We start from the raw sequence: 102,320 nt of genomic DNA, 5'->3' as shown, positions 1-102,320 counted from the left end.
ATTAAAAAAATAAAGCTATCCTGTGCATAAAAGTCTAACAGGTTTTCCCTGTGCCTGTTCCCCATCATTAACCCATTATCTTCATTGACTCATGAGCCTCACGACAGATCACAAGGGAATAATGCTATCAACCCATTTCCCGGAAGAAACTGAGGCAGAGCAGCTAAGTAATTTGCCTGAGGTCACACGAGTCGGACTTGCTGGGGTTTAAACAGTGGTCTTTAGAAGAGTAAATCTCATTGTGAAACTTCCCTGCATTAAAGCCAGTCAGTCTTCCATTGCGTCAGGATAAGGTCCGACTCTAACTGCAAGGTGTGTGGCACCCCCTCCTGCCTGTGGCTTTGTCTTCATCTGCTCAGCAGCCCTCCTCTACTGCTCCCAGGGACAGCATTCTCTCCTCTTTGGGGAACTGTCCCCATACCTCATGGTTCTTGGAGCTCCCGTCTCAGGAAGCCCCCACCCCCTTCTAAGGAGAAACAGGGACGCTTGTGTGACCCAAGTTCCCAAATCCAGACTCCTGAGCTGGCCATGCCTGGCTGGAGGGCAGTTGGGTAGGGATGTCCCCACGGTGCATCCATCCTCTGCGGTGTGAGCTCCTGTGTCCTTCCAGCAGGTCATTTCCCTGCTCTGGTCGAGATGGGCTCCTTTGGCACATGGCACCCTTACCCTCATGAGGCTCCAGGGCTCCCAGGTGGCCCTGGCCACTGGGTGGTCTCATCATCAGCACACTTCCCGCCAGCCACCCTCAGCTCTTCACTCGTCTCCACAGCAGGCAGACCAGTCCCTGCAGGCTGCTGTCCTCTCGTCCTCTGCAGAATCGTCCGCCCAGCCCACCACGCCTGCTGCCCAGCCAACTCTGTCATTGCTCCCATCACAGCTTAAGGTCCCCCGCCCCCGGCACATTTCTCACAGGTTCTGGAATTTCCTTCATCCTAACACTTCCTGTGCTTCTAAGGACTATGTGCCCCACACAGGCAGGGCCCTCATCGTCTTGGCCACCTCGGAACCCAAGCACCTGGCATACAGGAGGTGCTCAACAAAGACAAGTGAGTAAAACTATAGCCCAGAAGAATCAAACCCCTGGCTTCTAAGGATCTTAACAGCTGTATAATCCAGCCCCTCACCTGGGGGTAAAACCTTTCACCTCAGGGCATTACCCCCCACCTCAGCAGTACCCCCCAGTCCTTCCCGGAAGTATGGAAGAAGCCACCAGACCTGAGAACTATGGGTATCTTCCCCTTCTGACAGCAAGGGGACTCCCTCTGCCCCGACCCAGTGATGCGGTCAGACTCAAGACGGTTAACTCCTGCCATTTATTCTCAAAGACAGAAGGTGTCGTAGTGTGCAGACACAACCAGGTACAGTTTGCTCTGATTCAAATGGCTTAAGGGCGGATTCTCCTGAGCACCAGTCTGGTCCAGGGGACGAACCCCGGGGCAAAGACAAGGAACCAGCTAACGATCATTTCCACTGACGTGGACATTTCTGCACAGTTAAAAAACTAAAGTCGCTGGACCAGTGAAGAGGTAATAAGGTACCTTATTATTTATTAAAAACTCTTTTTCACCCAGAGGCAGTTAAAATTTATAATTTAAAACTCAGCCCACTACAAAAAGGGGGGGATAATAAAAAGTGTGCAACATTGACAAAAGGAAGGAGACAGACAAGGCCTGGGGAGGGGCAGCCCCATGGCCCGGGTCCCTCCTCTCCCAAGGCCAGGAGCAGCAGTGGGGTGGAAGCTGGGGTGCCCCCAGCCCCTAGCCTAGCCCAGGGCATGGGCCCTTCCAGGTGGGCCGGTGCCGAGGAAGAGCCCTCAGTAGTGTATTCATCGTGCAGCCTGGACGTGTGGCCCGCTCACTCTGCTGCGGAATGAGGTAGAGTGACAGCAACTCAGGTGCATCCTGGGCAGGATGGTGACCTGTCACCTACCCTGAGCCCAGACGCGGAGTTTTACAGGATAACCTGGGCATATGCCAGGGCTGGGAAGGAGGGGACTTAGGGAGGGGTAAAGGGTCCCCCCAACTATTCCTCCCCAGGAGCGTGTCCTCCCAGCTGCCCCCACTCAGCCCGTAGCAGTGCCCAGAGCCCCTACCTCCCCCATTGCTGAGGCTGTACCTCATGACCACTTGCTGAGATCGCCAATTGCCATAGCTCCTGCGTGGGCAAAGACAGGGCAGTCACCTTCTGTGGGGACTCGAGCGGCCAGACAAGGACCTTCATTCTCAGAGCTCTCCTGGCAATGCGGGTCCCACCCCTGCAAGCCTGGGCAGTAACTCACCCTCGGTCTCCCTCCAGCGTGCTCTGGATTTCCTTCAGGACCCCTGGGGAACAGAGGCCTGGTGAGGCCAGCAGGGGCTGGGCCAGACACAAGCCTTTCTCCCCCTTTACTGATAAGGTGCTGGGTGACTCTGCCCCCATCAGGGAAATGGCCCTCTGCTCCCCCCTGGCCTTCCAAACCTCCTCTGCCCCAACATCCCTCCTGCCAAGCCCCCAACTCCTGCCTGACTCACTCTCGTCATTGAGCAGAGCGTGCTCCATCACGGGGCCAGGCCTCCTGTCTGGAAGACAGATGCCAGGTCAGATGAGCCCTGGGCCCTCCACCCCAGCTCCTCCTTAGTGGGGTGGGGTGCTGGAGCCCAGAGCCCAGGACTGGAAGGAATGCTGTTTCTACTCCCAGCTAACCTGCTCACCTGGGGCCCCCTTCCCTCCTTCCATCCCCAAGTCTGGGCCCGGTTGGCCCAGGTGTGCTCACAACACCTCTGCCCCCATACTCCCCTGGCCTCACAGAGGCCTGTCTTACCCTCTCCATCACTCTGGCTCCCTGAGTTCCTGTGGGAGGAGAGATAGTAAGGATCGGGGGCCACTAGGCTCCCTATTCTTGCTTGGAAAGCCTTGGTCCCATGAAGAACAAAGTCAGCTGACCTGGCCTGCCCTGAGCAGGAGGCTCCTGAGAGGTAAGCCAAACTTGTCTTGGATGGCATCTCATATAGGAAGGAGGGGCATACAAAGGGGGGCAAAGAGCCAGAGCCTAGAGTGTAGGCTGAGCTCACATGGGAGGGGGGCTCTGGCCAGCTCCCAGTGGGTGACTTAGGGTGGGGTGGGGGGAGGGGCTGGGGCAAAGGCTACCTGCCCTTTTACCTACCTGGCTCGGCCCAAGGCCTTCTCAGGGCCTGATCCATTGCGGGGGCGGCTGTGGTTCTTGGTTTCTGTTGAATCCACCAGACACCGGGGCTCCACCAGCCATTTGGTGGAGAGAGAGAAACGTTCAAACTCCGAGGGTGAGATCAGGTAGAACCCTGGGGGGTGCAGGAGAGGCCTAATAGGTGAGGCCAGCCCAGTCCCCTAGGCCCTGTGCTGCTGACAATGGGGCTTCCACCCAGGGGAACCGGGGCCAGAATCTCCCTCGAAGCTCTCCGCCCAAAGAGCCCGGCCTTGGCCGCAGCGCCCCTGGCTGCCCTTCCCAGCAGCCCAGCAGCGCAGCGGGAGCCCCACACCCAGCCCTGTTTAAGGAGGGCTTGGACGTGCCACCACCTGCACACCTTGGCCGTATTTGGTGAAGACGCAGGAGGCGATGCCGCTGACGTCCTCACGGCGGATACAGCTGTAACGCACCTGGGGCTTGAGTAGGGGCAGCGAGACAACCTGGATGTCGCCCAGGTTGGTGAGGACGGCCAGGTGGTGCTCCCCGTACTCCTCAGCTCGACAGCTGCCGAAGTGGGCCACGCTGACCCGCCGGACCCGTGAGCCCTCCAGGGCGGTCAACTTCAGCTTCAGCTTGGCACTCACCTTGGGCAGCGTGAACACCTGGGGGCACAGGGCTGCGGTCACACCCATGGCCAGACCCGTTTGCAGTGCAGCCACACAGGACTTCTCATTTCCCTGTGTCCACTGGACGCCGCCCAGCTTCCCAGCGAAGCCTGCTCAGTCTCAGCGCTCCCTCAGTGCTTGGACGTATAGTTTCCCCACTTGGACCACAAGGACGCTGGGGCCACTTATTTCCATGTCTGCATTTTCTGTCCCACACACAGGTCCTGCTTCAGTGTTCCCACCGCTGAGCCTGGGGCCCAGGGACTCCACACTAAGGCCCCGCTCCTTTTCTGGGCCTCTGCAGCCTCTCACATGCCTCAACAAATACAGCTTTAAGGAAGTCCCAGCCATTCTCATTTGCGCCTGGGGTCTGAGCCCCCCTTCCCCGCCGCAGGGATCCTTGGGGAACCCCACCTCCACCCGTATGGCACCTTGAACTGCTCCTCTGACACAACGAGCAGCTGGTGGCTGCCCTGCATGTCTGGGCTCTTTGACAGGTCATGTGCGACTTCCAGCGGCTCGGGAAGGGGCACGCTGTGTCCATCCAGCACCAGGATGCCCACCACGGGCGCTCGGTGCATCAGCTGGATCTCCTTGGCTACAGGGAGGAGGCAGGAGGCGGCTGGTGGGTGGGTGAGGGCGAGGCTGGAGGAACCAGCCGCCCCCAGCAAGGCAGACAAGCACCCTCTGTTCTTCCCCTGCCCAGCACTCACTCTGCTCTGCCCGCACCGGTTCATCCATTCTCCGTTCGGCAGGGGGCACACGCAGGGCAAAGGCATAGACGGTACCTCCATTGGTGCCAGCCCACAGCGAGGGGCAGTGGCGGGAGCCTGCCAGGAGGCAAAGGTTTATAGCTAACTCTGGCTCTGGAGGTCAAGTAGAGCCAGGCGACCTGGGCTTCCAGGATGGTCTTGCCACTCACTACCTGTGTAACTGCAAGGTCCTGTCAGCAAACCTTGGAAGCCTCAGCTCACTCCTGTGCAAAACGGAGCTGCTGTGGGTCCTGCCTGCTTCTGGGGTGCAGATGGGGAGGCTGGGAAGGCTCTCTGACCACCAATGGCCCTGAACACAGTTCGTCCTGAACACAGGACAGCTAGGCCCTCATGATACAGCAGACAGGCCCCTCATCCCACCCTCGCCCTGGCAGGAGGGCAGTAGGGGACAGCCAGGGGAGCTTCTATAGGGCACATGGCATGTCCCAACCCTCACAGTCATTCTAGGAGGAAGATATCCCTCCATTCTACACGGGGAGAAGCTGAGACCCAAAAAGGTGAAGTGACATGTCCAAGGTCACTCTTCTAGAGATTGGTGGAGCCTGGATAAGACGCCAGGACAAAATGACTTGGCGGCCCAGGCAGGGGAGGGAAAGACACAGATGGAGGCTCTGATCTCCCCCCGGCTCACAAGGGGAAACCCCTTTGAGGGTCCCAAGAGCCCGGCAGGCAGCAGCCTCCAACATACTCTCATGTCAGGGGGTGCTCGCCTGGGCCCCTCCCACCTCAGGCTGGCCACTCACTGTCCCTCAGGTAGGTGTCAGCGAAGTAGAGAGTCCGGACGAAGCCCGTGAAGGAGTCCTCCGCTGAGCGGGCCTCGATCTTCCGCTGCACGGGCGCCAGCTCCATGTTCTGCAGGCCTGTCCGCTCTGCCCGGGCGCGCCCCTCCTGCATCTGCGGTGAGTAGGGCCGGCCTGAGGGTGGGCTCTGGTCTCCCCGCCCTATGGCATCTATTGCTCCACACAGATCCTTCTAGGGGGAGACTGGCCACCGCCCATGCCGCCCCGTCTGGTAACATTTACTAAGGACTTGACCCCAAGGTGTTATAATGATTGCCTTTTACAGTTGGGGAAGCTGAGGCACAGAGAAGCAGTGTGACCTATCCAAGGCCACAGAGTTGGTGGGCAGTGGGGCAGGAGGTGAACCTATGTGGTTGCAGCCAAAGCAAGCAGTGCGGGAGGAGTACTTTGGCCCACTGTGGCTGCTCCCAGCCCGGCCTGGGCTCATGGCTGGCCTCGGCCTCACCTCTGCCGGGTGGCCAGCTGGCCGCTGCTTCCGGCTAGACACCCGGCTACGACGCATCCGGCGGAAGGACTGGCGCAGGGACTTCTTTAGAGACTTCACTCGGGACAGTGGGCCCTCCAAGGCTAGCTGGTCGCTGGGGTGCAGCGTGCACCTGGGGGGAACATCACGCTGTCAGCACTGCCAGGGCCCAAAGGTCCTCGCCAGGCCCAGTCCCAGACCCAGGCCCAGCCACCTCGGGCGGGCTGCTTACTTGACAAAGACCTGCCGTCGCTGCTGGTGGTCAAAGAGGCCAAAGCCGTGGCTGGTGCCGAAGGCGACGAGCCGCCACTCAGAGTGCAGAGCCAAGGACGTGACCACAGCCGGGGGCTGGCACTGCACCAACACAAAGGGCTGGAAGCCGGGCTCGAAGCACACAGGTCCGGGGCGGGCGCACAGGCGCTCGTGCCCTTTCCAGCGGTAGCCCTCCTGGTCCTGCAGCAGGTCGGCCTCCACCTGCTCCACGCCATGCTCCGCCTCCTCGTCATTCAGCTCCAGCACCAGCACCTGCGTGGGGTGGCAGATGGGCTGAGCCAACCCCAGCACCAAGGGACAGCAGGACCTCAGGAACCCTGATGGAGTGGACAGCAAAGGACCCGGGACCTATGCCAGGGCCAAGGGACCAAGCAGGGCTAGAAGGCCTCTGCCCAACCTCTGGCCCTCAATTCTGCTTTCCGGAGGAGAAACAACCAACCCAAAGGCCTTGCTCTAATGGAATCGGGCAGCCTCCATCCACTGGGAAAAGTCAGAGCCACAAGGGCAGCTGATGCTCTTGATAACACCATCAGTGGGCGCTAAGGGGGTTGGCTCCTGTATCTGCTGCTGCCCAATCCTGAGAAGGAAGTTCACGGGCCTGCACACTACTCAGTCACCTGATCACGCCTGCCCCTGCTCCCCACCCCCAGCCCAGCCTGCTACCTGCCCTGCCGTGCCTGCCACAGCCAGGTAGCCACTGTATTTGCAGAGGAAAATCTTCTGGATGCCCAGCCGAGGGTCGTCACTGTAAGGGTCGAAGGAGCCCACCTGACAAGGGAGAGGAGGCACATGAGTAGCCGTAAGCACTAGACCCAACCTGTCCCTGCCCTCCCAGGTTCCCAGGCTCCTGGCCTCACCTTGCGGAGTGGTGGCCACTCGTCCTCACCCTGGGCATTGAGATTCTCGCTGGGGTCTGTGTCGGTGATGAACACCTGGACCGTGCTGAGTTTGTAGAGCAGCCGCAAGCAGACGCCTGAGGCGTCCCAGAACCGCACGGTGCCGTCCTCATGCCTGTGGGCAAAGCCCGCCTGTGGCCGTGAGAAGGATGCCAGGCCAGCAGTGCCCGGGACTGGCGCACACCCCTCCGGGCTCTGCTCCCACCCCACACAGCCTACTATGCAAGAAGAGTATGCAACACCTACCCCGTGAGCAGCAGGTCCCTCTGGGGTGGGGCGGGGGCCAGGCTGGTGCCACCATTAATGGGCCACTCCTAGAAAATGAGACCAACAAGTCTATGGGAGACCTTGGCCCCAAGGTGGGAATGGGCTTAGTCCTGGACCTACCATGGTGGAGGAGTGCGTGTTCTGCCGGCTGCCAGCAGCAATGATCCTCTCCCACAGCTTCAGAGGGATGTTGGAGACGTGGTGGGAGCAGGTGATGGCGGAGCAGTGCAGGGACGCCAGGTAGGGAGGCTGCACTGGCGGCCAACCTGCTGTTTGTAGGTCAATCACCACCAGCTCCTCTTCAGCCAGCACCACCAGGGCATAGGGGTCATCAAAGGCTGGGGAGACAGGCCAAAGGTCAGGGGCTGCAGGAACCAGGAAGAAGCAGTTTGCCCCAGCCTGGCCCTGTGGAATCTGCCGCTCTAGGGTTGGATCCAGGGAATTTGCATTTTATAAACAAGCTCCAAATCCCACAATGTATAAAAAAGAATTATATGCCATGACCAAGTGGGATTTATCTCAGGTATGCAAGGCTGCCTCAACATTTGAGAACCAACTAATGTAATCCATTACATCAACAGGCTAAAAAAGAAAATGCGCATGACCATATCGATGCGGAAAAAGTATTTGACAAAACCCAACACCCTCTTATAATAAATACTCTCAGTAAACTAGGCATAGCAGGGAATGTCCCTAACTTGATAAAGAATATCTACGAAAAGCTACACTTTACATCATACTTAATGGTGAGAAACTCGAAGCTTTCCCACTAAGATCAGAAACAAGGCAAGGATACCCTTTTCCACCACTCCTTCTCTAGTACTAGCTAATGCAATAAGACAAGAAAATACAAGGTATGCACATCAGGATGGAAGAAATAAAACTGTCTTTGTTCACAGATGACATGCTCATCTATGTAGAAAATCCAAAAGAATTGATTAAAGAAAAACTGGACCCTGCTCCTAGCATCCTGTGTTACGTGTGAGAGGGAAAGTGGGGTCGGCCCGGTGGCTCAGGTGGTTGGAGCGCCATGCTCCCAACGTTGAGGTTGCTGGTTTGATTCCCACATGGGCCAGTGAGCTGCACCCTCTACAGCTAAAATTGTGAACAATGGCTCTCCCTGGAGCTGGGCTGCCATGAGCAGCCGAGGGCTGCCGCGCAGACTGCTGTGCTGCCAGGAGCGGCCGGTGGCCAGCGTGAGTGGCTGGCAGCTGGTGAGAGCTGCCGTGAGCTGCTATGAGCAGCTGACCAATGACTGGCAACTGACTGCCTCAGCCGGGGGGAGTGCAAGGCTCATAATACCAGTATGGGCCAGGGGGCTGTGTCCTACACAACTAGACTGAGAAACAACGGCTTGAACCGGAGTGTGGGGGGGGAGGTAAAAGAAAGGGGGTAGGAAAAAGGGAAAGTGGCTGATAAATAAGCAAAAGCAGGTTTGGAGTCTCCTTCTAAATGGCCTCATGGTGGTGAGGGCGGGAGAATACAGCCCAGGATATCCTGGGCAGGCCCGTTCCCCTCACCTGGAGGCTTTGGGCCTTGTCAGATCAGAGTCGTGTGGAGAGGAGGCCCGCCCTCCTGGAGTTCTCCTGCCAGGCCTCCTTTCCAGGTTTCGACACCATCCCTTTCTGGTCTTGCCTGTTACCCAATTTATGAGGCTGATTCAGGGCTTTGCTCTTCTGGCCAAGGTCCAGGAGGCTGGCTCAGAGCCGGCCTCACACTACATTCCCTGCCCCACCCCACGAGGACTTCACCATGTCTAAGCCAGGACCCTCTTTCCTCAGCTGGGTGGGTGTTAAACCCAACAGTACATATCTGCATCCCCCACCCCCTGGGCCAAGTCCCAACTGAGCCAGGGAAGGGCAAAGAGCGCGTGCGGTGGACCGGAAGTGTGATCAGCAAAGATGGAGCCACAGGTGGGCAAGGAGGGGGAGAATGGGGCTGATGCAGCTGCTGGTCTCAGTGGCACTGAGAAGGGGTGCAGTGGGGACTCAGGGAGTGGCAGGTTGGGGCATGGCTGTGGAGGCTCCTCCTCTGTATTTACGACGGGCCAGCATCCGTATACGTCCCTGTGGCGAGCCCTCCACACCACTGCCGAAGCGCGCCTACCTGCTGCAGGGTCCACCTCGGTGAGGACAGTAAAGTCGATGACGCGGGAAGTGAAGTCAAAGGCTGTCTGCTGGCCATTGTGAACTACCGAGATGCAATGGCGGTCCCCATAGCTGGCCCGAGGCATGCCGCCCTGGAAGATGGTGAAGGGCAACCTGGCAGGCACAGAAGAGCGGGGTGGGGGTGGGCTGGGGCTCCTCACACCACCCCAGACAGCCACAGGCTGGGCTGGCAGCTTGGACTTCCCTGTGACTGGCCTCTGGGTTGGGTCTGGGAGGGAGTCTCAGGATGAGTGCCCACTCAAGGTCCCCAGGAATGCGTGGGGCAGACCCCCATCTACTCCTGACTGCAACAGCCCAGGAGAACTTGGGGGTGAAATGGGGGCATGCAGGCTGTGGGTTCTGAGTCTCTGCAGCCATTCCTTCTTCAACCAGAGTGGCCCCCCTTCTGCTTATACAGCAGGTCTCCCTGTAGGATTGTTTGAAGGAACGGGTCTGCCGCTAAAAACAGTCTGAAAGTTGATAATCTGAATCAACTCTCTGCGAGGGTGAACGGGAAAGAGCAGGAATGTTTTCTTCAGGAATTAGCCATGAGAAGTACCAATGGACCTCTCTCCCCTTCCTGGAGTCCGAGACCCCGCCGTGGGACCCCAAAGTGCTCACTAGGACCTTCCCAGCCCTCCCCTGCAGAGGCCTGAGAAGCCTTTCCAGTTCTCCAGGAAGGCTGTGGAAAGAGCAAAGGACAGACCACCAGTACCTACCCCTGCTTGGTGGTCAGCCAGAAGATTTTGGTAATAGCTTTGCAAGGAAAGGGACCTATAAAAAAAGAGATTAGCTGGAATGGGTCCTCCTAGCCTCAGAGGCACGTGGGTCTGCACGGGCCAGGTGCCCCACCCCATATCCACTCAGTAGACCTATGCTTGGGAGTCTTTCTCTGAGCAGTTCCCTGAGAAAGTCACAATGGGCCTCAGAAAACCCGCTCTGTGGCTTTGGACAAAGCTTTCACCTCTCTGGGCCCCAGGTTTTGCTTCCGAGTTGGGAACCTACTCCCAAATGCAGGAAAGGCTGACTGGGAACAGAGAGGATTGCTTTGTGCCCTGAAAGGCAGTCCCAGGTGAGAGGGCAGGGCCAGGAGCAGCACTGACCGTAAGGCTCGCAGCTGCGCAAGGGCTCCTGTCGCTGGGTGTCAGTGGATACAGGCCACTGGCAATAGCTGCCGTCCGAATGGCAGCTGACAATCAGACGGCCATCCCGCTGCCAGCAGACGTTCTCCAATTGCTTCAGGAGCGGAGAGGGAGAGAGCACAGGCTGGGATCAGGGTGCTGGTCCCGTGGCCCACACCCCAACAGCCCCACACCTTGGCCCGGGCACTGTATGTGACACGTGGGGTCTGGGAGTGCCCCATGGTGCCCTCTGCCGTCTCAGGCATCACTGACCTGGCTGCTGAGGAAATAGCAGAGCACGCGGCTGCCCCGCAGGTCCCAGACGACGATGAGGCCCCGGCTGTAGCCAATGAGGACCTGGCTGGGGTCCCGAGGATGTTCCTGCAGAGCCTCCACCATCTCAAACACGCGCCGCTGGCGGGCCTCCTCTGGCAACCTGAGTGAGGGGGCCACTGTGAGCCCACACCCATGTCCATCCCCGGGCCTTGGCCAACAGCATGGCACAGCTATCCACTGCATTCCGCGTGGCAGTGGGCTCTGAATGTGCCAGCGTGGCAAGACTGTTAGGACACAGCACCCAGGGCAGGAGGAGCAGCGCATAGAGCAGGACAGTGACACTTATAAACCCCACAGGGACGCACATGCAGCCGGGACAACTTAGGAAAGGCAAAGAGGCGATGGCCAGAAAAGTCGGTCTGGTGGTTACCTGGTGGGCAGGGAGGGAGTGGTGACGAGGAAGGCTCCTGGGGGCTGGCAAGCTCTACTTCTTTGCCGGGGGTGGGGTTGCTACAGGGATGCTCACTTTACAAGACTCCATTAAACTACACATTCACATTTAGTGCGTTTTTGTAAGCAGGTGGGATTTCATAAAAACAAGCTTTTGAGACCCACAAAACAAAGCTGTCTATCAGTTGCCCTGGTTTTGAGCCTGGACCCTCTCCTCCTACTCTGGGCCTGGAATTCTGATGGGAAGTCTGGAGGTGCGGCAGCCACCAGAAGGCCACGAGGTGGCAGGCATGGGACCAACAGCCAACACTGAGGACGCTGAGGATGAAGTGGAAACAGCCTGGACCCCGAGGGCATTTCTAGGCCCCAGACCTAACGGAACCCCTCTACACTTATGTCCATCCCCAAACCAATACCGCACACCATACGCGGCTAGCACCCGCCTCTCTGGAGTCAGAATTAGAAGTGGGAGAGGGAGGTCAAAGGATCCTCTAATCTTATCTGTAAAGTTTCAGTATTTGAATGATTCTATAACGATCTATCACTAATATTAAAAATAAGTTTCTCCTAAATTACAAGTAAACTGCGAGAATTACACCATTTCAGAAAATACAGAGAAGCATCAGGAAAAACATCAAAAGGAAACTATGTGGCAGGACTGATGGTGCTCACCCCAGGACCGTCCCCTGGGGTGACAGACTGTTCCTTCACAAGCGCCCCCTCACCCTAGCCTTCTCCCTGCCCCTCGGAACTGTAGAACATTCTACCGCTACCAACCCCTTTATCTCCTCCCTTTTGACCCAGACTCGATCTGACCGATCTGACTCCCTCTCTATGGTAGACACCACTGCCAAGGAGCAAAGCTTCCAAAATGATCTGCAGAAACCTACAACGTTGTGGCTATAAGGGCTGTCGGCCACGGAGCCTGCGTGCCTAGGGAAACCGAGCACAGACTGCAAAGCACAAACATCAGCAGAAGTTCAGCTGAAGCAAGGCGGTTCGGGTCCCCTCTGCCACACTGTAGAGCCCCTGGGGTTTTGAAATACATGGTATCAGTGCAAAGAATGCTGGACTAAGAGTTAGCGATGCTACAGAATCATTTTGAGCCTCATCTTCCTTAGCTTTAAATGACGTGACAAGTTACCCGCAAGACCCCTTTTAGCACTATGATGGTAATACTCTATGGGGTGAGATTCTTAATTTGGGGGACAGGTGGGGAGCTGCGTCTCTCCTCCCATCCCCATAGACTTCCCAGAAGAGAAATGATTAGCTCCTGAGACATTACTGGGACCAAAGGGAGAAGGCCATGCCCCACACAAGGGGACAGGCTCCTAACACCAAGAGGGTCTGCTGAGGGCTCACCGTTGCAATACGGCGTCCGAGCTGATGGTCTTGTCCTCCAGAGTGCGGAAGGCTGGCACTTGTACCACAAACACGGTGCCACTCTCGGTGCCCAGGTAAAGCAGCTCACGGGAGGAATGTGGTAGGACCACGGTGATCTGTGTAGCACTGGGGGCAGCCCTGCGGATGGGAATAGCCGCCCATGAGCTGGCTGCGGCCCACACAGGGGGGTCCCCCTGAGTAGGCTCCCCAACTCCAGGCTGCCCTCGCCGGCCCTAGGGAAGGCCATGCCTCAGGAAAGCAGGCCTTTGAGATCCTTTAATAGGGTCCATGGAGTCTCAGGCCAGGACAAACATGTTGGTTATGTTCTGCCAAGCCAGGAAGCAGATGGCAGTGAGCTTGGGCTAAGAGGCAGAAGAAACCCCTCGGAGCCTCCTGCACAGACACTGAGGGGTGGAGGGAGGCAGGCCGAAGTCCCACCCATTCCACCCAGAGCACCTGCAGGTGGAGACGTGTTGGCTCAAACACCTGCCTGACTGCCAAGGGCTCTACAGGACCTTTAAAAGGTGATCGCACCCTGGGGTTGGGTATACGGGTCAGGCTGGCTGGGAGAGTGAGGGGACTGCACCCTTACCCTGGGGGACCACGCAGCGTGAAACTCTCTTCTTCCTGCAGCTCTGACACCCCGCCTTTGATCTTTAGGCTCCATAGGTGCAGGCTGTTGTCATCCAGCAGGGTGATCAGCTGGCACTAGGGAGGAAACGGGGGCAGGAATGTACTGTCTCATTGACCAGGGAGGGCCAGCATTCACCAGGGTGCTCTCAGAGAGCCCCAGAACCAAAGGCCCCCAGCTGCTCTTAGGGTAGCCCAGGAACCACAGCTGGGAAAGGGAGGCGGTCCCAGGTCCTCCCATCAGCACCAAACCCAGGGTCACCAAAGCCTGCCTCTCCACACACCGCTTCTGGAAGACATAGGAAAGGCATGGAGGGACTCCTCACCTGGCCAGGCAGGAAGTAGATCTGTACTACGGCGTTGTTCTCCCGGTGCAGCCCCATGAACTCCACCCCTGGGGCACCATAGCTAGGAGTAACAGGCTCAGGAAAAGCTCCGAAAAGCAGGATGCCACCCCGCCTGCCCAAGTTCCAGTGGCCCCGTGGTCAGGAGTGTAAACACCCAGTGGCAGAGGGCTCGCCCTCTCTCCAGACAGAGGGACTGGGGCTTGGGGTGCGGTGAAGACAAAAATGGCCCTGGCTCGAGGGCCTCAGCCAGTGACCTGAGCCCTAAGGGTAGAAACAGCTAACCAGATAGAGCTTTCGTAGCCAGGCCGGTGGGGACACCTTGGCAACTGTTAGGCTGCTCACTGCCACCCTCAGCCCCACCCCCAAAAATGAGTTACAAGAGACTGATCAGCTACCCCTTGGTGGCACCTGTGAGAGAACACAGGGCACACCCCTGTGGGCCCCGTCCTAGCAGCCCTGGCCATGAATCTTGGTAACCAGGATATGGCCCTGGCCTGGCAATGATTAACCAGCCAGGGGAGGGCTGAGCCAGCCATGAGACCCGGCCCCTGCCCTTCGTGTTCACCCTCCAGCCCAACTCGGCCTCCCTCCCCACCTATGCAGCAGAGGGAGTTACAGCTTTACTGGAGGGGTCAGCTGGGCTCCAAATTCCCCTGGGTCCCACGCTGGCTCACCCTTAGGGCTCAGGTCAGATGGGGTAGGAGTACCCCAAGACTTGGAGCATAGCCCAGGCCAGCCTGGCCAAGCAACGATCCTCCATCTTGGAACCTGTGGGCTTGCCTGTGAAAAGGCCTGGAGCCCGTCAGCCCAGAACCAATGCTCTGGAAAAAAGGTGACCCAACTGGACAATGTCCAGCCTCAGCCGGGGAGGACTGTCCCCACCAAGCAGGAGTCCATTCTACCCTCTGGTGTCTGCACGCACACGTGTGTGTACAGGGTATATGCACGGTAGGGGCTGAATCTGGAAGAGCAGCTCCCTTGCACAGTGCCTAACCCAAGGCCACCCTGTCTTGGTTTGGACAGAGCCTGGGGACAGTCTACTGACTCTTACTGGGAAAAAGGTTATAAAAAAAAAAGCTTCTTGACCCACCACCTGCCTCCACTTACTGCCTTCAGGGCTGACTCCTGAGAGGACATTTAGGACATCCTGGGAACCAGAAGGGTCACTATTATTATTTATTGTTTTGGAGGGTGGGGGTCCTTCCGGAATCGCACCAATACCAAGGTCCCCACCCCTCCCAGGGCCTCCCTGGGCGGAAGCTGGGAGGATGGAAAGGATACAGCTTGACAGCTCCGGAGCGGGTGCCGATGGCCAGGATGCGCAGAGAGGGGCTGTAGCCGAGGGCGCTGGGCTGGTGCGGGAAGCCATGCTCCACTGTCTGCAACGAGAAGCACGCTGGCCTGTGGACATGTCCCTTCGCGCTCGGCTGGGGGAGGCCAGTGCCAGACGGCGAATCCACAGCACACAGCCTCCCCCAGAAGGAGGGAGGAGTTTAGTCCCCTGCAGGCTCCTACCCAGATACCTGAGTGTGCAGCCAATCCTGGACCCACCTGGGCCCCACCCTCAGTCCACTGCTGACCCGGTCCTTGGCCACCTGGCCATCCACCCCCGGGAGCTCATTCTCCCCGACCCCACGCTGGCCACTCACTCGCCAGGAACTGACTGGGTTCCTCCGTCATGCAGACTGTGAGTAACCGACCCAGACCTCCTGCAGGGGTACAGGCAGCTTTGGGGGGCTGGCACAGGAGGCCTGGTTGCATCACAGCCCTGGACTGGCCCCTGGGTCCTGTGGAACCCACAGTGGCCCTTCCCGGCTCTCCAGCCCTGACCATCTGCTCTCTTCACGGCCTTCCTGTCACTGTGAGTTCTCCTCCATCTTCCCAGAGAGGAAGTTTCTGGAGTGTTGTTGCAGACACATGCTTTTGCTCATTTCTCACAGAAGTGATACACATCACGGAACAGTTGGAACACATAAAGGAGTTTGAAAAAGAAATCACCCATATTCCCACAACCAGGAGTAACCCTTGCTAACATCTCGGAGTGTGTCTCTTTGCTGTGCTTGTGAGTGTGTGCATGTGTGTGCCTATACTTAAAAGAGACCTAACTGGGATCATGTCACATGGCACATGTATACATGGGCAGCTCTGTGGCTTCTTCTCCCACTTACAGCCAGCCCAGGTTGCTAAAAGCACTGACACGACTCTTCAACGGCTGAAGAACATTCCATGTGGAGGTGTCCTAACTCATCAGGCCCCTGTTGTTGAACATTTTGTTTGTTTCAGGAGCTTTTGCAATTGCTGCTTGCTTTGCAGAACGCTCTCGGCCTCCCACCTTTCCTGCTACTTTGAGTACTTCCTCAGGCAGATGTCCCAGGGATGGTATTATAGGTTTAAAAGATGCGGATATAAACAATACAGATTTACATCTACAAACCATCTTCAGGAAGGTTTTTGGTAGTTTCTGAATCAGCTAACTCTATCCTCACCTCCCACCCCAGGGGATACTGACCCTGTAGAACTAGATTAGAGCAGGCCAAAGGAGGCTAGGCAGCTGCGTTAAAGACTTTTCAAAAACATTTAATTCTCCTTTTTTAAACTGGAGGCTATCCTGGTAGAAAAAGGAGAGGTAGCTCTCCTTAGGCCCAGGGCTCTCCTCTGAATGTCCTGTCAGGCCTCAAGGGAGCAGAAAGAGCTAAGTCCTGGTAACGGCTGGGACGATAACTTAGCAAACTCACCTCCTGCCTGCCTGCTTGTCCAGTCCAGTCCAGTGGTATCTGGATGGAAGCCCATGTCGGGGTCAGGCCGGGGAGGAGAGCTCCCAAAGTGCCTATTCTGGGGATGCCTAGGTGAGGGGGCCCCCTCAGGCCTGACTCTTTGCTAGGTACACAGTCAGCCTTGCAAATGGCTGTACCTGGAAGGGACAGCTGGGAGGGCAGAAGTGACCCAACAGGAGCCCCCCTGCCAGCCCAGGTCCCCATTCAGCTATGTGAAAAATGCAGAGCCTGGAAAAGCCTTGAGGAGATAGCAGAGTGTCTGGAATGTAAACATTTCCCAGGAAAAGGAGGGCAGGGCACGTGATGAGGTGTGTGGGACAAGCTTCCCCAGGGGCCACCACGAGACTTCAAGCCAACCCCAAGTTGCTGGGGCCTTAGGAAGTCGGCAGCCAGAGCTTGGGAGAAATTCCTGGGACAGTAGCATTTTCCTAGAACCACCACCAGCAGCAGCTAAGGCCCAAAGCCTCTGGAATTTGGAGGACTGGGTAGGAGGCCCTATTACTGGTACAATAGCCACCAGCCGCGCGTAGATACAGAGTACTTGAAATGTGGCACATGCCACCAAGGGACTAAATTGTTCATTCTATTCCATTCCATATGCTCACTTCAGTTATTGGAAAACTTTTTAGGTATGTTCTTGGGTTCCAAAGAATCAGGGGCTGGAGTCATGCAAACCAAGCTTCGAACCTTTTTCCAATAGAAAAATCTTTTGAACTCTAAATACAGATCACGTATTTCCAAAGAAAATTTAACGTCTGAACTGAGATATGCTGTACGGGTAATATACACCTGGTATTTCAAAGACTATATAAAATATAAAAAGATATAAAAAACTAAAAAAGCCTCATTACTTTACATTACCTACACATTGAAACAGTATTTTGGATATATTGGGTTAAACAAAATTTATGATCAAAATTCATTTTACTTGTTTAAAAAAGGTTGTAACGCGACTTCTAGAACATTTTAAATTACATATGTGGCTCTTATTATACTCCTGTTGGGCCAAGGCATCACCTGAAACAATTCTGCCTCAGGAAAGCAGAGCCAAAGAGAAAACAGTCTGCAGCTTTTGGTGAGGCTCTTAGGCCACACATGATTCTACCAAGTCCCCAGGGGGAAATTCTCCTAACATCCCACCTGAGTCACTCCTGCTGCAGGTTGACCGATTTTCCCTAACCCAGAGGGACACCAAGGTCAGGCCCATCATTCAATCCCTCCTACTCGTGGCTCATTTCCTTCAGGATCCTGGGGACGCTGTGCCGCCCCTCCCGATCTTCTTTTCCATAAACTGGCTTAGAAAGAGCAGGGGCTGCGTCAGGCCCACTACGCTTAGAACCCTCCTCTACCACTTAGAAGGCATCTGCTGGGCGAGCTACTTGGCCTCTGGGAGCTTCGTTTCACATCTGATGAATGAATGGGAGGATACCACTAGCTGGATTAAGCAAGGCTGTCCTTGGCTCCAACATGATGAACCTGAAGAAGACCACCTGATAGTGGCTGGAAGGCTCAGCTCACCCCACAGAGTACACAGGCCTTGCCCCCTAAGGCCCGGCTTCCTTCTAAGGTTCTCCATTATTCCCCACCGGGACGTCGTCTCCCAAATTGACAACTCTGGAGGGACCAAAGCTCCCTCAAGAACAAAATAAGGAAGGGTTTCACAATGACTCTACCTGGCCAGGGGCCAAGAGAGTGGGTTCAAATGTATATAGTGTGGTGATGGGCTTTCCCCAGGTCCGGGGAGGAAAGCGGGGTGACTCCCGATTCAACATGCAAATAAGGCCCATGAATCCCCAAACGAGGCAATGAGAATAGAAACCAGTCCTGAAAGCAGAGACCTGGAGACCTGTGGGTCCCAGGCCAGTTATGAGAGGCCCAGGGGGTCTTGTTGGGATGGGGAAGGAAGGGACTTGGCTCTGGGAAGGGGACCAAGGTCAGTTAACTCAGGGGACAAGGAAGGTGAGGGACCCGTGGTGGGAACAGCCTGGGGAAGCAGGAAGGTTTCTCAGGGCACCTCTGGCCTGAGCCCCAGCTGTCCCCTCAACTTGAGGTGCCCTTCCCACTCTTTGGCTGTCCCTCCCCCCAATACCTAAGAGCCTTTTAAGACTCAGCTAGTTCCCCCACTAGAGCACAAGGCCCACGTGGAGAGCGACCTCCCCTCCAGGCTTCTATTGGTCCCTAGAGCAGGGTGGGGATATGGCCTCCCTTAAAGAAGGCACGGCGAGGGCACAGGAGGGCGGACTCAGCCTCAGGGGTGCCCTGCTCTTCAACTGCCAAGACCCATAGCAACCCAGGACAGGGTGGGGCAGGGCTCAGCCTGGGCCAGCAGGCACGGATCCCAAGGATTGCCCTCTCAGCTTGAGACCCCAGCCTCACCAGCTCAAGTTCAAGTTGGCAAGTTGACCTGACAGCCATCCTCCCTTACCTCCTGAGCTCAGCATCCAGCCTACCTGGCCCTGCCCCCACCTTGCTACTGGCTCAGGTGACCTCTGCCAAGGGAGGAGAAAACAATGAATCCTTTTGACAGGGAGTTGGGAAAGGAGAGATTTGCAGGAGCCGCCAAAGTGCAACATTAGCGTGGGGTGGGAGAGAAAGCCCTGTCTGTCTCGCTGGCTCCGGAACCCCATTTCAGTTCCCAGAAGGGAGAGAGTAAAGCTTGTTTGTCAGACAGCGTGGAGGCCCTTGGTCCTGCCCTTAGCAAGGGGGGGGACCTGGCCAAGACTGAGGATTGAGGAGTCCCCAGCACTTGTCGGGGGTCGGGAAAGAGGGCGGCCCAGGGCTATAGGGGGCAAGCCCGGCTGGCTGGGTGGCACTGCTCCATACTGGGTGTGGTCAGCTTAGATTCCTGGCGGTGGCAGAAACCTGGCCCTCCCTGTGTGGCTGTCACCTGATACCAGGGGCCCAGGCACAAAAAAGCCAAGACAAAACAACCCGGCCCTGGACGGGGGCAGCCGGTCAGGAACACTCTGTTTGTTCAGGGCCTGGGGGTAGAGGAGGGTGGGCCTGGGTAGGAAGGGCCCAGGCACCCTTATCAACTGGCTGGTCGGTTTCACCAGGGGAGGGAGAGGCCTCAAGGGATTTTCAAGGAAGGGGTTTACTCTAACATGAGCTAAAGTCTGCTCGGAGCCACTTCCTCTCTATTGAGGTGTCCAGTGGGTCCCACAGTCCCCTTATTTGGTCCTTAGTGGCCCTGTTGGCACTGCCAGCTAACTCGTCTGTCTTCCCAACATCCTGAGGACCCACAACACCACAGACGAATGCTTCACAGGCAAAGAAACTGAGGCTCAGGAGGTGACGTCACCGCCCTCAGACCACACAGCTGGTTGGCAGACGGCACCAGGGGTCCTCATTCCTAGCCAGTGCCCCCCCCAACATGCTCAGGATGTACGAGCCCTGGAGGCCTCAGTCTCCTCACCTGCAGAATGGGAATACCACCCATCTGTGAGCTGTCATGAGGATGAGGCAAAGCGTGGTACGGCACCAACCGTGCGCCAGGCACCATTCTAGCCGTCTTACTCACTTAGCACACCAACCTGGATGTAGACTATTGTGGTGCCCACTTTACAGATGAGGAAGTGAAGGAGTAGAGAGGTTAAGTAACATGTCTATAGTCACTCAGTGAGGAAGTGGCACCGTTGGCAGCTACACCCAGGGCATCTGGCTCCACAGTCCCTGCCCCTAACCACCGCACTGCCTGGCCCCTCTGCTGCTTAGCAAAGAGCCCCTGGTGAACTGGATTGCCCATTTGGCAGCCAGTCTCTGGCAGAGGGTTCAGAGGATCTGTCCACAGACACACAGCTCCTTCCCAGGTAGCGAAGCCAAAGACAGGACAGGCTACTCTCCAGCCCCCTGGGCCGATGGGTATCCCTGCTCTCTCTGAGGCCCCTTGCTTGGCATGGATGTTTGGGATTGAAGCCAATGTCTGGAAGCTGCTTGGGACAGGCATATGATGGCGCCACTGTCCCAACCACCTGCCCCCGCAGTGCCCTGCAGACTGGCACTTCCAAGATGGAGCCCTTGGAAGAGGTGACCAGTCGCCGGTCTGGTCTGCACACTGCTCGCTCCACCAGATGTGGGAACTCTCCAAATGGCTCACCCTCTCCTTGTGTGCGAGTAACTGCAGGCCCCCTGAAGGTTAGAGCTGCAGCTCTGTATTTCCCACTGACCGCTAGGACCCCCTCACCTGAGGGTCCCAAGGATCCCCAAACTCAACCTCAAGCAGATAATGTCTACAAAGCCGAGCTGGCTGACACTGTAGCCACTGGCCATGCATGGATGGCCTTTCAACTTGTACACGAACTCGTTTAATCCTCGCACCAACCCTATGGGGTAGCTTCTAACATCTCCAGTTTAGAGATATGTGACTTACTCAAGGTCACCCAGCTGCTGAACTCAGGCAGACAGGTTCTGGGGTTGGCACCACTAACCCTGGGGGAAACTGCCTCTTGGTAAATGGAGATCACTGTTGCTATTCTGCCCAAATCAGATGGATCACTTTCCCTGAAACCTGCTCCTTGCCCCTCCTGGGCTCCCTATGCCAGTGCTTGGCACCATTGCCTACCAGGGTGGAGACATCCCAGTCGTCTGGACACCCACCTCCCTGCCCTGTCCCCTTCACTCTTACACTCCCACTGTCACCTGTCCCTCAGTCTCAGGCCCTAAACCGTTCTCTAATCCAGTGGTCTTCAACCAGGAACCAATTTACCTGCCAGAGGGCACTGGGCAATGTCTGGAGATAGTTTTGGTTGTGCCCCTTGGGGAGGGGAGGCCAGGGATGCTGCTCAGCGTCCTCCCCACACAGCCAGCCCCAAATGCCAACCGAGCTGAGGCTGAGACACCCTGCTTTATTCATGTCCCATGTCCCGTGCCCCACCCCCAGTGCCTGGCCTCCATCCAGTCAATGCAATGGGTCTCCTTTCAGGAAACAAGGGCCCCAGAGTTCTTTTCTAAATTGCAAATCAGATCATTCACTCCCCTGCTCAAAACCCACCGTGGCTCTGGTGTGTCAGGCCCAGACTCTGAAGTTCTAGCCTCCAGGCCTCCGGGAAGCCTGGGGAGGGAGGGGCTAATGTGGGTGGGACTGCCCAGGTTCCCAAAGCTTCTAGGATCTGGCTTCACTCTCCAATCCCAACCCTTCAGGCTTCACCATTCACCCAGAGCCTAGATGAGACTGATGGACTCAAAAGACTCTCTACTCCCAAGAAGTGGAATTTCAGACCCTCAGCTCCCTCCCTCCTACCAGACTATAAAAGTCACAGGAGGGCAGAAGTCTTATCATCTGCGATTCCCACACCCCAGCCCTGGGCAGTACACACAGTAGATGATCAATGCAAGTTCCTTGCAAGTGAATGGAAAGAGGAAGGAATTCCAGGAGCCTCTCCACCCCCTCCCCTACAGGTCTGGGGGTGGGGTGGCCAAATGTGGGGACCACCAGTTGTGAGGCATGGTGGGAAATATTCCTCCACCCAAGTCGCACCCCAGCCTCACCCCACTGAACACTGGAACTTGGGACGGGGGTTCATCCCTTCTTGCTAAGCCTGTTTATCCGGTTTCCACTGAAATTGGCCACCTTTTCAGGGTGTGAGATCTGACATCACCAGGGGCAATGGAGGCACATGGGGATCACCCAGGACCCCCAGTAGGTGCTGAGGTTCTGAGACCGGCACCCATGGGCTGCTCCCTTGGGAGCCCCAGGGGCCCTAAGGTTTTCCCATTCCCAACACCTGCACCCCATTTCCCGAGGCCCAAAAGCCCTTCCCACAGCTTCTTTCTGCCAGTGGGAGGAAGCACTCATTTAGGGAAGCCTGATCTCAGAGGCCAGCGGCCTCATAGCAGAGCTCCATGGGCAGCAACACGTCCCACAGGTCAAGAAAGTCAGAGAAAGATGGCAGGGCATGTTGGGACCCCAGGGCATGTTGGGACCCCACCCACCTCGAACAAGCCCCTGGGAGCTCTCTTGCCCTGGAGGATGCCTCTGGAACAGCAGCTAACGTTCCTGGATCACTGTGCCTTGCACTTAGATGATCGAACGCCATGTAATTCTTGTAATAAGCCTACGCTGTGGGGGACGAGCACAGGCTTTCCCAGCTTTAAGTGGTGAAGCTGGATTTGGACTCACATCCTGGAGGGGACCCCGGGTGCTCCCCTTCCTGCAGTCCACATTCTGGGGCAGAGGGAAGCTTGGGTACGGAGGCCAAGGGCCTAGATCAAAGCTGAAGTGAGAGAAGCTAATTACCCCGAAACGGCTGCAGATTGCTAGGTGGCCGCAATCCACGCCGTTCTCCTACCGTTTACAGGCCAGCTCTGCCCTTCTCAGGCGCCAGCCCCATTGGGAGTTTCTGGGACCCTCCCTGTGATCTCAGGTGACAGGTCACTGGCTTTGGGAGCCTTAGGAGCAGGTGTGGGGCTGGGGCAGTCAAATACCAACCCTGGCCCGTTCTCCCAGGTGCCTCTCCACGCTCACTCAGGCCTGGAGCCTGCCAGAAGGAATCATGTGTTCTGCCTACAGTGAAAGCTGTGTTTTCCTTTGGGGGCAATTTGAGGAGGCAGGGAAGAGCCATGTGGCCACTACCCCAAGGGACCTGGCATCTCAGGAACATTGTTACATCTTACAGGATTCAATGTCCTTTCACCGTTCCTCTCCCTCTTCAACAAATCTGTGAGATAGGCAGGATTATTTTATCCCCATTTCATAGGTGGGGAAACTGAGACTGGAAGAGGCGGAGTGACTTGCAGTGATCATACAGCCAGTGAGACTTGGGACAAGGAGTCCTAGCTCCTGAGCCTCCCACTGGCCTTTCCCAGGAAAGCCCCCACCAGACCCCATTTCCAGTCAGATTCCCATAAGGCATTGCAGGCAGTGCCAAGTAAGTATCTTAATTCAGGTAAAGGCAACCTGAGAGCCCCGAGTCCCAGTCTGTGGGGAGGTTGATAACATCGTACTCACCATAAGTACGATGTGTCCCAAGTCCCCCTTACCTTGTTAAACTGGAAGAGGTCTCGCTTAAGTCTCTCCCGCGCAGGGTCGTGTCCGGGCCTCAGAAACCGCCTCATCTTGCTTTATGTCCAGCCCTCTGGAGAAAGACGGGGAGCTGTTGAGAACCAGGGTGAGGCAAACTTGCAGCCCCAGAGCCCTGCCTGGCACCCAGTCACAGCTTGGCTGAGCCCAGGCCACTATGGGCCTCTCCCCCAAACCCAGCAGGTGGCTGCCCCTGGGCCAAGCCAGCTCTGCCATCTTCGGCTTCCCCAAGCTCCCTCTGCTCCATCCATGGAGTCTGGTTCCTGGAGGGATCTCGTACCTGGGGGCCCAAGGCTGGTGAGTGCTGTAAAGCTTGCTCCTGGCCACCTGTGGCCTTATAAAGCAGGCGGGACAAGCTGGGGAGGGAGCCATTTAGCTTTAGAGGAGCAGGAGGCCCAGAAGCCCTGAGGTTAATTAGCTTAATTGTTAACCTGTTTTCTGAAAAACCATCAAACTCCAACTAAACAGAAAGGGAAACTTCACAAGCCTCTCCCCAGAGCTGGCTGGGAGGTGGGAATGCAAAGGCTGTCCAGCTGGGCTCCAAGACCAGAACCCAAATGGGGGCAGGGGAGAAGCCGGCAATCCCAGGCCAGGGCACAGCAGCAAGCTCTCAGGGAGCCGGCATCCCCAGGCCGACTCTGCCTTCTAACTTCAGGGAAGGCTGTCAGCAACTCTCGGCTTAGGCTGTTCCCACCAGCCACAGCTGCCAGGAACCTGAGTGGGGGAGCATGAAGAGCACACAGTCAGGGGGTGCTAGCCCATCCCACCCCACACTTGGGACCCATGGTAGACCTGGGTCCACCCCATGAGGCTGCTGGGGTCTCTGTAGCCACAGCCCTGGCCCCAGGCTTCCCGACCTGATGGGCTATGCTCAGAAAGGCTCCCTTTCCCAGGGGCCCAATCAGGAGAAGAAATCTACTCCCAATACAGAAACCAGCTCAAGGCCCCCAAATTGTCCGCCCACTGCAGAATGCTTTCCCAATCCGAGGAAACTATTTCTGGATCATCCTCAGGGGAAGGGGTAGGATCATCTGTACTCCAGCTTCCGGCTTCCAGTAGCTCGGCCTCCCACTGACCAAAGGACACCAAGGCCTGACCTTGGAAACAGGAACTCAGGCCCACCCAGGAAACACTATAAAGGGAAGAAAGCAGAGCCAGTCCCCACCCTGGAGGAGCTCAGTCTGGGGTGGGGGCAGGTAAAGACAGGACCAGGCAGGGTGCTGAGTGCTCTGGGTGGGGGTGTCCTATAGAGAAGAAACTGTGAAGCTGAGACCAAGGATGCTCTGAAGTTTCTGGCTTCTTGGGAGGTGACAAAAATTAACCATCAGGCCAGGATTTTGCATATGAAAGGACCCTGTGTGATCAAAGGCTGGGAGCTCCCTTTGAGGCGTGTGCATGGCAGAACTGGGGGATTCTTTTGGCAGAGCAACTGAGGCTGGCCATGCTGGGATGGGTCACCCCACTTGGCACAGATACACATCCCATGGTATTCCAAATGCCACCCCAACTAGAAACAGGCAGACACCAAACCTCAGAGCACCATTACCATCTGGGGACAACAAAAAGGCCACCACTTGCAGAGGGGGCGGGGGTGGATGAGAGGTTTCTGCTTTCACATTTTGGGGGAGCCAGGGCAGAACAGGGAGCCCCACTTCCCCTCAGAACAGCAGGTAGTTGGAAAACTCCCAGGTGTCCACCTGAGCCGAGGCCCTGAAGGGGATCCAGGGAACAGACATGGGACAGACCTAGAGGCTCCCAGGACTGAGAGTGAAAACAGACTCCAGACCGGTGGCAACACGGGCCTCCTGGACAAACAGCTGAGCTGTAGCCGAGCATTCCAGCCGTGGGGGAGGGCGCTCCGGGTCCTGGGGGTGCTTACCCTCCCTTCTCAGGCCTAGGTCAGAGGGTCAGAAGTCAGAGGAAGCTGGGAGCGGCGCCGTAGGGGGGGGGGGTTCTGCAGACTCCAGGAAGAGGCTGATCTGGGCTCTGCCCTGCAGGACCCATGCAGGCCAGGGGGTGGAGAGAAGAGGGCACAGGGCCATCTGTGCCAAGGCCCCACACAGGCAGTCCCAGGGGAGGAGGTGCAGCTAGGAGGGAGGGAGACAGGATGTGGCGATGGGTGGGAGACACCCCCACTCAAGAGGGCAGGGGGGGCATGCCATCCACCCAAACGCCCCTTGGAACACCTGCTGCCTACTGGGCACTGGACCAGACCCTTGCGTGTTATTTTTATTACTTTTTAAACATTTTGCTCAAGTAATCCATGCTCACTGTTGAAAAAGCAAACAATCTTGAGGAGAAAATCCTCCCTAAACCGCACCACCCGGGGTAGAGCAGTGGCGTGTCAGTACATGTCCTGATCTCTCCTTTCCTTGGTCCCCTGTGAGCTGTGAACGAGGCATACCTAAACCCTACCAGTATTCCTCCACCTGCCGCCGGCCTCCCCGGGAGGGGAGCGGAATATCCCCACTTGGCAGACAAGGAAAAGGACCACAGAGGCCGGGCCACATGTCCAAGGTCACTGGAAGAACCAGCAGAACTCAGATTTGGCCCCAGGTCTGGCGAACTCCCAAATCTAAGGACTCTGGGAGGCAGCAAAGGATGGCTATGACAGGACAGGATGCCTAATTACACCCCTGCAGTTAAAAGGCACGGACACGTGCGTGCACTCACGCCCACATGCCTGCAGCTCAGAGCCAACCAAGCATTTGGGGGGCTGGGCCAGGCCGCTGCTTGTGGAGTGCTGGCGAGGTCTGGATGGGGGAAACTGGGGGCCTTGCATGGGCCTGCAGCCTGTTGCACAGGGGGCTGGAACCCCTCTGAGGTGGAGTGATGGAACCGGGACCAAAGTGGGGCAGCCACAGCATCTGCTCCTCACTCCAGTCAAGCCCTCAGTATAGCTCCTAATCCAGAACTGCTCAGGGCAAGGCATAAAAAGTGCCACCCCTTCTTGAAGGGTGATAGGCCTGGGACGGGCTGGACTCACCTCCAGGCAGACCCCCAGCTCCACTCACCCCCGACAAGCAGGTTCTCTGCAGACAAGCTTCAGGAACCCAGGCCTGGAGCTTCCTAGTGTGGAATGGATCCTACCGACTCAGTCCACTCCTGGGGAAGTGGGATGGGGAAGGGACATAAGGGAAAGGGCCCAGGGATCGGTACCAACAGACAGGGCTCAACCACCACAGCTCAGCTTCTCCGCGTTGGGTGGCCTCCCAAGGCAGCTCCTTGGGGCCCAGCGAGCTTGTCTGTAAGACGGGACACACTTCCTCCTGCACAGGTCTGCTGGGAGGGGTGGTAACAAAGCCAAATGCCAAGTGCCCAGCGCAGCTCTTGGCATGGAGCTGGCAATGTCCTAGGACTGGGGATACAAGAGTGACAGACAAGCTCCCTATGTCACCAAGCTCACATCCTTGCAGGGGAGAGTGTGATGACTCACAAGTACACAAATTAGTCGGCGGGATGGTTTCAGATAGAGATCAGGGCCAGCAAGAGAACACAGATGCTAAGATAGAGTGAACAGGGTTTGGTGGTTGGAAGGACTCGGTGACCATTCCCGGTTCTGGGCGCGTGCATTCCCTGTGCCTTCTGCCCGGGATGCTTTTCCTACAGATACTCACATGCCTCCCTCCCTGGTCTCTACTCAAATGTCCCTCCCCTGACACTCTCTCTCCTACTTCCCAGCTTTGTTTTTTCTCCTTAACACAGGTTGCAGTGGCCTAGTTCACTGACAGATCCTGTTTATGACCCGTGCAACCCTCCCCAAGGACATGCTTTCCAAGTCTTACTCAGGGACTCCGACCTTTTTCAGTGCAGCACCGTGAATGAATGGACGGAGGTGGTATAATATCTCCACCCAGACCTGAATGATAGGAAGTGGTGGCCGTGGTGAGACTCGGGCAGGGTGTGTCAGGCAGCTGGGACAAGCTGCGCTGGCGTGTTACAGGAGGAGGAAGACAGCAGAGGGGCTGGGGACAGGCGACAGGAGAGATGAGGGGGGTTGGGAAGGGGGGGCCCCGGTGGCTCACAGCAAAGAGCTTCCGTTTGACTCCACTGGGAACCCACTGACAGTCCAGGGCAGGGGCCTGATGTGGTCAGCCCTCCCCTCCCCCACAACACGTCCCTTTTGCTAGGCCCTGCCTCGGCCGGTCCATCTGCTCAGCCGCCACCCCAGGCCCCATTCACCGCGGTCCCCATGCTTCTGTCTGAAATACCTTCTTGCCCTTCAAGCAGAACATCCAAAATCACCTTCCAAAACGCCCTCGCCGTCTGAACCCATCCTGACCACCCTAACCTCAGCACCTGACCTCACCTTATACTAAAACGGTCCCTAATACCACCGTGGACACAGGCCCCCATCCATCTCTGAGAATGTTCTCCCCCGTCTTGGGCTGGTCATTAAACTATTGGGAAAAATCAGAAGGAAGCTAAGTGACCAACAACAGGGGGGCAGGGCAAGTATGCTCAGTGCCATGGGGGAGCTTCCAGTCACGACCAGGGCAGAAGACTAGCGACCTGGGGGCGTGGATGCTATGTACCCGGCAGTCAGGTCGAATCTGTTAAAAATATTCACATGTGTAGACAACACCCTGGGAGCCTTAAGGAATTAGTGCTGATTTATTTTCTTCTTTTGTTACCTGCCTCCCAGGAGGGTAGATAAGAGGATCAAATTGGAGACGGGGTGAGGCCCAGGCGGTGGTCAGGTGTGAGGGCGGCTCTCAGCCCGCAGCGGGCACTCAGTCCCGTGGGGGCATCGTTCCCGCTCTCATGGCAGCTGGGCTCCTCTCCAGCCAGTTAACCTGGATAGGGGAGAGGACACCCCTCTGGACACCAAAGGGGCGCAGAGGGAGGGAGTAGACTGGCAGGTGGAGCCAGCTGTGTGACCCGGGGCTCCAGGGTCCTGGGGTAAAAGGACCTGACTGACTACTTTGTAGGCACTGACGGGGGCGCTGGCATGAGCTTCAACAGGAGGGCCTGTGAGGGGCTGGCAAACTCTCGGGTGCTATATGCACCTTAGTGCCGCTTCTACGACGGGCTGTGGGAGAAGAGAGAGCTCAGGAGTCCCCCAAGTCTGATGCCAAAAGGGTCTGAGGCAAAGTTATGGGGCTATAAGGAGCTCTGAGGGGCCTGGCTTCCTGCACTGGGTAAAACGCGATCCCAGAGGGGGACTTCCCAGGAAGAAATGCCTTCTCCACCCTCCAAACTCAAGACTGTCCAACCTTGGTCTCCGTTCCTGCCCATCGTGCCCTCTGCCCCTGACCAGACCCTGAGCCGCCCTCCCTGCTGGGCCTTGCCATTTCCTTTGGGTGTGGGCACTCCAGGCCACATGCAGCTTGCTGAACTATGGCTGATTCTTACTCATTTTCCACCCAGGTCTGTGCCTTGCGCGTGGCACTAGGCTGAGAGTTCTCTGTGGGCAGCTGATCTCGAGATTTCCTTCCCTTCTCACTGCTCCCCGTCATCCACCATTGCTGCCAGCCAGTGAGAATTAGTCTCCCTACACCCTGATACCCAGCGTGGAAACACATAGGAGAGCTGTCAACTTGGCAACAGGTGAGCAAATTCACACCCTTCCCCTGTCATCCCCTGTCCAGACCCTGGAGCCAGGAGACACATGGACCCTGCCTCACCCGTGGGTCTCAGGAGGTAAGTGAAGAGACAGTAGAGTGAGGGAAGGAATAACTACATGGGGGTAGGCCTGTGTTGGGCCCCCTACTATATAAGTAGCAAACCTCACTGTGCCCCAGGAAGAAGGGGATTCCCAGGCCAGACTGCTCGTCCCACACTGGCACTGTTTGGGATGCCTGGGCTACATGGTCCCCATGAGACCAAGGCCTGGCCAAGCCGAGCCAGCCTATCTGTCCTGGAGGTATATGATGGGCCAGCGGCCCAGAAGGCCCCTTAGTAACCTGGGCAGTTCCGCTGCTCTGCTGGGAGAGGTGACACGCCATAGCAGGACTTTGGACATCTCAGGCCCAAGGGAGAGAAGGCCCCTGGAGCCACACTGGGTCCTCCAGAGGCACACACAGCGTGAGGCTGAGTCCCAAGCTCTGCGCTCCCCTCTGCTCGTGCTCCCCACTGCCTGCTGCCGCCAGGCAGCTGCCCTTCCTTCCCCGACATCCTGTGTGAGGCCTGTGTGTGGCTTTGGCCTCCAGTCTGCGTCTACTGGGTGTGAGTACACCCCTGCACTGCCTACCGAGGAAGAGATGGGTGGGGTACAGCTCTATGTGACTGGGGCCGCTACTGACCCCTCTGGCCTCTGTCCATGCCAACTCAGATGCCCACAGCTGCTTTGCAAGCACCCACGTTGCCCCGGGAAACCCAATCTCCCAGAGGCACTAGGCAGGCCCCTGGCCAGCAGCTTAGCAACCAAACCTTGGCTGCAAGGGTTCCTCGTGGAGATGGGAGCTCCCAGACAGAGAGGGGGTGGGAAGACAGGATTGTCGTCACTGCTGTTGTTAGGTAATATAAGCACATTATACACCTCATCTCGTGTAGTTCTTACAGTTATTTATGAAATAGCCAATCCCAAGAGCTAGCAAGCCCAAGCAGTTAGTAAGAGTCCAAGTCCCTGAACTTCAACCTGACTGCAGAACCCTCGGCTCCATTCACGCCTCTCTCCCAGGACAACGACACTAGCCAGGGGTGGGAGCCCCTGGGTGGGATCACTGGGGTCAGCAGCCAGAGCATGGCCTCGCCCTCCCTGGCTGGATCCAGGTGAGCTGCCACCCCCCTCCCCACCACCCATTCTAAGGAGCTGTAGGCCACGGGAGGGCGTTGCCAGGAGGGCCCTCCCACCGCACCTCAGGCTCCTCCTACAGGGTTTCCCTGCTCAGCCTGGCTGTGAGGATGGGTGCGAAGTCAGAACACATGCACCACCACCCCCGTCACCTTTCTACGGGCCTCAGTCCCCTTCTTAACCCAACATCACACTCTCTCCAAGGAAGGGAGGGCTTGAATGTGGCCAAGCACAAGGAAAAGCAAAGCCATTCTGGGGACAAAGTGGACACCGTCCCTGGGCTGGGGCTGGGGGCGCTGCCTGCTCATCCTACCAGGCCCATGCCACAGCCTCCTACTTGCTTCAAAACTTGCACTGTTGTCCTAAGAGTTTCTAGAAGATGTCAGTTCCAGGAGAAAGGGGCTGAGCCGGTCCTGCCCATGGTTGTATCCCCAGTGCTTAGTGCCCTGACACCTGGGAGACACTCAAAATTTTATTTAGAGAACTTCCTCACCTCTGCGAGTCTGGGCTCAGCTGTGACCTTGTCAAGCCCACCCTGACCCCCTTTTAAAGCTGCAAGCTGCCTCCACCACAGGGGTCCTACGCCCTGCTTTAGTTGGTACTCTATAGCTCATATCGCCTTTTAAGATGTTATTACTTACACGTATCTTCTGTACTCACGCTCCCCACCCTTTAGCATGAGAATCCTGTGATGACAGAGATCTTTGCTTTGTGTGAGGATTATGCCTGGTGTCTAAGCCACGCCACACACACAGAGGCACCAGTAAATACTTGTTGAGTGAATGAATGAACAAGTAGGGTTAAATGGGGATCAACTAGACTAAGGTCTTCTCCAGTTGAGAGCCACCAATCCCAGAGAACACTGGGTTGGGTCACCAGAGGGTCCCTCAGGGAACTTCTCCATCCTGCTCTTAAGTCTCTGGCCAAGGCCATGGCCATGAGGACATCATGCCTGGCTTCCTGCTGGGGATACCTTTGTGGGCCCTGCCTCCGTCCAAGGCTCCAGGACACCCAGGTCCTCGGCAAAAAGAACCCAACAACATCATTAGCTACAAGAGTCAAATAGTTCTATGCCCAGAGGTCCCTTTCATCAAACCCTGGGAACACTGAGTCAGGTATTTCGAGAGAAGGCTCCGGTCACTGCTGAATTCCTGAAGGGTAGAGTCAGGTCCCTAGCAGCTTCCCTGTCCCCACGCCCAGAGGAGCCTCTCCTAGCTCAAGAATTCACTGTGGTTCCTGGGAAGAGGAAGGAGCGGGGTGACTCTTCAAAGGACCAGCTTCCTCTGGGAGGCAGGGTGGGGAGGGAAGGTCACCTCAAAGGAAGCTGGGCAAAGCCTCTTGGTGACAGGGCACAGGACGGAGGGTCTCCTGGGGAACCCTGGGGAGGCGGGGCTGGAGAAGGGCTAGCAGAACCAGAGGCCCCAGTGGGGAATGCCCATCTCCTGTCCCTTACCCCGCTTGTCCCTGCAAACTGCTCCTGGGCAAGGGAAGACAAATCTGCCACCCAGACCTGGCATGCCTTGACCCAGGAGGAACCCTGAGAGTGGTGTTGCCTGAGTGAGATAAGAAGGCCTCTCCAAGCTGATTACTCTGGATGAGGGAGTCCCAGAGGCCAGTGCTGCTCAAAGCAGCCAGCCCAGGAGCAGGACCACCAGCCTCTCCACCCCCACTCAGGTGTCTCAGGAGCTACCTCTGACACATCTGGAAGGACCAATAAGGCTGAGTAAGCCTTCAGGAAACCCCACATTACTCCTGGAGACTCCTGCCCAGGATGTTCAATGTCTCCAGTGGGGTAGACAGGGGGTCACAGACTGACTGTAAAGGCTCCGATCTTTCCAGCTCCATGCATCATTTTCTCCTAGGGAGAGGGTCCTGGGGCCGAAAAGTCCTTCCCTAAATAAGGTTGAAAGCACTATGGAATTCTCAGAAAATCTCCTTAATGACAAGGAGCAGCGCAGGAATGTGCTCCCCTCCCCCCACCCCCCAAAAGGGTGCAGAATGTGTACAGCCAAGCCCACCCCTGAGCAGAAAGCAGAACGGATTACATCCCCCCTCCCACCCCCCAAAGATCTTCAGCGGGGGTCTGGCCATCAGGCTTCACTCGTGGCTCTCCCAAGGAGCAGGAGAATGACCAAGGGCCACTGGAACACAAGATGAGGTTAAGAGAAGCCACAGCGCTTTACCTCTGTCCCTCTATTCCCATCCTCATTTTAAAAGTTCTGACCTCCACAGGCTCTCAGAAATCATGACCCTCTCGGTTGGTTTCTGGACAGAGAAGCCAGATTCCCTCACAATCCATCAGGCATGTTCAAAAGGCCCAGACGTCTGCCCAAAGGCCCATAAGTGACCACGCTTGCTTTTTATGCTTTGCAGGGATGCTGAGAAGCTCACCCTCACCTGGTTCCAGCATGTACCAAGCCACATGTGTTTGTAACATTTTTCATCTTCTTGTCTACATTAGTAAAACATAAAGCTGGCTGAAGCTTGGTATGGTTAAGTGAGCGAGCCAAGGTCATGCAAGAAGAAAAATTGATCAGACACAATTCAAAAGTATACCTGAGAATGGAAGGACACAAACATTTAATGAACACTATGTCTGAGGAAAGACTGTCAGGCAAGAGGGAGAAGTTTTTCCCTCTTATTTTATACTTTCTAAAAGGTCTCATCTCCCCAAACACTGTCCAGTGGTCCCCACTGAGACTGGCCCAGTCTAACTCCGGAAAAGAGGAGCCAGTCCTGGTCACAGCCCCCAGAGCCAGATTTGAGTCCTGACTGCCATAGTGGACACTGTGCGCAGATCAATTAAGGAAACCAAATCTGGATTCTCTGTCCGTAAAATAAGAAAGTTGGACCATCTCGGAGGACCCTTTCTGGACTTCAGTTCACACAGATCCAGCCTGTCTTCCTTAAAAGCATCTTCTAACCTTGCTTCCCCTGTGCTGAGCCACAGCTCTTCTGTACTGCACCTCTGTTCTTCCCACCTGGGGGTTTCCTGTCTCCCACATACACTCATTCCCTCCCAGCTCTCTTCCTTGTTCAGAATCCCCTCTGCACCCTTGAGTTGTAAACTCTGCAGAGGATCCCTAGAGCCCAAGTTAAGACGCACTGCGTCTGGCTCATGGATCCCCATGGAAGGGGCCTGCGTCTAAGCCCCACCCACCTCACCTGTCTCAGGTGAAAGCTTCAGGGGGCCACACAGGGCTCTCCTGGTTAGTCAGTTCTCCCCCAAGCCAAAGCTCAATGTGTCTACGAACAATCCAGCCGGAGCAAACCTTGAGCAAACTTTGCACACTTCCTTTGGCAAGGCAGAATTTTCCACTCCTAGCCAAGTCCCAACGTTCCACAGTGCAACCCCACCTCTGTCGTTGTGGAAAACAGACTAGGTCTCCGTACTGTCCCCTAGAGGTGCCCAAAGCCGCCCGAGGCAGAGAAAGGCCCTAAGTCCCTCCCGCGGGCTTCCTGCGTCCGGGGATTACGAGACACAAAGGGCCGGTAGGAAGAGGGCCCAGATGGCAGGGACGCAGGCGAAGCCGTCGACGTAACACTCTCCGGCCGCCGCTCCCGGAGAGAGGACCATAGGAGACGCGCGTCGCCGGCCTCCCCCGCCAGGCACCTTGCACGTGGTGGGTCCCGGGGCCCGGGGCCCGGGGACTCCGTCTCCGCTCGCGGTGACCCTCGCACCCAGCCGGGCGGGGCACCTGTTTCCCCACTCCCCAAAGCCAACACTACTGTGCAAACCCGAAACCTAAATTCTGTAATCGCGGGCGGATGAGGCAGAGAAAAGTTCCCAGTGGCACTTCCTACAGGTGTCTTTCTCCTAAACCGGCGGAGCGACTGGATCCAGGATAAGGCGGGCGGACCTGGGCGCAGCCCTCCGCGCCCCGCCCGGGGTCCCGGCCCTCCCCTGCCTCCCCACCCCAAGTGGCTGGTGCCCCGAGGGGGCGGGCCCGGATAGGTGGGCCCCGGCCCGCGCCTCACCTGGAACCTCAGGCCGGCCCCCGCCGAGGCCTCCGAGTCCCTCGGCGCTTGCCGCTGCCTCCGCTCACTCCGCCGCCGGCCCACGGGTTGCTGGGCGGCAGTCTCCTTCCTGCTCACCTCCAGCGCGGCGAGCAGGGGGCGGAGCCGCTACTATTTACATAAAGGGCGAGCCGGCAAGGCCCGCACAACCCCGAGCGCGGGGCCCCAGCGGCCCGGCCCCGCCTCAGTTCCGCCCCCCGCAGCGCTGCGCCGACGGGGCGTGAGCGCCTCGCGGGGCGGGGACCGCCGTTCGGACCAATCCACGGCCCCAGGCGGCTTGGGGCGGGGCCTAGGCCTGCGAGAATATGCACGAGGCGCTGCCGCCCCGCCCCCGGCCTCACCTGCGCGTACCTGGTCGGAGAACGGCTCGCCGCGCCCAGTGTCCCGCCGCCTCCCGGAGGAAGAAATAGTTCCCGGAACGCGCGACGGCCCCGGGCCACCTCCCAGGTCCGACTGCCCAGAGAAGCGGTCCCTCCACAACCCGGCCCGGAGCTGTTGAGGGCGGGGCATACCCCGGCCGGCTCTTCCTGAGAGCGCCCAATCCAATCAGAGGGTGACCAGCGGACACAGGACCAGGTTTCAAGACCCAAGAGCGAGGTGGCGTGGGGACGGGGGCGTCGCCGCGAGGCGCCTCCCCTCGAGGCGGGCCCCAATCCTGGAAACCCCTTCTCCTAGTCCCTGCTGAGGTAGGCAGACGCCCGAGGCCCCGAGGGACACCAACAGCAACCAGAGTTTTTAGCACGAGGGAGGGGCTTCGAGCGACCAGAGGCGGGAGCGGAAGGGGCGCGGAGTCCAGGCCAGGGGCGAGAATGGCGCGCTCCCCCGCACAGCTTGCAGCGACTATGGTGCCTCTCAGCTGCCATACCCAGATCCGCTGCCTTCAGGGAAGGGCTGCTGGGGACCGCTGGCCTCCCTCCGAGGACCCCTTTCAGAAAGCCAAGCTGACCAGAGGTCTGTGACTTCCCTTCACATCCGACGCAGGCCCCAGAAAGGTGCGGGGTCGTGTCCTGCCCTACTGCGGGCTTCTTTTAGCTTCTGCACGGGAGAAAGCAGTGTTCTCTGAGGGTGGGCAAAGCAGGGGTGAGGTCCTGGGGGCCAGTTCCACCGACAACGGGTTGCGGGGGGGGGGGGGGGGTCTGCGCACCCATACTGGGGCTCGGGGGACTTCTCCAGTATATCCAGCCACAGCACAAAAGGGATCTATTTTTTAATGGCTTTGGCTTTATCGCATGAAGCAGGCACCCTCTCCTTTAAAGGCACAGAGTCCTCTCTTCTGGCCCACCGCGCTGGGTCTCTAAAATCTAGTGCTGAATTCCAAGGGGATCACTGCAAGGCAAGTCTTAGGCCGGGGGCTCTGAAGCGCTGCAACAGCCAAGTGGGTGGGTGGGTGGGTGCTCAACTTGGCTCTTCTGCAAGCATCAGACACCCAGGACCAAGGCCCAGACTAGCCCCTGAAGCTACAGGGTGTAGGAGGCAGCTGAGATGGTCCCTGAAAGTAGACAGTTCGGGTCCCCATCCTCCCACCCCTTCCAACAGGCCCCAGGTCCTGCCAGAGCTGCACAGTCAGTGTTCCAAATCCCTGGGCAGTGTGAAGTCCCTGAAGCTGTAGAAGGAAATGTCTCCGTGATCCACCAGGGCAAAGATCAGAGGAACATCCCCACTCTGGTAGGACAACTGCTTGAGAGTGTGGAGGTCTGGGACTGGCTCATCAAATCTGCAGGGATAAAGGTTAGACTGAGACCTGGACATAGCCTACCCCCAGGCTTTGAGACCCCAGCCCTCTGTGGCTCCCAGGGAAGGGAGACTAAGACAGGAGTTGGGAGTATAAGAAGTCTGGCCCCTGGACTCTCCTGTCTGCAAACTGCATGGCTCTGATAAGTTCAAGAGAGACCCAGAGCCCTGGCTGAGTAAGTGGGCTAGGAAGAGTCAGGTTCTCAAATGAGCCCAGAACAGGAGAGAGGCTACCTGCCAATGCCAGGAATCAGAGCTGAGGACTGGGAAGCTGGGGTTCCATAGCACTAACTGGCTGTGTGGCCTCTTGTGGGTCACATAATCTCTCTGGACCTCTGGATCCTCTCAGGGATCGACATCTGTCAGGGGTGTGGTGAGGCAGTCCACTTGGTTTACGTAACTGGCAGCAGCCTGGGGCAGTGCTCGCTGGTCTCGTACCCACTGATGCACATCCGGGCATAGGGCTTGCCAGGGTTCTTCTTTTGGAACGTGGCCACAGCGTCGGCCTGGTAAACATCAAAGCTGATTTCCAAGCCCCCCGAGTTCTCCAGCAGCCTGAGGACAGAGTGAGAAACCTTAGGGAACTCTCCTGCTCCACCTTTTCTTTCCACGCCACCCTTTCCCTCTCCCCATTCCAGGAAGCAGCCTGTTCAGGGAAACTGAGGTGCTGCTGTGAGGTGCCACTTGATGCGCAGGGGAGGCTCAGCTGCCCATCTCAGAACCCTGGGGTAAATCCACTCCCTCCTCCCTCTCCCCTAGACACATGAGTATTAGCCACGGTAGGGGTCCCTGGAACAATCAGCTTATACCCAACTTCAAATCCCAGCTGCCAACTCCTACAGGCAGCCAAAATACTGTGGCGATGGGCACTACCTAGAAACTCACCGGGCACCTCCATCAGCAAGGTGTGTTGTCTGCAGCACAGAGATATGCTGAAGGACTGTGGCTACAAGGACAGTGAAAATAAAGCGTTGGGGAGGGGAGTCAGTCATCTGTAGACTCCCTTGACATTCTCAGTCTGCCATCTACGTTAGGGGTCCCAGATTTAACAGATTTTTGTCAGTATAGAGATTTACCATGTTGTTTATCCGTAACATGACTGATCTGGCAGCCCTCATCCAGTTACTTACAATCTCCCATTTTCCCATAAGGGCTGTAAGTACTTCTGAATCTGTTAGTGTCATTCTTGCTCTATTAGTCCCCTGTCCTTAACATGCAGGGCATACAGCAAGCTTTCCTTTTATTTGGTCTACGGATCACCTCCTTGTTCCCCTAACAGACTGGGGAGAACAGGGAGCACAGCAAGTTGGTGGCAGAGCTGTCCCCACCCATCTGGTGTATGACATTAAGTAAGGACTTGTTCGGAGTTTTCATTGCTTTCCTGTCCTTTCCTTGGGTACTGACTCGCCATCTGTAAACCTTCCCACATGGGTCCTTTTGTCGCTTCCCAGGAAAACAGATTGCCCTTGTGGGTTACACTCCGTGGGACAGCTCTCTCCTCCCCCATCTTTCTTAAGCTTTAATCGGTCTTGGGCAATCCGTGCCCCTTTCAAAGTCTTGTGATTCCTTAGCTGTCAGTGGCCTGTGGGGCTATGGCAGAGTGAGAGGGTACCTGGGGAGTCTGCCTGGCTGGGACTCAATAAGGGGGTGACAGTCTGGTCCCACAGGTGTGGGGGGCGGCTCTGGGTCTTCTGCAGGTGCCGCTTCTGCAGCAGCTGCTTGTACTCCCACCAGCTGGAGCAGCGCTGCACCTGGGCATCTGCATTTATGTCCTCCCGGAAGTGCTGGGCCTCTGCCTGTTGCTCCCGTTCCCGTCTGGAGAGCTTCTCCTTCCGCTGGTTCAGCTTCTGGCACCAGGCCTCAGCATCTGTCTCCCGCCCTGCCACATTGGCCGGGAGAAGCTCTGGGGCTGGGGCAAGCAGGAGGGTGTGGCGGCCATCTGAAGCCAGGTTGGGGAAGGAGATCTGCTCAAAGTCCCAGCGTGGCTTACAAACCCCCTTGACCCCATTCTCTACTTTGCCGCTCTCCTGGCTGCACCCCACCCCCTCCCTGGCCATGCTGGGCTCTAGGGACCCCAGAAGCTGAAAGGAGCCCGTTGGACCCTTTATGGGGCTTGACTCCTGGGGTTTCTCCTCAGGGCATCGGATGTTCTGGTTGCTGGAAGGTGGGATGGAGGTTGCCAGGCTCTCAGGTGTCCCATCCACCCCCTGCAGGGGGTTCTCCAGGGCCTTGGGCTTCTTATTAATGGACCTGAGGGACATGGGGAGGAAATGCGGCACATCTGCTCCTGACTAGTGAGGTGCATTATGTCCTGTGGGTGCACTTCTGCCTCCTTGAGCCCTCAAGGGAGCTCCCCAAACCCAGCTCTTAAGCCTATGCTTTCTCCAAGGTCCCAAACACCAGCTCTGCCCCCCCCCCCAACTCCCTGGGGCGTGGCCAAGTGGGGAGCATTACCGAGAGCTGGAGCTCCTCCTCTTCCTCTTGCCATTCCGATCCTCCAAGCACTGGGCCCTGCTGTCCAAGTTCAGCTGCCTCTCATAAGGGGACAGGACGGAGCTGTGGGGTGAGAATGGGGCAAACAACAGATCCAGCTGCTCAGCCTGGTGCTCCTGGTGGGGTTTGTGAGGGGCTGGCCCAGTGGGCAAGTCAGTGGGCCAGGGTCAGCCACACCCAAGGGCTAAGGCACCAGGCAGACCTGCCCGCTGGGTACATAGGGACGGCCACAGGGGCCTGCCCATGCATCTCTGCCCAGGCCTCCGTGTGGCACCTGTGAACTGAGGCTCCCTGGAAGCAGGGCTCCTGCAGAGCCAGAAGCAAATGATTAGTCACTGGTGAGAAATATCAAGGGCCAGAAAACTTAGAAAACAAAAATGAAAATAAAAACCCATGGATACCACTGTAACATTTTTGTTTCTTATAAACACCACACTGACTGTTTCTCTCCATATTTGGTTTTTCTAACAAAAATGACACTGCTTTGTAGTCTTTTTGTTTTAGTTAATAATATATTATGGACATGGCCCCTTATCACTATAGCAGTCCTCCCCTCCCATGACTTTTTTTATGGCCCTAAGGCTGCACTGTCTGATACAGTAGCCATTAGACATAAGGAATTACTGAAGTTAAAGCTATTAAAATGAAAATGAAAAACTCAGTTGCACAAGCCACATACGAGTATACTGGACAGCTTAGACGTAGGATATTGTCATCACCACAGAAAGTTCTATTGGACAGTGCTGCTCGAAGGGATAAGCTAATTTGTGGGACTATGCCCTCCCAGTTGGACTCATAGGATGTTTCCAAGTTCACTGTTTTGTGTAAGCTCCCCACTAAACGCAAGTTACGTGGGCCAGTGATTTTGTTCTCTGCTGTTCCTCAGCAACAAGCATAGGGCCTGGCACCCAATAAGTAATCAACAAATACTGTTGAGTGAATGAACATTGTCACAAGTAAACTTATGCACACATCTGTGACTATTCCCTTAGGATATATTCCACTTTCAGAAATTAAAGCTCTGTCCTAGACCTTTGGTGACATCCTGGAAACTGCAAAGGCTGTACCTGTTTCCACTCCAAGTTGGAAGGTCTCTGTGGCTCCTGGCAATGTTGGATTACTAAGGTGATGACCTTCAGAGGCCCCAGAAGGAAAGAACATCTAGCCAAAGGGATGTGAAACCCTACCAACTGTTAATTCCTTCACTCCTGCCTGCATTCGACAAATCTGCTGGCACACTTACTAAGTGCCTGGCCCAGTTCCGGTGCATTTCCATGCTCACAGTTGGCTGTGGGTGCTCAGTCGTTATCTATGGAGTGAACAGACTGAAGATGGGGCTCACTCTGATACCCCAGGAGAAGTTGAAATGACCAGATTGTCCCAACATGCCCCTCAATAGATCATTTCCAGCAAAGGCCCACGGCCCATGTCCTGAAAGCTGCAGCTCCAGCCAAGGACTCCAGGTTAGCAGAGGCCGCTTTCTACTTTGGGGCTAGTCATCCAGATGCCAGGATGAGAACAAATGGGAGAGAAATGGGATAGGGATTTACCTTGGCTGGAATCGTCGCACCACATAGCCCAGTCTTTTCAGGTGGCTGAAGACCTCCAAAGAAAAAAAAGTAAAGGTCATACGTCCACTTGTGAAAACACCAAATAGTTTCTCGGGAAGAGAAGCCATGCCCCACACTCTCATTAATAAATACCTTCCCCAGATTAAGTTCTCAGTACGAATTCCTGTTTCTTGCTTACCTTATTTTGGGCAGAAATGACATATAACAGTTTCTTTATTTAAATGCAAATCCCAAAAAGCTGATAGGTGACGGGCCAGGAAAAGAACTATGTCCTAAAATATTTGGATACCAAAGCTGATGAGAGTGAAGCTCCTGATTACAATGTGGACAAGACAATGGCAGAAGGTGGTGGGCATCCCCCGCCCCTCCATTGACAGGGGTGGGGTGGGAGTGGTCTTTGGTAAAGAGCCATGTGTTCGTCCTCCTGTCTCCATATCAGTATCAGAGATGTATGCCAGAATGTCCCCTATCTTGCTTGATCTCTCAGCAGCCTTCAACATAGCTGACCACTTGTTCCTTGAAAAAAATCTCTTGGCTTCTGTGATGTCACCTCTCCAGGTTTTTCTCTTGCATTGCTGGACACTCCTCCATCTGTTTCTGGTCTCATCTTCCCCCAGACCTCCACATGTTGGAGTCCACAAGGTCTCAGATGCAGCCCTCCACTCTGGCCACACACCTATACAGCCCCCCTAGTTTTAAATACTATTCACGTAGTCACGATGACACTTAATGTCTCTAGCCTTGTGCTCCTCCTCCACTGTCTTCTTCCTAACACTCAGCTCTGTGAAGTCAATTGTTCTTTCTCTTGCTGATTAATCATCCATTGCCACCTCTAGGGTGTAAGCACCACGACAGCAGAATCCTTGCCTGTCTTGTAGCCCCAGCATATGGTTCTGTGCCCTTGCACATCTTAGGTACATGTAAATACCCATTGACTCAGTGGATGGGAGGCTCTTTTCCTGGGAGAGGGTGGCAGATACCTGGTACTGCTGGAAAGTCACAGTGTCCTCAGTCAGCAGCAGCTGGTAGGCTTCCTGGATAGACAGCGGCAAGTCTTGGTGGAAGAGCTGGATGGAGCCCTAGAAGTGGGGCCAACAGCTCAACGTGTAAGCCCTCCCTGCAGTGGCAGAATCAATGGGGTAACTTCTTGGCTCTAACATCTGCGGGAACCCAACACACACACACCCCACGCCCAAGCATCACAGCAAGAATACGATCAGCCAGGAATGGGGGAGCATTCTCTCATGTCCTAGAAGTCAGATTACAAACTTCCTGAATACTCAGTTGCGTATACTTCCCCCCCCAAAAAAGCACCCCCACATGTTCTTTGATCCCAACCCCTTCCCCCCACCCTCCTGGGGCCCCACTCACACACTCCAGCAGATACAAGGCCTCCTCAGGGTGAAGCCGCTGCCTGCCCTGCTCCGAGAAGCCCATGGTTTGCCAGAATTTACCCTGTGTGGGACCCAGAGCAAATGTCACAAAGGAGCCAGAAAGGGCAGAGAAAGATGGTCCCCTGTCCCTAAGCGCCGCCGCTCACCGCAGGAGACTTCAATTCCACGAACCCCTCTTCTGATCTCCATTCCGCGGCCACCAAACTGCCCCTGGGTTGGAGTAGGGAGGAACCCGTCTCAGTCTAACCGAGTCTTCTCGGTCGGTCTGCCCCGCCAGTCCTAGTCCCGGCCCCGCCCCCGTCCCGTCCCGTCCCTCTCACAGACGCTCCACGCGCTCCTCTGCCAACAGCTGCCAGAGCTCCTCCCGGCACAGGCGCAGTCGCTCGGCCTGGGCAGCCGAGCCGTCGGGAAGGAAGTCCTTGGGACCATGCGAGCGCTGGGGTAGCTTCTGGGGCCGCGAGCGAGCGGCGAGGAGCTCCCGGGCACTGGAGGAGACGCGGGGTCAGAGTCAGGCAATCGGAGCCGCCCGAACCCCCGTACTCTTCCCCGCGACCACCCCATGGTCCCCGTGACTCTCCCGGGCAGAGCCGCACCGCACCTGAGCACGCGCCCAGCAGGAACCTCCACGGTTGCTAGTTCTGGTTCGAGATCCATGAGTCCGCCGTCTACGCCTGCGCGTGCGCTGCCCATGCCCCGCCCACCGCCGGAACTTCTCGCGGCCCTAGAGCCCGCGGATCTGACCTCGGCTCCTTTGGTCTCCGGATCAACCCACCTGCTCTCTGCCTTCCTGGCTGTCCTGGGTCCTAGCGCCTGACAACAAATTTGTGCCTCGATTCCGGGGGCAGAGAGCTTGCAGATTTCTGGATTTGTAGGAGCTTCCCCCTCTAGTGTCCCTAGCCCTCGTCTGAGCTCCTCTCTAGTAAAACTTGAGGAACCCGGCATCTGAAAGTGTAGTATGAATAATAAAATGCGTGACGCTCCCCTCCACAGTCCTGGGCTGCTTTAGTCCCCACCATCAGTCCCTACTAGAGGAGGGAAGAGGGAGTTTAGAAAAGGAGACCATTGGGTTCCCGAATTCCAGCTTCGCAAACTGAAAGCCACTGGAGGCTGTGAGGTGGGGTCTGGGGAAGCTCATAGTTCCTTCAGTGTCTTCCGTTGGGTCCCTTCGGAAGGGCTCGTAAGCTGGATTTGGAGGGCGGGGGCGGGGGGGGGGGCGGGAGGCGCTGTCCGGGCCACGATGGTGCTGAAGCGCCACCCCCTCCCGTCATTAGCACCTCCTCGAGGCTGGGGTCCCCGCCGCCGCCACCATGGGCTGCTCCGATACCGTCCGCTAGGTGGCACCATTGCTCCGACCAGCCGCTAGGTCGGCGACTCCGGACGCTGGCGGAGGTCGCTCGCTGCAGGAGTCCCGGGAGGGGCGACGGGCAAAGTGGAAGGGGGACTTCCCAAGTGGGGTCCACGGGTGTCGGTTCCCAGACCCCTTCAAATCACGTGTTCTCTCTCACCCAGTCAGAAACCCTTCGGTCTAAACTCTGGAGCCCCAGGTCGCCCCGGCTCCACAACAGGAACCTAAGGGTACGCGTTCTCGCCTACACAACCTCCGCTTCACCTGGGCGCATGCGCTGCTCGGCCAACTTCTTGGGTCTGCAGGGGAGCGATGGGGGTGGGGCCTGGCACGGATGGGGGCGGGGCCGCGGGCGCTGACAGACAGCTTGACTGCGCGGCCGGGACGGTCCCTCCGCTCCCGATCCGGCGGGAGGGAGGGGGGAGGGGCGGGATTTCCTGCGGGAGGCGCCGAGCCGGCCTTGGAAAAGGAGGAGGAGGAGAAAGGGGGTAAGGGGGGCAGTAGGAGCCACGGTCCGGAGTGCGAGGGACCACGTAGGGCCAGCTGGACCCCCGGCGGGGCGGCTGGCAGAGGTGAGACTGCGGGGCCTAAGCTGTGGGTCAGCACCCTTGAGGGCGGGCACAAGACTAACTTTTTCTGCGGGATCGGCGGGCGCCTCAGTCTCTTTGCTCCTTCCGTCCTCTTTCGCGCCCCCTTATTCCGTTCTCCCGCATCATTCCCTCCCGGCGCTTGGCCCTCCCAGTCCTTCCCGCCGCTTTGTTCCCCAGGTCGGCCTGGGTTGGCCTGGGTTGGGGGGTTGCGCGGCGCTGGGCGGGCATTCCGGGGGGCGGGGGAGCCAGCTCGACCCCAGGCACTGCCAGGGGCGCCCTCCCCCACTGTCGGCCGCGGGCCCTGAGAGGGAGTGCCATCTGGGTTGGGCTTGGGACGTTTTGGGAGTGAGGGGTCCCCAGCCAGAGCCCCAGGCCTGCGCGGGTCTCATGCCACAGGACTCAGGCAACAAATTCGTGGTCACTGAGGGTTCTGGGCCTCAGGTTCAGGCTTGGGGGGCCAGGCAGCCCCATTTCCCAGCAGTGCCCCAGCACTTGTCCCCGTTCTCTGCCCAGCTGCTTCCCCATCACGCACAAGGGGTGAAGATGGGTCAGCAACAGGTGCTGTAAAGTCTCCCTGTCCAGCAGGCAGACCCTCACCACAAATGGGGGGCCATAAGCTCCCAACACCACTCTGGATTCCTAAAGAGCCCTGGCGCTAGGCCATCCAGCTATTATAGTAAAGCTTAGGTAGAGAGGAGTCTGGGGGACAGGCACCTTCTACAGGGAGTGACCCCTGCCTGTCTGCCTGTGCCTGACCCTCCCAGGCCCCACCTCCTGGCCCTACAGTTGTCCGTGGGTGTCAGCGCCTTGAGCTGTAGAGAATGGGCCGCTGGCCCGGCCTGCCCCAGGTTGAGGTGCTGCCAGGTGCCCTGGGGCCCTAGTGACTCAGCCACCCCTCCCAGAATGCCACCTCCCCCCCTCCAAATATTCCTCTTGCATGGCAGCTCCCTCTCCGCTTTGAATGTCTCAGCTCCTCCCTTGACTCAGAAGGGCAGCCAGGGAGCTTTGGGGGGCTCTCTGGAGGCCCTGTATGGCTCTTTTTCTGAGCCCTGCTTCTGGGACCCTTGCAGGCTCTGGCCCAGCCCTCAGCAAAGAGGCACTGCACCTTTTCCAGACCCCTGAGACCTGTCCACTGCTGCTGCTCGAGGCCTGAGGGAATGCTGGCTGCTCTCTGGGTGGGCATTGGTGCTCCTGAGCCACGCTGGGGATATTGGCGTGCCCAGTCCCAGCTCATCCTGGGGCTGTCGGAAGCTGCAAGCTGATATCTGTCCAGATTTCTGAGCAGCCTCCACTCCCTCAGAGATCGGCTTTCCTGCTTGTGGTGGCAGCTCGTGAAGCACCTTGAGGGAGGATCTGTCAGCCCCTGACAAGAAGCTCACTGCCTGGGACACCAACACGCTCCCCCAGGACGCCTAGCCCTCCAAAGGACCAAGGCATGGCACCCTGACGTCTTGGCTTAGGCCAGTTTTCCTGCCTCTACCCTGGACTTCTGAGCCCAGAGCCCAGCCCAGGAACCAGGATGGGTCGTGAACAGGACCTGATCCTCGCCGTCAAGAACGGAGATGTGACTGGTGTGCAGAAACTGGTGGCTAAAGTCAAGGCTGCAAAGACAAGTGAGTACTTGGTGGGGGTGACTGTCTAGCTGAGACCCTCCCCTGAGTGCTCAAGTCACAGAGAGAGGCCTGGGGGATCCCTGTGATCTAGGGGTTTGGGGTGGGAGAACTGTCTTGTGTACAGGGAGTGTGTCTGTGTGGGAGAGCCAGAGAGGAAATTTGGTCCTGCTTGCTGTGTGTCTTAGGCAAAATCACTTAAACTCTCAGCCTATTTCCTCACCTGTAAAATAAAAGGGTTGAAGTGTAGTCACTCAAAATTTTTTGAGTGCCTATTGTGTGCCAGGCTGTGTTCTAAGCAGTGGGCCATGGCAGTGAATGAAACAAACTGAAATTCCTGCCCTCACGGGGTTGTCTTCTAGCAGGTGGTTTTCCGATGTATTCTCTGGAGCCATGGGGTTTCTGGCAATGGGTTGGGAAAGACTGAACAGATAGAGCTCCACCCCACACCCACACCACTTCAACTACATCATCTCTACGTTTGTGTTTTAGCTTAATGGGGGTGTCTGTAAGATGCCTTTAAAAAGACAGTCCTACTGCTTGAAACAAAGTTCAGCGCTATCTAATCAATTGCTAAAGCCCCTTTCCCCCCTGACTTATCTCCGTGTGTTTCCTAGTGGGATGTGGCCAAAGCTAATTTTCTGGAGGTTTTCCCACAGTCTGGGGTCTCTAGTCTTGACAGGGTTGTGGGGGCTCCACGTATGGGTGGCCACACCTGAGCCCCATCTCTTGGGAACATCTGCAGTGAGACCCCAAGAAAAGTAGACCTCTGGGCTTCAGGGCAAGCTCTCTGGGCCATCCATGGAGGACACTGGACTTACCCCTTGAGTTCCTATACCAACAGGGGCAGGAGGTAGCTGCCACCACACTGGGGCTGGGGGAGGGAGGATTCCCCCAGAACTCCAGGGCTCTAGCCCCAAGATACACCTTAGCCCTGTGCACAGGAAGGAGTCCCCCAGGCTACTTGACAACACCCAATTATCCCCACCCACACCTGCGAGTGTGGGTGCCAGAAGGAAGGATTTTAAGGGCCCAGAAGCCAGCGACTCCCACTTACATACCAGGGCAGAAGACCCAGCGTATAGGGAGATGGAGCTGTGTGTGGGGGGTGTCTCTGTGCCCTTGGGAAGTGGATACAGGGTGAGTATGATGGGGTGAAGGTGCTAAGGAGGTCCCTAGCCCTGGAGGCGCAAGAGTGGGAGCCACTCCCCCACCTCCCTTCACCTCTATATTGTTTTTGGCGACATGCCCAGTGGGGCCTTGGTTGAGCTGCTGCTGGCCTCACATGCTGGGGCCTCAAAATGAGGTCCTCAGGAGGGCAAGCGGGTGCGGTCTGGAGGCTGGTGGTGGGAGCCTTGCAGCTGGGCTCCTAGGCTCCAGGAAGCTTCCCTGTGCTCAGGGGGAAATGTCTATGGGGAAGCAGTCACTTCCCACAGCCCCCAAGGGGACTTTACAGAGAGAGTACAGGCATAGACAGAGCCACAGGGTCTTGGGACTTTTGATGCCCCGGCACTGAGCTTCCCCTCCCAGGCCTCTGAGAAGCTGGAAAAGCTGGTGACAAAAAGGAAATCACAAGGTGATATTTGCCGACCCTATAGTTCATGAAATGTTATGATCCTCTCAATTCTCTAATTTTCTATAGCCGCTTTACAGATGAGAAAACTGACATTCAGAGAGGATTAGTGATTTGCCCAAGGTCACACAGCCATTGTGTGACAGATCAGAGACAAGCCCGTGCCCTCTCGCCTGTGCTCCCACACTTGGCTCCTCATCAGAATTACCTAGGATTGTTCTGCAAATGCAGACCTCCTGGTACCCCCCAGAATTAGAATCATCACAGAGAGCCTGCGACTCTGCAAATTAGACAGTTCTCTAGGTGATTCGAAAGCAGATCTCAAAAGGGAGGCTGGGAACTCCTGCTCCACACCACAGAGGCAAAGGCAACTGCCGGAAGGGAGGTATCAGGGCTCCCATTCTCCATCTGGGGGGTGGCTAGAGCTTTCTAGCTGGCCAGAGAGGTGCTCCCTCGGCTCCTCCAATCGATGTCAAGTAGCTGGGAGGACAGAGGGTGTAGTTGCCCTGGCCTTGTCCCCGGCCCTCCTCCCTCTTTCCTCCACTCTTTTCTGAGCTGTCTCCTTCTCTGGCCAGAGGAAACGGAGTGGGCTGGGGGTGGCCTGCTGAGCTCACATCCTCTGCCCAAGCCTAAATCAGGAGCGACCCTTCCACCCCCAGAGCCAGGCCGGGAAAGAAGGTGGTGCTGCAGGGGAAGTGCCTGGAGCCACTGCCAGAACCAGGACCCTCCGCCCTCCCACCACGGCCCCCAGCCCAGTCACTGTGAGCCTCTCCCCCACCACCTTTCCGCCCATTGTTCTGGAAAGAACAGAGCCACCCAGCCTTGCCCTGCCCCTGTTCCTGTCCCTCCTGTCACGTTGTCCTGACACTTCCTAGAAAGGCTGCACCTCACCACCAAGCTGCCCCATCCCAGACTGTCCAGGCTGGCAGCAGGTAGAGGGACTTTCTGTGTCTCTTCCCTGCTGACCTCGTCCTCTTCACTGAGGCTCAGAGAGGTACCGTGGCTCATCAGTGACACACAGCCAAAAAGAATTTGAACCAGGCACTTCCTGCTTCCAGAGCCTCTGTTCTTCCCATGGCCTTGAATGGTTCTGTGTGACAAGAACTTCCCAAGGGGGCTAGAGGAAGACTGGGAGTCCTGTGTTTCTTCCCGGTGGCCCCCACCTCCTCACCCCTAGTCACTCCTTGGCTGTGTATTTACCTTTTCAGCAGGAGAGTAATTTGACGCAGTCCTAAACGTAGCTATCCCCTTCCCTCCCCACCCTGCACTCGTCACTTCAGGGTTCGTCCCTCCCTTTTGGAATGAGGCCCTGCCTTGCTGGGTTATTCAGGGGCCCACTAGGGTCTGGGGGCAGGCCTGGACCAGCATGCTTGGCACCCTGCCTGCCTGGGTTGAACCAGGCCTCCTCCTTCCTGGCAGGGGTAGGTTCTAGCAGGAGGCAGGGGCCGCCTGTGACAGGCATTCCCCTTCTCCTCCCCACCATTTATCAGGGACACCCCCTCCTATACCCTGGCTCGCCAATGGGACACACCTACGTGAATCCTGTTCCTGTCCCTGAAGGGGATAAACCACCATCCTGCCCATGTCCCTAGCTCCTCTTGCCACCACGCAGCAGAGAGCCCCCTGCCTGGGGCATTATCTCTGCTAGGAGCCTGTGGGTACAGAGACGGGCCAATGGGGCACTGTACCAGCTTTTGCTGGAGGGCAGCATCTTGATGATAGTGGCTAATGTGTAAGGAGTGCGAAGTGGTGAGGGTTTCCATCTCCTGCATGCTGACTCGGGTACTCAACCCTTGTGAGCAGGTTCTCTGATCAACCCATTTTATAGATGAGGACACTGAAGCTGAGAGATTGAGTGACTTGTCCGAGATCACACAGTTAGTACATGGTAGGGCCCGGGCATGGTGTAAGTCTGTCTGACGCCACCTTCTCTACCAGGCTTCACTCAGGGAGGTCATAGGGCTGGGTATGGTGGCCCTAGAGTCCAGCACTGGCATCTGCCCTTCCACTCTTGAGCATCTAGTGCCCCTCTCCTTTCTCTCCCAGCGCCCTTGGCCCAGTGTGACAATGAGACTCGTTCCTTAGCCAGTTCAGACAGGAATGCTAACCATGCACTCGTGGGCCCGTCCGTTGAGGGCACAGCATGCCAGCCTCTCTTCCCGCCCCCTTGGATGTATAAATGAGCTGGGCTGGGGGCCCCGGAAAGCCAGGCCACTGCTGCAGCAGCTCTCTGCACTCAGTGCCCTCGAGCTTATGGGCCAGTGGGCCAGGGTGAGGGGCCGCAGGGACAGGACGCGAAAGGGCCATGGGGCAGGTGCTTTCCTGCGCACCAAGAGGTCAGCTGGATTTGGGAGGTGGGCTGGAAGGGAGCACTGGGCTAGGGTGCGGGTAAGAGCAGGTCATTTGAGGGTACCCTGATGCCTTCTGCTCTGACCCCAGAGCTCCTCGGCTCCACGAAGAGACTGAATGTCAACTACCAAGATGCTGATGGGTGAGTGTGAGCCCCTCCCCTCTCAAGAACTGTAGGGCGGAGGAGGGGCGAGGGGGAAAGACCTGGGTCTTAGAGCCCCTTCCCCTCTCAAACTTGGCCCTTGAAGTGTGTTTGCTGAGAGCTCGGGGCCCTGACCGTGTCGGATGGGAGGGAGGGGGTCCTGCCCACGCTCCTGCCTGTGGAGCTGTCCCTGAGTGAGAGGAGGGGCCCTGGTGCCTCTCTGAGGGGCCTCCTTGGGTCAGATTCCTGCTGGGCCCCCTTTTCTCCCTAGAGGGTAGGAGCCCTCGGGCTCTTGCTCCCACGGCCCCCTCCCCTGGGCCGGCTGAGGGGAGGCCAGACAAACAGGCCTCTCAGCCCAGACACTGAGCCCTTTCATGCTGCAGCCTGGCTGCTTTGCGCTCCCACGGCAGGGCTGGCGGGGGTGGGGCACAGTGGGCAAGTAACCCGGCCTTGTCAGTCCCCAGGATGGGTTTGGTGTGGAAGACCAGGATTTGGGGGGTGGAGGGCTGCTCACTGACACCCTACCATGTATCTTGCCACGCCAGATTCTCCGCTCTCCACCATGCTGCCTTGGGGGGCAGCCTGGAGCTCATAGCCTTGCTGCTGGAGGCTCAGGCCACTGTGGACATCAAGGACAGCAATGGTGAGACCCCAGTGTGCCCCCAACCCAGACCCTATGGTCAGAGCTGGCCTCTGCTACGTCATAGCAATGCTAATAGATGTTGACATGGCTTTTCTGGGCTTGCAAATGCTTTACCTCTTCCATCTTCATAGCCTTATGGTGTAGTGGGTGGTACTGGCGTTCCAGTATCCAGGTGAGGAAGTTGAGATGATGTTGTCATGAGGTCACCAGCTCATTTATGGTGGGCGAGGTGGGATTCTGGCTTCAGCCCCATACAGCCGGAACTCCCCCTAAGCAAACCCCGGGTGAAGGCACCATTGCTTCCACTGGGTCTGTCTCCCTTCCAGCTGAGGTGGCTCCAGACCCTGCTCACTGCCCTCCCCTGACCCCACGTCATTCCAGGACCTCCCTCAGAAGCCCCTTTGCTCCGGCAGGTATGCGCCCGCTGCACTACGCAGCCTGGCAGGGCCGGCTGGAGCCTGTGCGACTGCTGCTGCGGGCCTCTGCGGCCGTCAACGCCGCCTCGCTGGACGGGCAGATCCCGCTGCACCTGGCTGCCCAGTACGGACACTATGACGTGGTATGTGAGTCCGCCGCCCACAGGGGCGCTGGGCAGGGCTAGGGCTGGCGCAGGGGCTGGTCGGGCCACACCCCTCACTTGGCTCCCCCAACCCCACCCAGTCAGAAATGCTCCTCCAGCATCAGTCCAACCCATGCCTGGTCAACAAGGCCAAGAAGACGCCCTTGGACCTGGCCTGCGAATTTGGGCGGCTCAAGGTGAGGCCTGCAGCTCCTGGGGTACTGGGTCCTGCCCATCTGTGGGGTCTTAAGAGGAGACTCTACCTGGGTGCTGGTTGTTGCAGGTGGCCCAGCTGCTACTGAACAGCCATTTATGTGTGGCACTGCTGGAGGGTGAGGCCAAAGACCCGTGTGACCCCAACTACACCACACCCTTGCACTTGGCTGCCAAGAATGGCCACAGAGAGGTCATCAGGTACCCGCCACTCACCCCACCTTCATTTCCTCATCCCCTTCCTGTAGGACCGACAATGTCCCCTTGGTGCCCTGCCCTGCTGCCCTTTTCACCCTTGCTCTGGATCACTCTCCCAAGCCCCCAGCAATCAGCTTCCTCTCGCGCCCCCACCACCCTGGTGACTCGCCCTCCTCTCCACAGGCAGCTTTTGAGAGCCGGGATAGAGATCAACCGGCAGACCAAGACGGGCACGGCGCTCCACGAGGCCGCGCTGTACGGCAAGACCGAGGTGGTGCGGCTGCTCCTGGAGGTGGGTGTGGGCCCCTGCTCACCCCGCAGCTGTACACAGAGCCCCACCACATGCTAGAGGCTCAGGAGGGGCTCACCCCCAGCCAATGTGGTGTTTTGCATGGGCGGTGGCCAAGTGACTACAGAGCAGCTGGACCTGATTCGAGCCCCAGTTCTGCCTCTTACTAGCTGAATGACCTTGAGCTCGTCCTTGATCCTATCTCTGAGCTTCCATTTCCTTGTCTGTAAACTTTGAAAATAGTACTTATCTCTTGGGTAGTGGTGAGGCTTGGGGGAAATGACAAGCAAAGTGCTTGGTGCATCCTCACACCATACTGTATCCCAGGGCGGGGTAGACGTGAACATCCGGAACACCTATAACCAGACGGCTCTGGACATCGTGAATCAGTTCACCACCTCCCAGGCCAGCCGGGAAATCAAGCAGCTATTGCGGGGTGAGTGTGTGTGGGAGAAGACCCAGCCCAGGGGTCCCCTACTCCAGTGGGTACCAGGAAGTGGAGCAGGAGCAGATGTCCCAGGAGCAGGATGTCGTACATCTGAGCCTGGGACTGGTCGGGGGGCGGGGGGGGATGCTGCGGAGATGATGAGGCAGGGACCTGGGGGCGGGTCCTGAAGGGGGTAGAAGGGATGGGAAGGCACCCTAAGGACCCTCAGATGACACCAGTCCTCCCCCTTCTCTTAGAGGCCTCAGGGATCCTGAAGGTTCGAGCACTCAAGGATTTCTGGAACCTCCATGATCCCACTGCCCTCAATGTCCGGGCAGGGGACGTCATCACGGTGAGGACCCCGTGCGGCAGGTATTTCTTTTCGAACACAAATGATTACTGTCACTTACTGGAGCGCCTACTGTGGATCAGGTTCTGTGCTAAGACCTTTATGTGCACTACCTCACTGACTCCTTCCCAAGCCAGGTGAGGTAGGTGCTATCACCATGTCCTTTTTTAGAGATGACAAAATTGAGGCTTAGAGAAATTAGACTTGCCCAAGTCCGCAAAGCCAGCAAGCAGTGAGGCTGGGATTTGAACCCGGGCTGATTCCAGGACTCATGTTCGTATGTTCTGGAGGCACCCGGGAGATTGGGCTAGATGCTGACAGCAGGAACAGAACTGTGGGCTGACTTGGGCATCAGAGACCAGCTTCTTGGGGGTCGGGGAAGAGCTGGACCGCAGCTGCAGGCCTGGCCACCTGCCCTTGCTTTGGACAGGAAGTAACCATGGTTGCCCCCACCCCCACCCCATCTGCCACAGGTGCTTGAGCAGCATCCCGATGGCCGCTGGAAGGGCCACATCCACGAGAGCCAGAGGGGCACAGACCGCGTGGGCTATTTCCCCCCGGGCATCGTCGAAGTGGTCAGCAAGCGGGTGGGCATCCTGGCACCCCGACTCCCCTCTGCGCCCATGCCCCTGCGCCCAGGCTTCTCCCGCACCCCGCAGAATCCTGCTGATGACTCCCTGCACCCTCTCAGCTATGGCCAACTCCCTCGCGTGGGCCTCAGCCCAGACAGCCCAGGTACATCCTCCCAGACGGCGGCACAAGGCACTGGGGTGGGTGTCTGGCTTTGGCAAGCTGCCAGTCAGCTGTTGGCAGGGCCAACTGGGGCTCTAACCCCTTTGCTTCTGCCCCCTGCAGCAGGTGACAGGAATAGCGTGGGCAGTGAGGGCAGCGTGGGCAGCATCCGCAGTGCTGGCAGCGGGCAGAGTTCCGAGGGCACCAACGGCCACAGCACTGGCCTCCTCATTGAGAACGCCCAGGTAGGAGGCTGTGAGTATTGGGACAGGGCGGGGCCTGTCCTGCTGCCACTACCCCAAACGCTGAGTCGGCTCCTTCCCTGTCTCCAGCCGCTCACCTCTGCTGGAGAGGACCAGGCGCTACCAGGACTGCACCCCCCGTCCCTGGCAGGTAGGAAGAGTAAATGGGATGGGCTGGGCTAGAACTGCTTCGGCCCCTTCCATCCTGCCTCCCCTGATTCCATTCCTCTCCCTCCTTGAAGACAACCTGAGCCACCGCCCTCTGGCCAACTACCGCTCTGGGGAACAGCTCTTCACCCAGGATGTGAGGCCGGAGCAGCTGCTGGAGGGGAAGGTGTGACTTCCACTGGGGAGTGGGCTGCGGGCCCGGGGGGGCCCAGGGGGGGCATGGGATAGGCCTTAGTGTGGACTTCAGTCCCTGCTCAGGCCAGGCTCCTAGGGGAGGCTGGGGCAGATGGCTGGGCTCTGGCACGCTCAGCTCCATTAACTTCACCACCCCGCCAGGATGCTCAGGCCATTCATAACTGGCTGAGTGAGTTCCAGCTGGAGGGCTACACTGCCCACTTCCTGCAGGCCGGCTACGACGTGCCAACCATCAGCCGTATGACACCTGAGGTAGGTGCCCCTGTGGAAGGGCAGTGGAGGGTCCAGCAGGCAGAGGAGGGGCCTGATGGCACAACTCTGTGTGGCAGGACCTGACAGCCATTGGTGTGACCAAGCCTGGGCACAGGAAGAAGATCGCCTCAGAGATTGCCCAGCTCAGCATTGCTGAGTGGCTGCCCAACTACATCCCGGTGAGTGGGTGGATGGCATGGGCTCGCACCGTCAGCTGTGGCTTTGTGGCGCCTTCCTGGCTTGGGGGCCGAGGCTGGCCGGGGAGCCAGTCGTGACAGTGGCACTCTTCCAGGCGGACTTGCTGGAGTGGCTGTGCGCACTGGGGCTGCCACAGTACCACAAGCAGCTGGTGAGCAGTGGCTACGACTCCATGGGGCTGGTGGCCGACCTCACCTGGGAGGAGCTGCAGGAGATTGGCGTCAATAAGCTAGGTGAGCACCGACTGCACCGAGGGTCTCCAGAACGTTTTCAGGGTCCAGGGCCAGAAGAGAGAATGGGGTCTGGGAGGGACTGGGGTGACCCCTTCCAGCTCCAGCTAACCCTTCCGCCCATATCCATCCCTCTCAGGTCATCAGAAGAAGCTTATGCTGGGGGTAAAGCGGCTGGCCGAGCTTCGGCGGGGCCTACTGCAGGGGGAGACCTCAGGCGAGGGTGGCCACCGGCTGGCCAGGGGCCCAGAGCTGATGGCCATCGAGGGGCTGGAGAATGGAGATGGTCCTGCTGCAGCTGGCCCACGCCTCCTCACCTTTCAGGGCAGCGAGCTGAGCCCAGAGCTGCAAGCAGCCATGGCCGGGGATGGCCCTGAGCCACTCCCTCTGCCCCCTGCCCGCTCCCCCAGCCAGGAGAGCATTGGAGCACGCTCACGAGGGTCTGGTCACTCACAGGAACAGCCTGCCCCCCAACCCAGTGGTGGGGACCCCAGCACCCCACAGGAGAGGAACCTTCCAGAGGGCACAGAGCGGCCCCCTAAGCTTGGTGCCCCCCAAGGGCCTCCCCCTTATGTTTTTATGTACCCCCAGGGCTCTCCCTCCAGCCCAGCGCCAGGACCACCTCCGGGTACACCCCGGGCCTTCTCCTACTTGGCTGGCCCCCCTGTCACTCCCCCAGACCCACCTCGGCCCAAGCGCCGGTCCCACAGCCTGAGCCGCCCTGGCCCAGCTGAGGGGGAAACAGAAGGGGAGGCCGACGGGCCAGTGGGCAGTGCCTTGGGCAGTTATGCCACTCTCACTCGGCGACCAGGACGCAGCGCTCTAGCACGGACCAGCCCTAGCCAGACCCCAGCTCGAGGGGCTCCCCGCAGCCAGTCCTTTGCCCTCCGGGCCCGACGCAAAGGCCCCCCACCCCCTCCCCCCAAGCGCCTCAGCTCTGTCTCTGGTCCCACCCCAGAGCCACCGCCACTAGATGGAAGCCCAGGGCCCAAGGAGGGGGCCCCAGGGCCCCGAAGGCGAACACTGAGTGAACCAGCTGGCCCATCGGAGCCCCCTGGCCCGCCTGCCCCAGCCGGCCCCTCATCAGACACGGAGGAGGAGGAGCCTGGGCCGGAGGGGACACCCCCATCTCGGGGCAGCTCAGGGGAAGGGCTCCCATTTGCAGAGGAGGGGAACCTAACTATCAAACAGCGGCCGAAGCCAGCCGGCCCCCCACCCCGGGAGATACCAGTGCCCGCTGGCCTGGACTTCAACCTAACAGAGTCAGACACTGTTAAGCGGAGGCCCAAATGCCGGGAGAGAGAGCCGCTGCAGACTGCACTTCTGGCCTTTGGAGTGGCCAGTGCTGTGTCCAGCCCCTCTGTCGCCCTGCCTTCCCAGACCCCCAGCGAATCCTTGTCAGCTTCTCCTAGCCCTCCTCGGCCTGACCCCAGCAGCCTTCCAACTCAAGGAGCTTCAGCCCGTCTTTCTCCCAGCCCCCCAACCCAGCCCTCTGTGTCCCTCTGCCCTGGGCCAGCTCTGGAAAACCTGGCGGGCAGTCGGCAGCCTGGGGAGCCGGAGCCCCCAGCTCCCCCTGCTGCCCTCATCAAGGTGCCTGGAGCAGGTATGAGGCAGGGCCTGGGGGAGAGGGCACTGTTTGCAGGGGTTGTGTCCAGCACAGCCAAGTCACAGGCCAACCTTTTTGTCTCTGCAGGAACAGTTCCCAAGCCTGTATCTGTGGCCTGCACCCAGCTGGCATTTTCTGGCCCTAAGCTGGCTCCCCGGCTCGGCCCTCGCCCAGTACCCCCTCCAAGGCCAGAGAGCACTGGGGCCACGGGCTCAGGCCGAGCCCAGCAGAGACTGGAGCAGACCAGCTCATCCCTGGCAGCTGCACTGCGGGCAGCAGAGAAGAGCATTGGCACTGAGGAGCGAGAGGGGTGAGGGCTGCTGGGTGCTGGGTGCTGGGCGGGGGGGGGGGGAGGTGGCGGCATAGGAACAGCTCCTCGCAAGTCTTCTTCCCGGGGGTCTTGGGATTGTTGAGGGGAGGGTGGGGGCATCTCAGGCAGATAGATCCTCAGGCTGGGGAGCCCTGATTGGAATGGGAGGAGTACAGGTTCTCTAATCATCCAGATCTGACCTGCAGAGGGAATCTGGTGGCTGCCACTTAGAGGCACGTGCGGTTAGGCGAGTCACTTCCCGCTCTGAGCCCCAGTGCACTTGTGAAGGGAAGCAACTCCTGCTGACTGGGGAGGTTGTGAGAATGAAGATTCACGGAATGTGCTTGGCACCAACCGGGCACTCAGTAACAGCCCCCTTGCTCAGGGCCAGCGTGGTGATCTGACTTCTGGCTGATCTGACCCAGTCCTTTCCCCACTGCAGCCCCCCCAGCACCTCCACCAAGCACATTCTGGATGACATTAGCACCATGTTCGATGCCTTGGCTGACCAGCTGGACGCCATGCTGGATTGAGCTAGACCCGTCTGCAGCCTCGGCAACGCCCTCTGTGAGCTGCAGCGTCCACTGCTCTTGCCCCAACGCAGAAGCAGCTCCTGCTGCTCCACGCCAGTGGTAGTCAGCACTGCAGTTCTAGGGGGGCCACCCCACGGGGGCCAAGGGGACTTGTCAGAAGCTGACATCTCAGCGAAACCCCCCCCCCCCCCCCCAGTGTGTAACCTGAGTGAAGAGCCCTACCCTTTGGACAGGGACCCTGGTAAGAGTTTCCTCTGCAGGGAGAGAGGTGGTGGCAGAGCTTCTAGGGTGCTGTCTCTGCCCTCCCCCCCCCCCAAATGTTTCAAGTTCCTGTGCCAAGGTCCTCTTGCCACCTGCTGTGTTGTCCTGGTGCTGAGAGGCTGGAGGAGGTGGTGTGTCTGGCTGGGTCCTCACAGTTGTACATAGGATATGTATATAAGCCACCAGGGGCCTGCTTAGCAGTGATGGCAGTGCCCAGGCCGGCCAGACCTTGGTCCCTCCCCTGCCTGCCCTCAGTGAGGCAAAGCTGGCGGGGGTGGGGGCAGTGGGATTAACAGATCCCCAAAGTCCAAACTTTTTCAACTGTAAATAGTTTTTAAGCAGAGAGAAATGCATATATTTTAAAAGGAATTTATTCTATCTATAACTGCCTGAGAAGACGCAGTTGGGGAGGGTCTTCGAATCACAGCAAGAATGCCCACTGCCCATCTGGGGGCTGGAAGCCTGACCTGGTTGGCCCAGGCCCCAGCTCTGTAACCATTAACCTCTTACCCCAACTAACACCAATGAAAGTGTCATTCCACGTTATCGGCCTGTGTGTTTGGATCTGTGCCACAATCTCAACTGGACCCGCAAGGTTCCCGCCAGTGTGGAGGGAGGGAGGCTTGGGCCCTCCTCTCCTCCCTTTGGTGGCTGCCTCATGGAGCAGCCACGTTTTTCTTAAGCAATTTACAAGTTTTAATACAAACCAGTCTACATTCATTCCTAAAAGGCTCATTTCCAGTAAAAAATATACACCAGTAAAAACATTTTCACAGGAGAAATAGGCGGGGGGCTAAAAGGCGCCCTGGGCCGTATCCCCAAGACAGACTCTCGCAGCCAACTTGAGGGCAGGCACAGAGGTTCCAGGGTGAGGTGGGGGACCTTCTCCATCTTCAGGACCCGTGAGGCTCCCCTGCAGAGGGAGGGAGGGCAAGTACGCGGCCATATCCAGGCACCTGCCCCTGGAAGACGGGATGAGGGAGGATGCACCGTCACCCCTGCCTTCAGCTGCGGACTTGACAGTGATCTGGACCCCTGAAGGCTGCTGCCAGTGGCCCTTTCAAAACAAGTTAAGGCCCTGGCCCGAGACCCCAGAGTGGAGGGCACTGGGTGAGGGGACCATGAAGGGGGGCAGCCCACAGGTGGGAGGGGTCTGAGCCCCTCTGCTAAGCACATGAGGTCATACATTCAAGAATGCCCCTGGGGAGACCCAGGGAAGAGCCAGACTGTCCTGATAAGACCTTGGCTCGTCAGCTCCTCCACAGTAGCCCCATGGGTCAAGATGACAGCTGGGTCTGACACCGGGATCTGGACCTCCAGTGCCATGGGGCACAAGAGCAAACCCTGCAAAATTCATGATACCAACTCCCCAGACTCAGGAATGGGTCTGGTATTAGCCCCAGAGACCAGGGCCACTATAGCCACCATGGCCAATGGCTCAGAAGGGAGAGTTCATGCCCAGCTTAGTTTCAAACTGCAGCTTCTGTCGCTTCTGGTAGCGGACCCGGACCCTGGGGGGGGGGCAGGAGATTAAAATCCAGGTTAGCACAGACATCGACACCAGGGGACGGGGCAGGACACCAGAGGAGGACGGTGGGATGGGTAGCGAGAAGGTGAAGGAATGGAGCCCGGGTAGTGACAGGCTGAGGGGACATGCCTGGGCCCACAGGGAGTGCCCTGCTTGTGGCTCACCGAATCTCGTGCAGCTTCACGACCTCATTGGTGACCACCACAAGGACCAGGGACAGGCAGCCAAGGAGCCACGTCAGCAGAGGCACGTCCTCCAGGCCAAAGTGGACGTGGCTGGCCCTGTGCGTCCATAGCTGCAGGTCCACTGCTGTCTGCACCACCTGCCCCAGCAGCCTGCGGGAGGAGTTGGCCCCCTGCATCAGCCGGGCCTCCTTGCTTCCTTCCCTGCTTTTCTCAGTGTTACAGCAGCTCAAGGAGGGCACCCTTCCACCTCTGGCCCACACCCCGCTCTCAACTCACAGCCTGCCGTAGCCCCCTCCTCCCACGCTGCCCCCATCTGAGCCGCACTCACACCACAGGCACCGTCACGGACCACCAGACGTTCGTCAAGGGGCTCTTTCTCCACAGGGGCTTGGTGCGGTGCACGTGGGTGATAGAAATGAAGACTGGAGAAAATGGGGTGGTGGGGGGAGTGTCAGACACGCCATGGCCCAAGGCCTGGTCCCCGGGGTGCCCCCACCAGCCGCCACTGGCCCCTTTTCGGGAGCCCCTCACCAGTGTGCAGAACGATCAGGGCAGCAGCGAGCTTCTGAGCTGTCAGCAGCCCGTTGGCAAAGTCACCAAACCAGGCTGGAGCCGTGTCGGCGTGGCTGCCAAAGCAAGGCGTGGTGGGTTCAGCCCCCTCTGGGCCCCATGGAGTGGACTTGGGGGAGGGGCTGGGGCAGGACCCACCTTGGCAGCATGATGGAGGAGCAGTTGGTGAGGTTTCGGGCCCGGGAACTGTCGCAGAAACTCTGCAGTGTAAAGCCAAAGCAGATGAGGCACGAGCTGATGGTGAGGCTGAACTTCAGCAAGAAGCAGAGCAGGAAGTAGTGCTGGGTCTGCGGGAGGAGGGAAGGCCTGTCACAGCAGCCTCTAGACTTGGATCCAAGGGCTCTTCAGTAAATGGGCAGGCCCAGGGGGCGGGGAAGGGGACAGGAGCAGGGACTGCCCACCCTGGCGAGGATCTTCCCAGCTCTGTACCATCACCTCCCCTTTGGATGCGGGACATTCTGATGGAGGCGCCCATCCAGATCACTTTTCCCAAGGCTTAGCTACCTCCACACTCAATTCCTCGGGAAAGGCCCAGGCTCGCAGGCTCCGCTTCACTTACCTTCTTAGGAATGGACAGAAGGTTTTTCCCTGTGGCCATAGACATAATGGAGCTATGGGGGGGCTTCCCCAGCAGAGAGATGCTGAAAAGCAGAGACCAGGTGAAGGGTGGCGACTGTGACCCTCTGTCCCCCAGTGCCCATGGGGGAAGCCTTTTGGGAGTCTCAGGACCAAGGGCAGGGCGGGTGGGCAGGATGAAAAAGCCAAGGGGAGTCCCCCTGGTGACCCCTGTGCCAGAGGAGGCGAGCACTGAGCAGGGCTCCCCGGACCTGGGACCCTGGGGGTGCTTGGTGACACCCCCATCCTGCCTGCCTGGGCACAGAGGGGTGGCCAGCTTCTCACCTGAGCAGAGGATAGCAAAAGCAGGAGAGCCATAGGATGTCAGTGGTACTGAGCAGTGGTGGCAGCTGGACTAGGCAAGAGAGGAACTAGACCGGGAGAGCCCAGGAAGCACCATTAGATTCTGGCAAGGAGCAGGACGCGGGGAGCCCCAGGGTTGCCTCGCCCTGTGCCCAGAAGACATTCACGTCCTGGCTGAGAGGAGCTGGGACTGGAGAGGACGCTCTTCTGCTCCCAGGGTCAACTCCAAAAGCCCAGGGCTTGCACAGAGGCGCTGGGGGCCCCTAGGCGGCACTGCATCCTCCCAGCCCCCTGCCTCAGACTCCCAACTGGCCCTTGAGCAAAGAAGCGGCCGGGGAGGGGCAATGCCTTGCTGGCCCCACCTCACCTGGATGACCACAAGAGTCAACTGACACTGCAGCAGGAAGAGGAAGCACTTGCGAATGCCATAGGTGGCATGCCGAGCCTAGGGACCAGGAGGGACAGATTGTGACCTCTCAGGCCCTACAGCTGACAAGCCTCAAGATGCCCCGGATGCTCCTGACAGCAAACCAAACTGCCAGGGAGAGCTTCGCCTGGAGGGGGACCGGCCTTTGGGAGCCCAGACGGATCCTGTGTCTCTACTCCCCCCACCGCAAGCAGGCCCCGCCCACCTGAGCCCCCACCTGCTCAATGAGCCGGATGATGCTGATGGTCTCCTCCTGGCGAAAGGTCAGGGAGCAGGGCAGGCTGTTGAGCTGCCCCGAGAGCTGCAGGGGAGAAAGGCCGTCCACGGCCTGGGCCATGCTGGTGCTGGTGGCGTAGCCAAAGGTCTCCCAGGAGCAGCGGGAAGGGTACAGGGGGTCCAGGGCAATGCTGCACGGCGTAGGGGGACGAGTACCTGTCAGCTGCACTCCGCAAAGACCCATCTCCACAGGGCAGGACAAGTGCCTGCTCCCTCTCCTCCCCGCTGTGCCCAGATCCCTCGCTTCCCCCAGCCAGGGCAACATCAGCCATAGAGTGTGCCCAGCCCCACGCAAGCCCGAGTCTGGGACCACGCGGAGGTAGTGGCATATCCCCCTGACCTGATGTCACTCTGGAGGAAAAGGCAGCTGTTCCGTAGGTTGGCGGAGCTGCCCAGGCAGCAGGTCACCTCTCCATACTCCTGCATGATCTTGATCATCTCACACATGGCTGTGGGCACAGGGTCCGGGGCATAAGAATCAGGCAGGCAGAGGCCGACACGGGACGCTGGACAGACAGCCACAGGACAGGAGACACGGGGAAGTGGGCTCCCCCTTTGGGACCATCCTACCCAGTCACTTCTGACTCCCCACAATGGACACGCTCATGGCTCCAGCCCTCCAGGCTCCCAGCTCCTCCCAGCCCAGGTTCCTTTGCTCCCTGCATGGGAAACCAACGTCGCCTCCAGAGCCCAGGGGATGCCAGGCCCTGGCAGTGCTCGGTGGAAGGGGCCAGGCTGCCCGAGTCACCGTGACCACAGTACTCACTCTCGGGGGTACAGTCAGTGAAGAGGGGCACTAGCAGGGGCACGTTGTCGATATGCTGCAGGTGGGGCCGTACCTGGTGGATACCCCGGGGCAGCTTGGCCTGGAGACACAGATACCAAGGGCCTCAGGGCCAGGGAGCAGGGTCCCTCCACCCTCCCTTCTCTTTCCCGGACCAGCCATGTGCCACCTGCAGGGGTGGGGGCGCAGGCCCTGCCGTCATACCCGGTTGCAGTCCTCCAGGAAGCTGGGGAGGTCACTGTCTGTGGGCTGGAAGCTAATGAGATCCGAGTGACCCTCCTCCTCCATCAGCAGGAGCCCTTCTGCATCATCTCGAGACACTGTGGGGACGAAAGCCTGTCCCTCACCTTGGGCCAGCTTTCTCCTGCCAGCAGGTCTCTTCTCCTCGTCAACAGCCATTTTGCATGAGAATGGAGGGATCAGGAGGGCTCCACGGGGGCTCTTCTGAGTGTAGCTCCAAGGCGGGGAGCCGCCCACACCCACCTGTCCCACCACAAGCCTTTGTCCTCACCTTGATTCAGCTCATCGTGCAGGGAGCCAGTGTGGCTGGGGCTGGAGGGGGGGATCTCAGAGCCAGGCATGTCGCCATTGGGCGTGAGGGAGATGTGGCAGTTCCAGCCTGTCTCCAGGCCCATCTTTTCTGCAAACACCTGCAAAAGACAGATGGCAATGAACAGAGAGGCCAGCCCCAAATCCCGTGGGAACAGGGCTCGGTGGCAGCAAGGGGCGTGGCTCTCCCCACCTTGCTTTTGAGCTCATCCTCCAGAGAGAAGTAGACGAAGCGGATGCAGGCGTTGACCAGCCCGTCGATGAGGCGCACGATGTCGAGCCGGGCCTGGTACTGGGAGGACACCATGCCCATGAAGATCTGGCCGCTCAGGGCCTGCATGCTGTCTTCCTTCTCCAGCACCTCCCCGATCCCTTCTTCAAGTAGGCACGTGGCAGACACCGGCCAGGACACCCAGGAACCGGCAAATTCCAGGATGCAGCCCAGGACCACACACAGATGCCACACCAAATCAAACAGCATGCGGCCCCAGCGGATCACACGCAGCCAGGACACAAGCAAGAGGCAACAGACACAGGAGGAAAGACAATGAAAGGTACCCATCAGTCGGTGATGATCCTACAGAGAAACAGCACAGCCCCACCTGGTCCAGGCTAGGGGGCTGGCCCCACCCTCGGCAAAGGCTTCAATCCAGTCTCTCGGGTCATAAGACCCCGTGTTTGACGGAGTGGGGAGCGGTGGGGGTCAGTGGAGCTCTGAGTCCCTCTGTTCCAGCAGGATTTGTGACCTGGCCTTTTGTCCGATTCGAATAAAGCTAATGCTCTATAAACACTGCTACTTTATAACTTTTCAAGACGGCACTTTATATTATATCCCAATGGAGCAGACAAGAAACCCGTGAGGACAGCAGAGGCAGCACCTAGTTATGCATTGAGGGAATGAAGGGACTTACCCACGTCACCAGATAGTGAGTGCCACCATGGCATTCGGGCTCCAATGCTGTGCCCAGTGTCCCCTCTGCTACGACTGATTCCATGGCCCTCAGGAAGCCCTCCCCATGCCTGGCCCCAATGGGGACGGCTGTGCCCAGTACCATCAGAGCTCCAGCTGTTCCGGCGGCTGCTCAACTTGATGGGGATGGTGCTGGGCAGCTCGCACACAGTGAAGATGCTGCTCTGGCCAGGCGCCTGCACCAGCTCGATGCACTTGCCATTGAGCTGAGAGGACAGGGAGCAGCTCATGGGCTTGTAGGCGAAGGCGGAGCAGTAACCAGACAGGCAAGCTCGCTGGTAGAAATCCAGCACTTTCTTTCTGCCAGGGAAACAGGGCGGAAGTGAGGCGAGAGGTCCTGGGAGCACTCGCCTGTGAGCTGGGAGGGCAGGCTACCTGAGCTGACTGCTCTTGCCACTGGCGTGAGCTTCCTCACCTACCTGTCGGAACCCGAGAGAGGGTAGATGTCAGCTCCATCCCAGAAGTCTGTGCAGGCCTCCAGGACCACGTCAGCTGTGCCATGGGACAGCATCTGTTCTGTGCCTGGGGCGGGGGAGGAACAGGCCAAACCATGAATGCCCCAAGCCACCCCAGCCCTCACTCTGACCCCACAGGTAAGGCACTGCCATCCTTGAGAAGGGTGCTAAAGAGCACTGGGGTGGGGGAAACTATCCAGGCCTCATAGTAGCCGGCCTGTAGGAGTGTGTGGGGGGGTGGGCTCTGGGCTTGCAACGCAGGCACAAGCTGCCCGTCCTACAGACAGTCCCATCCTCTGTGGCTACCACCACCCCAGCCCTGGTCCCCCAGTCCAATCCCTGCCATATCTGAGGTCTTAGGAAGCTGTCTAGTGCTCGTCTGCCCAGGACTCCCTAAAAAGGGATGAGGAGGGCAGAGCCTTGCCCCAGGCTCCTGGAAGGTTTGGCCTGATGCGGGCGGGCCAAGCACGGGAGGCTCACTGGTAGTGGTGTCCTTGATGAAGAGGCTGATCATGTGGCTGAGCGGGGGGCGCCGCTTGGTGACACAGGAGAGCCTCCCCAGGGAGCTCTCCTTCATGGTCTCGGCGCTGGGCAGACGGTAGAGCGCCAAGTGGTTCTCCTGCTTGTACAGCTCCTTGGCCCCCGGAGTGAAGCCTGCGGGAGGAGGGCAGCACTCAGAGCCTCTGCGGCGAGGCCCACACCACTGCACCGCCCTGCCTGGCGTGGAGAGAAATCTAGGCCGGCTAGGCTGGTTCCTTCTACCTTTCCATCCCACGATCGGTTATTTTCCCAGATTAGGAAGCACTGTCAAACGGCAGGCAGTGCCTGGTTAAGAGGGACAATCAGAGGCTGTCATGGGACACAAGCGTGGGTGAATGAACAAAGGCCACACCAGGGACCCACCGGTGGCCCCGCCTCTTCTCAGGGCCCAGCCACCAGCCCTGCCAGCAGCTCATACCGATGAGGCGGGCGAGCTCGCAGAGGCCCCAGGGCACGTGGACGGGCAGCACGGCGCTGTGGCTCTCCTGCAGCGCGATGTTGCACAGGTGGTCCGAGAACCGGCACAGCCGCTCGGTGACACTGGCATTACACAGGTTCAGCAGCACGTTGAGGCCCAGGGGCTTGAGGGACGTGAGGTGGAGCTGCCAGTTGGAGTCATCAAACTGGATGCAGGAGGGGTTCTGCTGGTCCTGCGACAGGCTCAGCATCTCCAAGTGGTAGTCACACACAAAGTCCTCGGGTTCACAGGGCTCCCCATCCAGCCCAGACTGCATATGGAGGCAACGCAGAGGGGGAGGGGGGCCTCAGACTGGGAGGGGTGTGGGCGTGGCCCTGAGAGAAGCCACCCCCTTCCCAGCAGAGCGTGCTCACGTGCTCATGCTCATGCCCACCCCCATCCCCCTAGAAATCCTCTCCCTGTCCTTCCTGAATTCCTGGCTGCCGCTAGTATCCGTGCCCAGACACTGGCAACTCCCAAGAAGAGGATGAGCAGACCAAGGAGGAAACAGTGAAGGATCTTTTTCTGCAGGGAAACTATTTTAGAGGAAGCCACTGGCTGTCTTGTCTTTAGAAGGCTGTGACTAGGAGGAAGGGGCCTGACCCCCCCAACGACCTTCAGCGAGATCCAGAAAGGGGGCCGGGACCCAACTCACGGAGGAGCCCTGGGTGAGGCCTCAGGAGCTGCCCTGCCTGGCCAAGCCTGGAGGCCTGAGGACCTGTGCTTTCGACTCCATCCATCCAGGCTGGGCTGCACCCCTCGGGCCCCTTCAGCAGAGGACGCCAGGATGCCCCGGGCCTGGTGGTGGCTCTCCGCCCCCTCCTCTCACCTTGCTGGGCTCTTGTTCACCGCCCTCTGTGTCCCTGCTGAAGCTCACGTTGGAGCCGGACGGGTGTTTGCTGCGGCCATGCGCTCTGTGGTGACAGTAGGGCTCAGGGGGCTTGGGACCATTGCCAGACCAGTCGGCACGCTCCTGCTCATTGGAAAGGTGCAGGGTGGTGTTCAGGGAGCCGGCCAGGAGGGCGTCTCGTTCATGGGGCTGAGGAGAGCAGGGAGTACAGGCCTCGGACCAGGGTCCCCGACGGCTGCCGTGGACGAGGGAGGCAGGGCCATGATGTCCCCTCACTGCCTTGTCTGGGGGTTCCGCCTGAACTGCTCAGAATCAGTCCTAATGCCGCCTGAGCCCTCATTCTCCCTCCTAGCCTCGCCCTCCCTGAGGCTACCGGCCGGGGCCGGGCCCAGAGCTGGGCCCCAGGGAGCCGGCCGTACCTCCTCCTCTACCTCAGGGTGGCAGAAGGAGCGGGTGGACAGGTCATCCGTTAGGTCCTCGTGGCTGCTGTGCGGGGGCTCCACCTTCCCGCTGAAGAACAGCACGGTCTCTGGGCTGGGGTTTGGCCATGACAGGATCCCCTGTTTGTCCACACAGCACAGGACCTGCAGGGAGAGATGGGGATTGGGAAAGGGGGTTGGCATTCCCCAACCTGCCGGGGTCCACTAAAGTGGCAGACAGGCACCCAGGCACAGCCAAGCAGGAGGCCTGCTGAGGAAGGGTCCTCCCGGAGGGCCCGCCCTCACCGTGACAGAGCCCAAGCTGTGCAGCAGGCTGGAGCTGTGGCTCAGAGTTGGCGACGTCCCCTGGATCACCCGCACAAAGTGGCCCCAAATGCAGCGTAGCATTTCCTGGTGGGAGAAAGTCCATGAGGTCATTTGGGACTCAGCCATATTTCCCTGGAGACAGCCTCTGGGGCCAGCAGAGGAGACAGTCCAGGGAGCACTAAGAAGGTGGGGCGGGGAAGCATTTGTTCAGCAGGGCAGTGACACACTGTCCACGGGAGACGGGGCTGGCAGCTCCAAGAGCCCGCTGGAGGCTGGAAGGTCACACAATAGGGGAGTCCCCGGGTTCCAGAAGGGGCCTGGGGCAGAACCCTTCCTGGGCGAGTGTACCTGGGTAGAGACGGCTTCTGTATAGCTGCTGAGAGTATCCTCCGAGAACTTGGCCAGCTGCATGGGGAAGAAGGGGTGAGCCTCAGGGAGGAAGCTGCCCCCCCCCCAGCCCTGGCACAGGCCTCCAAGCTGGCAGGTGCAGGCCCCACACCAGCTCCCAGTGCCTTTGGTAAAGGACACCAGCAGTCCCCAAATCCCCTGTCTGCTGAGAGCCAGGATGGACGCTCACGCACCCCCAGGGCGTGGCCTGGAGGCTCCCCTGGAAGGACAGGACAAAGCGCTGGAGAACTGCCCAGGGCTGCCCAGGCGCTGGGTCTACGGTGGGACTGGGCTCCCGCTCCTGTCCCCTGGGGCACAGCAGACTACTTCTTTGTTCCTGGTTTTTGTTCTTTTCGCACTGTCCCCAGATGCCTTGCAAAAACCTACCAGGGAGCTAGGGGAGGCCTTGCTCATCTGCGCCAGGACTCGGGCTTCTCCACAGGCGGTCGCCAGAACCCAGAGGACTGGAAAGAGCAGGGGGAGGATGGGCAGGACGCCATTGACCTGGGAAAGAGGGAACCACACTGACGAGGGAGGGAAGGAGGCAGGGAGGGCGGGGCGGGCTTTCCCCACCCTGGGGCCATTCCCTGAGTGGAAAGGGACAGCTGTCTGGAGGCAGGAAGGGAGGAAGGGCAGCAGGTGTGCCTAAACTGAAGCCTAAAGGACCCTTGGGCTGCTGAGAGGGACGGAGAGTCAGGGAACATGAGGGAAGAGAGCAGCATGGGGAGGAAAGGACAGTCATTACCTGTAGCTGGAGGAGGGTGTACTGCCAAGACGTGACCCCGGGGGCATTCAGCATGAAGCGCAGGGCGTTGGTGATGAGAAAGCTGGCCTGTTGGGAGCAGGAGCGGTGCCGCCTGATGCCCTCCCACGGAGAAGGACCCAGGCTCTAAGACTCCCCTTTCTCTGCCCACTCACACTCCCCACCCTGCTGGCTCACTGCGGCCCGTCTGCGCTCACACGCTCACCTGCGTCTGGCCCTGAGGCTCCCCCATTTCTGGCCCCTCTCCCTGCCCCTTGCCTCACGCACCAGGACCACGGGCATGGCGTAGTGCAGCATCACAGACTGCACCGTGAACCTCTCGTTGTCCAGAGCAGTGACGGGCCGGGACAGGGCCATGTCCAGGCACCATCTGCAGGAAGAGGTGACCCTATATTCAGCGAGCCCTGCTCAGGGGGGAGGCTGGAAACCCGCACCTTCACTGGACAGCTCTGAGTCCAGAGTTCCCTCCAATTCCTCAGTGCCGGCCAAGTGGCCCCCGGGAGAGTGGCCTGAGGCCTCCACAGCTGTCCCCTCAGAGTTCAGGCTGGGAGGGGAGCAACCACCCAGTCTCAGAATGCTCACAGGACGCTAACGAGGAGAACCTACAGTGGTGCTCGCCCTAAGGGGCCCCAGGAAGAAGAGGCTCCTTCCGTGTCACCCACGCCCCTGCTCACAGGAGGCACTGGGGCAGGAGGAAGCCCGGGCAGCTCCCCTACCGGACGTTGTCAATCACAGGAGTCTCAAGGACACGGAAGAGCCGGTGCTGCTGGGGGTTCTGTGGCCCTTTCTTCACTTCTCCCCGGGGGGACGGGGGTGGAGAGAAAGGGGGAAACAGGTCTCCTGGCTCCAAAACGATGTGCTCATCATCCTGCCAGAGACAAAGGGGAGAAGGGGGAGGACAGTGACAGGCTGCTACGGGAAGCCACTCTTCCTTGACAACTCCAGCTGCGTGGGGACATCTCATGGGGTTAGGGGCCATCAGTTAGCAGTCAGTTGGGGCGGGGCCCGTGGGACTGGACGCCTAGCAGCTTCACGATCAGAGAAGAAAGAGCAGGACAAGGAGAAGAAAGATGTCGCAGCCCTTCTCCGTTCCCCTACAGCCCGTCAGGAAGCCTAGGAGGCGCCCAGGAAGCTTTAGGATGAAGCCCTGGGACGCTCCCACCGTTGCTTATGGACGCGCCCACAGCATTTCCCGGGAGGGAGAAAAGCCTCGAGCTACCTTGATCCCCCTCAAGGAGGCGAACGATTCCTGGCCGGGCCTCAGAGCTATGATGTCTCCTTCTACCAACAGGCTCACTGGCAGGTTGACCAGGTGTCCATCTCTGTAGGCCCAGTGCAGAGACCAGGACGGCGCAAAGGGCATGTGGAGGTCGGGATAGATGGCATTGGGCCACTTGATCTCCTTGCCATCCCGGAGGGCATCTGACGAGAATGGACAGGGGGAGACCACTCACACAGGGCTCTGCACAACCGCCGGACCCAGCACACAGCGTGGAGCTTTGCCTGCCCGTCTTCCTTCTCCAGAAGGCCTATGTCAACCCACAGCGTTCATTTCAACACTTCCCCTCTTTCAAGGTCACCTCCCCCGTGAAGCCTTTCCTAAGCACTCGGCCCAGGCACTTCCACCTCCTCTGAAGCTCTTATTCTTCGTACCCCTGTTCCTTTCAAATATATTTCACAAACACTGCTGAGGGCTTGGAGGGGAATGCTGAGCCCACGAGTGATACAAAGGTAAAAGGTGAGGACGACACAGTCCCTGCCCGTGGAGCCACAACCTACAAGGGGAGATAAGACTCGTGGGCAGGTAACTCCAAACAAGGCAAACACATGTGCTAAGAGTGTAGGAAAGCAGACCCTAGAGCTGAAGGAGCACTGAAGAGCTGGGGCGATCAGAGATGGCTTCATGGAAGAGGGGGCATTGAAGACAGGCCTTAAAGAGTGGGCGAGACTTTGTCAGCTGGAGACGAGCCAGGGAGAAGTATGCCAGGCAGAGGGACAGCCGGACAGAGACACAGAGGCAGGGAAGTCTGCAGTGGGTTTAGGAGTGGGGAGTCGTTATGTGAGGATGGAGAGCAAGAGAAGAGGCTGGAGCGGAAGGTCAGAGCCTGCACCAGAGGAAGCCCCATGGCATGGCTCTGATGACGAAGAGGGAGCCACCGATGGTTCCTGAGCGAGAGACTAAGCTCCCAGAGAGCAGCGCCCGCCTTTCCGGGTTACTGTTGTACTCCCAGTGCCTGGCACGTGGCTGCAATTCATTAATCACATCAGATTCTCACTTAGCACTTAAACCTCCACCACCAGCAGTGTTAGAGAACGGTCTCTTGAGAGAGGTGCTGCCATGTGCCCCCTGAAAGCAGGAGCCGCTGTCTCCCAAAAGAGCCTAACGTAGTCCTCAATGCATAGCCAGGGCTTCAGAAGCACGAGCTGAGTGGCTGGACGAGCAGAAACCTGCCTGCACAATTCCCTTCTCCTTTAGGAACTGGGCGGCTCTACCTTGGGCTCCCGGCTCCCTGCCCCAACCCCAATTCTTGTGGGTATCTCTGGTCTGCCTTCCCACCTCCCCTGGCCCAGTACCACAGGACAAGGCAGACTTGGAAGAGGAAATCGCAACTGTCCTCCTGCCAACACAGAAGGTCTTCTCTGCTAGTCTCCCTACTAACGGAGCAAGGCTGCAAGCCTCCTGGGCCACTCTTGGCCTTTCTGCCTGCCCAGGCCGCTGCCTGGTACCCACAGTTACTCAAAAGAGGGCAGGGCATCTTGCTAACTCTCTTGATGCCAAGAGCCCCTAGAAGGCTGAGCAGAGGCAACGCCTATGTCCTGGGGCCCCCACTGCAACTCAGGAGGAGCTCTGCAGGCTCCGACCCCCACGGGGCACCTTTTCCCACCGACGTGGGAATGAGACCCTTGGCCTCACCTTGGATTTGGTCAATGATCCCTCGGAGCCTCCTCTCTACCTCCCGACGTTTCAGCCGATCTTGCCGCCCGATGAGGATGAGGTTGAGAAGCAGCAGGAGGAAGAGCGCCGAGGCGTTCACCAGTTCCACCCCGTGGCTGGCGGGAAGCGGTGAGGGCTGCTAGCACCAGCCCAACCCAGCCAGGGCCCTGGACTCCACCCCGCCCCCACGCCACCCAGTCCCTTCTGAAAAGAGCGTCTCGTTCTGGTTCTGCCCCCAGCCAGCCAAGGGACAGAGGATCCCTAAACAAGCCAGGCAGTGGGGGCAGCTCAGGGGCAGCAGCCCATCGCCCCTGGGGTGCCCTAGGTGGGACGGCAGACGCGCTGAGGCAGGAGAGGGCAGGCCCCAAGGGTGCAGTGGGAGAAGCTGGGCAGGAGCGGATACCTGCCGGCCGGCTGGCCCCCGTAGCCGCCCAGCAGCAGCAGCACGGCCAGCAGCATGAGCGAGGCGCCCGGCCAGTGGAAACAGGAGTAGCGGTTACCGTGGTGCAGGAAGCTGCTCCTCCACAGCTCCTGCGGGGACAGGAGGGACCAGGAGGTAGGAGGGAGCCAAGATTCTCTGACCCAGCGGATAGAATCTGGCCGCCTTCCCCCCAACCACCCCACCCAGCCCCTGAGGCTGCCTTTGTCTTCTCGCTTTGGTCTCGGCTGGGGTCCAGCCCACTCGGCTCCTACACCAAGAGGGGCCAGGACATCACTCTAAAAGGAACCCCGAGCTCTTTCTAATTATCAGTGATGTCTCGGTGGGATTCTGGCACCCAGGGCCCTGAGAGTGGGCCCCACGCTTCTCTGCCATCCCGACGAGACTCTGGCCTACCTTCCATGTGAGACGCTTCTTCTGCTCTTTTAGGTGTTCTTCCAGCACCGCCTCCAGCTGCTGCTTCAGGGTGCTGAGGGCCTTCTGGGTGGACAGGCCCAGGGCCAAGGGGGGCTCGCCCTGTAGGGAAGCAAGAAGCGTTCAGCATCTCCCCGGGTTTCCCAGGTCCTGCCGAGACGGGGCTCCCTCCTCTCCCCTCCCCAGGCCCTTCCCCCTACTCCGAATCCTCACCTCCTCTCTCTCCACTAGCCCCTGCCCCTCCGGGTATAAGCATGTTCAAAACTCCACCAAACTAAAAGATGTTTGAGTACATAGTCCCCCACTCTTCAAAGCCAAATTTAAAACAAAAACAGAAGCTAAACTCCATACTCAGTGTTTCCTAACTCACCGTTCACTCAGCTCTACCCACTGCCATCACCACTGCCATCTTTTAGATTCCATTATATAGGAATGGGAAGTGAACTAACATAGGGATGCTAGCATTGCATGTTTCTAGAAGAAAAGTTAAGGAAAAAACCTCACCATCTTCCGTTACCACCATTTCCTAAAAAGGAGGGGATTGCAAAACTACAACACAACATCAGGAAGGAAACAATCTCAGAAAAAAGACAGCTGTTCCCAGAAAGGACCGTGCACCAACTACATCATATCTCATCTCACTGAGGATGATGGCGGGGTGATTTCTGGGCGACACTGGGGGCCATCCACATTGTTGAGACTACCAGTCTCGCCTTTCCTCATTGAAACCCCCTGTTCCTGTTTTCTCCTGCTCTGACTCTGTTCTTTTCCCTCCATCTACCCCACAGTCCAATCTATCACATCTTCATAACATTACAAACGTTTCCAGGGCAACCTCGGCCACAGTCACAGAAGCATCCACCACCAACAAGCTTACACCTTCTAGATTTCACCTCTAGCCTAACCACTGCCCCAAATTCTGACTTGTTGACTGAACTGCCTCACAGCTGTTTCACAGGCACCTGAGTCCATATGTCCAAAACCCTGAAATTGCCACCTGGCCCTCCCTGCCAGAGTCTGCACGCCTCCTGCAGTGACCATCTCCCCTGGGTGCCCAGGGCCAGAGCTGGAATCCCCAGACTCTGGCCTTCCCCTCACCCCAACCCTGCCCTCCCCTCTCTGCCCCCCAATCTCTACCTCCATTTTCTACCTGTCCAAACCAATTGCAACACCCAGGCCTGAGCAAGCATTTGTCTGATCACCTGACCCCCTTTACCTTTAAAATCGAACCTGGAGTCCTGAGTGTGTTCTGTGAGCTGCCGGCTTCTCCAGCCTCCTTTCCTGCCATATTCCTCTGGCTCATGTGCAAATACCCTTATGTATTTTCCCAGTCAAGAACAATACTCCCCGCCCCAGACCACTCTTACTTCTCTTTCGAGACTCAGCTCAAACATCACCAGCTCTAGGAAATTCTTCCAAAATCCAGGGCCGCACTTACAGGGGGAGGTTTGTATTCCAATAGCTCCCTGGCTCACCGTCTGCTCATACAGAGCTGTCATTATAGGTTTACTTGTCTGCCTCTTCCACTAGGCTGCCAATTCCCTGAAAACAGGTACTGAGTTCTTCCATCTCCATACCCCTCCCACCAACTGCTGAGTGCCCGGCGCACAGCAGCAGCTCAGTGAATACCAGCTGGATGGAGGGAGGAAGGAAGGAAGGAAGGAAGGAAGGAAGGAAGGAAGGAAGGAAGGAAGGAAGGTAGGAAGGAAGGAAGGAAAGAAGGAAGGCAGGCAGAAAGGAAGGAAGGAAGGAAGGCAGGAAGGAACAGACGTACACACACGTAGCTTCACTGATCCCAATGATACCTGAATCAGGGGTTGTCATCCCAGGATCTGTAGCGGAAACACCTGGAGCTTTTAAATACGTGGATGTCCAGGTCCCAGCCCAGACCTACTGAATCAAACCGCTGGGGGTGAGGCCTGTCCCAGGTGGAACCTGAAGCACAGATCCTAGCTCGGGGGTCCCAGGTAAAAGAAAGCCCCCAGGAGAGGCAGTGCCTGGAGGAGGAGCGAGCCTTTCCCAGGCCTCCCGAAGAACACCAAAGTTCCTGAGACTGAGGAGCAGACCCCGAGACCTGAGGTACCAGGAAAGGGACTTGGGGTCATCTACTGAGTCCTGACCAATGTCACTGGGCCGGTGACACCCTGGCTGCTCCACTTATGGCCCGCCCCCTTGAACTCCTCTCACCCCATCTGCCTTCCCCAGGGTCTGCCCTGGCTTTTCCCAGGAACGTTCTGGCTTCCTCCTTGCTGCCCTCTCACAAGACACACATCTCCAAGACTAGAAGAGGACGCTGGACTGGGGGAGAGAAGCCCGCAGCTGCTGTCTGACCTGTTCAGGTAGGACGCACGTGAGTGGAGCCCGCGCCCTAGCGCCAGCTTCCTCGGCCTGAGGGATGAGGGCAGGCTCCAGAGTGCGCCCGCCCGCCTGGCCCAAAGACTTCCCAGCTCCCTCGCCTCAACTCACCTAATCCCCACTCTCCACGGTGGCTTTGGGGGATTATGAAGATAAGAGCTGCTTCTTCCCACAGGGGATAACTGCTTATTTCAGCTCAGGAAGAAAGGGTCCCCTGGGCAAGGGGCCCGCACCTCGGCATGGGTAAATGCTGTACTCCTAAGTACCCTCCTCCCTTTGGCAGGGATCCTGGGGCCGCCCTGAAAGGCTGTGGTCCAGGACAAAGGCGTGTCCGGGAAGGCAAAGGTCTGTGCCCTGCCTCCTTGACTCCTGACATGCAGGGGAAGGAAATCTCCAGGATGGCCGGAAGGGCAAGAGAGAAGGCAAAGCGGACGGACTGTAGGCGGCTAGCCCAGAGTGGGGATGCCCATTCCTCCCAGCCCGGGGAGGAAGGAAATTTGGAAGGCACAGCCACTGCCTCTGGGGCCAGGGTGAGAGAGCAGGGCCTCCTGTGCCTGCCCTCCCCCGCTTTCTCCCTCAGGCTCAGCTTTCCAAGCTCCCTCCTCAGCGCGGATGTGAAGTTCCTAGCATGTTGTAGCCTAGGCCAAGCCTCCCGAAATGATCAAGTAGGAAAAGCTCCTGGAGGCAGGGAAGGTCTGGCCTGTTGAGGTGAAAAGGCTGCATACTCGAAAGACTGGGACTGGCGGGAGAATGGAAGGGCGGACAAACCGCAGGGGCTGCAGGTGCCCTGGGAAGCTGCCCGATCTGGAAGGAGGCCCAGGCTTTGGACGGCAGGGACAGATGAAGAGGAGCCACAAGCAAGTCCGGGCAGTGTCCCTCCTCTTGCCAGGCCTTTGGAACTTAGGCACTCAGCAATTCCCCTCTGCTTGCCCTGGGGCTATCCTGACATCTGCTGCCTTATTCCAGGCGCCCCCAAACCCAGGCCCTCCTCCTCCCCTGCCCAGCCATCCCTTCGCGCTTTCTCTCTGCCCCCAGGTTCCTAGGACCTGCAGGCTACTGCTCAGGTGCAGGAGGTGTGGGCCAGTGGAGGCAGGCGGGTGCCTGCAGAGCAGACGGCGTGCGTCTGCCCCCGCGTGTTGTGTCTGGCCAGGGGCACCAACTCCAGACTGGCGATTAAAGACAGCAAGCAGAGGAAAACTAAGTCATTCTGTAATTACATGCCTTCTCAAGAAAATGCCTGCCCGCACAGGCTGGCTCTGGGGTGAGGACACAGCCTGCTGGGCCAGCCTACTTGCCATGCCCCAACCACCCTTATCCAATTGCCATGGCCGCTCACCGACCCGAATGACAATACCTCAGCCAACCTCCGGCAGGAGGGTCCCAGTTCCAGGTCAAGTCACTGATTCCCTCTTTGTGCCGTGGCTTTCCCCCCTTATGTGTGACAGTCAAGGCTGAGGAACTTGGTGCAAGACCTTCACCCTTTCTGAGGGAAATTCAGATAGGGCTGGTGGGCAAGTGGACTCTGCCAGCCTTTCTCCAAGCATAAGTTGGGCTGGGCACCCCGGTGTGCCTGGGTACCAACGGGGAGACTGTGCAAGGATGGGTATGGTTTGTTTGAGAAATAAAGACCCGAGTCGTACACATGCAATCTGAGGTCGGCTTTTCTTGCCTACCAGGGCCAAGAAGGGTGAAAAAAACCTGCCCGGCCTTAAGTACGCAAAGGCACGTCCTGCTTCCCAGCTGCTCAGAAACCCCCAATCCTAACCCCGCACCCCCCAATCAGGCACCTCCAGAGAGGGTGAGGAGCAATGGGTAAGCGAAGCCTCTGCACCAGAGGGGAGGCGAGGCCTTGCTTCTCCACTGACAAAGATGCTTTGCAGGTAGAACCAACCCCATCGCACTGGTTTCACTGCTCAGGCTCAACTGGACCCAAGAGGAGTAACTTGAGGCTCTGGGAAGCCCAGGCTCAGAGAAGCTGGCAGCAAACCCCATCATGCTCTGGACTTCTTCTCCCTGTTCCATCATCCAAAGGGGACACTGCAGGGCAGGAGGGTTCTGTGGAGAGCAGCATGGTGGGAAGAGAACTCTGACAAATTAGGACCTGCTACTACACAGGACCAGCTCTGCAGAGCCCGCAGCTAAGCATCTGGGTCAGTCCAACGAGCCTTTCAAGAGCCAACAGACCTGCGCTCTCCTGTGCCACACTCGTCAGGTCTCAGGTGGCTGAGAGCCAGAAGCCCCCACCCCCCCACCCCCTGTCCCTGTGGGCCTCCTCAAGGTTCTGTTAGCACAGCAGCTGTTTTCCTTACTACTCCTCCTGTTTTGGGAGCAAACAGAATCAAGGGCCCCTGGGCTCAGGGAGACAAATTAGTGAATTTCAACCTTGATCCTTGACAACAGGAGAAACCACTAAGAGAACTGGCTGGCCCGCTTGCCAGGTCCCCGCCATCACAGCCCTCTTGGTGGGGAGGGCACCAAAGCTGGGCTCCACATAATGCCCAGATCACCAAAGCAGAGACTCGGCCACTGTCCGCCGGGGTCTTTTGTAGCAGTCATGACAAATCTCTTCTGAGTTTGGCCACACACAAATCGACTCTGTCTGCAGCCAGGCCCGTCAAAGCCTCAAGCTGCCTCCCCTTGCTCACTCTCCAGGCTCCAGCTGACCACCAACCTCTCACCCATCTTCTTCCCCCTGCAGCCACCAAGACCTAGGAAGAAATCAACCCAGGCCCGGTCGCTCCTATCTCAACGACCCACGTGGTCCAGGGAAAAAAGCCCCTTTATTGGCCCCAAGGAGGGCTGGCATCCAAGCCCAGAGCTCCCATCGCTTATGCGTGGAGACCTGGGTCCCAGCATCTGGAGACAGATGCCCCCCTGGGAAACTCAGCTCCAGTCCTGCCCTGGGTGACTGGGGAGCCTGGCTGGCAGCTCCCTAAACACACTGGCTTCCTGGCTCCCATTCCCAGCTTCCTTCCACTGTCCTAGCTCCGTCGCACTCCGAGCAGCCTCCGGTTCAGCATCCATCAAGCCTTGTGGCAACCGCGACCCCCGAGCCCCCTGCACAAAGCAGGGAACGAGCCATTGGCACAGAACTGTGCACCCACGTAGGCATACTCACTTTGTTGTGCTTGCCCTGAGGGGGCATCCATAGCTCTGCCTGCTTAAAGAGCATGAGCCACAAGGCGTCGGCTACAGAACCTCCAACACGGCCCTCAGAGAAGGGCAGAGAGAAAAAACTGGGGAGAAAGAGTGCGAGAAGAGAAGGGAGAAAGGAGAGAGCTAGAGAGCCTGTGAGCAGGGAGCCACACGCAGCCCAGTGGAGCTTCAATCTGCTGATTAATTCAGCCTATTTCCAGTCACGCTGCAGACTGAGAGAGGGAAGAGGAGGAGGCAGCCTGCAACAGCAGCAGGAGGGAGGAGGGAGCGCGAGGGAGGAGAGGGGGTTGAGAGGAGAAAGTTTGGGGATGCGCTGCCAGATGTCCAGGAGCTTGGCCCATTCATCAGAGGAGCCACTGCAGGGTGAGCAGAGGAGGACGTGCAGCCAAGAGGGTGGACGGCGGGAGGAGAAGCTGTGCAGACACGGCTGCTGTCAGTCAGGGAGCACCTGGTCTCCCTCCCCAGGCTGCCTTTCCTTGGCCCAAGCCCCTGGGCAAGTTAGGGGCCCCAGTGTGGTGAGCCTGCCATCATGAGAGCGCCCCCAAATCACCAAGGCTCCCTGCGTGGAGCCCAGCCAACAGCAAACAGCTCTTTCCACAGTCAGAGCTGCAGGAAGGAGGGGAGAGGGGACTTGCAAGTTATTAATAGCAGCACATCCTGCATGGAGCGGGAAGAAGGGACTCTGAAAAGACTGGAGCACCGACTTCTAGGGGGGCAGCACAGGGGGCCAGGAAGAGAGCGGAAGCATCCAGGGAAGCACCCAGCAGAAGAGGGAAGAGCAGCTGAAAGGAAGCGCCTCCGCTGAGGATTCCAATACCTAGAACCCAACACCTTCCCACCACAGGTGGTGCGGGGACCCCAGCAGCCGCTATTCAATGTCCAACAAGAGATCCCCCAGCAGCTGGTGACCCCTCTGCATTGTGTTGCACCTGTTGAATGGCTGCTGGGAGCAGGAGCCTGCGGACGCTGCATCTCCCAGGCAGAAACAGGAGGCCAGCGACCTGGGGCTCCCACCTGGCCACCTCCTGAGCCTCAGCACAGCCTGAGCATCTCTCTAGGACCCCGAATTTGACATACAGGAAGCTCTCAGCACTTCCCCTGGGTGAAGGAGGGCAAAAGGCCCTGGGACTGAATGGGAAACTTCTCTGCCTATGTCCAGGCCACCCTTAGGATGGGGCCGCAAAACCCCAAGGGAGAGGAAACAGCCTAATGACCCAATAACCAGAGAGCTGCGGCTGGAGCCCCAGCACGTTTCTCCAGGGCCCACGTTTCCTAGACGACATCATCTCTAGCTGCAGGGAAGGGAAGAGAGCCTCTCCCCTCCCCCTTCTCTCGCACAGCTCCCTGTGGGGCCCCACCAAAACCCTGGGCTGAGTGCGAAAGAAAAGGAGGGGCCCAGGCAGTCCAGAGGTTAAGGGCAGGAAGGCTCCCTGAGGCGAAGGCCAGGGGGAGGTGGGGTCAGCTTTGGAGCAGGCACCGTAAGGATGGCTGCTGCCTGTGCAGTAGGGCTGCAGCCTTAGCAAAATGCAGGGAGAAAGACTCCTGTCACCCTGTCCCCTGCGCCCAGGTCACGCTTTCCCTGTAGCTTTCTACTAAGGCACTGGTCGGTGGGAACCACGACCAAGCAAACACGCTCCCTCCTGTGCAAGAGGCCCTAGAAAGAATAGCTCACAAGATCTGACCCAGGGGTTCCGCAGGGCCCCCAACGCAGCCTGCCCCCTTCCTACACTGCCCATTTCAGCCAAGTGAAAGGGCAACTCTGCATCTAAGAAGCAGAAATCCAAATGGTCACTGCTCCAGCAGGTCCACCACGGGCTGGAGGACAAGATGGGGAGAGCAGGCTCTGCAGGGGACACAGAGGACGAGCAGGTCACAAAGAGAAGGGGGACAGGGTGCAGAAAATCAACCAGCAACAGCCAAACCGATCCTGGGCTACAGCCCGGGGACGACAGACCCCCTTCCAACCACCCGCATCCCACTCTCTCTCTCTCCCACTCCTCCAAGAAGGCTTTGACTGTCAGAGGCCACAGGGATTATTATCCTTACAATCCCATTTATACAACTCACAAGGGAGAAACCCCACGAGGTTCTATCACTCAGCTGCTTGTACTATCAATTCCTCAACTAGGCTGCAAGCCTTTCCAAGCCAGGGGCCACCTCCCCAGTGCCTGGAGTTCTACCAACCCAAAGGAAGCGTCCCATAAATATGGCTGCTGCTGACGGTGACAACGCTTTCTAGTTCAGGAGTAAACTATCCAGAAAGGATAAAGGGGATAAAGGAAAATCCTCCAGAAAAATGGCCCCTGAGAGCTAACCAGCCTGGGCTCTCAAGTGTTCTTCCTTAGGCTTGAGGGAGAGGCCAGCTCCCTGGATCACAGAACTTTGCTTCCGCAGTTCACTAGGAACTAATGTTTCAGCAACAGGCTGGAACCAGAAGACAATGCTGTCCTCTGTTTTGGGGACATTCAGCCTCACCCAGGCAGGCCACCACATCGCACACCATCATAGCCTCAGAGCCCCAGCGAAGAGCAAACAAACGAAATTACACACCCCTGGGCTATAAGCCCATAGCCTCTGGGTTTATACAAGCCCTTGTGAGTTGTATAAATGGGCTTGTAAGGACAGTAATCCCTGTGGCCCCCTGGAATTGAGCAGTGCACAGCCCTTGCAACTGTATGCAGCAGCCTTGCACCCCACCAGGGGAGAGGTAAGTGTGGCTTTCCCTGTGTGCCAATCATTGCTAGCATGGCTAGAGCATCCAGAGGCATCTGTGAATAGGAGGCTGAACACACCTGCTTCAAGTTCAGGTCCACCAGCCTGTGCCACAGCTGGTCCAGAGGCACCTGGAGCTGAAGAAGTCAGCAGTCAGCCAGGTACCACCAGCAGCAGGGTGTGTGGACACACAACTCCCTCCCCCTCTCCAGACTTCCCACACTCTCTTGGGCAGGAAGATCACTACCCATAAGTTCAAGTTAATAAATATTGAATAAGCCCTCGCTACATGGCAGGGTGTGTGCTAAGAGCCAGGGAACGGCCTGGTTATTTCAATCGTGTAGCAAGTGCCATGGTGGAAGTACCACGCTGCAGAAAGAAGGGACCTCTGGAGAGGGGAGGGAGGATTTATCTGGAGAAGGTGATGCCTAAACTGGGTCTTGAAGAAAGAACAGTAGGAGTTTGCCAGGAAAAGACATGGGGGGTATTTTAGGGTAACAGCCTACATGTGGAGTGTGCACCCAGACTCTGAAGCATTCAGAATTACTAGCAGTAAAGGTCACGGCAGAGGAGACTGGGGACTCTGGGCAAATGGGCAGGAGCAGGAGCATGGCGGGATCTCTCCACCACACCGAAAGTTTCCAGCAGGTGGCACGAAGCCACTGATGACGTTTAAGCAGGGGTAACAAAAGGTCAGCTCTGCATTTTGGCCAGTTTTCTTTGACAGAGAGTGGAGGAAGAAGATGAGACACAGGGACCTGTTAGAAGGTGTGGCAGCACTCCAGGGAAGAGATGAAAGGACCTCCTCTAGGGCAGCCTTGTCACAAGAGAGGGATTCCCTGACGACAAATCTACCTCCATGCAAAGACGGCTACCTGGGACCAGTGCACCTGAGGTCAGGCTGGGAGGAGGAGGCCTGCACCTCCTGGCCGCCGCTGAGCTGATTACGCAGCTGTGTTTGGAGTCTGACTGGGGAGATCTTCCCTAACCACAGAGGGGGTGCCCAGCAGTACTCAACATGGCTCAGCAGGTTGGGGCAGAGCCCAGCAAAGAGCAAACAAACGAAATTACACACCCCTGGGCAAGAAGCAGAAGGCTGGCTCGGAGCCAACCAGAGCCAGAAACCCGCGCCCTTGCAGCTGTGTTAACGGGTCCACCTGCGTCCTGTATTTGGGGGCTCCCTTGGTCTCTGCTGTCCAGCTGAGCACAGCACCCTCTCAGAGGTGATCACGTTTATCAACCCCAAACTTCAGAGCCACAACCCCTCTCACTTTTGGTTTAAAGCCCCCAAAGAGGGACCTCCCAGGCAAGCATAAGGACAGAGATTCCAGCAGACACACAGACAATACCCCCAAGGAAGCCGAATATGGCCTACCGCACGCTTCTCCTTCAGGTCCATGGGCCCAGAGTACTGCAGGCATGCCCAGATGAGTGTGGTCGCCCCCGAAAAGAAGGTTCCTCCCCAACATGTACAAACCCCAGTGACTGTCGCAGTCACAGCATCTGAGGAAAAAAAGAAAAAAGAAATTGCATGAGTCGAGGTTGCTGGAATGGGTGGCTATTGTGAAACACAACAGTATCATGTAAATCACAGAGTGGTCCATGGAGAGAACTGGTGTCACCGACCACAAGTGCCCTGGCTGGCCGGTCCCAGCAGCAGAGCTTCCCTGAGCGTCAGCTGTGGATGAATTCCTCTCTCTGAGCCCAGGAGGGAGAGGGCATCGGGGAGGACGCCGGGGTACAGCTTTCCCTCTTTGAAGCCTAATATTCGGAGGCACATATGTTTTGTTCCATGTGTACTCTTTCCCTTGCTGACTCCCAGCAGGCAGGAAAAGCCTTGGTTTATCAGCTTTTCAGAAAGTAAAGGTTAGCTTTACCCTCCACTGGAATCTACAGATACAACTTGAACAATCAGGGGAGTGGCGGGAGAGCAGTGGAGATGGTAGAAAGTAGAGACGTGATCACTCCACTGCTGCCACCAGGAGCCTGGCATCCATCTGTTTCCATTTTCTGGGAAACACACACCACGCATGCCAACACATGCATGCCCACGGTCAAGCAGACGTCTCGTGCGGTTTGCCGACAGGGCAGTGCTCACCAGGCACCTGGCAGATGCCCGCGAGGATGCACGATCCATTCTGACAATGATCTGGAAGATGAAGAGGAGTCCTCCCTCCCCACCCTGCCCCCCGACACACACAACCCCTGACCCTCACCCATCCATCCTGGCAGCCAACACTTTCATGATTTCAGACCAGGGTGTGTTTGGGTAAAGAGTGCCACTGAGTAATCTGGTTTGGTGCCAGGTGAATCCTCACGGAGAAAGCGTTAACCTGCTGACTAAGGCAGTTCTTTTGGGGTCTGCAGTTAAGAGGAGCTGTTCGGAAGCCCAGAGACCTGATCCATAAAAGCTCTGTCTAGAAAGAACAAAGCTGTGTGCAGAGGACCCTTGCCAGGAGGCCCAGGCTCTGAACCACCAATAACTCTGTGAAATCCCAATCGATTCCTCACAAGGCACCCCAGGCCTGTCTGCCAAGTCTCTCCCTACCCTTGTCTTTCCAGCCAGGGATTTCAGAGCTGAGCAAGCCCCAAAGGGTCAGTGACAGACAGTGAGGCTGGAAGCAGCCTCGCCAAGCAGTGACATTCGGTCTCAGCAGCCAAATGAAATGGGATCCTGAGAGGCCGAATCCACTTCTCCCCAAGGCCGCGCTGACTCAGGCTGCCCAGGCCATTTACGAGTACAGCTCAAGGTCCCCATGACACCCCATCCCAGCAAGGGCTGGATGAGGTAGCTGCCACACAAGGAAAGGCACCAGGAGCCAGATGGGAATTATGCTTAACTCCTGCCAACACTACAAGAGTGAAATAAGTCTGTGGCCAGCTGGAACCACAGCAGTTCAGAGAGGGCAGCCAGGAGCAGGACATTTTTCTAAGAGTCTCTCTTTTCCCATCACTCCATACATGGGATTCTGGGAGAGAGCTGTCCTCAACTGTCTGATCTGAAACCAGCAGCTATATCCTTAAAGGGCCAATTCAACTCCTGGCCCATTGTGAAAAAAAGCACAGGCTTCAAAGCCAAATACCCCTGGGTTCAAATCGGGACTGCAACATGTATCAAATGCTAACTGACCTTGGCAAATGACTTTTCTCTCTGAACCTCAGTGACCTTGTTCACAGAATAGAAATGATAATACCTATTTCACAGAGGTGCAACAATAATTATGTAAAATATTATATACAGAGGGTCTAGTACAGTATTTGGCACATAGTAGGTCTAAATACATAGTTGCCATTACTGTCATCAGCAAACAAGAAATATGATCAAAGAGAGGACTCAAAAGTAAGGAGAAAAAAAAGAAATGAAAGGTATAAAGATTGTAAAGAAATAAGTAAAACTGTCTTTATTTGCAGAAGATTAGATCATACTGTGTTTCCCTGAAAATAAGACCTACCTGGACCATCAGCTCTAATGCGTCTTTTGGAGCAAAAATTAATATAAGACCCGGTATTATATTATATTATATTACATTACATTATATTATATAAGACTTGATCTTATATTATAGTAAAATAAGACCAGGTCTTATATTCATTTTTGTTCCAAAAGACACATTAGAGCTGATGGTCCAGCTAGGTCTTATTTTCTGGGAAACACGGTATATATAAAAAATCTTAAGGAATCTACAAATAAGATATTAGAACAAATAAGTGTGCAAGGTTGCAGGGTACAAGGTAAAAATACAGAATACAAATATAAATTAAATATCTATATACTATCATGAAATATAGGAAAATAAAAATTTTAAATATCACTTGTGATAGTCCAAAAAGAACAATGAAATACTTAAAGATTACTTTAATAAAAATATACCTAAGACCTGTACAGTGCTGAAATCAAATAAGACCTAAGTAAATGGAAAGACATACCATGTTCATGGACTGGAAGACTCAATATTAAGATGTCAATTATCCCCAAATTTATCTATAGATTCAATATAATCTCAATCAAAGACCCAGCTGACATTTTTGTAGAAATTGGTAAGTTGATCTAAAATTTATATGGAAAGGTAACTAGAATAGGCAAAACAATTTTGAAAAAGGAAAACAGTTAGAGGCCTTACATTGCCTGATTTCAAGACTTAATATAAAACTACAGAAATGTACACATGCAGTGCTGGTATAAGGAGAGACATACAGTTCAATGGGACAGAAGGAAAGTCCAGAAATAGACCCATGCATATGGAAAACAAAACTTGACCCTCACCTCATACCATACACAAAAATTAACTCAAAATGGATCACACATCTAAATGTAAAAATCAAACCTATAAAATTTCTGGAAGAAAATATGGGGGTTGGGGAATCTTTGTGCTTCGAGATAAGCAAAGATTTCTTAGACCACGAAGAACACGAGCCATAAAACAACTTCATATATTTAATAAGTGTAAGGAATGGTCCTGTTTTCAAAAATATATAAGATATGGTCCCTTCCCTCAACGTATTTATAATATAGCCCAGTCTTTGGCTACTGTGCAAAAAGATAGCAAAAATTCAAGTTGGAATTAAAATACTCAATGAGAATTGCAAATAGGTGCTGCAGGACTTCTGGGAGAAAGAGATCAGAGGGGGCTTGGAGAGGCAGTGATGGCTTCAGGAAGAAGAAGGCCCGAGCTGTGCACTTAAGAAAGCTTAGGAATAAGAAGAGGGAGAGCAACCCAAGCAAGAACGGTAAGTCCCAACGAAAGTACTAAGGAAGAAATGCAGGAGCCTTTTTGAAAGATGGTGACCTGACCTGTTTGGTTAGGTCTGAGTAGGTAAGAAGGTAGCAGAGCAGGTAGCAGACGGCCTGAGTAGGTAAGAATGAAGAAATGAAGGACGGTGTAGGACAGGAAATCAGGGGCCAAAACGAAGAGGCCCTGAGGAGTCACTGAAGGTTTCTGAGTGGTCCCAGGAGTTTAAGAGGCTAGAGCCTGAATCAGATGAGGAAGGGAAAGAAATTACGGGCAGAAGAGTTAGAAGGAAATGATGATATTCTTGGTTTGTCATGACAAGTATCTACACAAAGGCAGCAAAGAAGCCATGAAAACATGGCTGGATGTTTCCTGCTACCAAGCTCAGAAAACAGCATCCAAAAGAGCTAAATGGGTGCCCGAGGTTCAGGTTAAGGGCAAGGTGAGGAGTTGGCTGTCCTTCTCTTCCCTTCGAATATAACCTTCTTTAACCGAGATGGCACGCTAGCCATGCTCAACACCCCAAAAACACAATTTGGGGTACTTGTATTCGGCTGAATAGCTGTGCCCAAAGGTTCTGCCTGATGGACTAATGTCCTGCTGGAGGAAGCTTTTTACTAGCAAGCCTAAGGGTTCCATCCTTGGTGGCATCCTAGTCAATACTTTCATCAAAGACTTGAGTAAGGAAACAGATGGTATGCTCATCAAATTCTTGGGTGGCATAAACCTGGAAAGTAGACCAAAGTCAAGATCCAAGAAGATCTCAACAGGCTGAAAGGATGGGCCAAATCGAATACATTCGATATTAAGTCCTGCGCTTAGGTTCAAAAAGTCCTGTATCAATCTACCATAAATGGCTTAGTTAAATGCAATATCAATAAAAGTGACATGGCCGCCTAAAGTTCATTCACGCTTAGGCTGCCATAACAGACGTGCCACATCCCCACAAAGAGAGAAGTCTGATCTGTGCACATATCAGAGCACATCTGGAATATTTTCTTCATTTGTGCATCACACTAAGGACACTGACAAAGCTGGAATGCTTCCAGATAGCAGCAACCAGGTTGGAGAAACCACGACATGAGAATAGGAAGAACGGAAGACTCTTAGCCAGTGCGTCAAAAACAGCTCGAGTGAGAGCAGGGCTAGAAGGGCGTGATGGCTGCCAGGAGAAAGAAGAGCCAGACTTACTCTGGGAGGCTCCAAAAACAGGGGACAGATCAGCAGAGGGAACATATAGGGAGGTACAGCAATATTTTTAGAACTGTATTTAAAAAATGGAAATAGGCTGCCCTGAGAGGCAATGAGTTCCCCATTACCACAGAGATCCAAGCAGAGGCTGGGAAATTATGGAGACAATATATACATCAGGTAGCAAATAAGAAAGAGATGACTTTTTACGGTCTCTTCTAACACTGAGAATAGGAAACCAAGAAATCCAGGAGCTTCTACATATGAAAAGATGCTCAGCTCCACTTATAGTAAGAGACCTTCAAATTAGACTATCTCAAGAGGAGGGAGTTGGAAAACTTTCACCAGCTGACTTCAAAGTTTATAAAGCTACAGTAACTACTCAAGGCAGTGTGGTATTGGCCTGGTAATAGACAGTCTAGAAATAGATCCAGACATATGGTCAGTTGATATTTGAGTAAGGTACAAAGGCAATTTAGTGGAGAAAAGATAGTCTTTTCAACAAATTGTGCTGGAGCAATTGAATACCGAGGTGCAGAAAAAGAATCTGGAAATATAACTTGCACCATATACAATAACTCACTGAAAACGGATCACAGACTTAAATGTAAAACTATAAAATTTCTAGAAGAAAAGATAGAAGAAAATCTTTGTGACTTAAGGTTAGATTTCTTAGATTCAATACCAAAAGCATAACCCACAAAAGAAGAAATTAATTAATTGGAACTGAGTGGCTGGGAACAGGAGTGGGAGGGAGAATTTTCACTGTATATACTTTGTGCCTTTTGATTTTCAAACCATGTGCATGTATCAAATGAACTTTTAAAAATCAGCAACCTCTCACTTCTAGGGATATCCCCAAAAGAAGTGAAAACAGAGACTCATATTTGTACATGCATATTCATACCATTATTCACAATGGCCAAAGATAGAAGCAACCGAAGTGTCCAACGACAGATGAATGATAAACAAAATGTGACATATATATACGAGTGCAATGGAATATTCATCAGCCTTAAATTGGAAGAATATTCTGACATATGCTACAACACGGATGAACTTTGAAGACCTTATACAAAGTGGAATAAGCCAGTCATAGGACAAATATTGTATGATTCCACTTATATGAGGTCAAATTCATAGACACAGAAAGTAGAATGGTGGTAGCTCAGGGACAGGGCGGAGGAGGGGAGGGGGGGAACACACAGAGGGGAAATGGGGAGTTAGTGTTTAATGGGGACAGTTTCAGTTTGGGAAGATGAAAAACTTTTGGAGATGGATGGTGGGGATGGTTACACAACAATGTCAGTGTACTTAATGCCACAGGTTAAAATGGTAAAGTTCATGTATATTTTATCACAATAAAAAAAATCAGCAACTTCTGATTCTAATTTTGCAACTACCTCTGGCTTATGTTACTAAGCAATCTTCCCCCCTTGCATTCCATGTCAACTTTAGAGATGCTTCTGCTCTTTCAAATAGCTTTGAGTCTCTCTCCAGTATATATCTATTCCAAGTGTTTCCCAGTATTTTTCTGTTCACCTCCTTACTAAGGAAGGCCTTTACCACGAATCACTTTTTCAAGAGGATCCTGAAATTAAGAAAACTGGGTGCATAGAATTATACTAAGATTTCTGGTTTCTCAAAGGCCCCTGAAAGGGTCTCCTTCCTTTGGGCACCCCTCTCTCCTCCATCACTTTTGGCCTTTGGAGCTAGCAAAACCCAAAGGAATCAGTATGAGATGTGCCCAGCTTGATGCAGGCCTCCTGCCGGGTCTAAATCTGGCCCTTACCCTACTCACCATGCCACGTGACTGATACTGTTTACTACTGTCTCGGCAGCCACAGGCAAAGCTTATTATTACACAAACCCCTGATCACCAACCGAACCATGCGTTCAGGCTGGCAGGTCCGTTGGGAAGAAAAACATTCCTTCTGCAGCCATGGCCTACCCTTTAGCCCACCTGTGCTATTGTCAACAAATCCAGGCCTGCTTGGGAAGCAGGGTTCAAACAATATTGTTAAAGAAGCCTATCTTTTAGGTAAAGAAAGATACTCTTATGGAAATAACACTGACAGATCATATGATAAAAAACATTGACACACATCTACCAGTGGAGAAGTGCCAACTATGACCTGGAACCTTCTCATCTGAACACCAGGAGTGGATTTAGAGGCTTTGTGTCTTCCCAAACCTGACTGCGATTATGAGAGTTCATACTTCACTCACCAAATGAAGTTCAATAAAGCCTTGGGTGTAGGCAATATTTACATTAGCGCTCCTTCTTTTCCTATAGAAATTCTTTCCCAAGCCTCAGCATTAGGGAAAGAGCAGTGGGGGTGAACCATAGGATTGCGACCTTCGTTTCTCATTAGTAGTGCAGGAGTTAAGCTTTCTAAAAGGCCGATTCTCAACACTTGGAGCTGGCACTCCCTAGCAACTTCTCAAAATAGAAACGTGAAGGGCTTTCTGTTTTCTTCCATCTCAAGGCCTTGCCCTGGCTCTCTGGGTCTAATCTTCTGATGTCAGATCACCACAAACAAGGGGCCAGTGGGGGTGGGGGTTCAAGGGCAGTTAACTCTCAATTATTTGACAACTGATTATCAAAGGGATGGTTTGTACTCCACCCCCCTGGTCAATGTACTACACCATGGTATCTACCAGTTTCCTTGTTTGTAGTTCTGACAACAAGAACCAGTGAGCAAGGAAGTTAAAGTAAACATGACAGCTAAAATAAGACCTGCAGAGTGTGTGGATTTTATCTGACCATGCTATCCCCAGTTCCAGGCTTAATGATAGTCTACGTTCTGATGTGTTCTGATCTTTACAGTGATTTTCAAAAGTTTTAAAACCATGGATAACTTTATTTGATAATCTTTAGATAATGAAACTTACTTGTGCTATGGCTTTTTGTTTTTAAATTTTTAAATTACCCAGTTGTAATACTAAGATGGGCTCTTCTTTGCCAATATTACTATAAAGACATATCACAGTGGTATTTCTTCTTTCTTCAGTGGTTCTTAACCGTTTTCTGCCTCCACACGGTTCTTACACAGAACACATTCTCCTTAATAACATCTCCAATCACACTACAATGGTTCCCAAAAATGGAGACTGCGGCTACTTTGCCCTGACTCCACCCCTCCCTGACTTCCCTGAGAATCATGGTAATTATTTATGCCCCCAAATATTGAGAGAGACCACAATAAATATTGATGCAGGAAATCGGCCAATGAACTACTTGCTGGTTACTTAAAATTAATGAATGCAAAACTGTATCAAGAACCTAGTAAGTGCTAAACCGCATGTAGCGATCCCTTACATACCATCTCATTTAATGCTCCCAACCACCGCGCAAGAGTCCCAGAGAAGTTAGGGAACTTATTAAGTTCCTCAGATCATACACAGGAAAAACTGACGCTACTGGATAAAGAACTCCAGAATCTGGACTTACAAAGTTCTAGCCCTGGCTCTTGGTAACTGACCCTGGCCCTGCCCCTTTGCCTCTCCCCACAGGCAAGTCTCTATATCTGTACATCAAAAACGTTACAACTCCCCCCTCCTTACTTCCATCGTCTAAGAGTACCCAGGCATTAGGGAACCGCGCCACTAAAGCTGAATGTCTTGAATAAAGCAGGAGTAAATTATTATCTCCTCTAATGCACAAGATCACACACTAGAAGGAAAACAGATTCAATACAGAGCTCCCTCCTTTTTTCCCCAAGAGCCCTACAAAAACTCGGAAGAGAGGGTAGGATGTAGCAGCACATGACCAAATGGATGAACGCCCCAAAGTGTAGCCTGTTGTTATACACCAATGAAAGGAGAGCAGGGTTTCCCCTCGCATCTGGCACAGGGCACCGTGGCACACGAGGGGCTGTAAAAACTGGACGTTAGGGGTGTGTGGCAGAGGGATGAGAATATAGCGGCACACAAATCAGCTAATAGGATGGCAACTATTGTGTTCCTCTGGTTGCTTGTAATGAGTCTTTAAACGACTCTGGAAAGACGGAAATTTCATTTTTTTATTTTTTTTTTAAAAGCACGGCACTCTCCGAACTGCAAAGTAGCTGCTCAGGGTTGAGAAGCCCCTGGGCTGGCTCCATCCATCGACACACAGGGGACACGGTCAGCACGAGGGCCCGAGCAGCAGCTGTAGGCGCGCGCAGGGGAGACAACGGTCTGTGTTGGGCCCGGGATGGGGACTCCCAGAGGCCTGTAAATATACTGTAGGTCAGCCCTCTGGTGAAAGCCCTCTGGGCCAGGGCCCAGCCACAACAAACCAGGGGAAGGGGCTCTTTGTTGGCGGGAGGCTTAGATTTCTGACACGAGCCCTCCAATGGGTCTAGCCAGGGCCGAGGGCAAGTGTGAGCACCTGGGGGAAAGAAACGGCCAACAGCTGGAGTCCAGAGTCAGTCCATTGACACCCCCTCCGAAGGGATTCCCGGAGGCCCTTCCCTAGGTGCAGACCCCCCGCGCCTCGGCCAAGAATCCAGAGGACTCGGAAGGCCAAGCACCACGCCCCCTTGCTCCCCTTGCTTCGGGCCACGGGCCTTCTTGTACTTACCCGGGCCCGGGGGCCTGTCTTCCTCGCCCGCGTGCTCTCCCCTCCCTGCCCCCTCCTCACTTCAGGTCCCCTCCTCCAGGGGCCGCAGCCATGTCCTTTACTGGCAACTCTAAGGGGGCTTGGCTCCCTTCTCGGACAATAGAGACGCCGCTGGCAAACTAATGTTCTGGGCTTCGATTGGTCGAAATCCGAGACGGGCGGGGATTCCTAGCTTCTTATTGGCTTCACGACGCGCTAGGCTGTAGCTGCAAGCACCCCTTTGGGAGCCTGGCGGAATTAAGTGCCAAGGGATGCCAGCCGGAGAACACGGAATCACTGTGCATTCTGGGCGTAATGCTCGGGCGCTGTCAGGTCCAGAGGAGGTAAGGACATGGCTTACCATTAGTTCTCTTACGGAATTACACTAAAGAGATGGACAGAGTCACCCCCCCACACACACACCTCCCCGGCTCTCTTTCTTTTTCAAATAAGTCATTTGCCGAGCGCCCGTGTCACCTAAGCTCCCTCCTAGTTGCTAGGAACATGCCTAGAGATATCTTGCTCAGAGACCTTGGAGGGAGTCCCTCAGGGAGTAATACTGCGTCCAAACCAAAGCTGGCGAATCTAAGGCAACATTGCCGTTTTCCACTCAGTTCAATTGAACTCTCCAGGGAAAAACAAGCTTAAAAATTTTTTTTCTAGATAATTAGAGAAATCGCCTGGGAGACGTCTCTTGGGGAAAAAAAGCAAGCCTGTGTCAGTATTTACTTCTGTTTTCCCAGAAATCTAAGTCTGGAGACTTGGGGTTTTTTATTGTTGTTGTTTTTAATCTGTTTATAAAATTAGAAGAGGGTCATGGCTGGCCCTGGGAAGTAAGAGTCCCTTCCCCCTGTTAAATGAATTTAATTATGTAGTTAAAAATCTCTCTTTCTTCTCAGCTGGACAAGAAGGTGCTATTTTAGTAACTCATCTTGTATGTTTGAACTGTTTTAGCTGTTGCCTAGTCATTGGTAGAATCATGTCATTTTCCTGCAGACAAAAATCTTCTGTAGTTTGTTTTTGCAAATAGACAAAATCCCTATCTCTCAGTTTGACATTCAAAGCCCCTCATAAATGGACTCAGACATTTCCAGGCGTACCTCCCCACAAGCCAAACTACGCCTGCAGACACATAGATTCACCACCATCCCCTAAATGCATCTGGGACCCTCCCAGCTCTGCCCCTTTGCCCAAGAGATTCCCTGTGTTTCGAAGGTTCCCTCCTACCAATGAAGCCAAGATTCACTACACCCCCATCCTGAAGGGCCACCTCCAATGCTACCTGTGCTAAAGACTTCCCTGACTTTTAGTCTTTGAAACTCTCTAGCACTGTGCCCCCTTGCTTGTTGTCTCTTTTGTCACCTTTACAAAAGTATGCTTTGTACAGCATTATTTTTGTAAGACCTCAAGCAGCTGATTTACCCTGGCAGCCCCCACAGTACCTTACTTGGAGCTTTGTACCCAGTAAAATGTTTGATGAATTGAACTAGTCAATTGCCTGTGCCTTAATGTATTTCCACTTCATCCTAGAAGGTTTCCAGGGCTGCATTTGGAAGGTTAACAAATGCAACAGAGTCATCCTGCCCTGCTCCACCTGTACTCTAGTTCCCTCTGGCTACACTTGTTTCTCTGTTCCATTGGGTTTTCAACAAACTTGAACTGAGTGCCTGCCAGTTTGGGGGGCTGTGCGATAGTCCTTCACCTCCTGACCATCCCCTCTGTCAGTCCCCCCAGCCATAAAACTTTGCTGAAGAAGTCCATCAAATCACTTAAGCCGAAACATGCCACTGCACCCACTCTAAACTCACCCTGGCTAGACTTTTTGTGACTCTGAGGTCCCGAGGGCCATGTCTTGTTGGTTGTCTAGCAACCACAGGCAGCTGTAGCAATCCTTTATTTTTCTGGAGCTCCCTTGTCTCTCCCTACCAAAATGACCTTGATGAGAAGACTAAGGCCTTCCCATGGAGATTTCTCATCCACTTCACCTACTTCTATTTCTCTCTCAACACTTCTCCGAGGAAGAGATACTCCTCCCCTTTCCCCATCTGTACCCTCCGTCCTTTCCCTGACCCTGGCCTGTTTCCCATTGCTAGGCTTAGCTTATGCTGTTTGCTGTGCCTGAAATGCCCTTCTCATCTCCTTTCTCACTGGCTAACTCCCTATTGTTCTTTAAGATCAAGTTGGTTTGTCCCGCTCTGTTTTCTTATAATTCCCTCTAGACAACTGTATCACTCACTTACCACATTGTTTTATATCTTTGGCAGAAAAATAATATTAATAATGTATTAGTATTCGCAGTCTCTTTCTCCCCTCCGGCCTGCTAAAGAAGATTTGTCTGTGCCTATTAGGTTCCCAGATCACTGTGCAGTATCTGCATAGTAGGTGAAAGGTGGGATGGCGAGGGGCTTAGCCCTGAGTGATTTGGTTTATTGGATAGGGGGAGGGGTGACCGGCACATGAAAACATGGGTTTTAAAAGAGGGCAGGAAAAAGTGAATACAGAAGAGCCAGATGGTGTGGATTAGGGAGGAGTTGGAGGAAGTTTGGAGGGAGGGAGAAGAGAAGCTTAGGGTAGAACGAGAAATGCCTTAAGTGAATAGGTGAAATACCTTCCCTTTATTATTCTGATACTGTACAGTGACCTGGGAACCTAACAGGTAAAGATAGAATCCTCCTTAGCAGACAGCAGGAGGGAAAGAAAAATGAAAAATAGCTTTGGTTCTTTTTTTGTTGTTTTTCTTTTATTGGGGACGGGAAACAGTTGTTTATTGGGGAACAGAGTGTACTTCCAGGACTTTTTTCCAAGTCATGTTGTCCTTTCACTCATAGTTGTGAAGGGTGCCGTTCAGCTTCAAGGTGTTGTCTTTTCAGTTTTAGTTGTGGAGGGTGCAGCTCAGCTCCAGGTCAGGTTGCCGTTGCTAGTTGCAGGGGGCACAGCCCACCATCCCTTGCGGGACTTGAGGAGTTGAACCTGCAACCTTGTGGTTGAGAGCCCACTGGCCCATGTGGGAATCGAACCGGTAGCCCTCGGAGTCAGGAGCACGGAGCTCTAACCGCCTGAGCCACCGGGCCGGCCCGAAAAATAGGTTTTTAAAAAGGTTTATTATAAATCATTCATGTAATTCTCCCTTTGGCATTTCCCCCAAGAGACTACAATAAGATTTGAAGTTTCTTTGCAATTATTTTTGGATGCCAACTACTGTTTCTTTGTATATGATTCTGTAGAAAGATGGGACATATCATGGCTAGCCTTTATATAGTTAATAACTTTATTTATTTATGTGCCCTTTCTCTTCCTATGAGCCCCTTGAGTCCAAGAACTGTGTCCTATTCATTTTTGTGTCACTACTGATTAAGTATCTGTCATATAGTAGGTGCCTGATAAACATTTGTTGAATAAATGACCTGGTACCCAATTATCCTCTCCTCCTAGCATCTTCAGTTAGTTCCATTTCCTTGTGTCTTTTCCCCTAGCTTCATAAACATTCATCGTTCTCATCTCTCCTTAAAACAAAAGAAGGAGAGAAATAGAAGTAGATGAAGGGGGCAGGCTAGAGGGAAAAGAAAAAGAGACGGGGAGAAAGTAGAAAGAGGAAGAAGGAGGAGGCAGCGGAGAAGACCTTCAGCATTAAATGGTCTGGTCTATGTGACACTCTCTGCCAGGTAGCTAATGAATCAACCAGCAATGGCTCCCTCCCCTTCTGTGATGTTATGTCTCTGTTACACCAGCCAGTGTGGTAGTACCAAGTGACTTCACCTATTACAGTCACCAGAGAATCACTTCATTCGTTTTATGACCCTGTAGAATATTTAAGAGTTATAACTGAAAAATTCAATGTTACATGACTTTAAGAAAGATAGCTCAAAGTTGTTAAACCAGTCTGCAAAGAACCCCTTAAAAACTAATCATAGTGTGTTGGCCTACCTGTCAATCAGTCAGCACAGATTTACTGAGTCCCCTGTATGTGCCAGGCAAGTAGCTGGATGCTGGGCATACGGTGGTGAACAAAACTGAGAGGATCCCTGCCCTCAAGTCAATATTCTAGTGGAGGAGACAGAACCTTAAACAAATAATCATGGCATCACAAGTGTGGGAAATACTGCAAACGAGCATCTCTCACGGGCTTCTGGTGACCACATCTTGGGTGGCCGGAAAGGCTTTCTGAAGAAGTGATGTTGAAGCTGAAATCTGAAGGGTCACTACAAGTTAGCCAGGCAAAGGGAATGAGGACAAACATTGCAGATGGAGGGGGTGGCATGTGCAAAGGCCCTGAGGAAGGAGCGTATGAGACAGAGGAACTAAAGGGGATTCCTACATAATGAGCAGAAAAGGGGGAAGAGCAGAGTGGTGAGAGACAAAGCTGGAGAATTCAGGGGGCAGCTCACATGGGGTCTTCTGCACCACATTAAAGAGTTTTGAGCTTTATTCTGAGGGTACCGAAGAGCTATTGGAGGGTTTTAAGCTTAAGAGTGGCATGATCTGATTGGCATTTATAAAAATCCTCAGTTTGGCTGCCGAGTAGAGAAGCAAGAGCAGCTTTGAGAAGCCCAAAGAGGAGGCTTCATAGAAATCTGAGCAACACAGCCTCCGTGCTAAGGGGGTAGCATCCTGGATGGCAAGAGGTCATGTTCAAGAGATACTTAGCAGATAGACTAGGCAACATGTAGTGACTGATTGGACTTAAGTTTGGGAAGAAAGAGGGAAAAATGACTCCTAAGTTTCTACAGCCTGGATCTCATATGGTGTCAGTTATAATGACAAAATACGTGTATTTAGCTCTAGGTGCCTTGAAAAGGCTAATTTAGAGCAAAGCACTCAACAAAGCGTCATCCAAAAAACATTCTTGTTTGTTTATGAGACTTTGTTTCATCAAATGGAGATATGAGAGGTGAGTCAGAAAACGTGAATAACTCAGCAGGACTGATTCACATTTTTGAACAAGGAGTGACATGCCGAATCACATCCAAGCAGAAACAAGATTCTCTCCCCACGTACTCCAGCGTCCTCATTGCGCCATCCTTTCAGCCTAACCATTTGTTTAAAGGTGGTAGGATGAAATGGTGATTGTTTAAGGTCCCTGGGCTGAAATCCTTTGAACTTGACCGAGATAAACACCAAATCAGAATTGGAGTCCTTTGCCAGAAATCACAGAGTCAGGATCGACGTCCTGCAAATGGCTGATAAATATTGATTGTTGTTACAGCCAAAGTTTCAGACCGACCTATGGCCACTTCCAGGCTCTTTTGAAAGGATGGACCAAATGATCAAAGGACGTGAGCTGACAGTTTATTCAAGAAGAAACCAAACATTAGGAATTGTTTTTCTGGGAAAAGTTTCGATCTCACTAATAAGCAAAGAACATGAGATTATAATGAACACAGAGGTGCCATTTCTCAACCTATTCAGTTAGATAAAATAATAAAATTTAATAATGCTCAGGCTGTGGTTTGTATAAACTCGTAGGTTTATACATTACTTTTTTATTACAATGTGCATTGTTACAATATCTTTGCTGGGAAGGAGGACAGCAGGTAAGAAAGACCAGGAAATGATCAACTCTGCCTTGATTATCTCTTCTTATGGTAATACAACTTTAGGAAATAACTCCAAAGCTGTGTGTAGGTGGGTACGCCTTAAACTGACACAGTGGGGTTTTTAAAGATTTTTATTGTGGAAGGGGAATAGGACTTTACTGGGGAACAGTGTATATTTCCAGGACTTTTTTTTATTATTATGGAACAGTAGTGTGTTTTTCCCAGGACTCATCAGCTCCATCCAAGTCGTTGTCCTTTCAATCTTAGTAGTGGAAGGCATAGCTCAGCTCCATGTCCAGTCGTCGTTGTTAGTTGCAGGGAGTGCAGCCCACCATCCCTTGCAGGAGTGGAACCAACAACCTTGTGGTTGAGAGCACGTGCTCTAACCAACTGAGCCACCCGTCCGCGCTACACACTGTTACATGCTAATTATATCTCCTTTTTTTTTTTTAAAGGAGGAGGGGAGATTGGATGGGTTATCGAAAGAGTCGTGGTAGAACTTGGAGCAGAGTATAAGATGCAGGCTCACAGATTATTGCCAGGTGGCAGGCACCTCAAAAGAGGGAGTCTTCATGAGGAAGGCAGCGGGCTGGTCTGGATGTAGACACAAAAGCAAGGAAAACCCGCGCTGCTGCGCTCCAACCCGAGTGTGGGTTTGGGAGAGGTGCTCCCTCTGCTCAAGAGTTGCAGGGGTGGGGCCGGCCCGGTGGCTCAGGCGGTTAGAGCTCCATGCTCCTAACTCCGAAGGCTGCCAGTTCGATTCCCACATGGGCCAGGAGGCTCTCAACCACAAGGTTGCCAGTTCAATTCCTCAAGTCCCGCAAGGGATGGTGGGCAGCGCCCCCTGCAACTAAGATTGAACACAGCACCTTGAGCTGAGCTGCCGCTGAGCTCCCAGATGGCTCAGTTGGTTGGAGCGTGTCCCCTCCTCAATCACAAGGTTGCTGGTTCCAAGGGATGGTGGGCTGTGCCCCCTGCAACTAGCAACGGCAACTGGACCTGGAGCTGAGCTGCGCCCTCCACAACTAAGATTGAAAGGACAACAACTTGACTTGGAAAAAAGTCCTGGAAGTCCACACTGTTCCCCAATAAAGTCCTGTTCCCCTTCCCCAATAAAACTTAAAAAAAAGAGTTTCAGGGGCAATGGTCTCTTCGTGGGAAACCCACTCCTCCGGAGAGGGTGGCAAGAGTTCCCTTTGAAGAAGCTGAGGCTATTGGAGATTTCCCTCATGAAGAAACAGACTTCAGATAGCACAGGAGGAAGGCCTGGGGGGACACACCAGTGGAGGAAATGGTCCAGGGGCTGTGAAAAAGGAGTTGATGATGGGACCTGGCATTTGGGGTGGTGACTGAGGATCGGGGAATGCGAGGCCTGGTGAAATTCACTGAGCTGTCCATTCTTCCCCAGCTGGCAAGAGCCTTTCGCCTCTCAGCGGTGATGTTTGTCAGAGAAGCTTCTCCGATATCTGCAGCAAGTTGTGGTGACATCTCACTGATGAGGGCCTTGTCTGGAGCCCTCAGATTCACTCAAGAGGGGAGAACTTCCTTGTAAACACGGAGGACGAGGCAATTCTGACTCTCCTGAAGAACAGTGCTGAAGCCGAGCGCACAGCCTTACAACACACTGTGAGTCTCTGGCAGCGTGCCCTTTGTGAAATGTAAGGTTCTGGGTGACAATGTATGTCCACACAAAGACTTTCTTCATGATAGCCCCAAATGGGAAACAGCTCAAATGTCCACCACGGGAGATGGGATAAACAAATGGTAGTGTATCCGGACAAGGGAACACCACGTGACAATAAAACTAAATGAACCACTGATATTCATTACAGTATGAATGAATCTGCAGACATTATGCTGAAGGGAAGAAATCAGACATGAAAGATGACACACCGTGCGATTCCATTTGTGTGAACTTCTAGGCAGGGATGGGGGGGTGAGGACTGACTTCAAAGAGGCATGAGGGAAATTTGGGGGGGATGAAGGAAATGGTCTATGTCTTGATTAGGGGGAGAATTACATGGGTTTATATATTTGTCAAAAGTCATCAAACTATACATTTAAAATCTGTTGAGGTGTAATTTAGTGTATTTAAATTACACTTCAATAAGATATTCATGTGTATATCTATAGATAGATATACATATAGAGAGAGATGTATACGCATATATAATAATCTTCTCTCTCAACTGGGGGTGATTTTGCCCTACGGTCATTTAGCAATGTCTGGAGACAATTTTTGGTTGTCACGACTGGCGCCTTTGACATCTAGTGGGTAGAGACTAGGAGTGTTGCTAATATCCAAAAATGCACAGGACAGACCCCCACAACAAAGAATTATCTGGTCCCAAATGTCGGTGATACCAAGGTGGAGAAACCCTGTGTAGCTGCAGGTGAAGCATCCGCTGTGTATCATCTCACTGCTCTTTGGGAATCCGTGTAAGAGAAACCTCTGCTTTGTTTGCTTTCCAGAAATAACTAAGCAGCAGTGCACTGACATCCGGGTCTTCTGCACGCCACACAACAGCCGTTTTCATCCTCCAGGTGGAAGCCCTGTTCCACTGCTTATGGGTAGGAACTGAGGCTGATTGACTTTGCCTGCTGTCGACAGGGAGCCTGGCGTACTTCAGGGAGGGGGGGCAGCAGGAGCTCCTGCTAGAGGAGGTTGGGGCCGTTTTCTGAGGAACGATAAGCGTGATTAATTACCTGAAGATGCATGAGCACAGACCTTGCCCCCAACATGTTTAAAAAGAGAAACAAGACAGTTCAGTTTGGGAGGAAGAAAGGTATGAATTTGAGGAAGATGAGCTTAGGAAGAAGAGCCAATGGAGACAGGAGGCCCGTGGAGGGGGTCCAGCTGCCAGCTGATGGCCGGCCAGCCAGCCTTACTCCCCATCCCAACCCCAGGAACCTTTTCCAGCACTTTCCCAAACACCAACACCAGACTTCTCTGGCATTCCGGACTCATTTTTGCCGTGCTTCTTAGCACTCTAGGCGTAAATATCACTTCATTACCTAAATGTTAAGGTCTCTGAGAGCATGGACAGTGCCCTACTGCTTTTAAATTCCTCACAGATTCTCAGAGTGGTTGTTTACAAGTACATATGTGCCCTCACAATGGCACCAAAAGCGACAGAGAGGAAACTCTTTGTTTGGGAAAATATTTGATAAGTGTCTTAAGGAAAGATGAGGCCCCGGAATGCCTATGTCTGCAAGCACCAAAACGATAAGAAAATAAGCCCAAATGCTTTACATTAAAAAAATGAACCAAAAAAACACACAATTGGAATTGGACAAGAAAGAGAGGAGCCAGCCGAGAGGAGGGCTGAGCAATGTGGAGGGAGGCTGGAGCCTGAACTGTGGAAATGTCAAAGGATTTTTAGGAAAAAAATCCCGATATGGATTTAAAGTTGCTTGTGTTTCTACAACGTAGTAACTTCCTGCACTTCCCCAGCCCTCAACAGAGAGACCTACCTATAAGGTGCCCGTGTAAGTGATTGGTTTAGTGAAAATTAAGGGGCAGAGGTAAGGCTCACATCTTGGTCAGTGCTATGGGGTAAGGAACTGTACCAGAGGGTCTGTGGGAGAATCCCTGGGAACCAGAAGCACCCATGAGAACATAAGATCCTGCAGAGAATTCTTTCCAGTGGGGCTTAAGTTAGTATTGTCTAGATCTACAAGGACAAAGGAAGGCCCTGCTGTATCTAAACTACATCTACATGCTGCCCCAGGTGTCCTCCAAAACTGGATGGGTCTAATCTGTTAGATATGCTAACAGGAGGAGGCTGCCAGCTTCCTCCCAGTGCAGTGGAACATTCGCTCATCTATAGAGGGGGACTTACTAGTCAAACAGGATGGAGAGCATTAAAGAAACAGTAAAACATCCTGCACAGGAATGCTCTTTGTCAGTGAACAGTCAGGACCGTAGAGTAACAGATATGCTTCCTGGAACATAAACAGCTTCTCTTGGCTCACTTCCCTCCCCCTTAGAAATACTTTCTTCCGCTGACTTCTAGGTCACCACTCTGTTCTGGTTCACCTGCCACCTCACTGGTTACTCCTTCTCAGTCCGCTTTGCTACCTCCTCCCCCGATCAGCCCCCAGATATGGGAATGGGGAGGGTCTCTCTCCTCTCTGCTACAGTCTGTCTAGGTGGCTAGATCCAGTCCCATGGCCCTAACTACCATGTACATGCTGACAACTCCCACATTTACATCAGTCTTAACCTCTCCCCTAACTCTCAGGTTCACAGGCCCCATTGCTTACTTGACACCTGCACTTGGATATCTATCGAATGAGCATCTCAAATTTAAAACATCCCAGACCAAGCTCATGGCCTCTTCCCTGTGACAACTTCCTTCTTCTGATCTTCCCCCTTTGCAGTACATGCAGCCCAGGCCTGTCATGTGTGATTCCTTCCCTTCCTCACTTTCCATACTCAATTACCAGCAAGTTCTGTGCGCTCTAACTCTGAATTACATCCCTAATCTGTCCATTTCTCTCATTTCCAACTCGTGGTCCGTCAAGGTCACTGTCAATACCTGCTGTAGCACTGTCATAGCTCCTAGTGAGGCTTCTGCTGCTTCTCCAGCTCCCCCATGTCCAGTCTCTGCACAGTAGCCAGAGGGATCTCTTCACAACGTAAGTCAGATCAAGCCACTCCCCTGCTTTTATACTCCTTGAATGGCGTCCCATCACACTTACGCTAAAATCTCAAGTCCTTACTGTGGTGTATTAGATAGCTATTGCTGTATAACAAATTGCCCCCAAATTTGGTGTTTTTAAACAACGCACACCCATCATCTTGAACGGTTCCTGTGGGTCAGGTATCTGGGAGAAGCTTGGCTGGATGACTCTGATTCTGGGAACTCTCATGAGGTTGCAGTCAAGGTATTGGCCAGTCAGCTGAAGGCTTGACTGAAGCTACGAGACCCAAGGAGCCCGACTCACATTCCCGGTGAAGTAATGCTGATTGTTGGCAGGAAGCCTCACTTCTTCATCACATGGACTCTCCATAGGGCTGTTTGGGGAACCTCAAGCTATGGCAGCTGGGTCCCCACAAAGCAAATGATCCAAGGGAGAACAAGGCGGAAGCCCCAATGTCTTTTGTGACCTATCCTTAGAAGTCACACTCCATCATTTCTACAATATCCTGCTGGTTACGCAGGACAACCCTATTCAGTGTGGGAGGGGACCACACAGGAAGTTCATCCAGAGAGGCAGGGATCATTGGGAACCACCTTGGAGGCTGGCTGTCACACGTGGCCTTCAAGACCCTACATAACCTGATCCCTCCCTATATTTCCAACCTTATTTCCAACCCCTGCACCCTTTGCGGCTCATCATGTCCCAGCCACACTGGCCTTCTTTCTTTTTCTCCAGTACACCTAATGTCTTCCTGCTTCAGGACCTTTCCACTAGCTATCCCCACAGCCAGAATGCCCTTCCACGAGGTTTTCATAGTCAGCATGTCCCCTTCTCTGAGAGGACTCCCCTGAGCCCCACCCTGACATGTCCCAGTCACCATCAGACCAGCTTTCTTTTTTTTCCGAGTACTGAGTTCTATCTGCTATATTTTCTTGTTTGTTTGTTCATTGTCAGTGTCCACAAGGATATAAGCTGCATATGAATAGGAAATCATATCGATTTTGGTTATTGCTGTCTTCAGAGCACTTAGGACAATACCTGGAACATAGTCCGATGACTTGGACAAATGAGTGAATGGAGGCCTTTCCAAAGTCCGATGAAGAATATCCACCCCTTCTGACTTCATGCTAAGCGTCCTTCTGACTCGACTCCTTGACGTCCGCAAAACCAGCTAGGGAAAGTCCTGAGAGACACATGTGAATAATAATAATAATAATAATAATAATAATAATAATAATAATAATAATAGGTTGGTGCAAAAGTAGTTGCAGTTTAAGAGGTTAAAAATAATGGCAAAAACCGCAATTACTTTTTTTTTTTTTTAAGGAAGGCACAGCTCACAGTGGCCCATGCGGGGATCGAACCGGCAACCTTGGTGCTACCAGCACTGTGCTTTAACCAACTGAGCTAACCAGCCACCCCAAAACTGCAATTCCTTTTGCACCAACCTAATAGTTCATCCTTATGTACGGTTTACTGTGTACTATGCACTGTCCTAAGTGCTTTACATAATAACTCATAATAAGCCTATGAGGATGGAAATGGTACCATTCCCATTTCAGAGATGAGAAAAATGAGGCCCAGAGGGTCCAAGGAACTTAATACCAGATCACACAGCTGAAAAGTGGTAGGGCAGGATTCAAGCCAGGAAGTCTGGCTCCAGAGGCCAACTTCTTTTTTTTTTTTTTTTAATGGTTATGTTGAGCTATAATTCACATGCCATGCAATTTATCCATTTAAAGTGTATCATTCAATGGCTTTTAGTATATTCACAGAGTCGTGTAACCAGCACCACAACCAATTATAGAACCTTTTCAGCACTCCAAAAAGAAACCCTGCATTCCCTAGCAGTCACTTCCATTTGTCCCCAACCTCCTCCCCCAGCCTCAGACAATCACTGGTCTACTTTCTATCTTTATGGATTTATCTATTCTGGACATTTCACATATACAGAATCATACAATATGTGATCTTTTGTGACTGGTTCATTTCACTTAGCACAGTATTTTCAAGGTTCATCCACGTTGTAACACATCAGTACTTCATTCCTATAAATTCGTGATACTCTATACATGGATAGAGCACGTTTTGTTTATGCAGTCATCAGTTGATGGACATTTGAGTGTTTCCACTCTTTGGCTGTTAAGAATAATGCTGCTATGAACATTTGTGTATGAGTTTTTGTGTGAACGTATGTCTTCATTTCTCTGGGGTCTCTAGATACGTAGGAGTGAAACTTCGGTGATGTGGATACAGAGACCAGCCTCCTGAAGTGCGTGAATACGATGAACCAAAGGATCAGTCTGGTTTATGTATCGGTCTTGAGTTCCTTAGCACAGTTAGCACAAGCCTGACCTGAGGGCCTGATCACGTAGGCCTGGGTGACCTAAAACCCAAGAGGTGAAGGATTGCTCCTGAGACAGAACGCTGGAAAAATGTCCCCTGAGGAAAAACTGTTGTCAATTGCACATTCCTTGTGTAAGGTCATTCCCCCACAAGATTGAAGCCACTTCCTTTTCTAAGGGGACTAATGAGTTTGTATCAGTTCACCTGCACCTTTTCATCCACGGCCCTTTCTGAGCAGAAATTTGTGAGGTGACTGTTTAGTGTCTGGAGGTGCTGTCAATACCCAGGAATGGAATATTCCTGTTCAAAAATTTGGTCACTGCGCTGGTCACTGGGTGGCTCAGGCGGTTAGAGCTCCATTCTCCTAACTCCGAAGGCTGCCAGTTCGATTACCACATGGGCCAGTGGGCTCTCAACCACAAGGTTCCCAGTTCAATTCCTCGAGTCCCGCAAGGGATGGTGGGCAGCGCCCCCTGCCACTAAGATTGAA

At 55.3% G+C, this 102,320-nt stretch overlaps 4 protein-coding genes and 1 long non-coding RNA gene across 30 annotated transcripts; 2 read left to right on the top strand and 3 right to left on the bottom strand.

Moving 5' to 3' along the window:
* Positions 1 to 1,519: 1,519 nt before the first annotated feature.
* On the bottom strand, positions 1,520 to 34,671 carry LLGL2 (LLGL scribble cell polarity complex component 2). 8 transcript variants are annotated; one of them, XM_074320910.2, is made up of 27 exons: positions 34,140 to 34,272; positions 26,412 to 26,530; positions 23,386 to 23,480; positions 14,915 to 15,012; positions 13,613 to 13,694; positions 13,249 to 13,364; positions 12,636 to 12,794; positions 10,821 to 10,983; positions 10,530 to 10,662; positions 10,146 to 10,200; positions 9,386 to 9,540; positions 7,400 to 7,617; positions 7,259 to 7,326; positions 6,974 to 7,127; positions 6,780 to 6,884; positions 6,076 to 6,368; positions 5,826 to 5,976; positions 5,324 to 5,474; positions 4,521 to 4,637; positions 4,239 to 4,405; positions 3,540 to 3,804; positions 3,143 to 3,296; positions 2,801 to 2,829; positions 2,511 to 2,558; positions 2,279 to 2,321; positions 2,116 to 2,154; positions 1,520 to 1,862 (listed from the first exon to the last, which is right to left on the bottom strand). In XM_074320910.2, the coding sequence occupies exons 3-27, from the start codon at positions 23,458 to 23,460 to the stop codon at positions 1,826 to 1,828; spliced, it is 3,075 nt and encodes a 1,024-aa protein (XP_074177011.2). In that variant the 5' UTR covers positions 23,461 to 23,480; positions 26,412 to 26,530; positions 34,140 to 34,272; the 3' UTR covers positions 1,520 to 1,825. The 8 variants fall into 8 exon arrangements, 6 of the variants coding, with proteins under 6 accessions (XP_074177011.2, XP_074177012.2, XP_019601145.3 ...); XM_074320911.2 differs by lacking the exons at positions 26,412 to 26,530; positions 34,140 to 34,272 and adding an exon at positions 34,530 to 34,671; XM_019745586.3 differs by lacking the exon at positions 26,412 to 26,530 and having other exon boundaries at positions 34,140 to 34,346.
* A 698-nt stretch (positions 34,672 to 35,369) lies between these two features.
* TSEN54 (tRNA splicing endonuclease subunit 54) lies at positions 35,370 to 42,974 on the bottom strand. 4 transcript variants are annotated; one of them, XM_019745589.3, is made up of 11 exons: positions 41,966 to 42,974; positions 41,688 to 41,852; positions 41,514 to 41,577; positions 41,345 to 41,428; positions 40,954 to 41,052; positions 39,953 to 40,005; positions 38,364 to 38,465; positions 37,522 to 38,159; positions 36,795 to 36,855; positions 36,348 to 36,464; positions 35,370 to 35,892 (listed from the first exon to the last, which is right to left on the bottom strand). In XM_019745589.3, exons 1-11 carry the CDS (start codon positions 42,307 to 42,309, stop codon positions 35,742 to 35,744), a joined length of 1,878 nt encoding a protein of 625 aa, XP_019601148.3. In that variant the 5' UTR covers positions 42,310 to 42,974; the 3' UTR covers positions 35,370 to 35,741. The 4 variants fall into 4 exon arrangements, with proteins under 4 accessions (XP_019601148.3, XP_019601151.3, XP_074177017.2 ...); XM_019745592.3 differs by having other exon boundaries at positions 37,661 to 38,159; positions 41,966 to 42,954; XM_074320916.2 differs by having other exon boundaries at positions 35,764 to 35,892; positions 36,144 to 36,464; positions 37,661 to 38,159; positions 41,966 to 42,959.
* A 168-nt stretch (positions 42,975 to 43,142) lies between these two features.
* Positions 43,143 to 56,927, top strand: CASKIN2 (CASK interacting protein 2). Of its 2 annotated transcripts, none has more exons than XM_019745540.3 (20): positions 43,143 to 43,284; positions 44,603 to 44,915; positions 48,925 to 48,976; positions 49,522 to 49,619; positions 50,033 to 50,178; positions 50,280 to 50,375; positions 50,462 to 50,592; positions 50,773 to 50,881; positions 51,206 to 51,314; positions 51,563 to 51,657; positions 52,128 to 52,389; positions 52,510 to 52,631; positions 52,719 to 52,779; positions 52,871 to 52,962; positions 53,133 to 53,243; positions 53,321 to 53,422; positions 53,536 to 53,674; positions 53,811 to 55,274; positions 55,365 to 55,587; positions 56,030 to 56,927. In XM_019745540.3, the coding sequence occupies exons 2-20, from the start codon at positions 44,822 to 44,824 to the stop codon at positions 56,118 to 56,120; spliced, it is 3,597 nt and encodes a 1,198-aa protein (XP_019601099.3). In that variant the 5' UTR covers positions 43,143 to 43,284; positions 44,603 to 44,821; the 3' UTR covers positions 56,121 to 56,927. The 2 variants fall into 2 exon arrangements, with proteins under 2 accessions (XP_019601099.3, XP_019601101.3); XM_019745542.3 differs by having other exon boundaries at positions 43,146 to 43,284; positions 44,631 to 44,915.
* On the bottom strand, positions 56,735 to 89,437 carry TMEM94 (transmembrane protein 94). Of its 14 annotated transcripts, none has more exons than XR_012492113.2 (33): positions 89,286 to 89,437; positions 80,173 to 80,300; positions 70,557 to 70,676; positions 70,125 to 70,252; positions 69,701 to 69,837; positions 68,006 to 68,208; positions 67,503 to 67,654; positions 67,054 to 67,156; positions 66,769 to 66,855; positions 66,411 to 66,527; positions 65,985 to 66,041; positions 65,616 to 65,720; positions 65,310 to 65,474; positions 64,870 to 65,013; positions 64,002 to 64,311; positions 63,524 to 63,697; positions 63,008 to 63,110; positions 62,671 to 62,888; positions 61,812 to 61,993; positions 61,581 to 61,719; positions 61,274 to 61,389; positions 61,052 to 61,151; positions 60,626 to 60,734; positions 60,227 to 60,416; positions 59,950 to 60,027; positions 59,565 to 59,650; positions 59,224 to 59,305; positions 58,803 to 58,951; positions 58,626 to 58,720; positions 58,423 to 58,516; positions 58,074 to 58,244; positions 57,394 to 57,892; positions 56,735 to 57,343 (listed from the first exon to the last, which is right to left on the bottom strand). XR_012492113.2 is itself a non-coding variant. In XM_019745535.3 (32 exons), the coding sequence occupies exons 2-32, from the start codon at positions 80,194 to 80,196 to the stop codon at positions 57,820 to 57,822; spliced, it is 4,077 nt and encodes a 1,358-aa protein (XP_019601094.3). In that variant the 5' UTR covers positions 80,197 to 80,300; positions 89,286 to 89,422; the 3' UTR covers positions 57,054 to 57,819. The 14 variants fall into 14 exon arrangements, 7 of the variants coding, with proteins under 7 accessions (XP_019601094.3, XP_019601095.3, XP_019601092.3 ...); XR_012492111.2 differs by having other exon boundaries at positions 64,870 to 65,079; positions 89,286 to 89,422; XR_012492112.2 differs by having other exon boundaries at positions 64,870 to 65,079; positions 65,322 to 65,474; positions 89,286 to 89,422.
* Positions 89,438 to 89,512: 75 nt separating this feature from the next.
* On the top strand, positions 89,513 to 101,830 carry LOC148756590 (uncharacterized). Of its 2 annotated transcripts, XR_016022999.1 has the most exons (4): positions 89,513 to 89,647; positions 96,246 to 96,463; positions 97,310 to 97,408; positions 101,705 to 101,830. It is a non-coding gene; the product is annotated as an uncharacterized LOC148756590 (long non-coding RNA). The 2 variants fall into 2 exon arrangements; XR_016022998.1 differs by lacking the exon at positions 101,705 to 101,830 and having other exon boundaries at positions 97,310 to 98,113.
* The last annotated feature ends 490 nt before the right edge of the window (positions 101,831 to 102,320 follow it).

This window comes from Rhinolophus sinicus, chromosome 12 (genome assembly GCF_057876585.1).
Source record: "Rhinolophus sinicus isolate RSI-liver-muscle chromosome 12, RSI-T2T, whole genome shotgun sequence".
Taxonomy (NCBI): domain Eukaryota; kingdom Metazoa; phylum Chordata; class Mammalia; order Chiroptera; family Rhinolophidae; genus Rhinolophus; species Rhinolophus sinicus.
The sequence above is the reverse complement of the archived record's forward strand: the minus strand, read 5'-3'. Positions and strand labels throughout refer to the sequence as shown.

Bases quoted from the DNA above. Each gene is read 5' to 3' on its own strand.
- CASKIN2 (XM_019745540.3), top strand. From the start codon at position 44,822: ATGGGTCGTGAACAGGACCTGATCCTCGCCGTCAAGAACGGAGATGTG. The intron at 52,632-52,718 runs GTAGGAGGCTGT...CCCTGTCTCCAG, and splicing joins TCCTCATTGAGAACGCCCAG to CCGCTCACCTCTGCTGGAGA. The intron at 55,588-56,029 runs GTGAGGGCTGCT...TCCCCACTGCAG, and splicing joins GGCACTGAGGAGCGAGAGGG to CCCCCCCAGCACCTCCACCA.
- TMEM94 (XM_019745533.3), bottom strand. From the start codon at position 76,101: ATGCTCTTTAAGCAGGCAGAGCTATGGATGCCCCCTCAGGGCAAGCAC. The intron at 66,856-67,053 runs GTGCGTGAGGCA...TGCTCCCAACAG, and splicing joins ACGCCATGCCCGTGGTCCTG to GCCAGCTTTCTCATCACCAA. The intron at 58,952-59,223 runs GTAAGTGAAGCG...CTCCTCCCGCAG, and splicing joins TTCTGTCCATTCCTAAGAAG to ACCCAGCACTACTTCCTGCT.
- LLGL2 (XM_074320911.2), bottom strand. From the start codon at position 23,460: ATGAGGCGGTTTCTGAGGCCCGGACACGACCCTGCGCGGGAGAGACTT. The intron at 10,201-10,529 runs GTCAGTGCTGCT...CTTTTTTTATAG, and splicing joins GCGCAGCTGCGAGCCTTACG to GTCCCTTTCCTTGCAAAGCT. The intron at 5,475-5,825 runs GTGAGGCCGAGG...TACTCACCGCAG, and splicing joins CAGCTGGCCACCCGGCAGAG to ATGCAGGAGGGGCGCGCCCG.
- TSEN54 (XM_019745589.3), bottom strand. From the start codon at position 42,309: ATGCCGGGTTCCTCAAGTTTTACTAGAGAGGAGCTCAGACGAGGGCTA. The intron at 38,466-39,952 runs GTAAATCCCTAT...CTCACCCCACAG, and splicing joins GTGCGACGATTCCAGCCAAG to CTCCGTCCTGTCCCCTTATG. The intron at 36,465-36,794 runs GTGAGTTTCTAG...CTCTGTCCTCAG, and splicing joins CTTGCTGATGGAGGTGCCCG to GCTGCTGGAGAACTCGGGGG.